The sequence below is a fragment of the Xiphias gladius genome, chromosome 3, assembly GCF_016859285.1.
Source record: "Xiphias gladius isolate SHS-SW01 ecotype Sanya breed wild chromosome 3, ASM1685928v1, whole genome shotgun sequence".
Taxonomy (NCBI): Eukaryota; Metazoa; Chordata; class Actinopteri; order Istiophoriformes; family Xiphiidae; genus Xiphias; species Xiphias gladius.
Window position 1 is genome coordinate 19298645 of NC_053402.1, and position 144179 is coordinate 19442823.

The following is a 144179-nucleotide window of genomic DNA, read 5'->3' on the forward strand; positions in this document are numbered from 1 at the left end:
AATTAACTGAAGCAGTTCTGCCAATAAATGCTGTTGTTTGATTCTGACTTACGAAGTGTCCTGATGTATAAAAAACAGGCATCACTTTTCTAGTAAGACATAACGTACAAGGTTTAAATTGTAACCAAGGGCTTTATCAATTTTCACAAATTATTTTCATGCCTCATTGAATAGTACTTAGCTATCTATAAAGAAACTTGGGCGTTGCCAGGTTGTGAAAAAAATCCTCCAGCATTTTGCTTTGCCTGTTAACTTGCTGTTTATTCCATTACAACAGCTCCTCTGTCTCACATTGTGACCACTTACCCCCCGGAAAAGAGCTGCGGAGTCTTCAGTGATGGAAGACGTATTCAGATCCTTTACTTAGTAAAAGTACCAATACAACAGTGTAAGAATACTCCCTTTTCCTTTTACTCCCCTTTACTTTTCTCTAATCTTTGCTTTTATTGTGAAATATCGTATAATTTGAACGATTATTTAAATGAAATCATTTGAGAAGTTCAGAGGGGGAATGTCTCTATGGAGGAACTGCGAACAACTCAGACATCTCAAACATGACACCGACCATAGACTGTTTGTAAGAGGTTACATGCCAAAAGGTTGGGAGCCACTGGTTTAATCTTTAACACTGTGTTATTTAAGATTATATGTTGATTTTAATTTAAAATCTCGAGTAACTAGTTGATTAATCTGTCAGATAAATGTAGGATAAATGTGGAGTAAAAATATTTCCCTCTGAAATGTTGCATGAAATAGCAGAAAATGGAAAAACTTAAGTGAAGAGCCTTGTGATAAATTAAGTTATTATGTCTGCAGTTGCAAATCTTGACCGAGACAAAGCACATTATGGTGAAGGACTAAAGAATGACTTATAAATCAGTCTGCTACAGCTGTTGATATTGGGATGTAATTTACTTTCACTTGCACACACTTGCTATTTTCCTCCGAGAAAATCAAGTCAAAGATGACAAGAGATAAACTTAGTTTTGAATAACTGTGCACATATATTTTATTTTATTTTTATTTTTTTGGGGGGGGGGGGGTTAAAAGCAATGTGGAAACAAACTCTTCTATCCATGTGAGCTTTGAAATTGTTTAATTCATGACTGTCATGGCTGCCTGAGTCTCCCAGTAAACTCGGCCAGATCATATGACTGATCTGTCTCTGGGGCCTTTGATCAGTGCTTTGGATCACATACTGCGGCGGACATATGCTGTTCTCCTCATTAACGTTACGCTCCAGACAAAGGTGAAATGACATCAAAGGGGCTGGAAAACTCTGAGATGAGAGGGGATGTCAGACTAGATTTAGGGAAGGTTGTGTTTTTCATGACATTTGCGTTCTCTTTCGTATGGTATTGTAAAATTTACTACCATTGCTGCAAAAATGTACATCTTATCAAATAATTTCGTCAAATAATAACATTTAAAATCTTTGAACAAAGAACTTCCTTATTTAGACAGCTGTTTTTGTAACATGTGAAATGCCTTTAAGGCTTCTGCTCGTATAGAGGGTTATTCATGTTAAAAAAAAAAAAAAAGAGTCCATGAGGTCCTGAAGCTGTTTTTCAACAAACCAATAAAGGGATCTGCAGTTTCCGAATAAATCATCTGTCTTCAGTGCTGGAGTCTGAGTCTGGCCTCTGTTTTAACAGAGATGTGGCAGCAGATTCCTCTGGCCTGGCCTTGCGTCAGCAGGGGGATTCCTCGAGATCCAGCATTTGGGTGCCGCATTCTTGCCGGCCCTACACATTGCCATCGCAACGCTCACGAGACACAACAGTTCAATAGTCGCAGTTGCAGGCAGAGTCGTTTCCTGTCCCCCAGCCTGAGTGAGGGGTGTGAGAAACATGTTCACTGAGCTCAGAGTTATGGCCAGAGAGGCGAATGGTAGCACAGAACCAAATAACCCCATCCCACAGTGATGATGGTCCCCTCTCCAGTAGACACTTCATTCAATAGACGAGGAAGAGAGACAAAGGAGCAATTCAGGCTCTGTTAACACAAGAGGCCCTGTCTATAATAAATACTAGGCTATGAATGAAGATAAAGATGGGTAAGATTTGTGACTCGACATGAAAATCCAACTCCAGTTTCAAATTCAGTGGACAAAACATGTGGAAAGATCATAAACCCAACACATATACCATCTTCAGATTCCCAGACAAATTACTGGAATTGATTAGGAGGATTATGATAAAAGCTAACAGATGGCGCTAACCCTTGCCTTTATTTGTGGGGTTTGGAATTAGAGGAAGGCCTGTCAGGGACGGCTGTCCCATCAAAGTGGGGGACACGCCTTTAGTATGGCCGCAGACATTGGGCTAGAGGGCAGCTAACTCTGAATCTGAATCGCTGCCAGAGTGTTTTATGTTCCCATTCAGTGTGAGGAAGGAGCTGCACACCACTGAAAGCTGGACACCCTCCAGCTCTTTACATATTATTTAAAGGGCAATTTATTTTACATTTACGTTTTCTGTTGCCAGCTCTACGTGTACACTCAGAATAATTCACAGGGGTTGTAAAACAGGAGTGTAAAATTTTCACCTCTGTTGAACGGCAGCCAAAACAAACTCCTTCCTGGGGAAAATGAGATTGTAGGAGAAAAAGCATGTTTAGAATTGTTTGATTCATTGGTTGGCTCTGGGTCTTGTCTGATTTGTGATGTGATCAGCTGAAAAGCTGAGGGGGGTAATAAAGAAAGCAGTTGTACACAGAGGCCTGGAGGGAGGCATGAATAACTGGCTGTCGACGTGAGCTATAAGTCATAGCTGTGATTGCTAAGCTGGCGGAAACACACACGTACACACATGTATACACACTTTAGTTTTGGTGTCTCACTGGGAGGTCTTGTAGGGGTAAAGGGCTAAAGAAAGTGGGAACAGGATACGAAATTATGGGAGTGAACGAGCAGCCGGATTCTCGTTTAGGTTCATGGGGGATTCAAGCTGCATTCTGGATTTCGTGGGGCTGTAGAAGTACTTGTTTGTGTGAATGGGAACAAAACACAGGAAAACAGTAGCAGGCTACTGGGCCACAGCCAGTACAACAAAAGGCGATGAATGATTTGTGTGGAAAAGGAAGGCCAGAGCCTCCTCTTCATTATTTCCCCCTATCTGAGGCTTTGCAGGAAGCCAAGAAAATAGATTTCTTAGCAGTGGATCCGATCTGAAGTCTTACAGGGGAGTTATGGAAACACAGGTATTAGTCTTCGTATAACTCAGGTTTGTTTTTTGTGATTTTGCCTTCTGGGTCAAAGTTGGTTAGTCTCTGTTTCAACTATTTCATCCACAGCAAATATATTTCAGGCCAGATTGCCATGAAATTTGGTTTGGCTATTCGTTTTCCCCAGGGGATGATTCCTATAATTTGTTGACCCCACTAACCTTCTACCACCACCGTCATGTCCCAGTTTTGCTCTGACCAACACTTTGGTCCGAGTCAAGATATATCAAAACCGTATGGCTGGATTTCCACGAAACTTGCTGTACATATTCTTTATTCTTAGAGTTTGATTCCCAGTGGTTGCAGTGACACCCTTTCATTTCTTCTGGTGCTACCATGAGGCCAAATTCTCTGCGTATACGAAAGAAATTCCATAATCTCATGGGGAGAGTGCCATGAAATCAATTCTCCCCAGAGAACACACTCATAAATCCCCCTGAATTTCACACCAATGGCATTTCCTCCATCAGCAACCTCAGGCCAATGAATGTAAGCGTAATGGTTGGTGTGTCATTTGTTCAGTCCAACTCTTTCATAATGTGGACTGTGAAAATTATTTGTAATTCAGGTTAGCCCCCCTTCATTGGAATTGATTTCTTATTGGATCACTAGCAACCTCATAAAAGGGAAACAAACAAACAAGCCTGAATAATGACAATATGAAACACATAATAATAATAATGATAATAATATTATAAAATACAAAAATCAGTAACTTACCATCAAGGCTAAGACAAGTTTGACATCTTGTGTTTATTTGTTTCTTGGCCAGGAAGTAAAGGGCAAGATTGATCCCAATCTCAAATTTGTCCTTTGAATATAAGGCTACAGTTACCTTCAGATAGAATCAGTATTTTTCAGTATTTGTGCTAAGCTAAGCTAACCAGCTACTATTCCTTTAAGCACATAACAAAAGATATTGTTTCTTGCATTACACAGTGCACCTGCTCACAGTATGAATGAGTGTGGCCACCAAGCGTGACATTTGCAGCGAAGAAGAAGAGCAAAGATTATCTATTTTGTCTGACCCTTGACCCAAACCTCCCCTCACCTCCTTCTCCACACAAGTCACAAAAGGCCCCACAGTGGCAGAGCAAGCTGCCTGCTGATTACATGTTGACAAACACAAAACACCAACACGAACACACACAGGAACAGGCCAACACATATCACACACCTGCCCTGGCAAACACACACTCACGCACAAAAAACCTGGCTTTATTTGATGCAGTGTAAGCTGGCAGAATAAGCGTGAATTAATACGCAGCGGAGTGCTGGGGTATCTCATGCAAAGCTGTGACCTCTCCGCTCAAGAGACCTACCGTGTGCGGTTTTCACCTCACAAAATCGTTACCGTTGTATATTTTACGAGGTCCGCTATGATTTTTGCCTGTCTCTCACCTCATTTGAAGTTGAAACCTTCCCATAATCCAAAGCCACAAAGCTCTCCCCGATGGCCTTGCGGTGGGATGGATATAAGGACGAGGCTAACCTCTGTAAAAATCTGCTCGGCCTAGTTTAAAGCGAACCCCTCCTCCCACACTCAGAAAATAACTCTAGCGGAAAAAAAGTCAAGCAATTTTTGAAGTCAAGAAAACTCTCGAGCCAGCTGTGTGGTTTTTTTTTGATAGTAGTTTTGCAAGACTGTATATTATTTCACACTGAATATTTTTTAGTTATTTCTGAGCTCGTGGCCAGAAAATGATAAGAAAAAAAAAAAAACCTGGCATGGTGCGGATCGGAGGTGTGTGTGCTTTTGTGTATTTTAAATCCCGCAGCTTGTTGCACCGTCACCACGGCTACGCAAACAAACACAGATAACTGAAGCAGCGCGGCTCAGAAGGTAATCATTAGTAGCGAGCTGACCTTTGCTCCCTGCCGTGCCACCGATGATGTATGGTCACATCTACCTGCTGTTACTGGAGTCACTGGACTGTGGTACCCAGTGTGGTGTAGATGCAGTGGCCCGCAGCACCAGTTAGATTTGTTTTTATTTAGGCTGGAGGCTAACTGACAGAGGGTGCAGGTTAAAGTGCAAAACGCGATTTTCAAGTAGAAGGAGCACCTGTACTTTTAATTTATCAGCATTTTACCCAGAGGTTTCATGTGTCTATCTATCATGTCCAATAACTGGGTGGGGGAATACTTTCCTTTTAAACAAACTCACTTTAAAAAAAATAATCAGGAAATTCCCTTGGCAAGACCTTGCCACAACAAATAGTATAGAAATGTTAGCAAATGACTGTTGCTGATTTCCTTGCAGATATTAATCTTGTGTGTGCATGTTCAAATACTTGTTTACAAGTCTTAATTTAGGGATGTTTGGATTTACAGAAGGATTTTCTATAAAGCATCTCGAGTGCTCCCATGTCTTCATTCTCCCTTTCAATTTGTCTTTGTTTCTGGACATGACTGGTGTTTTTGTCTGCTAGATTAACACTACCCTATTACTTAATACTTACCACCGCACCTCTCCCCACTTCCCGTGTTCACTTGCCAATTAAATTACATTTTTTCCTGAGTCATAAATTCCAAAAGGGATTTCTTTGATTCCCCATTTCCTCTGTTTCATTCTCTCATCCCTCTTCTACCTGCTGGCATGCCTTCTATCGCTCTCCTTCACGTCTGAGCCATTTATATTCTTCCTACCCTTGCTGACTAATTTTAGGTTTATCTGACCATCTTAGAAAAGGGGTGAAAAGCGAAATTCCCTCAACCACTTTTTTATCTCAAGTTGCTGGGAAATTATGTTCATTACAGTCAGACTGCAGCTGCTATTTTTTACAACTGTATTTTTCCATGTCATCAAGACCCAACTGAGACAACAGTAATTTGTTTTGGCAACCAAGCCACAAAGATAAGCTTTTGATGGATGGCGACGGGTGCAGGACTGCTCCAAGAAGGTGTCTGTTATTAAATTCCCAAAGGTGTGTTTAATCCCTTTTGATATTATCTGAATAATGTGAGTGTTGTTTGGCATTAAACGTGAACTGTGAATTGAGCTGTGAAAGGCTTTATGTGGCGGTTGTTGGATTAATGAGACAATGATATGGCTGCGATGGGGGATGGAGACGGGGACAGAAGCAACAGCTGAGAAGGACCTTTCAGTTTCTAAGTTGGTCTGTCTGTGCCGTGTGTCTGTCCGTGGTTAAGTCTGGCTGCATCTGTTAATGCCCACACCCCAACGGCCTTTAGGGTGGCGTAATGCTGTATCTAAATATGCATGCAGCTATTTTGGCCAATCTAGACAAGCTTTGTTAAGCTCTTTGGAGAGCTCTTGCATGTGGGCTCAGCCAGACAGAGCCAAACAACAGACTGCTTCTATTCTGTACTTTGTGGACAAAGCTGAAAAGATGATCAAATACCTTTTATCCTATGTGAATGCAGTGCGGTATTTTATTTTTGTAACACTATCACTTACACAAGTCTTAATAATTCATCTGCCCGTGCTGTACATCTTTATACTGTTTTTTTTTTTGTTTTTTTTGTTTTTTAATTTCTTTTGCTAAAAGGAAATAAACACTTTACCACCGTCACTGCCTGCAAACAGTGTCTGGCAGACGTGTGCACACAGCTGTAGTTATGAATTCCTGCAGTCTGAGAGGTCACATTGCCAGAAAGTGAGGCAGGATGTGGCAAAACGTTAGCTTTCATCTTCTCTCTGTCTCATGCCTCTCTTCCTGTGCTGCTGTTTTGCACCAACCCACACAGTGCGGGCTGGCAGAAAACATTTAAGTGGCTGCAACCAAGGGGAAAAAAGCCTGTAAAACTTCAATTTCATATTTGCGGGCAAAAAAAGGTGTTTGGTTCACACTCAAGTTTTCCACTGCAATCAGTGGCTCTGCAATTTAAACACAAGAATCCCCAGTGCCCTACTTTGTCTTTCCTCAGTGTTTCCCCATCTGCTGCATTTATCCTGAACATCATTTCAATTTTTCCCCATTGGTTTTCTGGTCAGGAGAGATGAACCAAAACCAGCTGTTCAAATGTGATTAACATCCATAAGTGTTGCCCATTTGAAAATATTAATACACTGAAGTGATGTCTGACTTTAATCCTGTTGCTGATTGTAGAACCAAGGTTGTCAAACAGGGCTGTTGTTTTTGGCTGATGTGTAACCGAGATGCACTCAGAGGTTCCATCCAGGCTCACATGCATGTATGTGAGCCTGGATGGAGGCATTTGACAAATGGGGCTCCACTGGGATCAAGAGGAGCTGAAAGACGTGCTGACTTGCTCACGTAAGACATCAGGGTGCAGGGTTCCTGTTAGTTGTGAGAAACCTGAAGAGAAATTATTAGGTACGGAGACATTGACTGTGTCTCCTCTGCTGCTAAATATGTCAATTTTGAGACTCACACACTATAAATCACTGAAGCCATAAACTGTATGTATGTTCTGCAAAAGTCCCACTAAGTTGCAGAGGTCAGGAGAAAGTCATATTATAAAGATGTCTGCTCTAGCTAGTCCATTTCAACTTGTTACGTTTAGTATTATTTGCAAATGCATAAATTATTATTTTTTTTCTTGTGTGGTTTGTATCAATAAAAACATTGGTGAAAGACAGTACTCATCTTCTTTATTGTCTTTAAATAAAAATATAAGGAAGAAATACAAGAAATAACATACTGTCAATCATTTTACCAACAGTTTAGCTGATTAAGCTGAAAACGTACAAACAAAATATACAAAATATGCTGACTCTTAATGCAGAAAATGGAAATAACAATCTAACACCATTCAGAAACACACACTTTATCTCTTAGATTAAAAAAAAAAAATCTTGTTATATTCATTCACAAACATTATAAACACTTAAATCATGGGGGACTGTTGTTTTTAGAAGCTTATCACATTATAAAACTAGGATGGCATTCAGTAGAACGCATGCCTATATTAATATTAACATTGACAAAAAAATGTCCAAAAAACGCCCTCTCTTGCAATGCCAAGGAAAGTGATAAACGACTCCCGGATCTGCTCCTCTAAAAGAATCCACACCAAAATTTTGAGGGTTCCTCCCTGGCCCATGCCCTGCCGCTCATCCAAGTTTGGTGCTAATCGGCTCGGTACTTTTTGCGTAATCTCGCTGACAGAAAAACAAATGAAAAAACAGTCACGGATGAAAACATAACCTCCTTGGTGGAGGCAATAAAAATATAGTATAATAATAATAACTGACTATAATCCAGCACGGCCACACACCGCTTCCCCTCCAGGCTTGTTTGCCATGTGTTGCCTTTAGATTACAAACAAGGCAATACGATCTCCAGCCTTTTCTGATGTCTTATTTTTATCCCTCCTTCAGTGTTTTTTTCTGTTGCCAAAAGGATTAAGGGAATGTATCTTTTAATACCGTTCGAGCGTCAGCTCTGCACGTCATCCTGAAGTCTCGAGGGGAATGACTTCCAGCAACGATGTTAGGGAACCCACTGATCCTCCAGTGAGGCCACAGAGGAGATGTTTGTCCTTTTTGTTAACCAGAGTAGTTGATGTGGTAGGAATACCAGCACTGGGGCCGTGGAGGGGGGTGGGTGGGGGGTTAAGACGTGGGTGGTGTGCATCTAAATCATCCGTAGCTATTGGGTTGTTTAGTTTTATGAGGTATAAGACCTTTGCCGCTCCATTCAGACCGCTTTACGCTGAGGTCACCGCAAACAGATTAGAGATCACACCAGTGTGTGACCTAGGCTCGCCACCATTATGCCACTGCACGATGATTTATAGACTTAATGAAAGCATGACATCATGTATTAAATTGGCCTGCTGTTAGCCTTCCCTAACCCTGTAAGTGGTAACATACACGCTATCAACCCAAGCAAATTAGCGTTTGCCAGTGGTGCAGAGACATGGGGCTTTTTTTTTGCCAGTACATCAGTTGCTTGTTAATTACAAATTGCACAACACATGACACATAAGATACGTAGTGAAGCCCTGTGTAAGCCATCAAAGAAGATAAGGAACACCTATTGACTGAGGTGAGATTACCATGTAGCCCTCCTGAGTCTGAAACTATTCATTACACGGAATCCTCTTTCTGCATAAACAATGGTTTATAACTTCGAACCATAAACAGAGAATTTAGACAGCTAGCAATCATGCCCAGCAAGGATCCAGCATTTTGCAATTTTTTCAGACGTTATCTTTTAGGCCTTTTTAACAAGGCAAATTTCCTAAGAAAGGTTGACAGCTTTTTCATTCTCACGAGATGTGGCTTGTATGAACAGCAGCCATCAGGTGTTCTCAATCAGAAGTGGCGCAAAGCAAGGGAAACGAGGGAGAGGAAGCAATGAAGGGGAATCCAAAACATTTCGTCGGTGAGGGCTGTTGGACTTTCTCCTATAAAACCATCTCTAACAAGGACGCCTCATCAGCCAGACATTCGCTGGTGCTGGATGATGGCATACTTCCTCGTTCATACCTCCTCCATGTTATAGGCAAAGGGTGGAAACGGGTCACTGTGGTCATTCAAACAGAGAGGAAAAGTCTGGGATGTTATCGTAGTCGGAGACCTGAACATAACAGCGCAGGCCTCCCAGCAGCCTCATAAATGTACAGCAGCAAACATTTAACAGCACAGTGTCATGTAGTCACAGGAGAAAACACACTTACATAATGAGAACCCATGCTCTTTTTTAAACTCCCATGGGCAACATAAACGAGAGGAGAGAAAGGACGTCTTTGAAACTATAGACTGTCTGTCTCTCTTACACATTTACCGTGCCTTAGGGAGTCATAAGAGGGCTTGATAGAGAACCTTTACCCTGATCCTGTAACAGACCCCTTTTTTAACACCGTATTGCCTCTGACCCTCTCCTCCCCCCCCCGCAAACCTTTTACCTTCTCTGGCTCTTCGGCAGCTCTTTGTAAGGATGGCAACTCCTCCGATTATCCAACCTGCGTGAGGATGAAATGCGTGCGGAGAAGGAAGGGTGCATTCACTGGACCAGAGTGGATGCCATCTAATTCCATTCCTGGATAGGCCAAAGATAATTTTTCACTATTTTGGAGAATATTCTATTCTTTTGTTAAATTTATGCCATGATGTCTGTGCACTTCACTCATATCATAAATACAAACTCGGGCAAAAGTTGAAACGGTATCACTTACCCTTCTACCCTCTGTAAAGCCATCAAAATCCCCCTTTTACATCAATCAGATCCATATCTTGGACAGTTTTTTGGCACAGACCCAGACGTTACTTTGTAGCTGAGGTCTTGTAAAAAAAAAAAAAAAAAAAATAGCCAGAGCCATGTTCTCTGACCCTGTCATGACTGGGCCTATTTGTTCTAGTGGCTCGGAAAGTGTTCCCCAGGTCATGGCTGAACTTCTCATATTTATGTTAGCTAAACTGTAGGCTGGCAGGCTAATTCTCTGGTATGTGTTTTCATTAAGTCTCTGGGGGCCAGGTAGTCCTCCCTCACTGACGTGGCTCCTCTGAACTCTGACCCCGGCTCTAATGGCGAGGCCGGCAGAGAAAGAGGGTCATGGCTTCAGAGTGGGCCCACTTAGACTTAAGGTAACAATTTGAGGAGGCGTAACAGGTTATGTAACCTTGTCGCTGGACACTAATGACTCAGTAGGGACCGAGGAATGTCAACTCTCAATAGGTCTCTTTTACATCAGTTGCTGTTTGTGGCAACAAAATTAGCTTTGGCATGGTAAGACTGGACAAATCCTGCTCTGTGTGATAGATAACAGCTATGTAGGGCATGTGACCAACCACTAGCAGTGTGTTCAGCCATGGGACATAGAACCTGGCCCAAAATCCTGTCATCTCCTCTTTTTATTCACTCCTTCCCCTCGATTCCCTCAAGCTAGCACAAATACTCATCCCCTCATTTAGGAACATGGAGAATACAGGCTGGTACGGGTCTCTCCCTGATTAAGGAAAAGGTTTGTGCTTTGAGGTCACCCCAGGCCTCGGTCTTCCTAACAACTTCACAGTTTTAGCTTTGCAAGACCCTGGAGCTTAGGTGACACATTTCCCATGGAGTCCAGGTCATCGTCACACTGGTCCCCTCTGCAGGCCATGAATACCAATACCAACATTTCCTCATTGGCTTGTCTTTATACTCACTCTCCTAGCTAACTTGCGATAGTCTAATTTCTAGTTCCGATTTACACTAAATATTGCATAGAGAAAAACAGAAACAGAGAAGAATCTGAAGCACCTGTACATGAAAATCACTGGACTTTCCAAGTGATGAGTTATCTAATGGGATGCTTCGCATTCTTCTTTAATGACATCCACGTCCAATGGGTAGACAAACAACTCTCCCACAGTTAAAAAAAAAAAAAAAAGAAAAGAAAAGAAAAGAAACTTGTGCAGAAAGCTCTCACACCCCAAGGGCAACTTCACATTCGTGACTAAGCTCTGTGTGGGGAAAAAGTCAACTCACACCCATAGCGCAGCCAAGCCCAGAACAAGAAGCAGGAAGAAAACATTTAAACAATTACGTCAGACATGCCTAAAATGTTTTTGAGTGAATGCTTATGCATGCAAATATGAACGCTCTGTGTTGTTGACGCTTTATGTTTTCTTGCAGGAGTAAATTTTGGGTTGGGTGGGTATAATATGGGGTTAGAAGTGAGGACGGAAAGGGTTAATCATGTACAGTCCAGGTTGAGGACAAGTTACCATAAGTGTCTCATATTAATTAGTCCTAACAAACACATTTGAAACCTTTGCCTTCTTTATATAGTTGTACTTTTTTTTTACCTGCACTTTAAGGCTGACAAATGTCTACAAATCTAAACTGAGTACATTCCAAATGAATAGGCTGTTGTCAATTATAAGGGGATAATGTTCACAGTAGTTTGACCACGAAGCCTGTATTTGTGATATTTGGATGTGCAGGAGGGAGGTTCACGTTTTATCATCATCACGCTTTTAGTACTGTACTAGGCATCTCCACAATGATCAAACTCAGACTAATGACAGAGGTGTTTGTTTATGTTTGTGTGCCCGCACCAACGAGCCCCCGCCACACACTTCAACGCACCGCTCGCCGGCTGGCCTGCGCCCCGGGTCCGCCCTCTCCAGCCAACCCATTGGCCGCCACTGCCCGGCGTCAGCGCAGGGGGGCGGCCCCGGCGAGGAGTTTATTGGGAGGAATGTATGGTAGCACTCGAGCTAAATTACCGCACCGACTGTGTCACGCTCCCGCACGGCATCCACTCTCTCGTTTTTGGGGACGCGCTCAGCCTTGGATTACCTCCCGGTGGTTTGACACAGCTGCTGTTGGCTGTAACCGACCCTTGTATCATGCAAGTTGTCACTTGATCGGATCAGAAAATCGTCTTTGTTGCATTTTTTTGTTTGTTTGTTTGTTTGTTTCGGTGGAGGACGATTGTTTAACTTCAAGGCGCGACTCCGATGCCAGATTCAGCAACGATGAGCAAAAACGGAATGGTGACAAAAATCCACACGAGGATAAGAGCCGACCCGTTCACAGCCAATTACGAGTTGGTCGCCAAGGAGCTGGGCAGGTGAGCATGGGTGGTTTGCGGCATTCATTGATCAAAAAACGAATCCGTGCGCCGAGTTTGTTTGTGTGTTGGCCGGCATGATTTTGCCACAATCTCCTGATTGTTATTATTATTATTTTTGTAAATCGTGTGATCCCGTGAGATTAGTTTCCCGGGCGTGCTTAGTGGGAAGCGTGTTTAATTGAACGTTTCCAGCCCCGCATTCCGCGCTTTGGCTCGCGGGACGCGCAGCGGTAATGCGCTCCTGGGCGTCTAGGCTGAAAAGTTGCTGGAAAGAGTTGGGACTCTCTGATCTTAAGAATGAGCTGGGCGGTAGTGAGTGTTATATGAAGATGATGCCGGGGCCGGATTTCTTTTTTTTGCGAGACCAGGACCCAAGTTGCACTGCCACCACACTGTTCCCATGTCTGCCTTTTTAGGAAAGAATGAAAACAATCATATTGTTCTCTGTATTTGGAAACCACACCAGAGCATGCAGTGGAGAAAATGTAAACCTCAAATGCCGTGAGCTCAACCCCAGTGTTAGTTTGGAGTCATATTTTTTTAATTTGCCACAGTATTGCAAGTATGATGTTAAGTGACCAAATATACAACAGGACTAGTGCGAGATCAGTGTATGAAAACACAAAGTGACATCTGTGCCTTCTGGAGACACTTGGTGTATATATATATTTTTGAATGTAAACTATAACCCATATGGTGTACAGACCCACGGGATTTGCTTTCTCGACTATTTTCTGTTCCATACCAGTTTGGCCAGGAGGTGCAGCATGAAATATGCCATCTACCATCAGCCCCTTTTCTCTCCCTCTCTCGCTCTCGCTCTCCCTCTCTCTTCAGCCAAATGCATTCTGGGTGTCACACTGACTGATGTCTGGATCTGAGATGCAAATTCCAATGCCATTTAAGCGGGGACGCCCCAGTACGCCAGACAAAAATGACTTTTTGTTTAATTGAAAAAGCGTTTGGGATAAGGACGAGAAACCACAGTGGACGTCTTGGGTTTCCTCCTTAATGCAGCAGCTGTTTGATTGCCACTTGGGCCAATTCTGCATCTGTCCCTATGACTCCACTTTTCATTACAAGTTTGCTGCTCTGCGCAGTGTGGTGGGACAGGCTAAATAAAGCGTCCGTTGGGAGCAGTCAGGTTTTCCTGGTCAGACACGCTGGGACATCCTGGGACAGCAGCCAGAACCCATGGGGAGTTGGCCTGAGGCTGCCTGTGAAGTTTGGGCCGCAGCAGCCTGTAAACAGCCCCTCTACCTCCCCTCACCCTCATACCTCAATCCTTCATCCTTCTTCCATCCACTTCGCATGACTCCAGCCCAACAACATCCTGAGATCAGGCCTCATGATCGCATTAAGGGGAGGAATGTACGTAGTGCCGCATGCCAGGAGATCAGCTATATAGCCTGTACATTAGGAGGGATGTTGATCATATTAGAACTTGTAGGTGCCTTGGACGAATTCTTCCGACAGCTGCTTCTTTCAGCTCCTTTGAATTTGAAAGAAACAACAAGGCTCATCATTTCAAAACCCTCACATCAGCAAGCTTTGCATTATGAGCCCTGGCCCTCGGTCCTCTGCAGCCTGTGCACAATAAAATGTTGTGGCCAACTTGAAAGCAGGAAGGGGAACTCGTGTTGTGTGTCAGTCTGTCTGTGAAACAAGCAAATGAGAGCTATCTTTTCTCTGCACTTCAGACATGAGTCAGTGCCCCGCTGGGAGAGACAAAACGCAGACACCACAGGAAACCGGCTTCTCAATCAAATTATCACCATCTCCAGTGCTGGGGAGGAATTAGCTTTGTGTGCCACAATAAAGTTGATGATTGAACACAGACTAATTTCAGACAGATTCTACAGAGGGTAACCCTGTAAATGAGCCGTTTGATCTGCGAAACTGTGTTCGTGGATCTAGACAGGATTTTTGGGAAGGCATTTGTTCGTGTTAGCCAGAGTTTGGTTGAGAGTTTTTCTACTGTAGCAAAGGCAACTGTGGGTATTAACACGAAATGGAAGGAAACATAATGCATAAGATATTACATTAAAGCCCTGTGATGTTTTTACGTAACCAGGAGGTTCCGTGCATCTGCCTAGTGACACGGCAGTGTGTGAACGTAGCTGGCTGGAAGATGGCCGTGTTTAGTAACCTCTGACCTGTTGTCAGTCTTTGAAAGGCGTCCTGTTGCTCCTTTCCGTGGCCAGCGGTCATTCCTTTTCACTCCATATGTAGTTCCCAGCCCACAGTGAGCTGCTCTGAACTTGGCTAATTAAGGATGAAAAGGCTCTGACGAGTTTTGCCTTTTCATTCTGAACAATGAGTCGTCACCATTCTGCAAGACTGCGAAGAGGCAAAAGGAAAAGGGAGCTGGCCCCACAGCAGCCGCGCTGGTAGCCAAAACAGAACCAGGCTCCGGCCAGAACAGTTGCTGTTTTTGCTCTGCAGCACAGTGTGCTTGGAGTAACACTTTGTGGGAAAATGACCGGCACCATGCTGACTGGACCTCTCTGACTTGGCCACTTTTATTTCGATTCTTCCCAGCTCACAGTCATCTTTTCACATCCCGTTTTCTCTTTTCCTAAGACTTCTGCCGGGTATCTGTAACGTGCAGCTCATTAAAACCTCGAGATGATAGTTGGATATAGATGCTGAGGTTGCAAAATCCATTCCAGCATGCTGCCTAGGCTCCAACCTGACTGCAACAGCAGTGACCCCCTGCCTGGCCAACCCAGTGGCGGTCAGGTGGGTGGTCCTGGTCTTGGGGCTGCTGTGTTAACTGACTGGTCAGCTTTTGTATGACTGTCAAAGGAGAAGCAGGCTCTGGCCCGGGGTCTGGGCGGAGGCGTCAACACAATTCCATTTGTCCCTGCTGCTGTCAGCTGTGAAGAAAGGGAAATGGACAAGGCCTCATTATCAGCCTGGGAGGGACGGGTGGTGATTGTGGTTGGCTTGACACAGAGAGGCAATTCTGCACACATCGGACATCCTGCCCGCACCCACCGCAGACCCTTAACACCTCCTATGAATCCATCAGTGTATATGCAGAAAAATGAAGGGTTGTGATGAGGCTGTAAAGCGAATGTTCTTTTTTTTTTATTTTTTATTCCATCTCATGTTTTACCAGCGACATCCAGCATTCAAGCTGTTGCACCTCTTTGTTTTTGCTTGACCTATAAAGTGGCATTAGCCTTATCAGGTCCCTGCCCACTGTTCAGCAGCTCTTGCCAAAACTGTCAGCCTTATCTGCCTCCTATCAGGCCCTCCTGAAGGCTAAAGGAAAAGGAGCAGAAAGGGGGAAATCTTTAGCGAATGTCTAACGACACCTCCTCAGCTGAGCATATTAGTGGTCGATAGCCGTGTCTGCATTTTTTAAATGGTACCATTTAAACTTCTTATCTCTTAACTGTTCTTTAACCTTGCCCTACAGTCTTGCACTCGTGGCCTGTTGGCGGGCTTTTTCCAAATGTCATGCACTGTAATCTAGGCTTCACTTCATAGAAGTTTAACTGTGATGAGTATGTCCAGTAATTTTAGCCTTTCATTTGCTGCAGTTTAAATGACCTAAATATGATCCAGTGGTCCCGTTTGGCCGCCTGGATGCAGAATAGAGCCATCTCTGGCCAAATCTATTTGAAAAGCCAGTAATGTGGTTGTGATTATTCTGTCTCCTCACTAATCACTCTCTCGCTCTCACCCCTCTTTGTTTCCCAGGGGAAAGTTTGCGGTGGTAAAGAAGTGCATCGAGAAGGCAACGGGGAAGCAGTACGCTGCCAAGTTCCTGCGAAAGCGACGGAAGGGCGAGGACTGTCGCATGGACATCTTGAACGAGATTGCTGTGCTGGAGTCAGCCAAGGCAAACCCCTATGTGGTGGCACTGCATGAGGTCTATGAAACCAACACTGAAATCATCCTCGTTCTTGAATGGTAAGACAGTTAGCATTACAGGGAAAAAAAAACAAAACAAAAAAAACCCCAAAACATTTAGGGCTTTAAAAGTTCACTGAAAGAGAGAGATTCTATATTACATTTGAACAGCCTTGTCCGTCGCTCCGAAGTTTGTTTGTGTTCAAACTCTCATGCACACACCCAACCCTGGCTCGCACTGCCACTGATATGAGAAGAAAATGGTGGTGGTAATTTAATGGCCCTTTTAAACTTTCCTCACTTTCCCGGTGTTTGGTCCATGCAAGGAAAACTGGAATAAAATGATTATTTTTTCAATCATTACGGAGATGAAAATCTTTTAATCACTCGCTATAATGTTTCCGTGTCTGGAGTTTTTTTTTTTTTTTTTCATGCAGATTGTCTGAGGGATCCTTATACACGGAACTGGCTTCTAGGGGATCTTTCCAACATGTTCATTCATTTTCTAACTTGATTGCATGTTTGACTGGGGAAACGCACCCACCGAATCCCATCATGCAACAGCCTGTATTTTACATGACAATGCCAGTGCTTACGTGTTTTCATGTGAATTGTTAGCCTTCTATGTAATCTGAGAACTAGAACACAAAAAAACAAAAACAAAAAACCTGTTACTTCCTGGCTTAGTTATGTCGTAGTTGCTGAAAAAACAGCTGTGTGTCACTCAAGTCTTCCTGACCTCAAAAAAAAAAAACCATACACGTGTGAAATGCATAGCCCTGCACTGAACACTTCCTTAAATGGAGATTGTCTTTCTTTGTGGTTTTTTTTTTTTTTTTTGCTCGTCTCAACGTAGGCTCAACACCTCAGTCTCTTGTCAGGAACCTTCACTTTAAATACCAGTGTGGCATAACTGCAACATGCAGACTGAGCCATGATTGAGTCAGTCTAACCCTATTGTGAGAACTTTTGGCTCAGTACTCAGTACTCTGGTTTGTTGCCTTTCAACGTGCAAGTGAACTGGCTGAGACGAGCTGCTCAGTCAGTGACCCAGCAAGGTCATCCCGGTTGTCTGGTTCCAGTCTGTTGTGGTTGGATGTTAACTGACATGATGTATCCAGTGTGTGTCCTCTGACTGCCCTAATGACGGCATTTAATTACGATTTGGAAAGGACACTTAGCATCTTAATTACCTCGCTCCCCTCATTACAAGGAGATAACACAGGGCAATTACACTTGAACCACGTTACCCTGACCCTGTTTCTGAACTGCTGGCCACTCAGGCAGGAAGACCTCTCCTGCCCAGTCCTCGCTAGTCATCTTCATTCCAGACATGGAATGCCGCTGCAGAACAAAAGCCTTTCTGTGTGGCTGTGTTTGACCTCTGACTGAAGTGTGAAAGGGGAAGTAGCACCACGGTTCACCCCTGCATGCCTGCAGAGAAAACATAGCAGGAGGTCAGTCAGCACAGGTCCACAGTTCCTCTCCAGCTGCCAAATGGAGCTGGAAGCTTTGAGCATCTAATCAAGCAGCCTGCACATGCACAGTATTTTAGCACTGAAAGAGCTTGGTTTTTAAATATCAGGTCATGCTTTTGTCAGTTACTATCTATTGTACTTTTTACATTTGTCCTTAAAAAACTACAGTAGCACTCATAGTGAGACCCTTGGCCACTGAAAGGCTGCATCCAAAAAACTGTCTGACCTCAGCATGAGTTTCAAGAATTGCAAACCCTTTTCCATTTCCTGTGGGTTTAAATGTGAGCGGTGAGCAAAGCTCCCAAAAGTAGCACACCATCAAGTTGGTATAAAGTGCTACAAACACACACGCACACACACACACTTCTCGTAGCCACAACCACATCCTTGGTAATGTCAGAGACATGGAGGCGAGAAGTTGATTTCTAATCATCTTTCAGTTTAGCTCGAGCGTGCGTCAGTACCACAGAAAACCCCAGCATAATGACTAGTTTGAGGGATGGTCACTTTGATGAAAAATGAACATGCATCACCTCTGAGCTCTGAAACTTTTTTTTTTTTTTTGTGCACAGTAGCTGAAAACGATCACAGCGATGAGCTCACCATGAATCATAGTCCTTCAAATCCTGCTTTTTACAGATATACTAGTATGTATGTATGTATAGGGAAGTGATTAACCGATTTTAGCTGCCTGAAAGGTTGAATATGAGGTCACTCATGTAGATAAAGGAATCTAAGCCCTAACACAAAATCACGAAGCCCAGAATCTACAGGCAAACCGGTACTTTTGCACGCCCTTTAATTGTCAGGTGTTCTGTAAAGCCAAAGGGTTTCACATCGATAAGACTGTATCATTCATTGAACACCCGTGTTCAGTTTTCATTACATTCGCTTCACAGCATGTCTGATGAATTGCATGAGTCTTCTTTTAATATGGCAGGATTTGAATGTCATTTAATTTTTCCATTTCCTCTTTCAGATTTTTTTTTTTTTTTCTATTTAGAGAGGCATGTTTCATGTAAATTTTAATTTCAATATCCCTGCTTAAGTGTAATGTAACCAAGAGCACTAAGGTCCTCCCCGGGCTATAATTGGACTATATTGGAGTACAGGTGCTTTCCAGAAAATTCAGCCATCAGGCAGCTTAGGCTTGTGGAAACTGGTTTACAGGTTGCTGATAAGGTGACGTCCATTAGCTCCTAGCTTGCTGGTCAGCCAAGAAGAAGCTTTGACCAAATACAATATCTAGAACGAGGTTAACTTGGTTTACCACTCTAAGATGGACAAGTATTCCTGCTTTTCCCTGCGTAATACCCTCTCATTCAGAGATCGACTCCCATCTGTTCGCAGCTCTTGTCTCCAAGTGGTTGTTAAGCATCTATATGCCCTCAGTCATGTTGGTTACAGTGGGTTTATCCTTGCGGGCTGGTGCAGGGGGAGGATGTCTGCCTACACAATGAAGCAGTGAGTACATTAACTCCCTTGGAGGGAGGGAGAGAGCGAGCAGACACAGTATTTGGAGTTCAGGGAAGTATCAGATCATTCTTGAGTGCCTGGTCAGAATGCGTGCAGTCTGTTGAACTTAAACAAGATGCTCTTTATCAGGATTTAAAATCATTTCAGGCACTCTGCTGACAGCTTAATGAAGCTAGTGAAACACTTTGTCATGTCAAGACTTTAATTCGTCAGACAGATGCCATGAGTGCTTACAGGTCAAGTCCATGTTACATTGACAGATGCAAGTTAATTCTCAATATAACACCGCCTCAGTAAGAGGCATGAGGTTTTTTTTTTTTTTTCCCTTATTGCACTTTTCAACAGTAAAATCAAAAGCTTCCATCAAACCACGTTCATGTCCTTCATTTCCTCTCCCAAATGAAAACACTAACACCAGGCTTGCCTGAATTTGGTATCCATGTGCAGGTAAACGTAAAGAGATTGACTGCAGAGTTTCACTGTACGTCTCCCCTGCTCTTAAACTTTCTGGGGGTTGTTAGGTGCGATCGAGCATGTTTGCAGCAAATGGGGTAGGTGGCGGGTCAAGTATTTGGTGCTGGGAGCAAAAGAAAAGATTATAAGGACCAATGACGGATATCCTCAAAATCCAACAAAACATGAGTGCTATTTTCACAGCTGAGGATAGTAGAGAGCACAGGGTTAGGAGGCTAACGGGGGATTGGCTGGCGCTGGTTATGTAACAGACATGCCCAGGGCCTGGTTACAAAGTTTTCCTCTGAAGATAAAAAGCATGTGTGTCGTCTAAATCCCCCACACATGGCTCTGGTTTTTTGCATGAACTGTCAGCTTCAGGCATTGATCTGACTGACTGAGCATCCAACGTAAATCCACCGTGTCTCCACTTAACCTAACGTTGTTACACAAGCGCAGCAAGACCAGGCAGGGGTCTATTTCATCCACAGCAATAAGTCGTCATTGAGTTGTCCAATTTACTAAATTCCGAAAAAAGGATAATCCCTTATACATAAGTTCTTCTGAGCGAACGAGCAGAAAACTATGCAGGCCGAGGCTCATAAAGCACAGTATCTAGTTACCAACTTGACACTACTCTCCTGCCACCCTTAATGCACCTTCTCTGGCTTCTTTATAACCTAAAATCTGTTCTCTTTTTACATAGATTTTTTTTTTTTTTTTTTTTTTTAAAGCTCTGATTAGTTGTTGCTGTTGCCCCTGTTTTGATTTATTAAGTTAACTTGCAGTATATCAGGCTATATACTGTAAGTCCTTATCTGAACCTGCTGAAGGTTGATATGACCCATTCTTATCTACAGTAATATTCCCGAGAGGGGGAAAAGTACATGCAGTGGCGGGGAACCTAAATTTATGTTGATTCATGTTAGACTCTCACGCCAGTGTGTAGATGTGGATGGACTTTGTTTCTCCAAGCCAAAGTACTCTAATGAGGAGACAGGCTGTTACATAATTTTAAAGAAAATGGAAATCATTTTGGGTTTGTTCACTAAAATTGTACTAATCGGATGGGTTGGAATTCGCCATTGTGGACTTTCAAACTGAGAGGAAGGGCGTACAGTTTAAGTTGCGATTTATTATGACAAGTTAAAATGAATAATCAAAAATGAAAGTAAGCCAAACTAAACTCCACTAGGTTGGCTATCCATGTACTGTTCTTTTCTTCACATCTTATCCTTGTTATGTTTTCTCAGTTTTCCTTCCTGTGGTTTCCTTCCAGCGCCGCCGGTGGCGAAATCTTCAACCAGTGTGTTGCTGATAATGACGAGGCCTTCACGGAGAACGATGTGATCAGGCTGGCCAAGCAGATCCTGACTGGAGTGGCCTTCCTGCATCGAAACAATGTGGTGCATCTGGATCTGAAAGTAAGTACACTGAAACATTATATGACGATATAGGACAGCCTATTCCCTCGAGTGGCAGACTGAGGGAGGTATGATTTCTGTTATGCAAGCAGAGCTCATTCAGTGTGTCGCGACCCTGTTCCCACGAGGAAGGAACCTCACTGAACTATCATGTTTTCTCTAATGGGCCCTGAGGTAACAAGGTGTAGTCATCATTGAGGTTTTTCTTTCTACCTAAGCTTCTTGAAAAATTAACCAAGCATCTGGTTTCTCATTACACATGTTATGCAATCCGGCGGGAAAGAAAAAAAACAAAAACAAACTGTGTTCTACATCAAATGATCAGTTATAATACACCGAATCCAAGATTTAGCAGGACTGATGTTTTATAACATTTTGGTGTATAATGACATCGTGTGAGGCTAAGTGTTTTCAAGAGGTGAACCTCGTGCTCTCTTCAGTTGCTCTTGTGGTTTGACAGACTTTAGTGGCCCGGGCCTGACGGTTGGCCAGTCTTCTCCTCTTGTGTTTATCTCGAATGTTCCGACCAACTCTGGCATTAAGCCAGTCTGACCCAGAATTAAGCGCAGTTGTACGTACACTGCACACCCGAACGATGTAAGTGGTTGCCAGGAATTGCCTACCTGTTTTCGGTCTCATCTGATAGGCTTAATGGATGATCTTAGCTCAGAGGAGAGACTAGTACGCTGACTGGCGAACCACACCCCAGATCCTCTCGGGACCGGTTACCTCAAATGCTTTGACTCACTCACACTGACATGTAATTAATGACCTCAGACGTCAGACCTCAGGCTTCTTGAATAATCATTAGTCCTTATGTAACATACCTCTGTGTGATCTGTGCTTTTGTCCTCTCCAGCCCCAGAACATCTTGCTGACCAGTGCCAGACCCCTCGGCGACATTCGTATCGTGGACTTTGGCTTGTCGAGATGCATGGACAAAATCACAGAAGTCAGGGAGATCCTAGGTACCCCAGAGTATGTGGGTGAGTCCTGCTTTCAGTCCTCAGATACGAAGAAACACCTGTGTCTTTTCGAAGTGAGTGTCATTTCTCATGACTAACTGGGGCCATGTGTTTCTGTTGCAGCACCAGAGATCCTGAACTATGAACCCATTAGCACTGCTACAGACATGTGGTAAGTGTGCTACTGTAGTTGATGAGACTAATTCCACCCATTTTAATGGTTGCCTTGCAGAACTCGTTTAGTTTGTGCTTTACGTCTGGGAATAAAGTCTTATTCGAAACAGTGACAACACCTTCCTAACGGGCAGAAAACAGTTTTATGTCTAGGCCTTTGACCATAAGATCATCTTAGCTTCATACTTCCATTTAATTATTGACTGACTGCCGCGTAGCGGAAGACAGCCAAATCTATTGTGCCACTGTGTGTCACAAAACAAATTTTTGCAACCATCAGAGATGACGAATTAAAAATAACCTCCTTCCCTTTTTTCCTCCTCCTCTGCCAGGAGTATCGGGGTCCTGACCTACGTCATGCTGACAGGCGAGTCTCCTTTCCTGGGTGACGACAAGCAGGAGACATTCCTCAACATCTCCCAAGTCAACTTAGACTACTCGCAAGACACGTTTGAAGGAATCTCCTCCATGGCTGTTGAATTCATCAAGTCCTTGTTGGTTAAAAACCCCAGGTGAGGCTGTTTGCAGATTTAGCCGTTATCAGAAAAACCGATCATCTTCATTATTACTGTGAAGTTTCCATCAAAAGTGAGCTTAATTACACATCAAGGATGTGAGTCAGGTTCACATCAGCACGGAAGTACATCCGCATGCACTTAAATAACTGTGTGTGGTAACAAGATTTGCGTCACTTCAGCAAGAAAACGTTTCCCTTTTTTTGCAGATGGTGGTTGTAAGCTCAGTTCATTACAAAAATTATGCCAGACATTACACCAAAACACCTTTGTATCAGCTCTAAGTGTCACCATGTTAAAGAAAAAATAGTTGAACTAAGGTGATTTCCAAGGGAAGCTATGTAACCGTATAGCTGATGAACTGAAGTAACTCTAACCCAATTTCTGATTGAGAGCTCCAACATTCGAGCCCTCAATTTGTCAGCACAATTTGTTGATGAAAAGTAGCAGCAGCCTCTGTCTCACATCCAGATCCGTAATCTCATGTCAGTATCATTTAATTGCAGCAGATTAGCGGTGGTGTTGGAAAAAGTGGAAGATTCCTCAGGGTTTGAGTAATCAGTGAGAGATGGAGGGGAAAAAAAATCTTCAGAGCGAAAAGTGCCTTTCTTGTGGTTTTTCCCAAACCAAATGTTGAAAAGTAATATGGCCGACGTCTGCGAGAGGATGGATTGAGTGAATCGGAAGTTCCCGGCAATCCATCGGTTATGTAAACTCTTGGGGAATTTCCACTCATCCGCAGTGTTATTGTGTTTGTGTGTACAGGAAGAGAGCCACAGCAGAAGAATGCCTCAACCACCCCTGGCTGAACCCGCTCCCCCATCCCCACTCCCACCCGCACCTCCACACCAGGTCGGCCTCCTCCTCGGACGAGCCGGAGACGAGCCAGTCTGAGTCGGAACCTGAGAGCCCGGCTCCCTCCCTTGAGCGGGGCTTGATCGGGTCGTACCTCACGTGCCCGGGCCAGGGCGGGCTGAAAGCGGGCCGTGACACCTTCTCCTTCAGCGAGCCCCCCTTCCCCACACGGCCTGAAATACAGCAGGAGCTGATCTGCTGAATGACGCTTCCCAGGTGGAGAGAGACCTTTTGAAACTCAATGAAGCAGACACTGAAAGCCAGTGAGCCTTCAGCTTCTCGGTCTGGATCTGACACAGGACCATCCTGTATGGATGCTGTATGCCTGCTGCTGGCCGCTTCTACTGCTGTGATGTCTGTGAGCTGGGCTGTGTGTTTGTTTTTTGTTTTTTGTTTTGTTTTTTTATACCTCTGCATGTGTGTGAATAATGCTATTCCGTGCAGATTTATGATTGCACGTCAGGAATGTGAGCGGAATGAAGATGCGGGAGAAAAGAGCGGGAGGAGGCACACGGATTGTGTCGCAGGCCTGCACTGCTGACTCCAAAAGTGACAGAACTGAACTGGGCTCAGCTTAATACTGGGTCTAGTTCCACCCAGCGCGCACACTGGTTTCTCTTTTTACCCAATTAGCCATTTGCAGGAGGAGAGGCGGCCTCCTGCTTTCCTTGGGAAATGACTTCAATCACTGTGCGTTCTCAGCAAAACAAGTTATGCTTCGGCTGACCCAGACATACCTTCTGTGATGAGTTTTTCTTGAAGGAAGTAAAGGGTTTTGACAGATGGTTCTACTTAATAGAGGAATTAAAGCGAAGGACAGCACCTACGCTGAAGCCAGACGTTGACTGTTCCACTGTTTATGTGTTTATTTATGTGTGTTTATTACACCACTTCAGCCCCTTAAATATACAAAGCTACAACAGTGCCTGAGTCTGATATGGAAAAGGTTGCATTCTTATTTTTTTTAAGGACAATCTTGAGCACTTTCTATTTTGTTATTGGACTTCGGTGTAATATTTAGAAACCAAAGGCTCATCAAGCACAGTCTGCTGTCACAATGTACTGTACATATTAACCATACTCCACCATCCACTGTTTTTGTCACATGATCTTTTTTCACAAAGTGCCGCTTTTTCAACCTCAGATCTGTGTTTAAAGTTTTACTTGGTTTGGTTTTTTTTGTTTTTGTTTTGTTGGTTATTGCACAAGTTGCACAAGTTTTTTTTTTTTTGGTTTTGTTTTTTTTACTTAACTGCGATGTTGCCACTAGATTTCATGCTCTTTAAATATTGTGAAAACATCAGTCAAGGAAAGAGGGAATGGTAGGGGTTGAAAGCAACAGTTCATTTTTGTTGTTGCATTTGTAATAGATGAACAATGACATAGTCAACTGAAGAGCCCAGAGTTGTATAAATATGTGATATTTGCCTTTAGATGCTCGGGAGCAGAGGAATAAGAATCTCTCAAAAAGTACTGAAATGTATATTGTGAGTTAGTATTAAAAATAATCTTTAAGGATAATTAATGTTTTTGTTTTTTTGTTTTTTAAAAACCAGTGTATGAATGTCAACATATATCACGCCTTATTTTGTACGTTAACTTTTACTTATTCCCGTTGTTTTCTGCTCATGAATTTCAGGCAGGTTTGCACTTGTCCTTGTGGACGTTATGTTAAAATGAATAAATGTCGATGGCATGCATTGCAAAATGTAATTAAGAAAAAAATACACGTGCATTTTGTATCAAACTCTTCTGTCTGTGTGTGATTTTGTTTTTGAAGCAGCGATAGCAATGAAATTTAACTTCATTTCATTTTCCACGTGGCTAACCAGATCAAGGCTTGTTCTTCATGTGCATAATCAAAAGCCATTTACTATTGCGTCTAGTCTGCCCTTAAGAAGTAGAGAGGATGTATTATAACCTAATCCTGTAAACGCGATGATGGCTGAAGCTCTTGGTAAGCGACCATCACCACCACTGGCTCCTGGCAAGAGACCACGTTCGGTGGCAGAGAAAACTCACATAATAGCACCTTTTAAGACCAAGTTCAGATATTTGCTCAGTATCTTAATGAGGGTATTCTCATCTAAGATTAATTTCTGCTCTTGACTGTAAGTTTATGAAAAATGTAAAAAAGCATATTTATTTTTAAGTGGTTAAATTCTATTATGGGATTTTGAGCAAAAATCTGCAATAAAACCTATAGGTGGGCAATTCCTTTGCTCAGCAATTCATTCATTTCAGTCTGCAAAGAGCATTCATGGGTTTTGTTTGATTTGTAAGCAGTAGCCAACAAGACCCAGCACAACTGTGCTTTGAGCTAAATGCTAACGTCAGCATGCTAACATGCATTTGCTAGGTAGGTACAATGTTTGTTGTGGTTTAATTACATTTGCCAATTAGCACTAAACTCAGCTTAGGCTGATGGGAATATCATTCATTTTGGACGCATTCGGTCACAAACTTAAATTTTAAGTTAAGATTCTGACCCAGAGATGGTGCTACTAGAGGAAAAGTAAGGGGATCACCCAAGTGTTTATGAATCATCCTCTGAGGACCATGAATATCATTTTCATGACCATCATCGGTTGTTGAGATATTTCAGTCCGGACCAGAATGGTATTGTTGACTGACACACTACTTGACTGACGACATTGCCATCCCTAGAGCCAAAACCAACAACAGATTTACACATTTGAGCAGCAACATTAAAACCGGTCACGGGTTCTGATCGTCATGATCCTATTTCTCATTTTGCATTGCGCTGATGATCATCAGCGATACCTTTCAGTGTTTCTGTTTGACTGGCCTTGACAGTTCACCTGTGTGTGTAGTCGGTACAAAAGCAGATCTCGTCCCAAAAGAGATTACCCGTGCTTGGATCGGATTGCTAATGAAGTATCTGCTTTTCCTCTCGGAGTATCTATATACAGAAACAGTATCATTTTTTTTTTAAAGTAATCTCTTGAGCCAGTCTTCCATAAATATCCAGCAGGATCTGAAGACAGGAAATACCAGCATCCTGTGAAGAGGAACACAGAGTAATGTTTTCCACTGTAGTAAATTTTCTTTCTCTTTCTGTCTTTCTTTCTCATGCTCAGACTCATGTGCTTGTTTACTTGTGTCAGGTTAAACAATATCCCTGCCTGCCAATGTCCCGGATTCTTGCTTTAATGTGCTCTTCCTCTCGAGGTCGGCAGTGAGCCAGTTCAGCTCGGCCGTAGCCAGTAAGGAGAAAGCGGGGCTCTCCCGGCAGGGTCCCGCTTTGGTGGTGGCTCTTGGCTGGATGGACCATTTCCCATAAAGAAAATCCTGCTGCTGCATGGAGCCAAGGAATGCCAGAAATGTTCATAACTGGCCTCCTTCCTTTTTTCAAACCTCGTCCTTTATGCCTCTCTTCCCTCCTATCCTCCTTATGGGTTTTTTTTTTTTTTTTTTTCTCAGTGGGAGGTGGTATTGTTTCCATATTGCAGGACACACACTCACAGACACACATAAACATACGGGGTTATTGAAGTGGTTGATGAAGTGCTGTTTCTCAGAAGGACTCTCAGGATAAGTTCATGTGTCTTTGATATTTAAGGTGACCATTAGAGGATGATTTAAGACAGATGTAGAGACAGTTCATGCTGTCTCCTGACTGGTAAGTGCACTTCAAAATCTGGCTTTGTAGCAAAAGAGCACTTGACTCTTACAGATCCAAACAAATACAAAGAGCCGACCAAATCTTACCGTGACATCCAGATAACCTGCTCTAAACAATCCATGTGGATTGAAACACAGGTCTGGCCTAATGGTTTCTGAACAACAACTATTACTTTTAAACACCACAATGAGGCGCATTATGTTGCAGAATCCATTTGTCTCTCTTGAGTCTGTGTAACGACAGTCAAAAAGATAACATTGATATTACAAACACGGATTTTCCATCCACTACACAAAACCTAGGCCGATGTTTTTGCTGTAGGCACTCAGCAGTTGTTTCACCTCACGTTAACCAGCCGCACATCCTGTCATCGCTTCCAGCTGTCACACTTTGATCCCTTGAGGTTCATAAAAATCCAGAAGTGGGATTTCAGAATGTAAACCTCTTGGGAAGCTGGAAAGTCTACAGTCTACCCTGTAAAGGTCAAAACTATCAGTTATATAACCAGAGATTGTTTGACAGCGGGGTGATATTTTGACTGCGAATTTTTCCATCTATTTGCCAATGACAGCTTAGGAACATGCTACAAAAAATGGTGTCATGACTGTTATCAAATATTTGTTTATGTAAAGCACTTTTTCTTTGTCATAGTCAAATATTTTTTTATCTGGCGGGATGAGGAGAATGTCCAGAGGAGCAAATAAAATAGTTCATTGAAAATGAAAATTCAAGTCCTATTAAGTATCGCACAGAGTCAGATGGTACTCAAAATACCACAAATAAGTAGAAAGTACAACAGCAGCAGCACAAAGTACTACAAGTAAGAATTTTTCTAAGAATACGAGAACTTGCAACAACCTGTTTCCTGTCTCCAACCATCTTTTTTGTCCTTTTTTGTTCATCTACTGGTTCGAGGCATGTTGGGTACTATTTGTTAAAACCATGGCACTTTTGTGGTGCTCTGAGATACTTGTTGTACTTTGTGGCCTTGTGTGTGGCACCTCGGAGCTAACGCTTTGACCGTTTCTTGATACCTGAACTGGAATGCAAGTGTCTTTGTGTCCTAACCACTTACACATAGGGGCCGGTACACATATGTACATGATTAGTTGTCCCACTGCCAGGACACCTGCAGCGCAGTGCCCTCGAAGCAGTTTGGGGGGGGGTTTGACGTCTTGCTCAAAAGCACATCAATAGACCATACACACTTCTTGGTTTGGCCAGTGGATTTCAATTAAAAGCTAATTTTCTAGGCCAGCCTGCTGCCTCCACGAATGGCCTATTTCCATCACTAGTAGCACATGAAGGGAGCGTTCCCAGCTCCTCATAGTGTTCCCCTCTGTCTGTCTCCATTCGCCTGACCTCCTGCTCCTGTTGTCTCTCTCTGTCTCCTCTGACTGTCGTGTTTTTTTGCTTTCCCTGTCTCTCTCAATCACACTATCTCCAGATCTCTTTCGGTGCAACGGTTTTCTCAGGAGTAGTTCCCCTCGCACCTTACATAATGGGAAAAATTCCTTTACGCTTATGTTCCTGATTATACTGCCGTTATGGAGAGAGTACACTAATGTCAGAGAACTCAAGAAAGTGTGTGTGTGTGTGTGTGTGTGTGTGTGTGTGTGTGTGTGAGTGTGTGTGTGGGGGGGGTCAGAAAAACAACATCTATCTCCCTGGGGTTGGAAAACCTGCAACCTCCAGCAGCCTGCCTTTTCAACATTCATTTTCAACTGTTGTCTTTTCATAAACGTAAGCTCAGGTCACCTTTAAATCATAACCGCATAGGCCGAAGATCTTGTTGATTGTACAATGTATGGCTAATCAAATTATTTTCATTTCATCCTTTTAGTGCGCTCAATTGACGTCCGCAACACACCATTCAGTCACTCCTTCCAAATTAGTTCACTCCTGCTACATTCCAGGTTAAGGGGTTTAGGGGTTGGAACCCTGAAAACCTTCGCAAAGATCTACATAAAGCCTGCAATAAGTTCAAGAACTGCGGCCTGTTGATGGATTTCACTGGCAGGTAGGAGTTGACCTTAAGATAAGACAAGCAAAAATCCTCACAGTTACGCTGGATTCTGTCTCTTAGTCCCAAAATACAGATAAGACGAACCACCGCAAATCAAAGCTTGCTGAAAATTTGCTTTTTAAATGTTGACCGGAACAAAAACGGAGAACATTTCTTTCATTTGTCTCAGAAATGCTTGCAAAAGAAAAACAAAGAGAGAGAGAGAGAGAGAATTTCCAGAATAGACAAAATACTTGTAACCACAGGTAATATGTTTCTCATGGTGGTGCATTCATGGCAGTGAGAGAGGCGAATGCCTTTGGTTAAGCAGAGCTATTTATTCTGTCCGTGGAAACGGTTGAAGAACAACAAAAGCATTCTCAGCAAAGAGTAGCATGACCTGATGCTACTGCCTGTTTTCCTCTGTCTGCGGCTACCATATCCTCCCTCAACATGGGGGCTCTACTGGCTCACATTGTACTCAAGGAGCCACACAATAGGCACACTCAGCTCGGGGAGAACTTTTCAACTCAATAGCTGTGTAAGAAACCCAACCAAAACATGGGACACTGCTAAGTTAATCCTTAAAAGGATCAATTTCACTGCGGTTAAGCTCATGGAAAGAAACAAAAACACTGCCAGTTCTGTTGTTGGGATTTGGAGGACGCAGTGCACACGAATGCCCACTCACATGTACTCAAACTGTAGTTTTTAAACACACACACACACACACACAAACACACACACACACGCTTGCCAGAGTACCCACAGTGAACTCTGTCCGCTGACTCACTACAAACTTCGGAGGGAGTCCAGGTTTTCAGACTGACAGGGAACAGATTTTGGTGGTCTGGATCTTTTCGATCTCTTAATTTTCAACCCATAGCACTCTCATTGTTTACTATGGTACTCGACTAGGGAGTTATTTAGAGCCCATCCACACACACGTACTTACATGGATTCAGACGTGCTCAAATCCAGGGACAGGTTAAGTCTACTGTATTTTGTCCTTCTTCTATCATTCATTACCTCTCTCTTTCTGCATACAAATGCAGTATGTTTATGCTATAATGAAATCACAAGTTAAATGTTGTGCTTAATGTTAAACACAAGGAACTCGTCTTTCAAGCAACATTACGAGGCTTTCTGTCTAATATCAGCGTGGAGCACAAAAATTCTTAAAACCCATCAATTTTCTTTGGAAAGGTGGGAAATAATATCAACATTTGACAGGTAACCGACATATTTTGAAGAACGGTTGAGGATTCAGTACAACAACACGAAAAAGTCTACAGCTTGCCTACATGCCTACAATTTAGCTTATTTTCTTTTTAATTTTTTTAGCTTGTTAGCATTTAAACATTTGCTAATTAGCAATAAACACAAAGTACAACTAAGGCTGGTAAGTTTGAAAGGAATCCGGTCAGAAATCAAAATATGGGACAAATTGAAATTTTTGACCTCATGCAGGTGCCAGATGAAACGACAGAGGATCACCAAGGTTATCACAATGCATCCTGAGGGAAACATGAATGTCTGTAACAAATTTCATGGCAAGCCAACCTCATGGTGGCGCTGGAAGAAAAGTCAGGGGATCCCCAAAGTCAGTAGGACTCATCCTCTGGAGACCACAACTTTGTGTAAAAACTCACATGTACTCGAGCATTACTCAGACTGGAGAAGTACTTGCCTTTGTCAGGCAGCTCCCGCTTTTTATAGTGTTGGCAGGCTGAGCTGCCCTTTGTCAATTTGTCAGCATTAGGAGTTCTGTGGTTGTGACTGAAGTCTTTGAAATGAAGACAGAAGCAAACATCTTGTGGAACTCGCTGTCTCCAGGAATATTTTTCAGGGTTTCCTGGAGTCTGGAACGATTAATTAGTCAAAAGGTCAGCTGTCACATCTTTTTATATGATTGTCACTTGTTTTTCTCTTTCTCCTCCTGTTCCTCCTGGTCCCTGGCTTTTTGTGTTATGCAACTTTTCTTGCACAGGGGCATGGAGATGCGTGCATGGTAGCGTGTGCGCGCGTGCGTGTGTGTTGAATATTGTCACTGTTGTCAGATTTTCATATTGTCTGAGGCTTCCTGATGTAATCGGCCTAAATCGGTGTGTGAAAAAAGAGCCTGGAAACAATAGCTGGGGGTCAGACAGGTCGTGGAAAAGTGTTTGACGAACAATGTTATCTGGAGACCTGGTAATAAAATTCCAGTGGTGTGTAAAGGTACGAGCCCTTTGAGTAAAGAGAGGCTTCCGCTATCCCAGGCTCACCTGGGCTTTCTATCAGGAGAGCGGAGCGGCTTGTCACTCGTGTCTCCATGAAAAACTTTACCTCCTGTCTGTCAGCCACGATGGTTCCTGATGTGACCACTTGTGGCAGCCTCTTGACAGCATGACAGGCCCTATTGCTGCTGTGCTGCAGGTGGTTGTCAAGAGGGATCAAGACCTAGACGTATCGGTGAGGACAGATTGTCCTCGGCCCTTTTTTTTTTAACCCTGAAAATCAAACAAAACAAACTGCAGCTAAGGCAATCGGATTCTTCGCCACTAGCGGTGTGGTGTCAGTCGGTATCCACCCCCCCTGAAAAAATGTTGGCAGGATTCAGATGAAAGTTTGTACAGACATCCACATTCGCAAGAGGATGGATCCTGAAGACCCCTTGACTTTTCCTCTAGCACCATCATCAGGTCAAAATTTAATGTGGGTGTGTGTGTGAATAAAATCCAGGGTTAATAGTGCAAAGGCATTTTAAACCGGGCTAGCCTGGGGAAAAGTGGGTGTTCCTTGGATCAACCTTTGACCAACCTTTCAACACACTTTCAGGTATTCAGACTCACTGAACAGACATGACGTTCCTCGTGTTCTAAGGCTCTGATCGAAAAGATGAGTTTGTTTAGTCTGTGTTAAAGATGTGGCAATATCATATAAAAGACACAATATTCATAATGATTTTTTCCATAACAACTGTAGGGAGGCATGAGCTAGTGATGGAGATACGAGATACGATCGAGAAAATTTTTATTATTTGTTTGTCCCGAAGTCTAGCACTGAGCATGAAAGTGTGTGCGGAAAACAGAAAAAGGACAAGAGAACAACAGTGGTATTCCACAGCTGCAGAGTGCACAGTACCTTAGGGAAGAAAACCTTCTCATGAGTATCTCATCCCACAGGGATGCGTAAGATGTGAGAACTCCGCCAGCAAGAATACAGTGAATGCATATTTTATGCAGATTCATGAAACACACTGTAGTTTGGGCTCTTAGGGCTCTTCTGGTCAGTCACAGAACAAACGGGATCGCTATTTCACATACAGTGAGGTATGGATTGCTGTTTGGAGACCATGATGTAGAAAACTGACTTTGTAAAGCGAGATCTGCAGGTGTAGCTGTTTCTGCTTGTACAGCATCATGAACCCTGTTTTCTGTGCCTGGCTCGAGACGACACCAAGGCCTGTGGCAGTAGAACAGCTGCAAAAGCATCTCTGTTATCCCCCCCCCCCAAAAAAAAAAAAAAAATCTAGTATAACCTTAAGAGAAACTCGAGAAACATCCCTCGAGACAGTTTCTGCCAAACTAAAGTGCACTTAATGTTTGCCTTAGATAAAGGAGCAAAATAATAAGATCAATCTCATTGGTGTTTGTGCTTTGAAACTGCAGAGTAAATGTCCCTGCAAGTGTAAACACAGCAGGATTTCTGGGACTCTTATGCAAGCTTGCTCTCACCCCTGGTTATACATGACATGCTGGGAAATATCAAATTAAATGAGCTTGTTTAAAAAAAATTGTAGGATAAATAGAGAGCACTATTATTATTCTGGGCTGGGCTGTTGTGGCTAGGAGCAGATGCCCCCCCCCCCACAATCCAGGAAAGAGAACGTGATGTTCCTCGTCGCAGAGCAGCTGAAGGTTTTTTTAGTCAGTCCTCCCATGGTGCCAGTAGGATGAGACGCTGTTTTAGACTTTGTGTTGGCTGTGACGCCACTTATATGTTACACTTTTATTTTCTTCACGAGCTGAATTAAAGTGGTGGAAATTAACGAAGTACGTTTACTCAATGCCCGTACTTAAGTACAATTTTGAGGTACTTTGCCTGTGTATTTCCATTTTTTCCTACTTTATACTCGTGCTCCACTACATTTATTTAACTTTACTAGTTACTTTGCAAATTCTGATTATTTATACAAAATACAATCAACAAATAAGTTATGATGAACTATTGTAGGATAAGATAAAGACTTTGTAATCCCCAGGGAGGGAATTCACAAGCTACCCAGAAGAATATGAAGTTATTAATATGAGTTCCACATTTACCAGTTGCATGATGAGTACCTTTACTTTTGGTACTTTATTTCTACTTATTTTTGTAAGTAAAATTTGAGTATAAGTTCCGAGTAGTCCTTCCATCACTGCTGAATTATAAAAATGCAATATTGTGTAAATCTGATTGTTTCCTGCTGCTTTTGACAGGACCGAGAAACTCAAAGAAACCCCTTTCAAAATGGGTGGAGACTCAAATGGATACCTCTGTTTGGACATTTTAACATAATTACCTGGAGACGGCAAGACTGAGCGAACCCAGGCAATTACACAGTAAGTGACATGTTAAAGAAAAGGACCATTATGCGCAAAATACATCTACTTGAAATGTAGTCAGCGCTCCTACAGGTCATTTCCTTTTAGCTTGCCAAATAAAGCTCCAATATCCCGTTTCGGGTGCAAAGTTCAGCAGCAGAGCAGTTAATCAAATTAATTCATCTGTTAAAGAAAAACTGTAGGTGCTTTTATTACATCTGCTAACATACATTTCTCATGGACCACTGCCACACGCAGCCTATTCAACAGCACCACCAAGAGGAGCGATAGCTTAGTGAAATACCTGATCCTGAAACCCACCGTGTAGAGATAACAGCAGCTGACCCACTCTCACTAACACCTGCAGTATTTTGTTGTGCCATGTTGGCGAGGAGTTGATCTGACTGTGGTAATTTTTCTTTAATTTTGGGGCGTTTTTTATTTTATTTATGTGCGTAATATAATGACTTTTAGCTACAAATGAATACCAGTGTATGTATATGGGATGCAAATTGATTTGTTTCAAGTAATTTCTAAAATCAAGGTACGTTTTTCATAATTCTTATGCTGCAATGAGCTTTATTCTTTCCTGTTTCAAGCTACAGACTCTTATATTTTTAAACAAGAGTTGATTTAAATACAAAAGAAAGAAAAACATCTTTAGTGACAGTAACAGAAGGACTCAATTATATATAAAATATATATTAAATAACACTATCAAAGAGGCCAATAGCTATATATACTTCTACTATTGACACTTTAAGACATTTTGCTTATTTTTTTATAGTATGGTATTACTACTTTTACTGAAGTAAAGACTTTGGCTTTTTCCACCACTGTTGCAGAAAGTACATCAGAGAAAAAAAATAGACAAAACCACAACTTAAACCAGCTCTTTCCACTTTATTGACAAAAGAGCTGCACAATTAATGTGGGTGCTCATCCATTTCCGAGGAATTAATTCTATTTGAACATGTCTGCTGTATGATGTTCTTCCCTTCTAAGTGTGAGGAAAACAGTTTAAACTTTAAACATATAAAGTGAATCAGCATAAGGAACAAAAACTCAGCAATATTGACAATGTCAAAACATTTTAGCATGTTTGTTACAGAACATCCACCTACTATCCACCTACGGATTCCCCTTCATTCTCTCCATGTAGATTGACAGAACAGAGCACTCAACACAGGGGGCATCTATAGAAATGTTAGAGCACAACGCAAGATCAAACAGTCAGTTCATCTTCATTTCCAAAGAGCTGACTGACATCCTGATGTAGGTTAAACTGTATTCCCTTTAGACCTTTATAGCTCTATGTGAGAGGTCAGTGTGCAGTGTAATAGAGATGTCTGCGTACGCAACGTGGGCGTGTGGTTCTGAAATAAACAGATGAGCTGATGTTGCTGAAGAATAATGCCAATACGAAGAGAAATCGGCAATCTGGATACAACAATGTGGAAAAGACTTCTATCGCATTACTCTGAATAAGCATTTATCAGCATCATCGGTCAAGAAATTTACATTTAGATTTGTTTATAACGATCGGTATTGCAACACTCCCACATAGGAAAAATGCAGGTTTTATGAAGAATTTTGCATAAATAATATTAAACTAAATAAAACACAGGTAAAACAAAATGACTTCACCGAGACAAGACACATAACAGATTATAGTTAACTCTATTTTTCTCTGGAATGGATGAATGAACAGTAATTTCTGAGTAGATGTTCCAGATTTAGATACTGATTCTGAAAACGATGAGAAGTTCGAAACAAATGGCAGCCTGACAGATAATCTTGGGCCACTCGTGAAGTCGTGGTAACACCCAGGATATCGGAAACTGCCCCACTCAAAAGTCACTATTCAACACCATGAGTGACATTAATAGAAGAAGAAGAAGAAGAAGAAGAGATGTCAGATCTCAGTCTTCAAGTCTCCCATCCAAGATGCTTTCGAAGGTGAAGGGGAGGAACTTGAAGCCCTGGCCGGAGTAAAACTTGTTTTGGAATTCCACCCTGCAAAGAAAACGAAGACCCAATCAAAAAACAGCGACCGGGAAGCGTCTTACACAATAACACAGTCGGGCACATGGCGATGATGACTGTCAGGTTTGGTAATGCTGAGCAGAGCAGTCGTGGCTGATGACCCCTGTTCTTCATTCCACGGTCTGCACCCACCTGCACCCGCTGATGTCTACATCTCTGCTCCTGGACCCGGTCCTAGGGCCAGTTACCTAAGACCTCTTCCCTTCTGGAAAATGATCAGGCTCTATTTTTAAAAGGCCAATGCTAAGAGATGGCTGGATGACCTTTTAACGGAGGATCCACAAATACCTCCATAGTCTGTCTGTACTGTACATAACTTCCTGCAGATTTCCTAGCAAACGTGCTCAGATGGTACCATGGTTAAAAATGAAATCAAAAAGGATACCAAGACATTTTGACTTGGAGGTATCTTCAAGTACATTTGCTGGTCAAGGTCTCCATGATATCTCAGCAACAGCAATATTCTCTAGAGAGACGAGCACCTAAAGGTTGCGGAGGTCAACAAGCATGTCCTCGGAGTACTGAAAACTAAAGTTTTGTACACCTCTACTTTGGCAAACAGACCTGGGAAATCACGTGATTACATTCAGTAGTCACAAGACTTCAAAGAATAACCTGGAATAAAATATTATGATTTTATTACAAGCTTCCCTGAGCTGAGAATTGCACCTGACTGTCTCAGGTGTCCAATTGTCTCATTCATTGAAAGCTGAGTCATCCAGTATTCCTGTATAAAAGGAAAATTACAGTGGCTCCAGCTAAAAAAAAAAAAAAAGCTGTAGCCTGCAGATGGAGCTATAGCTCCTGTGGTTTGCAGTGCTTGCAGTTATTTGGCTGCAGAGTCCTCATCTGTAACATATTTTGTTATGATCAATTTTTAATATACTGTGACACCAATTTTTTAACCAGTAAAACGTGAACATTGTTATTAGCTTAGCAAAGTTAATATTAAGGCAAGGGAAAAAAAAACAAAGTAAACGCAATACACACATACAAGAACAAATGCAATATTCAACTTACCAGTGCAGTCGCAGTGCATGCAGGAAGGCTGACAGGCCCTCCATTATGAGGAGAATGGCAACTGTGAGTACAGCAAAGAAGTAAAAGACTATGGCCAGAAGGAGGAAGCCTCCAAGGCTGCTGGTAGAAAGGCCAATGTGCATCACCATGGACCACAGCACCTCTGACAACTCTGTGCATGGGACAAAGAAAGCACACAGATTGCACTGCTGAGGTGAACTTGAGGGTGCATGCATTTCAGTCGGATGTAGATAAGGGTTCATTTCTCCTAATAAATGTGTGTGAATTGCTGCTTTAGTTTACGGATGTCAGACTTTGAGGATAAAGGCTGTGACTTACGTGCATGAGCCAGACTGAGGGCCCAAAGCCTCAGATAGGAAGCAGTGTTTGAGATACAGCCCAGGCAGTACTCTATGGTATGGATTGCTTGATGCACTGCCACATCCGCAAAGTTAAACTGTGGGACGGAGACATAACATCAAAACGTAACAGCATGTCAGCATGAAACCCTAGAAAACAACATCTCTACCACAGGCCCTGAGGTCAACATAAAGAGGTGTCTGGTTCATTGTGTGTGAATGATTATTCAGGTGATTGATAGGAAAGCCATTTGCCACTGTAGATCAACAGACCCCCCCGAATTAAAAGAGGCACCATTGTCTTATGACCCTGTGAACCCAAAGAATCAGCTGCTCTCTGCTGATGCCTCATGCACATGACCCAGACTCTAAGGAAGCACTGGCCTAATGCCGCCCGCTGCTTGAGGAATCCCTGCAACCCATGTTTCAACAAGTGACTCCTGGAACACACTGACCACACACACACACCGACTAACACACACACACAGACACAGACACAGACACTGACACAGCTAAGTGCAGCAGGCAATGGTTGACAGCATGTGTAGACAACAAAGCAAAGGGCAGAAGGAGACAGAACTGCTGGACATGCACTTTGACAGGAGGGGATAGTTTGCAGGGTGGAGGTGGAACATTAGCTGCCGTCCTACCTCTTCCTCCTCGCAGGCCTTGAAAGCAGTTGACAAAAGGCAACTCTTGGTTATTGACAGCGCACACACAGATGGACAGACAGACAGACACCAGTAAACAGGAAAGTAATGAGAGAAAGCAGTTACTCAAAACAAAACAAAAAAACAAGAGGAACCCAACATTAGAAAATACAACATTCTTCAACATTAAATTATGAAACTGTATCAGTTATTACACCAGTTCAATTTTTAAGAGGTTTGCATAAAACAAGTTGTAACTCATGTTTTTCATGGTAGTGTTTATACTCACAAAATTGTACACAAACATGGATGGATGGAAGAAACACACAGAACTATAAAACCTTTTTTGCAGAACCGGACCTTAATCCATAATTGATGTTTTTCATTGCCACAGTGGTATCGGTTACTGTTTCCAACTGTGTCTGAGTGACTGAATTATTTAAGGATGTGAGTTGATCCTATAACCTGTGTAACCTGCTGGCTGCTACTCCAGCTTTGCGGGCAAGCAGGAGAAAAATGCGATCACCCGGCAGACAGTGTTACTGATGAGGACATGTCTCTTTTACCTCAGGTTCTTCCTCACAGCTCTGTGAGAGCTGGTCATGCTGGATGATTTCAGCCTCATCCTCAGTGGGGCCGTTGCCCACCCTGATCCCTCCAAAGTTCTGTGTACCCTGCGACACAACATAGGTTAAAAAAAAAAAAAAAATTTAAAAAGTATAAATGATCACTTACTGTGCTTATAATTGTATTAAAATACTTTATTCCATAGACTGATAGCGGCTAGAGGTCTGTTTCATCTTACCAAATTTTTCCGCCACAAGTACTGTCTCCGTAGAATCAGGGTTTTCACTACTAACATACAGGGAACACATGCCAAGGCCACGATCACCAAGAGTGACTGTACACCCATCTACACATCCAACGGAAAGAGAGAAAAACACAAAAGAAGGACGGTTATCTTTCTGTGGTTCATCTGGGGAGAAAAGGATGGATGGATGTCACTAACAAATGTATCTGACCTGTCCTCTGTAGAGAGGTTTGTTACTGGGGTCGTTGTAGTTGAACAGGAACATGTTAATAAAAGCAATGAGGAGACTGGGAGCATCCCTGGAGGTGCGTGCATCGTATGCGACCCACTTATAGAATATCAGAATGACTAGGTAGCCAAACAAAGTGGACATGAAGACAATCTCTGGAATAAATCCCAGGTAGATATTCAGTGGCTTCTGGAAATACCTGCAGAGAACCACACGCAGCCAACGTGTCACCACAGCAATTACGCGCAAATTTGAAGGGCAACGAAAAACAGCCAGAAAGTATAGATGGGGATGAAAATCTCACAGGTGGTTGAAGAGACTGAGTGTGACTCCAAACAGCATGTGGATGACTCCCAGGATAACAGACATCTTCATCTTGAAGGAGTTCAGGAATGTTAGCTTGTTGGTGGCAATGTTCCATATCTGGGAGGCAATATGATCAAGTTACATAAAATAGCAAGTTTATATGTTAGCACTGCCATTAATTGTTCCACTTAGGCAACAAACCTTAATGGATGTTTAACTAATATATCATAACTTGCAACGTCTTGTCTTTTAACGAGCAACAACTCTGATAGTTTGTACTTAGAATTATCTGAATACAGATCATAAAGAAAAATATTCACCGGATCGATGCCAATGGGGTAGGGCCCTTTAAACACTCCATCTATTGTTGGGTCCAACTGCAAAACTCGATTGCCATCAAGCGTTTCAAACCTGAACAGATGACAACACAAATCAATTTTCTGACTTGAATTACTGCACACCCACAGCAGCCCAATCATTGGGTTAAAGCTCCAGTCAGTCATTACCAGTGACACTTACGTCCAGTTGCCTCCCACTCGAGTGTCAAACATAGGCCTGACACTCCAGCCAGAGCCAAAAACGTTGAGGGACTTGGAGAAGCAGTCGTTATAAATGATGCCCGTGTAGATTGAGAAGATTCCCATCAGCAGGATTATGTAGCGCCCCGCAAACACCATGCTGAACATCTGCCCCAAAAAAACTTAATTAATTTAAATCTCAAAAAACTGAACATAGATCTCTAAGCAGGATAAATTGAAAGCAAAAGGGTTTCTAAAAGGCTCCATCGCTGCAATTATGAGCATAAATCCACAGAAGCACTAGGTCCTTGACAGCTCAGGGGCTGGTTTATCACTAGTAAGGATGGTGTAGGACTGATGAGATGGCAACGGCAGTGATGGGATCCGTACCTCATTTTCGTTCTTCTGGGCAATCAGCCTGCTCTCTCTCAACACAAGGTAAAGGGCAGCACAGGTCATGAGCACCCCGTGGCCCATGTCACCAAACATGACCGCAAATAGGAAAGGGAAGGTGATAATGGTGTATGGCGCTGGAGACAAGAAGGCAGGGAGGCTCACGTGAAAAGAAGGTTGTGTGACAAGGGAAACAAATGAGCGATGCATATCATGAAACACATTATCACCTTGCCCCGACAAGGAAATAATGGGTGAGGCAGCAGCTGATTCGCCAGCTGGGTAAACAGACTTTTTTCTTAACAAGAGGTTCAACTGCCTTAGAAGGTAAAGGATAACACGGATGATCTAGGTAGAGACAGACAGAGATTTTGCAATGAACAGGGAAAGGTGTGGGACATGCTTACCAGGATTAATCTCACGGTAGCTGCCGATACCATAGGCATCCACAATGTTTTGAAAGCCTGAGGTGAACTTGTTTGTCTTGTTATAGGTGGGTGGGGTCTGCTTGGTCTGCATCCTGTTGAGGATGGAAGGCACAGTGGAGCCACTCTTCTCCTAAAGTGCAGGAAACAACGTCATGCTAGACATGATTATGTCAGACATTAGCTTTATTTCCGCAGACATGGATTACTGGAATATTTCTGAATTGACACCACTTCCTACTTTAAAATCGGATTTTAATACACTAAAAGATTATCTTAGCTGAGGTCACACAGCCTGCCAGGACAGCTTTGTAAAAAGGGGGAAGAAGATGACGATGCAACTGCCTGGTAGGGAACGTTACAGGTTTGCAACCAACACTCAATTCAGCATTTGGCTTTGATCACTGCAGTGAGAGCTTTTGAACAGCCTTGACTTTTAATCTCCTCCAGTTGTTGTGGACGCAGTTAAATAAATATACCTTAATCTGTAGTGAGTATACTGATATTTGAGTAAAGAATTTGCACTGATTTAGTTGAGACCTGTTGGTTTCAATCTAATTCTGCTACTTTCAACATATGACCAGGTAAACACAAACCAGTCCGCCAGTCTAGTGGATAGTTTCTACTAAACATAACACGCGTACTGCTCAGGTACTCACCGTCCCCCTGCGGAGGGCGAACTGGATGGAATCCAGGTCAGAGACGGGACACCACACCTCAGCGATTAGACACTTCTGAGTGACATCAATGTTGCAGAGGTTGAGGGTGTGGTAGATGGCCTTCATCTTCCTCACCTTGATGAACCACACTCTGACTGTCTTGGCTGCAGCCTGCAAGACCCTCTGCCTGTGATCCTCTGTCTGGTTCAGCACCTTTGGAGACAGACGAGAGTAGAGGTGGTCGTGGTCAGAAAAAAATCTTTTACATGCTTGTACTATAAGCGACATTCATGCTTTGATTTTTTGGCCTATTTTGTGATCTGTCTTATGTGGTTTCGTCTTTAACTCATGTTATTGCTGCCTATCTTGGCTAGGACACTCTTGAAAAAGAGATTGAGTTATTATTAATAATTACAAATGTTCAATGACATTTACCGTCTATAAATCTATCTAAATAAAGTCACAGCTGTGTGGATTATAACCAGAAAGGGCTATGATAACAAAAAAAAACTAAAACTAGAAAGGGTTTACATTTACTGGCCTGATTAGTGAGCAGTAACTCATATGTTAAAGAGGAGCAGGCCGACTAATCCTTTAGGTTTGCCCATAAGAGATATAGGATGTTCCCAGGTATGGCGCTGTATGAGTCACATTTTAAGCCGAGTCCCATGATCAGCAAATGGCAGGATATTTAAACTCTGCGCTGTCTGCATACAGGCACAGTCTCGCCTGCTGTCGAGAGGTTTAATGGCACACACATAGCTGATTGCTGGCCAAAAAGGCTTGACATTCTTCATCCTGCGTGCCATTCTGTCGTTCTGCTCTCATGCCCACGTAGCGACAAGCATAACACTGCATCCACAAACACTAAGATACACATTCCCCAGCGATACAGAGCCGTGAGAGGGCATCAATCGATTTTTCATACAGGCGGCATGCTAAATATCAAGTATCGTTCTCACACAAGCTGTTACTGTGGCTGCTACGGTCAGTTATCTTACAATATTTGAGTATATCACACTTGACCAAAACTGACCCAACTGGCTGACTGAGTGAAGTAGCATGTGTGGGACTATAGCCCAGGCTGCAGGGAGTACAACAAATTGCGATCTCTCTGATATGCGAGTCTGTGTGACATGACGTAAAATACTCATGTTGCGCGCGTTCGTTACATGACAAAGATACAAGAAGGTTCTTGTTTGCAAAGCTAAAGGGAGGAGGGAAACACTTGGAGTACTCTACCTTGCACTAGATAACAAGTCACAAGGGAGGAATTCAACACTGCAGGCAATTACAACAGTGTAGTTTCTGTGCCAAGATCCCTCCTGTTGGAGGACATTTCTTGGTCTAAATATCCAACTGCAATTAAACTACACTCTGTATCCTGCGTGGGTTGGAGCTAGACAGTTGACATTTTGATCAGCAGCTGCAAAAGTTTACCGAGCCATTACTTCCCTAACTAAAAGAGCAGGGTGGCAGAAATCAGTGTTAACAAGAGAGGACTGCAGCTCAAATGAGTGGAAGCCAGTATCTATTGGGGGTGGTCTTGTATGTCTGCGTGTTGGAAGATGTGGTGATTTCCAAAGCCATTCAACTAGGGAAAAACTGAGAAAGGAGGAGATTTATCAACGCACTACTGGCAAATTTACAGTGCACTGTGTCTGTCAAGAGGGTGACTGAAGAGAGGTCTTCCTGATGTTTTAAAAACGGCCAATTTAGAGGCCCACAAATCTTATAATGTAAAATTTTCTATAAGATTTCATTTGTGCGACCTAAATTAAATTAATTTACTGCTTACAAGACGCATATCTGGCTTAGACGCTGGGCTGGGCGCGAAATGCGAGTAGCAGATGTGTTCCTGTCTTCATGAAATTTCCTCTACTCACACTTTCCAATGAAGAAAATCTTGCTGACTCAGGGGAAGCAAAAGAGAGAAGCAACCATTTCAAGTATGTTTTTGTGCAAATTGGTGTGAGTCAACAGTACTTGGGTGTTTTCCCTGTCAGTGTACTTACCATTTGCAGGTCTTCAATGCGAGCATTCACTCCTGCTAGCATCTCTTTCCTCTCCTGGGGTGTTTCTGGACACGGGTACAAGGTTGCTCTGAACCTGAGGACAGATGATGAAATACAGGTAAGGATCTGCTGGCCAAAAACACTTGATAAATTGTACAGATGTTGCCGATTCACTTACCCCTCACAGATCTTCTTGACTCTATTCTTCAGCTGGTCTCCCTGGAAGAAGATGATGAAGACAGACTTGTGGACCTGGTCGCCCTGTGGAAACGTCACACAGTTAGGACTTTGGTAGAACACTGAAGCAAGGATTACATCCGACCACACTTAGAGACTACGAAACATTTTGTTTATTAACAGTTCTGACCGTGGTGGGGTCCTCCAGAGGATCTTCAATGTCTGCCTGCCTCAGAAACACATTTCCTCTGCAAACTCTCCACAGCATCCTCTCAAATGTGGGGATACGTTCTCTGCCAATGACTCCAGCTACAAATCTATAATAAATTGACATGTTCTGTCACTGTTTTTACTAGTTACCTAGGCTGGTATGGATAGGACTTCCACGAAATGCCCTTAAAATATAGAAAAAAATGAAAAAGAATGTAGGCGCTTTGTATACAATGTAGAAGCTAAAAGTAACGATTCTCAAACACTCACTGCAGTGTCACCAATTTCCCAGCCTCGACAGCAAAACAGTTACTGCACTTTAAAGATTTGACACTGATAAATATTTATTAATATTATTACATATCTATTTTATTTTGTTCACAGATGGCCAAAGTGCACAGAATGGAAGTCTCCATGAAGAGCTTAATCCTTTTTATTAGGAAAGACCACTAAAACTGACTCACCCCAGTCTGAGAGGAGCCCCTCTGCTAACCTCATTGGGATCCAGGGGGGTGGATGAATCCTCCAGTAAGCTGGGGTCCTCCATCTGGATGAGAGTCAGTTAACAAATCATCAGTTACAATGGCAAAATCATCAGTACTGCCACAGCATTACACGGACACACGTACTTGTGAACAGTGGTTACAAAACTTCTCAGACATTTTATTTACGTGAATGTTATGAGATTTGGACAGAAGGAAGATAAAGACCCAGGGCCACAGTTTGTTCCAAGCATAGACAGCGACCTTCACCAGTTAATGGCTGAACAGCTGTGTGTTTGGCTAAATGATTCACCTCAATCAAAGTTCATAACAACTCGTAAAAGATCACTTAACACTGTAAGTCAATGCAGGTTTGCTTGTGAAGGCAATGAAGTGGAATTGATGCTGGGCAAAGGTGGAAGGACAAGGATTTTGCACTGGAAAATGACCAGTGTACACAGAACTAAACCTAAGCAAAGTACTACATAGCAGTGGGATTTACAGCATAATACAGTAATGTGAATAGATGATATAAATGGACGTTGGATGGTCGTTTGATTAACTATTAACAGTGCAGACACTGACAAATCAAGCGCCAATAAGTGTTCCTTTATGTTTTTGTGTGTGTGTGTGTGTGTGTGTGTGTGTGTGTGTGTGTGTGTGTGTGTGTGTGTGTGTGTTTGCATGTTTGGGTAGGTGACCAGTGCAGACATCTTTATCAGCAGAATCTGTATTAACCAATGTAGAGCTAAAACGACTGAGTTAAGGCTGCTAATGGTTTTACCCATAAATATAAACAACTACAAAAATAAAAGTCTCAGTCCTTTTCCAGGATACCACAATTTTAGTTAAATAAAAGACCTAACATAAACTGTTTTGCAAGGTGACGATGAAGCTGACCTCATCAAAAAACTGTTGCGTGCGACGCAGAATGTGCTTGAGCTCAGTCAGTTCCAGGAAGTTCTTCTTTAGGGCTTCTTGGTTAGTGTTTATTTCCTTCAGCTCATTCTCAAGCTTCTCAAATGTGGCCTGTAGAGAGAGACACAGAGAAGTCAGCAGAGGGAGGCAATAGATGGTAGGGCTCAATGTTACTATTTAAGAGAGAGAGAGCGAGCAGTCACCTCCAGGTCGATCATGTCCCTTGGGAAGGGGACTTCAGGGTTTTCTCCTGTGTCAACTATTGGGATGTTCGCCTTCTTTATTTCTTTCTCCACAAATCCTGCAAGCGAGAAGTAACAAGGTAAAAAGAGGGTTACATGTGTGCATCCAATTGTTTTGCGCCGGATAAAGACCTGCCCCCTCCTTAAAAGCGTAGGGGGGGCTAAGCTTAGGTGCCTGCCTCTGTTTGTAGGAGCCTTTTTCAAAGGGTGGATACTAAATAAACAAGGATTGTTTTGGGTTAGGAAACATGGGTTGCCGCATTGTTATTTTCCACCCCGGGCTCCTTTAAAGGCAGGGGCAACTCTGGCAAGGTACGTTTAAGCTCACTCACTCAGTTTGCGATCCATCTCTTCACATCGTCGTACTTCATTGACAAACTTTCGCTGGAACACGTTCACATCAGGATTTAGCTGCAAAACAAAAACAACAACAAAAAAACAAAAAAAAAAAAAAAAAGGTAAAAGACCATAATAGAGGTTCAAGCGAAACAATATGGACTCTCATGTTTGCCAAGACATGACTAAGATAAAAATCGTGCATCAGTAATATTTGTACAATCAGAATGGGTGCCAAACCAAGTATACACACTTATATCAGCAACCTAAAGTGCTCCAAAACCTATAATTAAATGATGTGAACCATAAACTGTTTTCAGAAGGGTAAAAAAAAAACATAAGTTCCTCATTATCATTAGAAAATATTATAAATTTTTTAAACAAGTGGAGGATGTCAGAGTATAATTTAATCAAATGAATAAGATACCAATGTTGATGCACAGACTACTACTACTCTGTTATAGCCCATCCAAAGCTCAGCTTACTCTAGCACATAGCTTCCCTCAGGGCTTGTCAGGAATGGGCTTTTTCATGCGTGGAATGAGGAGTCAGCTGTGAGCACATGATAAACATGATGCAGAAGGCATGCACTTTCTCAACAGTGTTACTGATGTGGTCGTTCTGAATCACCAGGATAGATGGCAGTGATCACTAATTAACATTTTGTTTTTTGTTTTGTTTTTATTACCTGAGCCTTTACACTGTGGGCACCACCTTTGGAAAGCATGTCTTAGTTGGTAGAAAATGGCAAACAAAAGCAGAATCTGCAGTAAATAAGAGAGGAATCATGATTCAGTGCCCAACAGGTTGGGATAGAGGTGGACTTACATCACGAAACTGCACCATCCCAATCTCTCCCAGTTCACTGACACAACAGTAGGCAGCTTCTGACTGGAGGAAGAGCTGGGCCAGCGTCATCTCCTCACTTCTGAAGAGTTCCCCCATGTTGCTGAAGAATCCGAGCACCTTGCACTCTTAAAATCAAGCACAACCTCTGGAAACTGAACAATGATATTGTCCATTAGTGACATTCAAATACAATATGACCAAACTCGATTTTCAGTTTAAGTTCTACATTCAACACTTTTCTCTGCATAGCATGCTAGTGTCAAAATCACTAATAAGGGAGCCTTTATCAGTTCCATGTTAGTTTAGCACAAGTGTGAGAAGCTGGCATGTGATAACAAGGGAAAACGAAAAAAATATACTAGCTTGCCCCATGCTGATCCCATGATCAGTGCAGGAATGTAGTTATGCTGAAAAGAGTTTGATCTGTAACATTGCAATATAACTGGTAGAATTTTGAGTGGACTGGATTTTTACCGTGGGAGTAGGGCACAAGTTAATGGCCTAATTAGCTAGAATGCAGTTCTTGTGTCTGTCGTTTAGCTAAAACTAAAAAGGTGAAGATTTTCTCAGAATATCCTGCAGCCAAACAGCATAACGTCCTACTGTAAAACGACCACACAGGGCTTATCTGTGGATTACAAGGTAGCATGTGACCTGTAGCTCTAATAAGCCCCAATACATCAACGCACATTTACCGACTTAACGCTCGAAAACAGGTTTGCATAATTGCACCATGAAATCTGACAAAACTACAGAGTTCAAACACTTTGTATTTAGTTCATCGCTAAGCTAACACATTAGACTGCTAGTGTAACTAGCTCAGTTCCCCCGACGACAGCAGCTTCACCTGTCAAAGCTGGAGATGTTAAGAGAGGTAACAGCCACTAATAAACCAGGATGGCACTGCTATTGGTACTTGGACATAGATCCACCAAAACTGTTAACCTCGCACAATGAAAATAACGCAGCAAATCCAGACAGTCATAACTAATTAGCAGACGTTAACTTTAGCATTTAACTTTAGCGGAACAATTATTAGGCAACGGGTGCTAGTCAGATTAGCAAGCGTTAGCCAGTTAAACTTTAATATTAAGAACAAGACAACGTAATACAACAGGATATTAACCGTAGTAATGTTAATCTGAACTTTTCTTGGTATCAAAATGTTAGTTAGCTAACTTAGGTGACAGTTAGTAGCTCACTTTGCAGTTTAATGAGTGGGGGGGGGGGCTAACAAGATAGCTAATGCTAAGTTAGCGCACCTGTTCAATATTTTAACATAGCCAACAGTTAAAACATTAACGCTAGAGTAGTTTAAATCATTTCTAGTCTCAGTGATCTTAATATAACTGTAATTAAGCAATAGTTTTTAACTCAGTGTGCTTACTTATTAGCAGGAGATCCCGTCTCTCCTTTAGCTTTCTGTCTAGGTTTCCTCTTCGCTGTTTGTTGTGGACTGGTTCGTGCTTTGAAGCAGGCAACGCAACTCAGGGGTAGACCTTTCAAAGAGGAAGTGTTGCGGCAAGATGTGTCGATGCCTCCCTCCAACAGGCCAAAATCACATGAACGCCAGCGAGCCTGTTTAGCTGCGAGCGGCGCTGTGTATTCGCAGCGCTAGCCTGCACCCCTGCCTAGCGAATAGGTTTTTTTATTTTGAACGTCTTCACCGGAAGCGGTGGTGTGCTCATTATGTTCGCCTTGACGCCGCCGCGGTTGCTCGTCATCAGTAGTCACGAATGTTCAGCGCCCCCGAGTGGAAGCAATGCGTAAGCACAACCCTGTGGTTGTTATAGTATTAAAGAGCTGTTTTTCTTAACCAGTCAACCCGTTAAGAAAACCAGCTAATCAATATACAGGAGACTCTTTAGTGACCACAGTAATACTGATGTCGTTCCAGGGATGTGACAGGATGATATGAAAAATGACAAAATGTGCAAATATGCGAATAAATAAAATAAAAAAAACCTCAACCAGAAAAACACATTATGTTCACATATTCAAAATCCCTCTCCATGTATTTAGAATCACGAGCGTTCACTGCCCCCTAGTGGTCGCAGCGAGGAACTGCAACAGTACTTTGATCAAATTAGTGTCAGTGCAGAGGTGACGACCTAAACACATTCGCTGAATATTTTCAGAATAAATATAAGGTAACGCCAAAAGGAAGTTACTCACATTAACAATAACCCCTCACCATAATATCTTTTTTTTTTTATGCGCAACTTTTTGGTTCGGTAGTTTGGCAGATTAAGATTCTTGCTCTCCTGAAATTCTATCTCTAGTAAATTACCCAGTGTCTAAATTCCTTTCGTCGCAAACAGAAAAATGAATATTAGGACATAATTTAATCAATATTTTTGACAGAATTCAACAGAACGTGTGTTTTCCAATTCCAAGTAACAACATCGAAATCTGAGTATTACACAGATGTTGTCCTTAATTCGTTCACAACTGGACAACCAGTACGTGTTTTGGTGTGATTCATGGCGCTGTGCAGTCTAGGATAAGTCTAGCCAATTTAATTAAAAAAAAAAAAAAAAAAAATAGTATTTCAGAAGTATTTGCCAGAGGTGTGAGTTTGCTAGCATGTCTGCACCGATGCGGTTTTGACAAATTTAACTGAATGTTGCAGTTCAAATTTGTGACCCCTAGAGGGCAGTGAGCAGTCATTATTGTAAATACATTTATGTCGGCTGTCAACTCCATAAATGTCGATAGAATATAAATAAAATCAGCATAAGATCAATATGTGCAGCTCTTGATTAGCGCGTTTATTATTATTACAGCAGTAGCATCAATATTGGTAATATTTATATTAATCAAAAGCTGGTATAATATCAATAAGTCACGCATGATTGCATACTGAGGCCTCTGTTGAATAATTTCAAAATAAAGTGACCAAACCGTGGCGGGAAGAAAAATTAATTAACAAATATGATCAGATAATTCTGTTTGTTGTTCTTTAGTGGTCACAGTAAGAGACTGCAACTAAACATTCTTTACTGGGAATAATACAGATATTAAAACCAGTTATTATCTTTGTATGCTGATCTGACACAGTGTACAGCTTTAACTCACTCTTATGAGTCAGAGGTGGTGTTAGTGGTTTAGACTGTCAAACCATTAATAATATTCAAGATTTATTGGTTGAAATGTTGTTTAGGTGACCATAGTTCCCTTTGTTTTTTTTTAATTTCCAGTTTTTTTGTTTGGTCAGAAGTTGAAGATTTTTTTGCTTTCATGTAATCTTATTTATACTAAATTCCTTGTTAAACTTGCCATTTTCCATTAACAAAAACACTGACACATGGGAGATTGCTTTCAAACACAACTTCCCTCCCCACATTTGTACTTTGCAGAATAATCATTTTGTCTTGTACAAGACTAAGAGTATATTCTTCAAGGATTAGTATGGCCAAGGTGTTGTGCTTGTTTCTGAGTTATTGAACCAAACAGATGTGATATGATGCTCTGCAGCCTACGGTCAAACATTTTCACAAAACAAACTAGTGACTAAAATTGAAGAATTGTCCATACCAGAAAGAGAGCAAAGCAGTTACACACACTTGGCAATACGCTTTTTATTGCCTATTACATCTTTAACGTATTTCTTTGCTTTTACCAGGACTTCAGAGACTGTGAACTTCCATTGTCACGTTTCTCTGGTGTAAACCGATGTTTTTTGTGGTACTGGATCTCGCCTCTGGTGGCCCTCACCTTTCCCTCTTAGAGAGGGGTGTCATGTCACCACAAGAGGTGGAGTCTGGAAATATGCGGCCCTGTGCCTGGGGACAGAATGGGGTGGAGCCCCAGCAGCAAGGGAAGCGGGAGGGAGGGGGGGGGCGCGGGAGGGGGCGGGGGGCGGGGTGTAGGAAGGGAAAAGTTTGACAGGGTGGTGTCACAGGGAGTGGAGGCATTTGAGTCAGGGTACACATGCCTCAGCTGTAAGAGGCCCTACTCCCCTTGGCTGGCTGGCATCCCAGAGCAGAGGCACAGAGAGACAGAGAGGGTAGAGCGTGAGAGACAGAGGGTGAAGAGAAAGTTAAAGTGTAAAGTAGACGAGGAAGAGGCAAACCAGTGATAGAGAAAGTTGTCTAAAAGAAAGGAAAAAGGATTAGGGACTGATTTCTGTGCAGCGTGGGTCCTGTAGGTTGATTTTCGGCTGTGTACTCTCATCTGTAGTGAGTTTGCAAGCGGTTCGTATTTGGAGTCGACAACCATGGCGGATACAGGTGTCAAGAAGGAGCACACAGCCCTGGCAGAAGTGCCTTATGATGACGAAGAGGTAGCCCTGGTGGGTGCTGCCACCGAGCCGGCAGTAGATGACGATGACCCCGCTGAGGAGGTGGACCTGGTGCTGGCCACGGGCTCCGGAGGCAAGAGTGAAGCCCAGATGAACGGGGTCATGGTTCTGTCTCTGCTAGACAAGATTATCGGGGTGGTGGACCAGATCCAGCAGACCCAGAATGGCCTCGAGGCCCGGCAGGAGGCCATGGAGAAGTCAGTGTCCACCATCCAAGGGGAGCTGGCTAAGCTGTCCAAGAACCACATTGGCACTGCCACCACTGTCAACAAAATGCTGGAAAAGGTACGCAAAGTCAGTGTCAACGTCAAGACGGTGCGCAGCAACCTGGAGAAGCAGGCAGGCCAGATCAAGAAGCTGGAGAGCAACGAGAACGAGCTGCTCAAGAGACGCAACTTCAAAGTCCTCATCTACCAGGTGATGGGGGGGGGGGGTTACTGAGGGCTGCGGTGTGTGTATGAGCTTGTTCTTGTATTATTTTCATCATATAATAGCAAGTAATATTTGTTTGAGAATGTGGTGACTAGCAAAGCATAAAAATAACATGATTAATAGCTTACTTGTGGCAATGATGTGAACAGGGCTAAAAGTACACTCACAGTACATGTTGGCCCCGAAAAGGGGTGTGTCGCATTTCCCACATCACAAAGGAAAGTCGGGAGGAAGTGTGAAATGCACCTTAAAAGCTATCAGACCGCCAGAGCGGGCTTTTGACGCCATCTCATCAGAGCGAGCCGAGAGTCACACTGGGGCACGAGTTGACCCTTCTCGGTGCAAATGACAAGGGGTCCTTCGGTAAACCCTGCCGACTTTTCTCATGGAGTCGAACTGTATCGCATCATACAGAGAGGTGTGTCTGTTGGGGCGGACAACATGACAGAAACGTCTCTCCCTATAAATCACAGTGAGGTAGGATTTGATGCGGGACTGCTGTATTAGACTGCATTAGTATTAGCTAGGTGTGCCTAATAAACTGCCAACTGACTGCATTTTCTTACAGCTCTGTGGTTTCCATGGCATAAATGTCAGAATCACCTTTTCCTGAAAACTTAAAATGGGGCAGTAATGTTTACGACGAAGCCGACGCTGCACTACGATATTTAGGAACTGTTGTACGAACTGTGGTCATGCTCAGTGAGAGCTGGACTCCCCCTCTCACCGGTGAAGGGAATACCAGTAGCTTCCATGGGAAAATGAAGGCAGGTAGTGACCTCTCCCACTCCACAGGGCTTCACGATTACCCAATCAAACTAAATAAAGACTAGTGGGTGTACATAAAAATATAAGCCCTATAAACACTGGCATGAGGGGCTACTTGAGACAGAACCAACGCCCAGCCTCTGAGTGCTCAGGGGACAGATAGCTGGCAGGCTGCTGCCCTGTAAGATGAAGATGAAGTTTTTATTATAAGCATTTCTCGGAACTGGGAGACACTTAACATTCCTACATGTGTGGTGCTCAAGCCTCCACTTGAATACTTAAGAAAACAAGTGTTCATAGTGGGGCAGAGTCCATTTTATGTTAGGGAGCGGGACCGGGAACATCTCGGAAGGAAAATAGGCGCACAAAAAATAGGGCACAGTATGAACTCACATGTGAGAGCACTGATAAGTCTAACCACTGTTGTGCATTTGAGACTTGTTGAGCAACTCTTTTTTTACCAGGACATGCTGTCATGTCTGGCTGGTAAACTTGCAGCATACAGCGTGCACAGCAGCAATTCTCCTTTAATTAATTTTGTGTGTGAAAAGGTCTCGTGCCCTGCGATCTGGAATTTGTCAATACACCATAAATCAGATGACCATCGAAAGAAATTGTCAGTGGGAGTCACCTCGTTCACATCATATCATAACCTCTGCAATTTGCTAGCTAGCAGAGGGGGAGGATTTCATTTAAAAACATTAGTAACAGTGCATCTGAGAGTTGTAAGCCTCTCGTGAGTGGAGCTTACTTCAGGATCTGTATTGGCAGGAACAAACTTTTTCAGATCTCCCCTCCCGGGATGGGAGCAGGTTACACTATAGGCATCTAGCAGAAATCCAATCATAGACACTAGGCCTTAATAAATTACTCTGCAAAGCAGGTGCCTCCTGCTGTTTGTGCCACTGTACCGTCTACTGCAAGCCTTTTCAACTGAATGCCTGTGAGCGGTTGTCAGTGTAGGATACTGTACATTAAAGGGGTAAACAGCTCGCAGATGTGGAGCTTGTTTCAAGACCTTGCACTATGTTATAAAGCTTTTTATCCTGAGTCTCTAGTTTGGATTGTGTTTCAACAGACACAGCATAAAGAACTTCCTGCTGGTATGATTGCATATGTGCTGCTGTTAACGCCATCTAAACTTGGCGACTGTCACGTTTAAAAAGCAGTTGTGAGAGCTGTAGCTTCTGTGTTGCAGTAGCTGTTTCGGGCTCCCACGGTGTATTTACTGCCAGAGGGTGGCTGCACTGTGTGCGGGTTAATTGACCGACAGATAGGCTGGTCAGCTATTGGCAGCACTGCAAATCAACACTGGCTCTCAGTCAGGTTTCACCACTTTCCAGTGTCTGTTTGTGTGTCAATTTGTTAGAGTGGGGAAACTTTAGAATCGGAGTTAGGTTAAGGAGGAGGTCAGGGTTAGGGTTAGGCGTGCAGAGGTTGTGGGTAAACTAAGGTAAACGTCTGTGGGATTAATGTAACTGAGTTCAGTGTCCTCAGAAGTAGTAATACCAGTAGTGTGTGTGTGTGTGTGTGTGTGTGTGTGTGTGTGTGTGTGTGTGTGTGGCCATTCCTCGCCATGACTGGCTCTCACCCAGAGTGTTAATGTCCAGTGAGGCTAGAATTTGCGTAAGACAAGTGAAACATTTTTATAGCGTTACTTTTTTCTGCGTAGGACCTTGTACTCTGCTGATGCCGGCTTTAACTGCCGGTGCCGTACTTTTCCCCGCGGCCACTCTGTCTGTGCAACCTGAGAATAGCCACATACCTCCGAATTTCTGGACGGAAAGACTTTGACAGTGATGCTTTATAATTAAACCTGCAATGGTGGTGGCACACAGCATTCCCCCTGGCAACAGCAGGGTGTGGCAGTGAGGACGTATCAGCAGCGGTGGAGGAGGCATTCAGATCCTTTATTTCAGTAAAAGCAGCAGTTCAACAGTGTAGAAGTACTCTGTTACAAGTAAAAGTCCTGTATTCAGAATTTTACTTAAATAAAAGTACAATAATATTGGCACCAAAATATACCTAAAGTACAAAAAGTAAAAATACTCATTATTCAGAATGGCCCATATCAGATACATATACTGTATATTGTATTATTGGCTTATAACTATTGATGCAGTGAAATTGTACTTAAATACAGTACTTGAGTAGATGTACATGGTAACATTCAACCTCTGCATATCAGATATGCATAACAATACTTGTGACAGATCTCAGTCTATCTGCATACATTTAAGTAACACTGAAACTGTGGCGTCACCGTGGTTTCTCGTGAGACCAAAATGGGAACCCGCCTCACTGTGATCCCGCTTGAGGAAGCGGTGAAGAAAAATTCTCATTATTAGTTAAAGGGTTGCACCTACATTTTGGTGGTTTAGAATGTGAAAAGTACGTTAAGTACAGCTGTTGAACACCCTGGGTGGCGTCTCTCTAGAGGTGCGACGCTTGGGGTTTAGAATAACAAACCCTTGACTGTGAGTGTCCTCGCAGCAGCTGAGGGTCTTCCTGCTGCACAAGGCGCAAGCGGCCTGTCATCAGAGCTCTGTGGATCACAACTGGCCAGTGATCCAGTTGAGCTTTTCACACCCGCCCTGCTTGTTTCTTCCCTGACTGTGTTTCATATGATATCACTGTCCTTTATAGACCAATTGTCTTTTCAAGAAAGGCAAACACACATAATCATTCTAATTGAGTTCAAGTTTATTTCCTTATTCCCGTTAGTCTCACAATACCAGGCATTTGACTATTTTAGTTCAGCCTTGCAGGCCTATTTTCCTGTTGTAGTGTTTGCTAAGGGCAGCAACTGTCAGGAAATAAACCTAGACCACAACACAATTCTGGTGAAATGTTTTTTAGATGATACTGTGGCTTTTATGATGCATGCATGTGAGTTTGCAAGTGTCCGCCTAGAAGCTTTTTTCTGTGTCTGCAGCAGCTCGATATTCCACTAGTAAGGACAAATCTGCTCGTCTTTTTGAACAGCTAAAAGGCGTTAACCTCCGTTACACATAAATAAAGGAAACTAATGATCATTTCCATTATCAGAGTTTCTGTGGATTTTGGGCAGCTGCATGACAGTAGTCTTTACAGTAGACCCAGCACTTCTTTCCACAAATATTACAAATGGCAACAGAGGGTGCAGGATTTAGGCTCAGGCAACCACCCTCCAAGGGGTCGCCAATCCCCAGGCAGACGGCCCAGGCTGCACGCTTACAAGGAAAAGCCACACTCCTTGGGACAGAGGGAACTTTTTCTCATACCTACAGTGAACCAGGGCATCAGAAGCGAAGTAAATATTCCCTGGAAACCAATCATACAGCCAGCGGCGGAGTCACAAAATGAGTCTAATGCGATTGACCCCAACGATTGACGATTGACGATTCGAGCTCACTTTGGTGTGAAACAACCAACAAATCATGACAGCCAATCACGATTTATCAAACTACTAACTAAGATCATTTTGACAGTTTTTTCGAGTGTTTTTCAGTATTTCAGTAATTAACGATGTACTATTTAAAAACCATGACAAGCACCAGCTTGAACAGCAGCTTCATTCTTGATGTATTGAATTTTAACCACCAGTAATTTATTCGTCAATTTGTCAAAGATTAGTCAATTAAATGATTGGTCAATTGGCAGAATATTAATTGTCAACTATTTTGCTAATCAATTAATAATTTTTCAAGGAAAAAAAGACATAATATCTGATGCTTTCAGCTTCTAAAATGTGAGAATTTTCTGCTTTTCCTCATCTTAAAACTACAGTGGATTGAATATCTCTGGGTTTTGGACCTTAAATTGGACGAAATCCAGATATCTGATGACAGCACCTTAAGCTGTGAGAAATAATGGCGGGCGTTTTTCACTGTTTTCTGAAGTTTTATAGAGTAAATGATCAATAGAGGATATAATCTGCAGATTACTTGACTTTGAAAATAATTGTACTTCTTCATAATCAATAGTTAAACAGCATCGCTCCAAGCAACACAAGTACCAGTGTGAGTTCTCTTTTCAGTTAATTTTATAAGAAATGCGCGCTTTAATCACATACGGTACTTTAAACTGTGACTGAGCCATCAGAACAAGGGGTCGTGTGTGTGTGTCACGATGCACATTATCGGTTTGATTATGTAAATTAATCCAGTTTATGCAACGTGATAGTCTATATCCATCAGCGTGTGAGACAGTCTGTGTGTCTGGAATCAGCGTCTTTGGCTGCAGTTTAAGGACACTGATAGCCTAGTGTTCAACTCTATCAGGGAGATGTAAGAGTTCTCAGTTACAGTCCGCTCATGCCACGCCAACTCCACGGACTTCCCAAAATTCAGAACGCAGCCAACAAGCATCTCTACCCCACCAGCCCCAGCCCACTTTTCTTTAATATCTTTTAACCCAGCCCATGTATGTAATAACTCGATTCCACTTACTGCAAAAGCCAAAGCTTTTGGCCATTTAAGTTTGTCTCCAGGCGTAAATCAGATCACAGACTCATCACAGAGAAGGTAATTATGAAAGCACTTAGCCAACTCCTTGCAGGCAACAGTAAGCAACTGAGGGGCACACATCTAGCAGCACCAAGTTAGTGTTGTGATTCATCCCGCTGGCATCTCTGGGCCTCTTCTGCCAACATGCACTTGTTCTCCCCTCTTCTCAGTTTCTTTCTCCCCCGTCTCTCCCACTATCGACGTAGCCCATTTTACTCCCACTCAGAATTTAAATCCAGAACTAAGGGCACGGCTCATTCAGTATTTGCTACAGTACTTGTACACCATGTTGTTATCTTCCAGTCTCTCCTCTCTGTCTTTCTCCCATGCTGCACTCCTCTTTTTACCGTGAGAGTGGAAAGATATCTGGAAGGCTCCACATTTCTCTATTGCACGTCAGCTACTATGACAAGTTCCAGTGCTGAGTTAAAGGTACTCAGCGGCGTATGAGCCCCTGGGTGTAAAAAGTTGGCCGGGAGTCCATGTGGGTTTCTTCGACTGTGGCATACATGATAAAGGAAAACATTTCTAATTTACAGTATCTAATATTATATAGTAAACATAACCCGTAATGAACTATTACACTGTTACACTGTGAGTTAAATTCTGAAGACACCTGCCCCACATCTTATCGAGAGAGTCTTCTGAAGTTTGTTAAAGCAATAGTTTGTCATTTTGGGAAATAGAAAGATTGATACCACTCTCAGGTTTCTGAGGTGAATAGGAAGCTACCACCAGCAGATGGTCAGAATAGCTTTGTATTAAAAACTGAAAACAGGGACAAGAAGATAGCCTGGCTCTGTAGGGCAAGAGAAATCCACCTCTAAACTTAAATTAATAAGATTATGTTCCGTTTGTTTAACACTTTTGCACAAAAATGACATGCTAGTGGAAATCTATCTTCATAATTACCATGCAAATTTGAGCATGATATCAGTCTTCTCATCTAACTCCAAAAATGTCGAACTATTCCTTGAAAGTCAAGTTTTTAAAACCCCTGCTTATCTCTTCCTCTCATTTGTTTTAGCAGCGATCAGCGACATTTTGGAGCCAGAACTATTATTCTTTTGGCATGTCTGGCCAAATTTGGATGTTGTAGTGCTCTGATCCTCTGTCTCTCTCCTACTGTCTTTCTTTTTTTATACACAGACACACACAAGGACCAAGCGAGTTCAACCCAAATGCAAAAACAATCCCTTTTAGTTTTATTTGTAATTCTTTTATATCTTGGAAAGATCAAAACCATTTTCCTCGCATTTCCCTCTGTCTTTCATGTCACTTGTCTACCAGCCAGCATCCTTTTCTATTGTTCACCCTGCTTTTCTGATTTCTTTGCTTTTTAAACAAAGATGAACTTTCAAGCTGGTGCGGTCACAATAATGTATGTTAATGCTGAAAGTTACGACCCGGTTGGTGTGGCATAACTGGACTGGTTTAATTATATACTCACATACGGTACATTTGCTCTGTGCTCTGCTTCCTCAGATCGAGTGTTCAACACTCTGTGCCACGTGCGTGTGTCTGAGATATAGGAGGTCGATTTGCTGATGGTGTTACTGTAGCCTCTCCTATGCTCCTGTCATTAGGATATAGAGCGTGTACAGCAGAAAGAGGATCCCTGCTATTTCAACACACTGAAACACTGCACATGTCTGTATATAATAATAATAATAATAATTATTATTATTATTATTATTAATAGATCTACAAGTCTAATATATTCTTGGTTCTTGTTCTTGGTTCTGTAATGCTGGAGTTCTATAAGTTAGCTGTGAGCTAAGTCTCCCTCAGCACTTTTAGACAATGTGTGATTTACATAGTGTAGCTGGACCTGTAGCAAAAACTGTCAGAGCTGCTCAGTTTACTTGCCAGCTCATTGTCTCACAATGGGCAAGTATCGATTTAAGCAAAGACTTAAATGAACTTGAATGAATTCCTCATTTTGTGCATACATGAGCACATCTGCATGTACGCAACATCTTACAGTCATTGCAGTTGTTTTGTAGCGAGCTGTTTCTCCAGGTGCGCGAGAGAACACTCCCAGCCGCTCCAATTGAAATAACTAATTTCAGGTTCCCTGATGCCTGATCCCAGGGCGCCGCTTCCTTCCCATCTCACCAAACATCCCCATGCCACGACAGCAGAAAGGATTTTTTCGGCTGGTCAGCCCCTCGATTTGACCAGTTGTAGTTATCATTCAGCTTCTTGGCTGGCCAGCAGAAATGTGTCCTCGTACCACATCACAACTCTGTGGAAGCTGCCGGTAGCCTTCATGCTTTTTATTCCAAGATTTGTAGGCACACCCTTCATCTATGAGGCCATTGCCAAAATGAAAAGTCGGCCAAATGATCCGAGCTGGTATATTAAGGGAAACCACTATGTTGCTTTTAATTATAAATACACAAGCAGTAATGCAGTGGAATGGTGTAGTGTCCTGTTTCATTGAGTGGGTCTAAATTTAGCGATCTGGAGCACCAACTGACTGATTAATTGCATTATATATATATATTTGTGTGGCGGTATTTCCAGATAAATGTGCGTGTTTGAACACGCAGTTTAAGTTTTTGGATGCATAATGTACGTTGTCTGCTGCAGGTGTACTGTAATTTTTCATTTTTTACCTTAATTTATTAGATTTCTCAATGACAGCTGTTGAAAGCACAGTCTTTCACATCTCAGAACAAAACTGAAACCTACCTGCCTATCTAGGTACCACTAGAGACGTCCTTTAAAGCGTTTGTTTATTTTAATAATACAGAAAGTTGCCGTTAAAGTAGCAGCCATACATTTGTTATTGATATAAGTGACTGTTATCCCTGCAACCTAACACGTTGCGTGTGAACGTAAAGTCTTGCCTGTGCCAAGCTTCGGAGCGAAGTGCAGCAGTGAGGTTATCCTGGTGCCGTATTTCCCCGCTGCTGCGGTGGCGGCTCGCGGCTCTTGTCACTGGTACGTGAGTTATAGGCTGTCACAGAGAGCATGCCTCTCTGTGGGTTTTGGGTACCCTGGGGATTAGATTTTGCATGCACATGAATGTTTAGGATGATTTAGCTATAAATAATACAAATAGCACCTAAATTATGTTATCAGTGAAAGAGGCAAACTTTGAAGGTGAGACATCTGACTATATTTTAAAAATGTATTCCCATTTTATAGCCATATAGGTCTGCTTATGTTTTCTTAGGGTTTACTGCTCACACGAGTATACGGTTTTGTTAATAGGGTATAATACACATTTTGTCAGGGAAGCACACCTGATACACAAAGACAGAATGAAAGCTCTATACAGCCCGGCAGTTTTTCCATCTAAAATGGCCCAGTCGCATTCTTCAGTCTCACACAAACAATACCTCCATTCAGAACAAAGGAAAGCAGTATGGGTGCTTGGCTGGATGCCTCCTTTCCCATACCCCCAGGTGTGACTTGGCAGGAGTAATTGGCCATTAATCATTACACTGGCTTAATGTAATTCAGTAGTTATAGTTTCCTAAAGCTGGGCCAAGTACTATATTCCTGTTTGCAAATTAGTCATGCCCTCACTTGCTCCGCACATCACATAATCCTGTAAATAGGTCTTTTTTTTGTTTTGCACAGAAAATGAGGATACTATGAATAACTGCAACATACTCTTTCACTTAGGTAAAAGATTCAAATAATAAAACTTTCAAGCTCAGTGAAGTAGGATGTGGAAATTCATGTTGGTGCCTAAACCTCTTTCAGTCTTCCAAGCACTTGAATGGAAAATTTGAACTGAGAGTTTGATTTGAGACTGTACTTACTGTACCCCCTTGGTGTCAATATGGATGGCACCATTAGAGAGAAAGTGATAGTTATATAACCAAGCAGTGTGGCTGCCAGTTCGAACAGAGGCGTAAATGGAAAAGCACATTTTCTTTGCATGGGACTGAGACTGGGATTCCAGTGGTTTCAGAGTCGTGAATGTGGGACGGCTGAGCTGTGGAAAAGGGATTCCCCCTACAGATTCCTGTGTTTGACATCACAAATCACTGAGACAGAAAAACCAAGGAACTCCCTTCCTGTGGTGCGCACTAAACACGACATCGCCATGGTGGCGATGTGGTATAGACAGAGGTCCTTTCTTTGAATGAATCTGTCTACAGACAGAGCAGGACTGGTTGTTATATTTCCATTACCCACAGGAAACTTAAACACGTTGCCGCCAGAGAGGGTTGTTCTGAAAGGGATAAGAGAGCTTCGTGAAACAGATTTTGCACTGTGCAAACCTCGATACGCCTGAGGTAGTAGGCGGCGGGTCCAGTCCTCTGTCAGTCGTTTGAATTGATTGAGCTCAGTGAATTGATGGAGCCTGATTAAGGAGTATGTGGGAGGCAATCAATGTTAACGAGCACAGCACATTAGCGTCCTTATTTTAGCCTCCGAGCACTCTTTAGGGATCAAAGCATCACGATTCTGGCCTGTACGGGGCTCAAACACGTGAAAGTCCACCTCTGTTTCATGTCAATCTCCCGTTTGTCCCTTTTCCCACCCCCGGAGGGGCACATGGGTCAGTGATATCACTCATTGTGAAAGCAAACTGCACAGCTGCAAGGACTGGACACGATCAGACAGCTGCTCCTGTGACTCACCGGAGAGGCCTTTCATCACACTGCCTAAAAAGGGACGGTGTGATGCCGGGCCTGCAAACGTGTAGGTGGATCGGGACTGTGAGTGTTATTTAGCACGGTTTTGTGATCTAAACAATAATCAACCCTGCTACATTTCCTGACTCCTGGGAACATCAGTTATTGATAAACAGTAATGTTTAGAGGGATCTTATGCTTATTCTAAATGCAAAAAAGGAAAGCGATATTACCAAAGAAAAACTTTTAAATGTTTGCAATCAGTCAAATCTGAACGTGATCATAAACATTTTTAGATTTGAATAATGCATTATGCAATAGGATCACTATTTTAATAAATTCCCACTATTTATTTAATATTTTATCAGAAGTAATACACTTAGATAATACATATATATGTTTTTGTAATAATATTATTTATCTTTTAAATCATATGCATTATGACGGTCATGTATAGCATGTGTTTTAGTTTGAACAGCAGAGGGTGGACAGATTCTTATTTGAATCCAATGGTTATCCATATTTATTTTTATGATTGCACATACCACAAACTGGGACCCACAAGACCAACTTACAATTAATATTATGGTAAAACATTCAGAGCAGAAAACATGGTCATTTTTGGGCACGCGTGAAAGTTGTGCGATCAAAGACAACCTTCTTTTTCTTTTTTTCTTTTTTTTTGACTTGCAGTAATCTTCCACATATCTGCCTTGATAAAGATGATGACATATTTAAGTAATAGAGCAAGAATATTGGTGATGAAGCGAGTTGGATGCCATTGGCTTTAGTCAGAGCTGCTGTGGTCTCTACATAGTGCTGGTTGAGAACACTGTTTGCTCTGTCGTCCATGGTAACAGTCAGTGAGTTAAATTATCCCCGGGCCCACTTATGCGTCAGACAGAGAACATTTTGCCTCTGATAATATTTAGACAACAAAAAAGACATGCTGTTTTTACATGAACACTTTAAGTTCAAGGATTTTTGAAGGATTGTTTATCACTATAGATACAGAAAATTGTTGTGGGGAATATAATAATACCCAATTCGAGGATGATGTCTGTTTTCCTCTTGTCCCGCTTCCTGCATCCTTCCCTGTTTTACATCTCTGCCACGCTTGCTTTTTCTCAGCAGGCTTTAGTCTTAGCTGTTTTCCAAACTCTTTCTCCTCACACTGCTGGGACTTTTTAATGGCGTCTCTTGTGTCGTGCCTCCTTCTGATATACAGCTCAGACATTTGTTGGCTTGAGAGAGAGTTTCCTCTATTTCCAGGCAGCTTTTCCATAAGGTATGAGTCACTGTACTTGGAGGAAAAACACAGCAACAGACCTCCCTCTCATTGAGGAGAGCACACATACATTCAGTCACAACCCCCCCCCCCCTGCATTTCTCAGTAAACATTCACACACACACACACACACACACACATACACAAACACACACACACACACACACACACACACACACACACACACTTACAGTACAGAGTTCTGACTTTTCCACTGCTGCTAAGTGGGAGGAGAAAGGGGGGTAACACAGGGACGCTAATGGACTTACCACCTTCTCCCTCAATCTTCTGTTTGTTTGCAATCAGGCAAGAAAACCCAAACATAGTTTGCTGATATCATCACAATTTCCACAGATACAGTGGACTGAGTCAAGTTTTAAGAATGTAAACGACAAAATATTCGCACAAGCAACATCTCAAGTCTGGGTTGTCGGTTCCCACAAGCCATGAAAGCCTAATAAAAGACTGGAACATTTTGAAATTGTGACTAAGTATATTTCAACTGATCAACAGCGTTTGATATTTGATGCTTATTGCAGATACTGCTGTCCGTGTATATGCCACTGAAAGGAAACTGCAGTAGAGAAAAATGCCAAAGTAGGTTTGAGGTCGTTTAGAAACAGTGCCACCAGTACGTAGTCAATCAGAGAGCACGGACCAGAGAGTTGACTTTTACACTGTAAAATGTTCCTTTCACTGTGTGTCTTGGTCAAAACTCTAAAAAAAAAAAATCTAAGAGAATCTAAGATTGTTTTGGTTTGTTTTGGTTTGTTTTGTTTTGTTTGTCCTGTCCTGTCCTGTCCTGTCCTGTCCTATCCTGTTTAAAAGGACTGTCCACCAATCATCAGATAAACGTCCAATTATCTATGTTGGTAATTGCCTCAAAAATCCAGTTATCAGTCAGGCTATAGTCTCTGTTGTTATTACTTTACATTATGGGGAATGATTATGCACCGATTTAACAGCGGCTTTTACAACGCACGATTGGACCACAAGGTTGCAATTTGACCTTTAAAATCATAAAAAAAACTGCTCGAGTAAGTATGGAAATCCTTCACCATGTGCACTGTGCTTTGATTCCCTGTAAGTCATGAGTGTTTGCCTGTCCCCAGAAAAAGATCAGTAAGTTGGGCAGTGATGATTTTGATTATGCATTATACATAGTTTTGGTGAGGAAGAGTATGAAATCGACATAATCCTGGACCATGTCGAAATTTCCCTGTTTTGTATGACTTCACTGCCGTTTTTCCATCCGCCGTGGAAGCTTCCTGTTCAGGGATCGGAGCTGCTGCTTTTGTGAAAGGTATTCACGGTCTGGCTTCATGGAAAAAAAAAACTGCGTGTCCGTGTTTCTGTGTGTGAGGGTGGGCGTACGCGTGTTAGCGTGAATACTATTTGTACGTGTGTATTTTTACACGCAGGTTGTCTTTCCTAAGGGGTTACTTTCTACAGGAAGACAAGAGTTGCACTTTTAAAATGTAAGCTCAACACACTGGCTTTCAATTTTAGCCCACCAGCCAAATTTACCCCACAGCAGCAAACAAGTTTTGCCAGGGACATGAGAGGTCACTTGAACAGCTTCTTACATAGCTATTCACAGTGCACGGTGTCTTTTTATGTATTCTGTCACTGTGAGTATACATGTTTACGGTGTATGGGCTTATCTTTAAATATCTGCTCCCATTTCAGGTCTTTGTGTATTTGTCCTATTCGGTGTTGTTTATAACATTACGTTGTCGTGATAAAACCTGTTGAAAATGTTGCAGTAGGGTCATGTTCAAAAATATCTCTCATTAATGTTATTATTACAGCTCAGCCTCACTTTTCTCGGTGTGCATGTCTGCAAAGCAGGTGCAGTACTTAATTTAAGTTTAATTGTAACGCTCACAACAACTGAGAACCTCATGTTGGTACATTGTTGTAGAGATATCAGCTGTTTATCCGGCGAAACTTCACCGCCCTCCAGAGACAACATGAGGAGGTGGTTGCCATGGTCACAGAGCGCTGTGTTTTTCTGTTGCTTTTCTGAGGGGAGGGTGTTGTGTGTGTGTCTGTGGGTGGGGGGTCCATAAGGCTGAACACTGCAGTGGCTGGTAGCCAGAGAACGGTAGATGGAATCCAGAGAGAGGGAAAGGCCAGCCCAAAATAAACCTATACAGATCGGGTCGGCCAGGCCCACAACATAGGCAGCACTAGATATAAAAGGTAGTGTCCCTTTTATGAAAGGGTTGTATGGCAATATTTGAACTGGCCGCTCATGTGATCTGACAGGTGTCTGTCTTTCACAAGTCAGATATCAGAATTAAATCTTATTTTTTAATAAATACTGCAAGCTACTAATGACTTAACCTTACAAAAACCCACCCAAGTAAGCTAGTTATTCCAGTATGTAACAAAATTTTAGCAAATATAACTGACAGTTGCTTTGAGGACAGCTAAATTTTCTCTACTTTTGAATATTTCCTCACATTATAAGTCTCGATATCCCAAAAACCCAGACTTACACTAACTACCTCCATAAGGGTGTGCTCTCATTTCTTGTGCTCTACTCTGTCTACGAGTAATGTGTATCTACTCTATCTCCACTGTCCTGCATGTTCAAATATGTTGGGATGTACTTCTATTACCTGAGTATAGCCATTTCAGGGACCAGGTTTTCATTAAAATGCAATACATGTAGGCTAAAGGGGATGTAGCCCTTGTCTGTTTGGTGATGCAAAAAAAAAAACCAAACAAAAAAAAACAAAACAACCATAACAAGTACAACCAGAAATTATTTAATCTGAAGTGACATCTGGGCAGGGGGAAGGAAGGGTGATTTCACCTCAAACCAGGCTGGATGATCGACATGCTCGCCTGTGTCAGAGGTGATGCATTCAATTTGCTCTGTTGACGTGGTGATGGTGATTCATTTGACGAAGTTATTTCTGCCTTATTAAACTGTTATTTTTTACAAAAAAATCCCAATGAATACGTGTTGAAACAAACAGACACCTGCTATCAGCCGGCAGCACTGGGTATCTATTTCACCTGAGCCCATGTCCCGCAGGGGAATCGGTCTGTGCCTGCACTGGTCTAACTTTAGTTCATACTGTATAATGGCATGCAAGACTCAAGATGGAAGGCCATGGTGACTTAAACTAATATTTCTATTAAAGTATTATTATGTATTACAATATGACAACAGTGAGTGTAGCTGCAAAGTCGGTGAAGATGGTGTTTGGCGGAAGGATGCATTCCAAAGAGAAGCAGTGAGGTGTGGCACTGAGGTGCAGCGGGGTGGGACCAATAATCCCTCTAGTGGCCACAGACACCCTGTTTGGGGATCACATTCTCTGCATTGCGCTGCTTCTCCCTGTGTGGATATCCGGTGCCACGCTGGCGGTGTCCTGCCAAACAACATGGAAAAATGCTTGCTGCAGTGCTGATTGATTGGCATCTGTCAGCATTACAGCAGTGTAATTTGTTGCTTGAACAAGTGATTTTACAAAGCAAAGACATGGAAATGTCATGGGAAACCTTCTAGTAACTCTGTATGCATTGTGGGATTGTACACTTTTTTCCCCTAAGTAGTAAAGTAAAACTTTACAACTTAAGGCAACATTTCTGTATTGCTGTGTGTAGAACACATAGTATGGCCTGACTTCGGGGCTTAAACATATAAATATTGTTGACCAGGTGTGAAATTGCTTCACTGCTGTGCTGTGTATTTTAGGGGTAAATTGAAACTGTTCTAACATTTGTAATATATAGATAATCTATGTTTTATCCAAACATTTTTATCTGCAAAATCCCCTGAAGGTCTTCTTTGTTTACTGTTAGATTGGACTGAAAATTAGGCCACTAAGTCACAACAAATAAAGTGTGAGAATTTAAGATCTTATAGCAAAAATGAAAGCAAAAATGGCAGGAAATGCACCCGTGGTTAGCTGTAAAAGCCTGTTGGCTTTAGTTTCAATATGACTGCAGAGCTGCAGAAAATATACGTTTCAATGTAAGCCCTGTAGTTTCATTATTATTGGGGAGATGTGTCTTACAATACACACCAGCCCAAGTTCTTATATTTCTAAGACTTGGAAGTGTCAAACAACTGGATGTAGCCTAGTTGGCGCATGATTTTTGGCATACGACTAATACCACTAGATGGCACCCTACACTAGCTACAAGCAGTGAACTGAAGTGCGTACCAACTGTGTAGAAGACATAAATCTGTGAAGGATCATATGCTCATGTTTTCCGTTTAATTTCTCACTCAGAACCATTAACTTCACCTTCTCAGGTTGATGATTTTCACCTGACATATTAAATGAAATGCCATAATTTACATTAATCATACAATACAATCAGTGTAGCATAATTTCTGCAAATTTTGTTGTAAATGTCAAAGGGAAAATGTTATTAGTTTCACACATTGTGATCCCTTAATGTAATGCTGCTGTGGCTAAACAGTCTTCTGTTTTCTTATCCTTCCTATTTCGCTCCCTCAGGATCAAGTGAAGGCACCGAAGCCATCCAAAGACAAGACAGCAAAGACAGTAGCTGAAGGTAAAGCAGTGGAGGGCCTTGAGCAGATATCTGAGGAGGGACAAGAGGGACTCCCAGCCAATCTCAATTCAGATGAGGAGGTGGAGATCGAGGAGATTATTGAAGAGTCTCGTACCAAGCGCCTCCAACGCAGCACCAAGCAGCAAGTGGACAACATAAAGAAAGCCTTCTCCAAAGATAAAATGGAGAAGACCAAACTAAAGACCAAGGAGAACTTGGAGAAGACCAAGCAGAGAACCCGCGAGAACCTGGAGAAAACAAGACAAAGAACCCGCGACAATCTGGAGAAAACTAAGCATAACCTGGAGAAGAAGATTGGCAAGATCGGGACCCGAATGACACCCAACCTGGAGCGCAGGGCGAAGATGAAGAGCTCCAAAGACAAGATGAAGAAGTCCCTAACCCCTGACCACACGATCTACGCTCGGTCCAAGACCACTGTGTACCGTGTGCCCCCCTTCACCTTCCATGTTAAGAAGATCCGAGAAGGGGAGGAGGAGGTGGTGCAGAACACAGAGATGGTGGAGGTGACCGAGGCCGAGGGCCAGCCAGGGGGAGAGGAGAACGGGCTTGGTGTGCACGTGGAGGTGGAAGAAGGGGAGCTGGTGAGTGTAGACAGCCCAGAGATGGAGGCTCTGTTGGTGGTGACTGAGGATTCTCAGCTGGTCAGGGTGGAGCCAGACCAGCTAAAGAAGGCCCAAAGTGAATAGAGCATCCCAGCTCTGCAGGGAGAAATAAATGGGTGAAGAAGGGAACGAAGTCTTGATGAATGAATCTAATCACAAGGACACAATCTTAGTCGTAGGAACTTTCTAGACATGATCACAATCTATGATATCTCATTTGTTTTCTGTTCTCTTTTTATTGTACCCAATAAGAATGACTTTCATATTTGCTTCTCTTTAGCATATAAATAAAAAAACAAACAAAAAAAACAAAGCTAGATTTGGAAACATGCTGCAGGTTGAATGGCCATCCCAGACTTGTATGTTTAGGATATTTGCTGTTTTTTGTTGATTTGATAAATTGAGCGGCGATAAAAAAAAAAAAGGTATAAATAGTTTTTGCTATTGAGATGTAATTTATAATATAATGTTTACCATGTATGACATGCACATTAATAAGTATGGTAACAGGAAGTTGTGGGCATGATTTATGTTCTAATGGCTTATGGTTTTAGTGATGTAATGTGCATGTGTGAAAGAAAAAAACTGAACACAAAGGCAAGGATTAGGCCTAAGAAATAAGAAATAAAGAACTGGGGAGGAAGGGGGCAAGGGAATGGACTTGAAGCGTTTCCAAAAACAATACCCCTGATATGCACAATGCCTCAAGGGCATAATGCTTATTTACTGCCAGTCACTCAGGCATTGTGCCAAATGTTAATTATATTGTTTTTCATTTAATTACAAATATAAAGTACTGAAAATAGAAGCATTATGTCTGTAGAATACTAAGAAAAAAGATAATGGCAATTGTTTATAATCATCCACAGCTGAGTTTTAAATTATACTGTATTATGTAGGGCAATATCGCTTGCCACTCTATCATAGGTCCTTAATTGGTCACTCATTTCAGCCAAAATGTATACAGTTAATGAAATACTAAAAATTGATAATAATGAAATTTAGAATGTAACCTTTGCTACAATGTATCTTTACAATGCATGCTTCAAAACACTTTTTGATTATCATTTACTGTATTGTATTCACTCACCGCGTCATATTTATCGCATATGGACATGTTCCACTTACCAAGTTTCACAAAGTACACTGCTGCACCGAGGAGAAGAGAAACAACTGTCACCATGGTCACAGCTCTTCATAGTACATTTGCACATCGCTATTAAATTTTCCTGAGGTAATTGCGGGCGGAAAAATGATGGTCCGGAGAGCAAGATGACAGTTTAATGAGTGACTACGTAACACGTACGTAACGGAGATGCAAATGTCATCCTAAATGCAGTTAAATGGAGGCAGCACACTGCCAGGTATTATGAATGGCATGGCCCTTTAATAAATGTCAGAACAACGGAACAGCATGATCCAGTCCACAAACGTTTTTACAGAGACCAGGTGCAGTCTTGTGTACATCCTCTGATATATAAAAGGAATGTCCACGATAACAGAAAAAAACTATGTGACCATGGATCATAGAATTATCATTATCGCTGTAGAGAAGATGATGGTGGATGATTAGAGGAAGCTATGATAATTGGGTTGTAATTATTCTGTAATTATTCTGGCATAAACTGAAAATGGCCATGCTCAATTACCGCCACTTTTGATCATTTAAGCCTACATGTACAAGGCTACAGATGGAAACAAGGTGAATGTACGGTCAAGGGCCTGTGTGTGACCTCGATGTGGTGTAGGCGCGCAGAAGCCCACTGTGCAGCATGGAGCACCATGAAAATAATCAATGGGCTGGGGAATGCAATTAAGGAGAGTGCTTCCTCTGAGCACTGAGCAGGGTAGAGAACTGTGAGACGGACACAGAGAGAAAGGATATGTGTATGTATGTATGTGCGTGTGTGTGTGTGTGTGTGTGTGTGTTTGTGTGATAGTGAAGAGTAGTTGCATACCATATACCCACACCGATATTTTCGTGAGACTCCGAGTTGGTCAGCATCAAGTGGAAATTTCATTAAGGGCGCAAAGAAATCAACTGCGGGCCTCTGACATCACACAGGCTTGGAATTATTATAGTGTGTTTTTATTGATTTTTTTTTTTTTCCGACAAAAATATGTACGTCGTCTAGCACATTAAACACTGAAACACTTGTAAGAAATTGGTCCATTTGAAAAAATATGTTTTTGCCACCATGTATATTTTGCCCTGTTTTAAGCTACTGGTTATTAAAAAACTGAAGCTAGCTTATATATATATATATATATATATATATATATATATATATATATATATACATATATGAATGTTAGTCAAATAAAATAATGTAACAGATAATTACAATAGGTAGGTGTTATTAATAATAAAGCTTGCTTATTCTGTTGTGTTTAAGGCCTCTTTTGCCTGACCACTTCGATATAAATAAAAGCTTACTGAATAAAAGATACTGCCTACTGTTTTCATTTTACGAACCTGTCATATATCTGCTTATGCCACTCGTGTGTCCCCTTGCGCGTTTGCGTGTGCCCTGCGCGTCCTCGTATCATGTTTGTTCGCCCGCCGACAGAAGAGGGCCGGGTAAACAGGGAATCGACTCGTGATTGAGCGAGGGCATTTATGCTCTGCACTGGTGTTATTAAACTCTTGATGACGTCGGCGCTGCCAGTAACTCAGATGACTTCCAGGCTGGCTGTTGTTTCGAAGTGCTCGTCCTCCCTACGCGTCGGCCTACTCTGAGGTCCACACGCAGGGAGTGTGTTGCGCCGGGAACAGCGAAATTGCGACGGCAATAAACACCACGCTCTCAACCAACCCCTCCGTAAGGCCCCGCCTCTCTCGCGCATGAACTGAACTCCGATTGGCTACGGCGGAGTTCCCGACTACTATTGGTTGTTAGAGGTGTCTGTAAAGTAGTTTCTGGTGTTTGGCTGGCTGGAAAGACAATGTAGGGGGCGGGTTGGGCGAAAAGGTTTTTTTTTTTTTTTTTTTTTTTTTTTGGCGTGAGAAGTGTTTCCCGAGCTGGCAAGAAAAGACACAGAGTTGCGATCTTTTTCTGTGACTCTTATCTCGCTTTTCTGTGTTCAGTTTTTAGAAAAGCAGTTACCGATTTTTATTGTCAGTGTTTTTTTTAGTAGAAAGGGTTCCATTTTCCTACGGAGAAACTTTCCAAAGGAGTGACAACGAGCGAGGTAAGCGACTACAACGACTTCTGCTTTTGGCATTTATTAAACTCTTCTCTTTTTTTTTTTCACATCCGAGGTCAGGTTTGTTTGGTGTTTTTTTTTTTCCATCATTATGTCACAGCAGACCACATTAATTGCACGGCCAGCTCTGTTATCCATAACACTACTAAACTACAATTGCAGTCATTGTCGTCATTGCTGGAGAAGCCCTCCTGTACCCACGGTGTCATACAAGTAATTGAAGTGTTAGTACGTTTTAACTGACGCAAGTCAGCCCTGCTTGCTCCTTATCAGGCTGGTGATATTACAACCGAAGCTCTTAGTCTCGGTCTCCTGAATTTTTATTTCCTATTTTTGCACATGTGGCCCCGGATCGCTTGATATACTCATGGCCACACATACCTCCGTTGTCTTTAACCGCGACTGACACAGCTAAGGTTTCACCGAAATGCATTTTTGTGTTATTTGGACCCAGTGTTTCTGTTTGCGTTAAAGTGTCACGCCCATCTCCCTCCAAACTCGAACTGCAGGCCAACGTCTCTGACACCGTACACTGGGATTCATTTCCTCCATTCCACAAATTAGATTTCAGTAATCATACATCTGTGCATAACCTGCACAGAATCTTAATTTTTGGGATGTATGGCAGTGTTTGATTTTTTTTTTTTTTTTTTTTTCAAAATGCCACCTTTAAGTGTACAGCCAGTACAGCAGTGGAGTCCTAGTGATATAGTTGATCAGATAAGCTACTATTCTGTTGACTGTGATCAGTGGTTTTAGATTCAAAGCTGTCGTGAAAAATATACATTACGCCTTCGCTTCATGACATACATGTTAGTACTTTTGGTGTCACCTGTGTTTCCAGAGACCATAAAACTGGACAAGTCAGCACAATTACTGCTTTCTTTGTTTGTTCCAGTAAATACTTCCTGGAAGATCGGTGACATGACTTAAGGAATCACATTATGCCGTCCCATTAATGCCACATGGCTGCCAAGCAGCGGTCAGTGGACAAACGGCACGCATCTGGTTGGCCCGGCACATGTAAATTTATTGTACCAGACTTCATGTATGCCGTCAATTTGCGTTTTTGAGTTGGTTAGAACCCTTACCTTGGCTCATGGAAAAAATTTTGTGAAAGGGTTCCCAGGGTTGTCATTTATAATGTGTGTGACCCAGACAAGATGTCATAGTAATATGATTAACAGCCAGTTTGGTTCAGACTTCATAGACTCATTGATTGTATCATCGGACCATCCAATTGAACTTTTGCCTTCATCATCCGTTAAAGGACTAGTTGTGTAGCAGTGGCTATATGCCATTGACTCAGCAATAAATTGGTAGTAATTGGTGAAACATTTATGTTCGTTACAGCAGTCCAGCCCCTTGATTTAGGCGATGAGTTTACTGGAAACACAGATTGTAACTGAATATTAAACAGTGGCAGGTTTGAAATTAGGATAGTGGACATAGGTTATACAGTAAAAGTCACATTGTGCCAGGAGGTTTGCAGATTGAACTTAATGTCCCTCTTGGTCTCCTCTTTTCCTTGGCTAGTTTGGTTTCTTTGTGTGTCAGAGAAGTGTCGAATAGAAGTCCAAGACGAGATACTGTGTGTAATTCTAACCCAAATCAACCAACAATAGAAAGTAATAGACCCTAAGTCAGACGATCAGAAAATGAAAGGAATTCTCAATGTGGGTTATGACTCAGCTTCTCTTTGATGTCATTTTGTCAGAGTTTTCACATGCCCAGAAATTCACAGCATGCATGTGCACCATTTTCATATACAAGTGAAACAGGAACATATAGCACATGGAACAAAGCCATCATTATTATAACTCACACCTATGTTTTTTATTCTACAGTTTGTCAAAATGTCTGCATTTGGAGGAAGGAAGAAAATTGATTGTATAGCCTTGCAATTAATGCTGTATTTTATAAAGCTGATAATGCTTTTTGTTTTGACACCGTGTCAGATAAAACATGATTAAGTTTATAGTAATCGGCTGAGGCTGTGGCGTTATAGAGGATTGCATTATATATAGAAGAGTTTCTGTTACTCTGGCCCTCTTATGTATATAAATGTGGTTGGGTAAAAGATCAGATGTGTTAACTTAAGGGGTTTTATCAAGTAGAGTAATGCAGAAACATGGACAAATATATAATGCAAATTCAGGAACTCTTTTTAACTTTTTCAAATGTTAACAGCACCAGTTCAGTATCTTACTTTCTGGAAACAGAAAGCACAGTCGAGTGTGTAGTCACGAACATTTCTGAATCATCATTTAACCAGAATCAGAGCTTTGGTAAACTTAGGTGCCTGTATTTAAATTCTCCTTAGCGCACCTCACTACTCAGTATTGTGCAATGACACTGTAAAGCTGACTACTGACTACTCAGAATTTGGATGATAGTTAGGCCAGATGCTTAAGCTAAGGCTTCAGTCCGTCATTTAATACAGTATGGATGGTAGAGGAGACAACTTTCTGTTGGATTTACTGTCCGGTTATTGCCAGTGTACAGTCTAGAGCCCTCTGGGGAACAGTGTGGCCTGCTGGTGAGGCTTGAAGAACCTTCCAGGTGGATCTGATGGATAATATTTGTCGCTGCAAGTAGCTGAGTGAAGATTGCTGAGAGTATGTTGTTCACAAATTGATATGAAGGAAATGACAAAAAGACAGATTTTTATTATGTTGAAGAATATATGTTTCTCTGGTTTCAAATCCATACCTACCGTAGCTTTTCAACAGCTTAGAGAAGGAAATGTGGTTTTCATTCTTTCTGGCAAATACGATTGGGTCAAAATCTCTGTCAAAGATCATTAACTCCCATCTGCTTAGGGAGTTGACAGCTGTTCACGTTGGCATATATTTCTCTGTGGAGGCATAGTTTTTCACTGAACAGGAAGTGCCTGCGTTGCAAAGGAGGCCTCCCAAGGGCCTTTCATCATTTTCAGAGAAAACCTGATATTTAGCTATATCTCTCTAATCCGCGTTAGTGTTACTCTATTAAGGCATGTGAAACTGCCTTTTTTTTTTTTTTTTTTTCTTTGTAGGTTTGAGGAGGTGTATGTCAGGATGGCCCAGTGGAACCAGTTACAGCAGCTGGAGACCAGGTATCTGGAGCAGCTCTACCACTTGTACAGTGACAGCTTCCCTATGGAGCTACGCCAGTTTCTTGCCCCCTGGATTGAGAGCCAGGACTGGTGAGTAATAATCGAATTCCTTTGCTCTGTTATAAAAAGCACATTTAGTTTTTTCTTTTTGCTAACAAATGCCATCAATTTTGCTTTTATCCTCTACTCCCTCTATACTGGCACTTGGCCAATCACCATGACTTGCTGATATCTTGCCATGTAAAAAAGCTATTGTGTTTTAGCATTCACTGTCACCCTCTTCCTTATTATGCCTTCTTCCTCCATTACAGGGATCTCATGAATATTATGTCTCACGTTGTACATTAACGATTCTATGTTGAGTGACGAAGCTTTCTTCTGAGATTTTTTCTTCTTGTGAAGGCCAAGTTAATATAACCAACTATCTGCCAAAGAAATTATATTTTCTGTCCCATTTTGTCTGATGCTTTGATGAGATCCAAAAAAGCAGTCTTGAAGGTGACGTGGACAGTGGATGGGGATGAGTTTGAGTGCATCTTTTACCAGCTCTCAGAAGGAACTCAAATCATTGTACCCTGATTATCTTATCCTCTCCTTTACAAGGGCTTACGCTGCCAATAAGGAGTCACATGCCACACTGGTTTTCCATAACCTCTTGGGAGAGATTGACCAGCAGTATAGCCGTTTCCTGCAGGAGAACAATGTACTCTACCAGCATAACCTGCGCAGGATTAAACAGCATCTGCAGAGCAAATACTTGGAGAAGCCGATGGATATTGCCCGCATCGTTGCCCGCTGCTTATGGGAGGAGCAAAGGCTCCTGCAGACTGCCACATCTGCTGCACAGGTAGAGAAGGCAACACAAACCTAGCTTTAGATTTCATGTTATTATTCAGTAACAAAGTCCTTAATGGGTATGGGTTGGCACAATGGTTCTACACGTTAGTGTATCTTTTATTCTCTCGCAGGATGGCCAGGCAGCCCATCCCACTGGGACAGTAGTTACAGAGAAACAGCAGATCCTGGAGCACAACCTTCAAGACATCAGGAAGCGGGTGCAGGTTGGTTTCCATCAGAGACCGAGTGATTTAAATATTTGAATATCCCATTTAAAAATACTCAACACTCTCTTACCTTGACGTGATTAGTCTTGCTATAAACATACAAATCATAATCATCTGTTATTCAACAGGATATGGAACAGAAGATGAAAATGCTTGAAAACTTGCAGGATGACTTTGACTTCAATTATAAGACATTGAAAAGCCAAGGAGGTATATCCTAATCAATGTTTTCTTAGCTTTTGCTATGACGTTGATCTGTTGGAAATGTGTTAACACTATCTTCGATGAGCATTTATTAAAATGCTTTTATCAGCCTCCTAGTATACACTAAATGCATGTTAATTTGTCAGCTGACCTATGACTTACCCACCCTCTTGCCAGAGTTGTCCCAGGACCTAAATGGAAATAGCCAGGCAGCTGCTACAAGACAGAAGATGGCTCAGCTTGAGCAGATGCTGAGCGCCTTGGACCAGCTCAGGAGGGTGGGTTTCTATGTCTTAGTATGTACTGAGTTAAGTCAAAAATACATGAGAAAGAATTGTGACAGTGTGTAATGTCTCAAGTGCTTCGACTAAACCAAGAAGACAATAATTGATAAACACGAGGATAAGAAAAACGGGAAAATAAGAGTATCAATAAGAGTAGGCTCTGCATGTGATATTTGAACATGTGCAAAGGTTTATCATAAGCAAATCTAAAATTATCAATGTATTTACTGAAAAAAGGGAACGACACCTCTAGTTTCATGGTGGTGTGGTACAAGTACACCCAGCTTGGGGTTGTTGACTAGTACAGATGGCTGAAGATCTGCCGTGGACTTGTCTGAAACCACATGTGCCACTGCCGTCTGCTGAGTTGTAGATGTTAGGCCAACACTTTGGAATTCATGTGAATTTTTCTGAATTACTTAATGACACAAAACTGGAGGAGGGGTCTTGGCATGACACCTGGTAGATGAATATTTTAAAAGACGAGTTACATAATCTTTTCAAAAGGAGAATTTGAGGATTAATGGAAAATAATGAGTTAGATATTTACAAACAGTAACTCAATAGTGCTAATAATAACGCTACCAGCCACATTGACCATGCTGAATTTTTTAATAGGAGTAATACCCACTAATTTGGCAATATTATATGTACGATATGTATATTACATATTTATTAGCATGGTTTGGATCCTCAACAATGACAGAAAAACCACAGATAGGTGTTAAGTGATTATGCCCAAGCTTGACATAGGCTGTGCTTCTTATCTTTTAGCAAATCGTGACAGAGATGGGAGGTTTGCTAACCGCCATGGATTATGTGCAGAAGAACTTGACAGATGAAGAACTAGCAGACTGGAAGAGGAGACAGCAGATTGCCTGTATTGGAGGTCCACCTAACATCTGCCTGGATCGCCTAGAAACATGGTAACCAGGGACGCAAAATTTAAGCCATTTCCTAAACCGGACGACAGTCACTGTAATTATGAGTGATCAATTCATATTTAAAAGTTTGTAAAAAAAAACTTTGTTTTAATTTTGCAACCAGGATTACATCCTTGGCTGAATCCCAGCTCCAGATTCGTCAGCAGATCAAGAAGCTGGAGGAGCTTCAGCAGAAGGTGTCCTACAAAGGAGACCCCATCATTCAGCACCGTCCCGCCCTAGAGGAGAAGATTGTGGACTTGTTCAGAAACCTGATGAAGAGGTACTGCATATGATGAATCTTCACTTTACATCTGCCCAGACAACTTTTGCTAGTATTACTGTGAACTACGTGGATGCTCCTTCTTGATCTTGGGAACAATCTGTGGTGAAGAGAATCTAAGTTCAAGGTCCCACCTACGAAACACCCACTAAACAGAGCTTTCATCCGCATCTGACAGTCTTCATTTTCCAAATGGACTGGTTGATACTACGTTTACATCGTAGTCATGTGATATCATCTGAGCCAGCTCTAATTTGCTGATTGTGAGATGCAGTTGAAAGCTCAGAATCATTGGTAATTGGACCCTTGACCTTAGATTCTCTTCACCATATGTTATGAAGTTTGCTTGAAATCTTCCCTTAAACATGATCCACTCTGTCTTCTAGCGCTTTTGTGGTCGAAAGACAGCCTTGTATGCCCATGCATCCAGACAGACCTCTGGTTATCAAAACAGGAGTGCAGTTCACAAACAAAGTCAGGTAAAAATGCAGGCTTGCAACACTGAAGTATCAGAGACAACATACATATGTCTATATGTTGTAATGGCAACATTTATATGTGTCCCATATCATGGAGAATGCAACAGTGACATCAGTTTATATGCTAAAGAATTTTGTGGATAACATTTTCTTCTCTCATTTTTCCAGGTTACTGGTTAAGTTTCCTGAACTCAATTACCAGCTGAAAATTAAAGTTTGCATTGACAAGTGAGTTTTTTTTGTTTTGTTTTTTTTAAATCTGGGGTTTTCAACATTTATATTAATTCTTAATCAGTAAAACACTGATTTGATTTGATTTGAAGGAGAGAAATTACTACTTTGCTGATTTTAACTGTTCATTTTTCAGAGAATCTGGTGATGTGGCTGCAATTCGAGGGTAAGAATTTAAGAACCCTTTTCTTAAGCCTGAGGATTTACTGTATAATATGTTAGAAAAGAGTCTCACTTGTCTGCTGTTGCTTGATTTTCACAGGTCACGAAAGTTTAACATCCTCGGTACCAACACAAAAGTTATGAACATGGAGGAATCCAACAATGGCAGCCTGTCAGCAGAGTTTAAACACTTGGTGAGTTATAGAGGCAAAACTCTTAATGTTTGACAGTGATGAAGTTCTCTGATAAAAGCCTGCTATAGAGCCACTGACTTCCTGTTTGTTACAGACCCTGAGGGAACAGAGGTGTGGTAATGGTGGCCGGACTAATAGTGATGTAAGTACTCTTCCTAACACTTGACGGCATAGTGTAAATAAATGTTTAGCCCGCTGTTTTCTATGAATAAGGATGATAGGCTTTGGTTTAACGTCAGTTTTCTTGACATCTGATGCATATGAGCATGCAATTTATTTTTTATACAATTCAACATAACAATACAATAATCCGTTTTCTCTAGGCCTCTCTGATTGTCACAGAGGAGCTGCATCTTATCACTTTTGAGACAGAAGTCTATCACCAGGGCCTAAAGATAGACCTGGAGGTGAGTACCACTGCTTAGCTTCACGAACTGGGAGAAATTTCTGTTTCCTCGCTTTAGCTTTCACACAACAGTAGAAGTCAACAAAACTCTAAACTCGAAAAACTCTCAAAGCATAACGCGGTGTTGTTCTTTCACACCCCATACAAAGTAAGTCACCAGACAAATGAGTCATTAACAAAGTCTCCCGCCTCCAGAGACTTGTCATTACGCCAGCTTCTTAATGAGCTGTTACTTAAAAATAAACCTCAAGTATTAACCCAATTATTGACCTGACTCGTTACCCTGAGTAAAAGCACAACAAACACGTCTGTCTCAGAGCAACATTCACAGCATCTGTAATACACAAGAATAACGAGACAAAATTCTCCCACTGACAAATGGTGTTTGTTGGGAGGACAGGCTAAACACTAAATGGTGCATCTTGTGTGGCCTTCACATAATGAATTTTACCTATTATCATTCTGTTATTATCATTTAATTTCAGTGCATTATATATTTATTATAATTCAGTTCTTTGTTAGAGCAACCCGTCATACTCGCGGATCCGATCTCGGGATGCGACATCTGTGTGGGTGGCGTAACAAAGGACAACCCTTTTACACCAGTAGATCTTGTGCTGTGAACAGCAGCGTGCCTTAGAGGGTTAAGGGCAGTATTAATGAGAGGACACCATGAAGAACTCCTCTTACAAGAGAATGTACTGAAATAGAAGGAGAAGCATTTTTGCATCTTTGTGGACGACTAAATGTCGGCAAGCAAATAACAGAACTTTTTAAAACAACACTTAAAACTTACTGAAAATAATTTTTCGTTCATTCGTACAGACTCATTCCCTGCCTGTGGTAGTCATTTCGAACATCTGCCAGATGCCCAACGCTTGGGCTTCCATCCTGTGGTACAACATGCTCACTAATCACCCAAAGGTAAGAGCGCCCTCTGGTGGAAACGGGCTGAACTCTGTTGGGGGGGGGTGTTAACATTTAAAAGTTGTAGATTGGTTTGTGGTGGAGAAAATGATTATGTTTTTAAATATGTCGGCTTGGTTGTCTCTGCACAGAATGTAAACTTCTTCACCAAGCCTCCAGTGGGGACTTGGGACCAGGTGGCCGAGGTGCTAAGCTGGCAATTCTCCTCCACTACCAAGAGAGGCCTGACCATTGAACAGCTCACCACACTGGCTGAGAAGTTACTAGGTGAGTCGGCATGCCTGAAACTCTCCGAAAACCTTTGACTTTTCACTGTTTCATGTCTAATATGTAATTTTGTAATACAATGTTATTTTTGATTGTCCGCCTAGGCCCCTGTGTCAACTACTCTGGCTGTCAGATCACTTGGGCCAAGTTCTGTAAGGTACTTCACCTGCCGACCACATATGGTTCAGTCTGCCATATTACCACTGTATTGAGTCAGTGTGAGTTATGTCTTTTCCTTCCTCTTCGCAGGAAAACATGGCTGGTAAAGGCTTCTCCTTCTGGGTGTGGCTGGACAACATCATTGACCTGGTGAAGAAGTATATCCTGGCACTGTGGAACGAAGGGTGAGAGTTCATCCTACGTTTACAGTCGGTTCCCCGATCGGTCACTGGAATTGACTGTTAGCTGCTTTTCGTATTATAGAAAGTGTTTTGACATGCAACAGTAAACTGTTTTAAAATAGATTTTACTATTTATCAATTCAACGTATTTATTTGACTTCCTTTTGCCTCTCTACAGGTATATCATGGGTTTTATCAGTAAGGAGAGGGAGAGGGCCATTCTGAGTCCAAAGCCTCCTGGCACTTTTCTGCTGCGCTTCAGTGAGAGCAGCAAGGAGGGGGGCATCACATTTACATGGGTAGAGAAAGACATCAGTGGTGAGTATTTCGGGCCTTCTTTTCTTCTTTTATAATATTTTCAAGACCCTTTTTTTTGTTGTTGTTGTTGTTGTTGTGTCACTGAGCCTCCTGGTGTGACTACAGGGAAGACCCAGATTCAGTCAGTGGAGCCCTACACCAAGCAGCAGCTCAACAGCATGTCTTTCGCCGACATCATCATGGGCTACAAGATTATGGATGCTACCAACATCCTGGTCTCACCTCTTGTCTACCTCTACCCCGATATCCCCAAAGAGGAAGCTTTCGGGAAATACTGCAGGCCAGAAGCAGCTCCGGAAACTGAGATGGGAGGAGACTCTACGAGCAGTAAGTCGCTGCCTTGTCCGCTATATTGTCTGTGTAGATTAAGAGAAACCCCAAATGCTGCATCGCTTAGTGTACGTGTTATTTCTTTATTTCTAGCTTGTGAAATTTTTTTTTATTGTGGACAGTATTTTTTGTGACAAGTACAAATATTTTCTTTTTCCCTGACAGCTATTCAGCCATATTTGAAGACCAAGTTCATCTGTGTTACACCGTAAGTTCCTGTCATTTCTTTATCTTTAAGATATCAGTATTCATGCCACCCAGTGACCTCCACTTACTGTATGTTAGCCCTTATTATTTGCAGTTGATATTTCCTTTTATAAAGACAAAAGACGAATGTTCCTGCTCAAGATCTGAAATTCCTTTTTTAAACTTGTTTTGTATATGGCAAGTGTTGCCAGAAGTTCAAAGAAAAGAGAACAAAGCTGTTTTTGCTCTCACTGAGTCAGCGTTTTTATTGGAAGAACCATGAGCCTCTTCAGACCAATTTTTGTGAGACCAGATATGTGCATACTCTGTATAGAGTCAGTTAAGACAGATTGCAGTTCACACCCAGCATCAGGTTGTGTCTTCGTTGAGGGCTTCCTGATGGGAATTCGTTTCCATGCTCAGTATGCAAATAATCATGTGCAACGCTGTCATTTCTGTAGATCAGGCCCGTGGTCAGAATAAAAACAGTGAAGACCATCTTCTAGCCTCAGCTTCCAACAGGCAAACTTACCCACTCCAAATGATACATCTATTCTTAATATACTGTAGATTGTATATTTTTTGCTGTGCTGTTTTGTGCTTTATTGTGTGTTTTGGTTGTAATCACACTTAAATGTAGACACAATTTGGTGTGATCTGGGCCAATATGACAAAAATAATAAATAGCAACAAAGCAACAACCTATCTTATGAAATTGGTGTAAATACCCATTAGTAGAGGGGGGGGGGGGGTGGAATTGCAGTATTAGATATTTCCAACTGATATTTATTTACAGATGGAGACATTTAGAAATGTTAAATTGTAAGAGTTAGAAAAACTCCCTGTTGCTTTTCTTAGCACCAAATATTCCTTACAGAGCATCTTCAAATGTATTTGCATTGAATATCTGAGATTAACTGAAAAATACATGAGGCGGGAGGAGGGTCAAAGTTGGCTGCAGGTGAGTGCGATAGTGTGAGCTTGATATCAGAGGAGTGTGTACACAGGCCATTCAGCCATGTGTGCTTTGGTTGGTAGTGGGTTTGATGGCGTGCTGGTGGGTTGCGAGGCTTGCTCAGTGAGATCCTGACCTGTCTCCGTAGGTGTCCCTCCGTGTTCATGGACTTGCCGGACAGTGAGCTGCTTGGGAACGGATTCCCAGGGTAGGCACTCGGGGGAAGGTGGCATGTAGGGCTGTGTGTGCATCTTGTCACTTTGTCTGTGTGTTTGATGGGTGGGTTTCAGGGATATTGGTGCAGTATCCCCGCCTACATCATCACTGTTTGTGTTTCCAAGTCTAATTCAAGAGCATCTCCCTGCCATTCATCAACTTGTCATTTGGTTCAGGTCACACTCTTGTTTCTCAGACGTTTTTGTCATAATTCCTCAACCAAATTCGTTTGTATGGATTAAACAATCCAAACAATTTTTGCTATGATTGTTTAAGGAAAAGTGATAAGAGATTTCAGATAATATTAGTATTTTTGTTAAAAATATTTCCAAATCGATTAATAACTGCATAAGAAAATAGACGAGGCAAAAGCCATGTCAGTTTGACAGAAGAGGGAAACAAATATAGGAAATTGTACTTTGTTAAGTCTGAAGAAAAGACCGAGTAATGACTTGTTGGATCCACTTAATCCACTGTGCTAACCAACAACTCTTGTGACATTGACTGTAGAGTAGCTGTCATTAACATCTATGCGATGTTTAACATAAAAAGGTTTTTATGTCAGTGTGCTCAGCACGGCCTAAAAATAAAAGTAGGAAACGATATATGGCATCCTCAACATCTGCCCGGACTTTCCTGGTTTCATTTTTAACGTACTTTGGTATTTAAATCTAAATATTTGTCAGTATTTTACCACAGCACCATCCCAGCTTCCATCTACTTTCTTTTTTGGTCATGACTTTGCATACTGACGATGAACGCTGAATTATCTTTCAGAGTATTTTGAGACCGACGGAGTGACTTTTTCAGTAATTAACCACTGATGTGTGTATTAAGCAGTTCAGCAGAATCACAGCCTTTTTACTTGTGGTAGCCCTGAGGTCAGTGCGATGAAGGCCAACGATTAAAATGCACAAGTTAGTAGTTGGCTTTGAGCTTGTCATATATGGTAAAGTGGGATGACACCGATATTTACACAGTAGTTATGTTGACAGTATTTTGACTAATACGAATCCATGTGTAAGTGTGTGGGTGATCATCTGTGGGCATTTAATTTTGCAATATACAATTTGTCCTCTTTTTTTTGTTTTTTCTTTTTTCACAGCACAAACTCTGGAAACACCAGTGATCTGTTCCCCATGTCGCCCCGCACCCTCGACTCTCTGATGCACAATGAAGCTGAAGCTAATCCAGGACATATGGGTGAGTCAGTTACACACACACTGTACATATACACCCACATTTTTACTTCTGTCCTTGTGAGAGCACTAATTCACTCATTTTACATAATGAACTGGCAAGCCTGTACTTCGTAACCCTAACATCACAGCTACATGTCAAACCCTTACTCTTATCCTCATTTAAAAATTAAAACTAAAACCAAACAGCCCTTTGAAGAAGGTAGGACCAGCCAAAATCCCATGTGTTCAAAATTGGTCCTCCCAAAGATACAAGTACAAGAAAACATTGTAGAACTTGATTTATAATTAATATTAATAACTAGTATTTGGTTTTCTTCCACAGATTCTCTCACCTTGGACATGGATGTAGCATCGCCTCTGTGAAGAGATTTGTAAAGTTTCTTCAGTTTAATTCATTCATTCGTTGGGATTTGATATTTTGCCGTGATAGAGAATTTTATGATGATTTTCTCTTTGCCGCTGTACACTCGTTCAGCCTGTACAGTTGGTTTCTTGCTCCTGTGTCAAACTTTCACATAGTAGGGAATTGAATGACTTTTGAAAGATGTTCTTTTAAAAGGCATTGCCACTTATTTAGCCTTTGACTGTACACCTCTACTTAGTGTGTGAATCTGTTGATCGATACTGACCTACTCACTGACCTTACGTTCAATACTTCCCCATCTTCATTGATGTTTTTAAGTACCCTTTAAGTGTCTGGAATTGTATATTTTGAGATCATTGTATTTTTTGTTATTGACTCTTAAGATGGTTATGAATTCATGTGTTCTGTTTTTTGAATAAGAACATGTAAGGAGAATAATTATTGTATAAGCTATGCCGCTTTGAAAATGTACTTTGATGAATTTATTTTGATGTGTTTAATGATCTTTCTCAGTATATATTGTTGCATTTTTAATCCCTGCCAAATGTTATTTCCCAGGTGTTCCATAATACCTTGGTTGCATTTAAAATGGTTTTTGTTTCGTTATGGTTTTTAGAACAAACCTTAATATTTCCTATATTTTCAGAGCCTTTTGAAGCATTTTGAAATTGTACAGAGAAGGAAGGACGAGGAGTTTGACATTTTTGAAGTTATTTTCCCGTAAGCTTTCTTTCCCTTTATATAATTGTGAGAAATTACGTGATATAACTTGTAAAAATGGTGCTCTGAAAACAGTTTTTTTTTTGGTCACTCCCCAATATATATCGTAATTTGTGATCATGTGAATTGCACTTGCTTTTGAAAGTAGCGTTATGGTTTTTGTTTTTGCCTGAATTCACCTGATACGATCAGATATGTAATGTAAATCATTTTATGAACAGTTTATTTTAAGACATATTTGTTTATCAAAATAACCATGGATGTTTCAGAAAAATATTTCACTCTCGCAGAGTATACACAATAAGGTGGCTAGCAGGTGACTTTTAACATTTCATACAGTTGAGTAAACCCTGTCATTTGACTTTAATACAAGCCACGTTTGTCTGTCGAGCCATGAAATGTCAGGAGGTTTTCTGTAAAATACACTGTAACTATTCAGCATTTGACAGAAGGCAATAAAAACAAGTTGGCAGTAGTCAAAAGTAGTCTAGTAATCTGTTGGTGTAATTATTGACTCGCAAGTAAAGTTTAAAAACATGTAAAATGTGCTGAAAATCACAAAAAAAATTGAAATTGTTTAACAGTTTCTGACCAATAGGAATGAGAACAGTTACACCACTCAAGATGTCCACATTATATACAGCATTATACTGTGTGTCACCGCTTTAACAGAAGAAGACATAATATGAAAATTATTGGCAACAATCTGCAAGGACCAAAAATTAATAACTTCTTAAACAGCTGGTTAAAAACAGCAAACTTGCCTGAACTCTTTTTATGCTTTCAGAGTAGAGTGAAGGACAAATTAAGATTCAATGTGAAGGAAGAAAGTGGATCAAGTGAAGCGGAAAAGTCTCCTTATTGATGTTTAACTTGGATCAAAAATTACTCAGCTTAATGTTTGTTTCGCTTATTGTTGCAGTCAAGTGTTTCAATATGTAATTATTTCAAGTAAACTTATTTTTAGCAAGAACGGCAAAGGCACTCATACATAGAGGACCGAGATTATGTAGACTTTTGACAAGAACCCCTAATTAGTTACATGGCTTGTTCATAAAATCTTTTTTTTTTTTTTTAATAGTCTCAACCCTTTTTCTCATCGTATGTTGAGTGCATCTCAAGATTTACCCACTGAGCACAACCCTATCTCTCTTTTGAACGCGGATTTTTCCACTCAAGACATTTTGACGATTCACAGTAGGCAAAGCACAGATGTATATATTTAAATGTAATTCAAAGTCATGATGGCTGAATCCCATTTAGCTGCCTCGGCGTCAGGTTTCTTGGCGTCGTACATGTTGGCTCACTTACTGGGACACTTGAATACAGCCATCGTTAATGTTATCAGTGCTTTTCTCCGACATTGTAAGTCAAAATGTCTGCTGTGAAGAGCAGACAGCTGGTCCTGCATGTTCCAGATATAAAGCGGACAGACACGATGAGTAAATAACACATACCAGATCAAACAATGCTGGATGAGGGTTGCTCTATTTCAGATTTTGAATCTGGAAACCGTGATGCTGCTAAACTGAATGAGAAGTGAATAGCTCAGTTTTATGACTGGAAATGTACTGAAATGCGTCAGTGTAGGCGGGAAACCAATTGCAACATACCATTACCAAAGAGGAACTCGGATTTAAGTGAAGCAATAAAGAAACAGAGATGAATAATATGCAAGCAGAAAACGTTTTATTTCTATCAGAAACTCAGGGCCCATGTTCGTCTGACGCGGCTAAATCCACTGGACCAGATCCACTGTAAACATCAACATAAAAAACTGAGTTCATGTGATGAAATCTGGGACATTTTCACACTCACATTCTGGAAAGACTCCCCCACTGCAAAAATGAAAAAAAAAAAAAAAAAAGAATCACAGAGGTCCCATTTCTGACTATTGCGGGCACAAACAGCAATTCGACTGCACAGAAAATCCACCTCTTGTGGAGGCGGATAACACTTGTTATTTCGAGCAAACTGTTGTTACAGGTTGAAGCCTTTTACAGATTAAATACGCAGGCGCCTGTGCAAGTATTAATCCCGGTAGTTTCCTGGATTTAAACATTACAAATATATATACATATATGTATAATATGCAAGAGATGATCTGTCATTACACTTCCTATTTTCAGTTTGAGAGTGTCTCTCTCTGCCTTTGGTGACAGAACTCTCGGCACACGATCACTGGACTTCCTGACTGGAAACCCCGTATTGCATGTGTGTACCTCCAAGCACATCTTCGGCGTTAACACTGTATCGCCGATGTGATCAGCTGCAGCGTGACTGCTGGGATCCCCGTGAGTCCCTTTTATAGAAGATGCCACAGCTGAGGTAAAGCAGCCAAACAGACATGGGCAGTAAGGAAGCAGTTTCTGCATCACTGGGCCTCTGCCTCGCTCTGCGGTGCTTCCGCGCCCTCTGTCTCGTGTGAAACTAGTTTGTCTCGGTGATAGGAAGTGAACACAGAGTGGTTGGAAGAGATGGGGGGGGTGGAGATGAACATCTATTACTGTCAGCAGATGCTGACTCAGCTGTCTGAGGAAGCAGCTGTCACCCTTCAGTTCTGGCCTGCAGCCAATCAATCTGGAGAATCGATGAAACTGTGTGTGTGTGTGTGTGTGTGTGTGTTTGAGATAAAGAGAGACGCTGCTATTGTAAATAATGACTTCGACATGGATGTGGGGAAAAATGTAGTCACGAAGGGGGGCTTTTCCACATTACAGTCAGCAGCAACATTCAAAACAAACTCTGGACTTTTTACCCCTTTGTTTCTTTGTGACTAATACTTACTGTACAACCACAGGAGAGACGTGAGCCAGTCCATTTCTACGAGCAAATATACAAGGGTACAATTTTAAAGTACCTGTACTTATTTTGGGCATTCTCATGTTGTGAGTCATACGCTTTTAGTGTAAAGCCGCTGTGTGCAAAGTAAGAAGTAGGTACTGGCATGTGGGACCAAGAATGTGGATTTCGATTCCTCTGTGTGGTTCTTCGGAATAAAACTGGTAGCACAGATGCAACCGAAACAAAGCAAAAAGGGAACCTTTCTTCGACGATCAACACGTGTTCACATGGTGGCTGTTGCCCATTCCTGTGCATTTTTGTTTTCTCTCAGGCAGCAATATGCGGCTCTCCTATGAGCTGGACGTGCCTCAGGCGCACATTGCCCTCTAATTAATCTGGGCAGGCTTATCTTTGGTCCCTGCCTCATCACCACCCCCCCCCCCCCACACACACACACACACACACACACACACACACACTTTCATCCAACTGATAAAGGTTAAAATCATTAATTACACCACGATTATGTTATTTCAGTAAAGCACATGATAATGAAAAAAAAACAAAACCTTTCTGATGCTGTGTGGTTTAAAAAAACACACTAATCGTTTTGGGTTTTGTTTTTTTTTTTTCCACCAGGAGGCGTCGCTGTTCTCCAGATTGTGAGCGACAGATTTGCACTGAGTTGGATGGACAGTCTCCTTTACTGTTTCTGAACAGCAGATTGGACTTAATCTAATCAACCCGTCCGCTCATAACTATGCTTTGATCACAGCAAGTCAGGGAAAAGTGAATCCGATCTTAATCACCTGCCGCAACGAGGGAGCAGATTAACTGCGATCTCTGTTATATTTCTTTATTAGTTATGATTTTTTTATGGCATTAAATAATAATCATAATTTTAATTATAATAATAAATATGACTATTATTGTTGTTATTATTATTGTTATTGATTTATTTATTTATTGTAGTAGTTATAGCCTAGTATACTTTTAGTGCTTCTGTTATATTTATGTATGGTAACATAGTATTGGTCAAAACAAAGTTGCAAAGTCCTTCAAATTCACAACATTGTGCAGACACCATAAAGCATAAAGGCCATGAAAATAAATCAAATGAAGACATTATTTTTAGCGCATGCAAAAAAAAAAAACAGAATAAAAAACAAACAAACAAAAAAAATGCTACTGTCGTTGTGTCTGCTGTTGCTACCTGATGGAAGGCTTTCGGCTCCTTAAGCCTGGGTTTAGCATTAGTCCAAATCAGTCATCCCCAGGACAGAAACTCTTACTCTTGACAGAGAGCAAAGAACCGCCGGAAGTGGGCGGTTTGTCAGAGAGAGAGAGAGAGAGAGAGCGAGAGCGAGAGAGAGAGAGAGAGAGATCAGTGAACTGTGAAGCCAACGGCTGGAAACTAGACGACTGACGGACTGACGGAGAGACCCCCCTGTAGTCGGTTGCCCCGCGTCGCTGCAGCCTCTCCCCGCATTTTATGAAAAAAGGACAGCAGCTGCAGTCGCTCCGCAGAGGTGAGTGCGACGATTTCCCCCCTCCCCGGGCTGTGTGTTGTCCGACGGGGTGAGCGTCCCCGTCGCGTCCCGCTCACTGTCCCCGTTGCGAAAGAGAAATATTCTGACAGCGCTTTGTAAACAAACCGCGAGCGAGGCGGCAGGGGCTCCCGCAGGCGCTGCGCGCGGAAGCCAGCCTGGATGCACGCGGTGTCATTTCTGCTGGATTTTGTTTCTGTGTTGTTGTTGTTGTTGTTGTTGTTGTTTTTCTTTTCTTCCCCCCCCCTCCCGCTCTTCTTCTCTGTGTTTTTTTTTTTTTTTTTAATTCACGCCGCCGAATCAACAGGCAGGTCTCCCTGCGCAGACGAAGGAATCCCGCTGATATCTATCCAACGACCCTCGCGTGTCCGCGGCGCCACAGTTTGCCGTCAACCCGCCGTTACTCGTCGGCGTTTTTTTTTCCTCACCGCGCGCGTTGCCCCCTCCTGGTCCCGTGTGGTCACGGGGGACACATTGCCCCGTGTAGACGGGCTTCTTCGTGGCATTCTCGCGGCCGTGGTGGTGACTAGAAGGGGGGGGCTGGCTCACTGTCGCGACGGTGTCTTTCTAAAAAAAAAAAAAAAAAAAAAAGGGGCAAGCCTCCCCGCCGGCCGCCAGTAACTCCGGTGTAAGCTACACGAAGCATTAAGTCTCAGCCGAGGTGAAACGGGACCATAAAGATAACCTGCGGCAACGCACGCACACACACACACACCCTCATTTTTTATTTTTTTTTTACGGGCTTTGCTTGTAATAAGTGCAGCGCTCAGGCACGTGTAGTGGGCATGTTTCAAAAGTTTGACAGGTGAAAGCCTGACTGAGAGCTTTTTTTTTTTTTTTTTGCTCCGGCACCGGCCCCTTTTCACACTTCGACACCACGCTCGGTGTTTATGTCCTGCCGAATTCAAATGCAGTTTTGAGCTCCTTCCTTTTTACGAGGGCCGTCACGCGTGGCTCCAGAATCGAGACCCCCCCCCCCGGTGTTTGTGTTTGCTTATAAACAGAACTGAAATGTCACCGACTCTCTGAAGACACTGTGCCATTTCCAGGAATATGGAGCTTACCTACAGTGACTGCACCTTCCCGATACGCGTCCTTTGTCCCTTTGCTACTTTGCTGAATGCTCCGTTGCTCTGATAAGTCCCTGGGTGTTTTCCTTTGGACTCGCAGAAAGATTTCTTCTAGACTCCTACAGTAAAGTTGGCACTTGACTTCGTGATTTCTCTGCTTCATACGTTTGGAAGATCAAATAACTTTGGCTTTTGGGGAGAGTAGCTCCAAGACATCACCTTGGGCTCTGGGAAGAGGCGGACGGATTTTCTGTCCTGATTCTGTCCTGACATTTTGCAGACTGAATTGAGATTCTCAGTGTATGACCCCTGGCCTCTTCCCTGCCCGCTCTCTTTTTATCTTCTGTTTTGTCAGGGACTTCTGCATATCTGCTCTCTCGAAAACATTTCAGAGGGGAAATATTGGTGAGTGCCTTTCAGCATTTAACCCCGTTGGCAAGCACCACGTTACGCTGCGTGCTCCCACCGTCACCGCTGTACATGGTGCACGGGGAGGGAGGGTTTTCCCAGGTTTCTGTGAAACGGAGGGTGTGCTGGGTTGGCACGGGAGCATGGCATGCCGGCCAGGCATGAATTGGCTGGCACACTGTGTCCCTGACAGAAAGACCCAGATGCAGGGGGGATAGCAGCAGGGGAGACAGGGGAAACCAATGTTTTGTCCTACAAGCCCACTGTGCCATGTGCTCACAGCGTTTCATATCCTTAAGCTCTTCTGTGCTTCTCACTTTTTTTTTTTTCACTCTCCACTGCCAGACAAGTGTAGGGTTCAGTGAGCCTGGAAAGGCTGATGAGAAAAATGCGAGTACTGGCAGGGGGGGGGGGGGGGGGCGACGCAGGAGACATATTCTGAGCATTGACATCATGAGTAGCTGGAAGTGAGGTGATTAGAGTAGTGGTTTTGATCAGACCGAGCTGTGAGTCAAAAGGCTCAAATTCATTTTTGCACCGATGACTTTGCTCGACACAGGGCTTCCCGTCATTCTCAACGCAGGAGGAGAGGATGGATGGACGAAAGGGTTAAATGGAGGGAGACCAAGAATTTCCTTTTGCCTGTGATCTCCGATGAAACCTTTTGGCGCAAATGATCAAAGTCACATGAGCAGTGTAACATTCATAAAACTGTGGAAGGCAAACGGGCTGAGGGGAGATTCAGAGTGACAGAAAAAGGGAAACAAATTCAAAGGGAGGTGATCAGGAAGCATGTGGTGACATGCACCCTAACCTCCTCCCCCTTTCAGTTGGGCTAACGCTAATCCACTGGTCACGTGACCGTGAGCTTTTAGCCTGGTCTAGGCCGTGAGCACTCTGATCCATCTGTCGACTAGTGTTGCTGATTGTTGGCATCCACGGCGTGTACTCCTGTCCCATGATCACTGCCTGCTCCACATAAGACTCAAATTTGATTGGCATCAGCTCGTTACTTCTGCAGGGTTTTATCAGCAGTTTCACGAGATTTGCCCTCTCTGTGGCAGTGTCTTCCCCATTATCCTTAATTCCTGCTTTTATCTTTCTCTTTGTCTGACTACCATCGAATTTCTCCTCTTCAGTGCAGTGAGCAAGTGGGAGGGGGATGACAGTCAACCCTTACGGACATTGAGAAGCATGATAAGGCCTCGGGTTATTATCTCAGGGACACAACCAGAATAGCCAGAACACTCGAAGGCGATTTTGCGCTGAAGTCACAGAAAAAGAGGGGAAAGTGCACACTTCAAATCCCATGAATTTTTAGAAGGTGCTTCCGTTTTTGTCGCCGTGATATTCAAATTGTGTAAGGAGACATCGGACGGAGGTCGGCCCAGAATACACGTAGAATGCATATACGTGGTCTGGATTAATCATTTTCTCGTATTTACACAATACTGCCCTGCAAGCCTAAACACACAGGAGCAGAAAGCTGTTGCAATTTGCTGCTGCGGGACCATAGCGCCAAGCCTGGCCCATATGTCTATAACATACCATACTTCCTTTCACGTCTAGGAGGCTGCTTTGCATTGATCAGAAGCATGCATCATTACAGTTGCGGACTATGATTCAGTGATATGAATAAACTGCAAACCACGATGTTGTCTATTCAGAAACGGATTTCAGGAGCTCACTTTGTTATTTAGGTTACAGCAAATTATTGTGCAAGTTATCAACATAATGTGTCATCCCGTGGCTCGATCTGGGTTGTTACACTCCAGTAGGGGGGACACACCCATCTGAGGGTCGGTAGCTCGAAGGTTAGTGGAAGCCAGCTTGTGAGCAACTGGCAAGTTGCCTTTTCTTTGGAATCCGCAGCGTACTTGGGGGGGATCGGAGTGAGAAAAGAGGAGCAGTTCACCTCCTTAATGCAAAAGTGGCATCAGCGTGCTCTTTCAGTGAGGATCTTAACCTCAGAATTACTCCAGGAGTGGCCCAGTGACCGACGGCACACAACTTTGGTTTTGCCTTGAAACTCAGGAAAAATGATAATGTGCAGTTAAAATGCAAAATCTCCCCGGGCTGACTCTTTCATTAAATGAGAGTTTAATGAAAGGATTTGGGATTTATCATTTGGTGACTTATTGATCTCTGACATTTTTCATAGTCATGTTGGAGAGTTACACTGCACAATATATTTTGTGTTTTATTAATGCCTTGGGCCCTGAGTCATGCTTGATCTCTCATGCATGGATTATGTGAACGAATGGCTTCATCTAGGCCCTAAAGGAAATTTCAAATCATGTGAAGTCTTGAATCTGAAAATGTGTGAAACATATTCTGTTCGCCAAGAGCAGCGTGCGGGGCGTAGTGTTGGTGATAAGTAGTGCAATCATCAATTTGCCGTATGATGTTGTGTGATTTTTAAAAAAAAAAAAAAAGTCATCTGTGTGCATAAGGGCAAGCTAGGAGTACTAAGTAAAACTGTATGATCACATAGTTTGCTTAATCATTGATTATAATTAGATTTTCTTTCCGAGCAGTATACTTAATGGAAAGAAAAACCTTACATTGGTTCTGGCAAGTGATGTACAATAAAAGTTTGCAGTGACTATATATATACATATACACATACATACACACATATAATATACATAAACAGCCTGGCAAATAAAGTGGAAGATTGAATAGCTAATGAGGAGCAGGTGCGGAGGCAGGTGACACATCACAAAGGCAGCCATGTGATCAGAGGAGGGAAACTCACAGATGATGCCCAGTGCACAGGTGTGGCATGTCTGAAATGGGTGTATTCATCGGCGGCCCTGAAGGTTGGGCTAAAGAAAAACAAAAAAAAAGGCGCTCTCTTTGCAATCCCATACTATGAAATATTTAGAGGTTTATCAGCAGGACTGCCCCCTAAAAATGGCCAAAAAAGTATTGAATACCACTCGTACACTGAGGCAGGTACACGGTTCTCAGATTTATGGTATGAGCCGTGATATTTTGGCTTCAATACATTATGGACAACTGGCAAACAATGTTCCAAGTTCACGATAAATATAGTAAGCTATGCAGGACATTATACAGTTGAAAATTAAACTTGTAAGCCTAGTGACAATTATGTCACTCTTTCTAAAGTACTTCAAATACATCTTTGGCATTTCAGTACTGCAGTTTCTTGTAACTTACTGGCTGGCATATAGACCAAGACTGATACATTAGCGTTAATAATGTTGGCCTTGCTGAAGCTTGATACATCGGCCTTGCTGATGTATCGGTCAGGGTCTTATGCCCTCCAGTGCAATTTCATTTAGCCTGAGTTTCTCTGCAGCATTTGGAAGACTGTTTGGTAGTGAGGCTCAAGAGGAAGAAGATGGAGATGATGCAAGCTTCACCATTGCAATTTAAAAAGAAAATGGCCTGGGTTATTTAGGGTCAAAGAGACATAAGCTAATCATGATTAATAGTTTCTGTTTAATAGGTTCTTCTTTCTTCAAGAGAGAGAGACAAGTTTTAATAAGTTAAATGTAGATGTAAGTTCCGTACCGGGCTTTTTAGAAACACTAATTCTGCTGTTATTTTTGCACAGCAGCAGTGCAGCTGAAAGCAGGTCCGCTGTAGGGTTTGCATAGAGACACTTGTGTTTAATTAAGAAGGATGAGAGGTAGCGGCTGCTGCTGCCGCTGCTACGTTCAAGCCTATTACAGGCTTACAGCAAATGAGACAGACTGGAAAACCAATGGAGAGCTCACAGACAAATAAATGCCTCTGTTTGTAGAGAGGGATAGTGGGTAAAGATAGAGACTCTAAAAACAGAGAACATGCTGTCAGTAGATGAAGTAATGTCACCAAATGTACCTACACTTACAACACAGAAGTAGCTCATGTATGCACATGGGAGAGACAACATAAACAATTTAGCTCAGTTGTTTGTGCTGTCCTTATTCATGACCCTTGTCAGAATGAATCTGTGTGTGTGTGTGTGTGTGTGTGTGTGTGTGTGTGTGTGTGTGTGTGTCTGTGTTTGTGATACATGTATAAATGTGTTTTGGTCGACTAGATGTAGGTCATGGATGCTCCTTTGTGTCTGGGGAATAAGCTAACATCTGTGTAAGATTAATATAAGGAGCATTTGATTAAAAAATGATTATGATGACATACCAGGGGAAAAAAAAAAATCTCAATTATTGATGCTTATGTCTCATTTATGTTTGGTTGTATGTTTGATTAAAATGTGCTGGATTAGAGTTGAAGTAGGGCTGAATGATCAAACACAAACACTGTTGGTGGCAAACAAGTGCCTTGTATCTGTCTGTCTTATCATATTATAGAAGTGTGTGACTTTTGCTGCATTTTCTACTTTTTGTTTTGTACATGTAAATCTTCTTATCTTTTCTAAGCCAACACCACAGGGACGTAAATGCTCTCTAGCCTTCTCCTCCTTGCTTGTAGAGGCACTGGTGGAATATAATGCAAAGTCAGTGTTTGGATTTGTGGAGCTGGTATCCAGTATTGATCCTGTGAGCTCATCCGTGCCCACGGCACTGTCTGCCTAACAAGGCTCTCGGATGAGCTCTGCACGACATCTTCAGCCAGCCTACCACTCCCACAATAAAACAGCAGAACAGTTTTTATTTGCTTTATATAAAATGAAATACGTTCTAACATTAAAAAAATGTATTTAAAGAATCCACATTCAGTGTATTCTATATGGTTCTGTATGCGGTCTTGCTGATGCCAGATATTAATTTAATGAGAAAAATTTACTTCCCCTTTTCCTCTGTTTTTATGCATTTGTGCATGCAGTATATGTGTATTAGTGCAAATGTGTGTGTGTGTGTGTGTGTGTGTGTGTGTGTGTGTGTGTGTGTGTGTGTGTGTTTAGCGTCTACTTTTTCTCTATTTAATGAAGCATATTACTGTTAAGATATAGATCTAAAAGAGATCTATAGTGATGTCAAGTGACGGAACTATTACTATTCATAAAGATGTCTCACACATCAGTGTTAGCTTCTTTTTCAGCCTTGTGAAATGTTTTACACTTATGAGTTTGATCTTCACCTACACATTTTAAAGAAACATCAGGGATCCCAATCTGCTTGACATGCTTGACTACTAGATCCCTGTCTCAATCCTTTTCACTGTCCCCTGCTACCCCTTTGAGCATCTGGTCATGTGAGTCAATCACAGGCGCTGTTAAATATAAGGCAAGGTAAGATGTGTGTGTGTGTGTGTGTGTGTGTGTGTGTGTGTGTGTGTGTGTGTGTGTGTGTTTTGTGTAAATACATTGTGTGGCATCACCATGGCTCATGGTGTGTGGGATTACCATCAAACCTCATTGAATACATTTTCCATTCTCACATGATCAGATACCCCTGCTCTTTGTTTTGCACACAGCAAGGCATGAGGCAGCATGTGTATAGAAGTGTGAATTATAAATAGATTGAAATAGAAATAATAGAAATAGCACTGGAGGGTTTGTGGTTTCTATAATCCCTTTTTAGTGTTAGTTACAGAAAACCCTGGCTGCTTTGCGCTGTAGAACATCTAACTTTAATAGGAAGCTTATTTGTTGAGATGAGAACTAAATGTCTATGAAATCTTGCTACAAATACAAATGGAATGGATTTTAACCCTTTAGATGAATGAATCTCAGAAATGGCCTCTAACTTCACTGAATATGCATATTGAACAATGAGAGGAAAATTAATAAAGCTTCTTTTTCAATGCAAGGTACCTTTTATTCCCCAGAATATCTATTTGTCTTTAAATAGAAATTCTAATTCCTAGCTCTTGGCTACATGATTGAATATCTTTCTTTCTATTCTGTTTTATTGTTCTTCCTCTTGTGGATTACATTATTTTATTCAGCGTGATAAAGTACAGTAGCCCAGAATGAAAGAATGATTTTGCTCAAAATAACAGGCACTAACCAACTACATACAAATCACCTGGATTTAACTGCTGTGATAGTTCTGCAAAGGTTTACTCCCCACTTTTGTTTTCCCCTGATTGTTTGGACCAAACGTGCTTTCAGGATGGATGTCAGAAAAAGACCAAAAGACTTTTCATGAAACGTAATACGGCAGCGGAGTCCCTGGCCATCTTCAAGAATCTCTCCTCTCCTAGCACCTCTAAAAGCCTAACATGCCTATATCGCACTTACTGGGCACTTTTTTAACCTGATCTCCTTGAACTTTGTCTCATTGAACAGATTTACTACTTAGTGCTTACTCCAAGGTCTCCCACTGTACTGAAGCTTTAGACTGAAATAGAAATAATTTAAGGAGCGTTTTCATTAAGTGTTACCTGACCTTGAACCACAATGGCAATGCATAGATTTCGCATGAATACACAGTTAATTAGCGAGTCATCTCATGCGGGGAAAACAGGGGAATGAGGTTGACAGACGTGGCTGTGGCACTGTTTTCATGCTCAGTTTATCCAGATTATCCCTGTGCCACTACCATAATCACTCAGACGCTACCATGCATACAGCATCATAAGGTAGATGCCTTTGGTTTCCTTGTTTAATGTGGCAGAGATAAGAGCTCAGTATCCAACAGTATGACATTTGGATCCATGGTTATTCAGCTCTCAATCTATGAGGACAGTGTGTTTTGTTCATTGTGCAGGGAAAAGCATACGTGCCATGCTTTGCATCTACAAATTTTACTATTTAATCTGGACAGTGTCTATGAAAAGGACACAAATGCAATGACAGTGTTAAAAACCATACTAAGTACTTATACATACACAGCATATGTAAATTTGTCTTGAAGGGATCATCCCCATTGAATATATTCTGTCGGTCTAACATTATTGAGTGCTCAACAAACTGAACAAACATAGTCAGGCTGTAGATCGTAATCCCAGCGGGATATTTTAGATCAAGAAAAGGATGGATTTCGTATGGCAAAATACAATGGGCCCCAGACGCTGGTGTGGCGTCACTGCTGGCCTTCTCTCTGCCAGCCAACCAGCATTGTTTGTACCAACTACAGCGAGTTAGCAACGAGATAAATCAGTCATATGGTGCTATCGAGATACAAATCTAAACACTTGCCATGACATGATTAATTTCAGTTTCAGTTAATATAATTGCAATGATGTTGGTGTGTCGGTGTATGAAAACTAGATATACCTGGTCTTTGAGAGCAGCCAAGAGCTACCGTATCTCAGCATCTACAAAGCAGGAGGGTGACTAGGCTTTGCATGTGCTCATAGAACTAGCACTGTAAGAACCAGCACTTCCTCTTCCTCATATCACTTTTTAAAAAAATTTGGCCAGTTTGCCTTTTCAGCATGTTGGTACATTCTGATAGGACTGATAGGACTGACTACATGTTGGCAAACCACCTGCCCAAACCAAGCTCAGACGTGGTTGCGACATTGGGTGGTGGATGCCCCTTGTCTGGTGCCAGTCCGCCTCGGGTCATGATTATGACACAGATATTTTGAACCCTAGAGATGTGGAGGGAAATCCTTTGTGGCCTTCAACAATCAACGTATGAAAGGCCGCCACAGTTCAGTTCAGCATGTCATTGCCTTTCAATAATTCAACATACATCTCAGGTATGTTGATGCAGCATGGCTCCCTTCAGAGCCCATGCTACTGTTGTAGAACAACTGGGTTTTAAACTGCGAGCAATGCCTGCGTTGGTTTGCAAACGTGAGTGCGCCGGCTTTCTGCTCTTCCATCGGTCAGGAGAGCTCTGTCCCGTCATTGGCTGGCCCAGTGCTGTGCTTCCAATGGCTGAGCAGAGACCCGACACAAGTTTACTGTCAATTTTGGATAAAGATGAAGAGAAATCAATGCAGGCGGTGTTTTCCCCGCGGAAGGAGACAGTTTTTCTTAGAAGTACATTGGCACCAGAAATTTTATTGGAGCAATCAAGTTGCCATCCAGAAGCCTCTCTATTACCTAAGAGGTAAATGAAAATTCAATCATGTAGTAATAAGTTGCTGCCTGGAGTGTGTTGTTTTGATCAAAGAGGAAGTATCTGTTTAAGTGACACACATGGAAGCTAATGAGTAAGCTAAAATGGGAAATTTAGAATGGTGACCGAACCCTAGGCAAGTTCTTCAGGCCTTGTTTGCCTCTTCTGAATCATTTTTTGCTCTGAATCAACCCTTAATCATTCTGGTCATGATCTATCATGCAGCTGGCTCTTTGTTTCTTAGGCTTTCTTAGCCTTAAAGCTGGGGATTTTCTGAAACGCCTATGAAGGAAATGAGAGACAAAGTGACTCGTGGCAAGACGTTATATAGTTATATAGATAGTTCAATGAGGCTGAATGTTACATGAATCACTGTTAAAACAAAACTTAAGTTCACTTTATGTTCTAACTTAAAGGCTTCTTTAAGTCTAAGATCATTATTTCACTACTGTTACAAAAAAAAAAAAAAAAAAAAAAATAGTTGCCATTTACAGACCAACCGTTTTACGCTTTTAAGTGTACCCAGGTTCTCAGTACTCAGCTCTGGACACTGTTAACGAAATCAGCCCCATCTGTCATGAAGTGTTGCTGGTGCTGTTTTCGCTGTGGGGTAAAGACCTCTGCGGGGTAAAGGGGGAGTTGACCTTTACCGAAAGCCCTGAGCTTGCCACGACAGGAGGGGAGACGTGGTAAGGGGAGCAACAGTGTGAGGTGGGGTGTGGGTGGCGGGTGGGGGTTGGGTCCACAGCTCTGGTGACCGGGTTAGATACCGCGTGTGAGAAATTGCAGCATTCTGACCTCTGACACATGACATGCTGGGAAGATCAAAGGGCGTAGCTCTCAAAAGCTGCCTGCATTGGTGTTTACAGGGGCGCTTGGAGAAGCCGCAGGGTAATACATTCAGTTTTACAACAACGGTGGAGAAGAAAACAAAATTTAGATTGTAAAGAAAAAAAAATTCCTTTTGACAGACGAATTTTCCATGTTATAACAATATAACTCCAAGGATCTTGAATTCAGGTGCTGCCTGTCACTAACGTCATTAGACCAGTTTGAAGATGTTGAAACAATACATAACCCATATTTGCTTAACCCCCCACCCCCTCAGCTTGTCAACTACAAAACAAAAACACGCGGACTGCACATGCATGCACACACACCCTCTCCCTGATTCGTACAGCATGATGGGCCTCTCAGAGCTAGCATAGAGGACACAAAGATTCAATCTGCATGACTGAAAGAGCAAATGGGCAGGAACATGAGCCCATTAGATAAGGGTTTAATAAAGTTAGGACATTCTAATACAAATGAATTAGGTGTAACTTTGAAAAGAATTTCTCAGAATAACCTTGTTAAAGTTAGGCTAATTAATGTAATCACATCTAAATGCCAAGTGACTGTCTCCGGTAAATGTAGCCGCACATTGTTTTTTTTGTTTTTTTTTTCAGCTGATGATGACCATTGATTTGACTGCCTGAATCTAGTCATTCTCCTTATGGGCGTGAGCTCTCGCGGGGCATAGTCGTCTCCTCCCAACTCCTCACGCAGCGAGGCAGCTAAGTCCACGCCAGCCGGGGTTATGCGGCAGAATCCTCTTACTCTTACTTTCGCAGACAGTAAGGCAGAAGTGTTATTCAATAGAGCGGGAAGAATAGAAATGGCCTCCCAGACAAAGTATGTGAATGAGATTAGAAAGGAGCGACCTTGTCAGCATTAGAGGGAATGGGCAGCCAATCAGCTGACCTCCCGATAAGCACGTGTTTGTGGAAATACACTAATATTGTGTTCTGTCAGCCTGAAGATCAATAAAGGGCTCTCTTTCGTCTTCACAGACACCAGGGGCAGAGTACATAGCTTCTGTTTGCCACTGCACGTTTGAGCAGTGTGAGTTTTTTAATAGCTCCACCACAGGGCAGGGAAAGTCTTGCTCTAAAATATGCCCTCGGCTCTTTCTTTAGCCTTTGTCTTTACCGGCCAACTCTACGCTCATGCTAAGTGACTAGTGAAAATCCTTCAGGCACAATACTGTCGCTTATCCTGTGGGACACAGGAGCATCTTGTTTTGGAAAGGATATTTCTAACTCCAGGCTTAGCTTTTCCCCTTTTTTTTTTTTTTTTTTAGAAATATTGCCCAATAAATCATAGTTTGTCATCATATATTGTCGTATCTTTAAATCAACACTGTACATTTAATGTACGTGCATACTACTGTATATGTAACCATTTATCCTGGAATTCCCCAGGCCCACCTATGAAGGTTCATGGCTGCCTGCTTACTTTCAAGCCTTCCCAGTAATGATAAAATGCCTTTTTCCCATCTCTGAGATTTACCTCAGGGTGTCATCTCCTCCTCTGTCTTACGATCAGACAGTAGCTTTTGAAAAAAAAAAAAAACCCAGTCTCAGCGCTCCGCAAACCCAGGGGTTTTTAAGAGCATCCTCATTTGCCCTGCGAAGGAATATTTTAACATGAATCTCGTCTGGGGCCTCATCACAACTCCTCATCGACTGTCCCCGGAGACCCCACAACGTCCCCCTCCTACAGGTTCTGTCTGGGGCCCCCCCAGCCCCCATGTCCTAGATAGAGACATGGAGGGTCCCTATGATGTTTGTTCACTTGTCAGATGTCGTTTAACACGCTGTTTGGGAAAACAACAAGGATGGTGTCAGAGGAAGGGGGCGAACTGACAGGGGTGTGCAGGGAGGTGTGATGGGTAGGATCAAGGAGGATGGTTTTCAAAATAAAATAAAGCTGAATGAAGTTATTTACCAGAAATGGAGACTTCTGTGGGGCCAGGTCTAACCAGTGTGGGTAAAGGTTAACCGATACAGAGGATGTGATGTTTATGCATAAAGCAATTCTGCAATGTCCCTGCCATGTGACAAGCCTCCATATCGGTTCAAACTTAACACCAAGATAATGTTGTTTCTTTTTTTTTTTGTCAATGTAGATTTTTTTAACCTATTTTTAAATTAATAAGCGTCAATGCAATCCAAAACTTACGGTTACTTTAAATCACACTAGTCTGAAAGCTTTTCAGTTTTTGAAATCTGTGTTTGGGACAAGTTTTTAAAAGATTTTAGACTCAGTACTAAATTAAAAAACCCGTTGTAGAGGATTATTTTGCACTGTATGTGGTTGTATAAATGAGCTAGGTAGTGTTGACGTCTTGTTCTCTGATCTTTAGAGGGTGGATCTGTACATTATTCTCCGCATAGTAGACACAACATACTATAACATACAGATTTGATAATACTAAAATTATCAGGCAAACTTCTTAGTGTCCCATTATAGTGTGAATTATTAGACATGGAACCTTTAAATAGTTGGCCTCCAAGTCTTTCCTGCAAGTCATTTACACAAAGCCAGTATAATTTGCCACTATGAATTTGAGAATACCGGATATTTTATGACAAAGGAACAAAACTTTTTCAGTCTTTACTTTCCTGTGAGCTGATCTGAACTGAAATGTAAGAGTCTTTCTGTGTGCGTGCGTGTGTGTGTGTGTGTGTGTGCGTGTGTGTGTGTGTGTGTGTGCGCGTTTGTGTGTGTTTTAGAGTGTGCGTGCCAGGGACTAATTTGGCTTGGTCTTCTCTTCAGGGGCCCCTCTTACCAGGCCTGGAGAAACAACTGGTGGCAGGGGGCCATGGGGTCCCTGTGGCAGGGCCTGACTCTGAACAATAGCTTCACTACTAATACTTTGCTCTGCTTCACTAGCTCAGGAAAATGATTTCAGTCTAATTAGAGATACACAATTGTGACCTGGCATAAATGTTAATGCATAAGGATTTCTGTTTTGTCTTCCTGTGTCGACTGTGTGCATATTCAACTATTATGGAGCAAAAAATTAACAAGTGTTCCCCACGGATAATACTGAACTGATTTGCATAACGTTTACATGTGGCAGCCACGGTCAGCAATTACACTGGGAGTGGCTTGAGGAAATTTAATCAAAGGATGATACTGGGCAATGTATCAGCAAATTTATAGATTCTATAACCTTTGTTTTCACAGGCCCTTGAGACAGAAGGCATGCAGAAACACCCAGTCATGCTGTATGCATGTGGAAGGGACACGGCAGCTAGGGTTTGAAACCATCATGTTGCCAAAGGTCTGGGTTAGCAGATTAGAGTTCCCACTGCATGTGTTTGGTTAAGAAGAGAAGGGGACGGGACATTACGACAATTACCCCAAATGCCCCCAGCTCACACATGGACCGGTGAACCTATTTGTCTGGATCTGTTGCATGTTCTATGCTTCCAGTTCATGCTGTATGTAGGTTAAGCTTCTTGCTGGGCGATTATTTTGGAAAGGGTTTTTCTTTCTTATCAGCGAGCCTAAAGCCTTCTGCTTTGTGCATGTTGTCATCGCAGAGTTTGTTTTTCAGATGGAAGAGCTCCTCTGTTGGTTTAATTGGAGGCTGCAAGCTCACAATGAAGGGACATTCATTTGAAGCAAACATATTAAGATATTTGCCTGGTAAGCTTTCATTGCGAACAGTCCGATGAATCTGTGATATAGGGACAACGTTATGATGATTAGATTTCTTCAGAAACACATTTTTAAATTGAATTCACTACTTTGTTAGAACAGCTCGTTAATTGTTTGACCAGTGCCAAAATTGGAAACTAAAGACCACTGACATCCAAGTGAGTGGCTTACTCCTCAGTTCAGATGTCAGATGGTTTGTGACCGCGAAGGAGCGCCATGTTAATCATCTATCGGGCAGCCCACGATACCAGATACCTCTTAAACCTTGCCATACCACAATGGGTAAAACAAAATTTGAGGGCTGGCTTAGCAAAGCTGATGCATTTGAGATGACGGGTATTCTCCTCCTTAAGAGGAAAATGTGCAGCCAGGTTGTAAATAATGCATACCTCCAGAGGAACCAATGTTTCGTTGTTATAACCACTGCAAAAAAGACTGGAAGTAAGTACAGCTGAAAAAATGAGTTGATTAATCGATTAGTCAATCTTCAGCAACAATTTTGAGAATTTATTAATCATTTAAGTACATCGTAAAACTTGAGTAAGCATGCAACTTTGGTTGGTCTGCAACGCAATGGATGTTTTCAATGGACAGTTTAGTTAGTAAAATGTAGAGTAATGATAATTATCATAATGATTATTATTTTACTTTATAAGAACACTTTGATAATATGACTTTTCATCTTTAGTAAATGGTTTAAATCTTATGGCTAAAAATGTGGGATTCGTATACAGTCTGTCTGATCGCTTGTGTAATGGAGATGCATCAATTGCTGCTGTGGATAACAGCATCGCTCTCGATTTCCATCACCGTATAGGATGGAATCATTTAAGATTAAACTATGAGCGTTTTTATTCAAAAGATGAAAATGCATCCTGACCAAGCAGTGGCTGCTGTTCAGCGGTTGGCCATGGGTGGGATGTGAAAGGTTACAGGTCGGGCTTAGAACTGATAGTCGCCCAACACTATCTTGCACTGATGTCTCATTATAGCAGACTGCTGGACAGTGACAACTGGCTTGCTGGTCGTCCCTGCTGTCTGTCTCTGCTCTGTGGTTTTCTGGCTGCAGGGTTTTGCTCCAAAGGTGGCTCCGCTCCAACAGGCCGGCATTCCTGCTGCCACGGACTTGAGCTGCAGGCCATGTCCACATTTAACGCTCCCTCTAGGCCCCAGATTATACAATGTCACCCACTGGTTCTTTGTAATTGACACCAACACACATGGATGCACATATGTGTAGACACGCACAACACACAGAGATTTACACCGCCGTCCTCGTGCGTGCATAAATGCAGAAATGTGACATAGGCCAAAATTCTACATCCAGGAGAGAAAAGAGAAGCTCAGTGCATTGTCACTGTTGCCGACAAGAAAGACACAGATAAGATAAATACAGAAGTAACAGCTTTTATAATTTGTCACTAATCTATTGTACGTCATTCAGGTCTCATTCTGAAATTCTTAGTTGACAACAGGATTCGCTGGTCTGAAATGTGACTGATAAGTGAGTGACAAAGGGGTCCTACATGTTTTATTTATTTCATTTAATACGTACACAAATGCATATGTAAGACATACAGTATCGAGGCGTGAATGATATAGTAAAATAGTGACATGTTTTGTTTTCGTTTTTAACTTGCAGAATTTCACCAGATATATGTGGCTTTTAATGTCTGTAGTTCCAATTAAATAAAAAAGAAGGAAAGTTGAACTGGTGTTTTTTTTTTTTTTTTTTTTCCCCCCCTGCTGAATGCTGAGGGGAAGAAGGGGCAGATTGTGTGAACCTCATACTACTGTAACTACCGTTCAAAGCAAACCATTAGTAGGCCGCCTTTGTTTTTTTTTTCAATCATGCCAATGCAAAAAGGAAATGACCATGCTGGAGATACTGTATCTAATCCACAATTTGTCATCTTTATTTATTTATTTATTTTTTGCCTAAGTAATACATCTTCATGAGGCAGTGCATTTGTAAGCAGGATCTGATTTTTTTTTTTTTTTAAAGCTCTTTTCTGTGGTGCATTCTAGGACATTCGACATTTGCATTTTTAATGGAAGAAGCAACCAGACGAACTGACAATAATATAAGCTGACAAATGTGTTAACTGTATCGTGAGTGCAGCGGAGAAAGATGAGACAACACAACACACAAAAAAATACACAGAGACTTACACTGTCGTCCTCATTGCTGAACAGACAAGAGATTCAGTCTCTCGCTTGAAAGTATTTGAAAACTTCACAGTTTCCTTTTCACATATAGGCTGCAGCCTTTCTAACCTCAAATACCCTGACTTTCTCTTAGGCGTCTGTCCAGATGGTTGGAGAGTCTGAGCCGGGCAAACAAAGCAGATCATTGGCTGGTCGAGGTCTGGCTGGAAGAGGTTTAGGGCGGGGGGTTCAGAGGCTAGCAGGCCAGCTGAGCACAATGAGGTCATACTGCCAGGGACTCAGTGAGTACAGAGAGTACAGCAATAGAGGTCTGCGAGAGGAATTCATTCCCTACCTTTGATGCACTGACTGACACTGCACAGTGTGTTTATCTGGCCATGTTGTGATTTTGTGAGTTTCATACTAACATCAGACCGTCTGACTTTTGAGAGGGTACATCTCCCTTTGGAATACGGACTATTGACTATCACTGTTTACAGGATACTGTTTTATTGGAAACTACTTAAGCAAACGTGAGACACGGGCTAACATTTCTCGAACAATTCGAGGTATGTGTTTCTAACATGTTAGTTTTCAAAAATGAATTAGGACATTTTGAGTTTCACTGTACTCACTATAGACTTGGAAAAAGTGGCTTGGTGAGCTTAAACCGTATATCATAATAGGGTGAAGAGATATTTCAGCCCCTCTCTACCAGGCCAACTCCTTTAAATAGTCTGTTGCTCTCACGAGGTTGAAAAAGGCCACCGTTGCTACATGTCATCACTAGTGAAGTCAAGCTTCTCTGTTACCTAAATAACACTCAAATGTACTTCTGCATAAAGTTGTATAAAGGGACAACAGCGTGCTAAAAGGCCTGACTTGCTACATGCATTCCAGTGCCGGGCAGCCATGTACCTGTTTGCCTTGTCAGTGTGAGGCAGGCTGATGACACACATCGTTATTTTTCAGGCTGGGTAGCGGAGTCTGGCAGGGCGCTGTCACCTGCGGTGTATTATGACTCCCTGAGTGATCCCACTTCATACTGACTGCTGCTCCATCACTCAGCCTGCAGTCTGCTCTGCTCAGTCACAGCTCCTGGCCGGTGACACAGAAATAAAAGATTGCTATGGCCCCGGTGTTTCACGAGGGGTGTAAAGCGGAGGCGCTGCAGTGGGTCCACTGTGACTGAGACAGTTGGAAATTTTTTTATTGTTTTTCCAATTCAACCGAAGTTACTTCAGTTCAACTTTATTTCATTTTCCATCCCCATCCCGTTCGGTGTAGAGTTTACATTATATCCCCACGTTCGTCTGGTGCTAAATTGTTCATACATAAACGTAATTTTGTGCTAACTGGAATGAACCCGTCCAGGCAACGACACAAACAAATATACTAAAACAAAGTGCACAGAACCTACATAGTACATAACACAATAGTAATAGATCAAGAGCATTATCAGTCATATTAGAGCATTTAAATACACTCCATTAGTAATGGACTCCTGACTATCCTCTTAGAAAATTAATGGACCAGGAAATGAGTTTCGCAGCCTTCTAGTTTCTGGTCTTGTGGCAGAACATTCCTCTTATTGTGGAAGTGTGTGTCAAACCAATACTGGACTGCACAATCAAAAAGTAATCCAGTAATAATAATAATGTACTGGGATTTCATCTTCCCTCTTAGGTTCAGTGTTTTGTTTTTCCCTTTTTCTGATCTGCTCCCTCTGAGAGTTTTAGCAGTCACACCATAATAACGTGTAAGTCCTAAAACCCCACGGAAGCTACTGTAAGCTTGTGAACAATAACTATTTTCTCTCAGGTATAGGCCACGAGCTTTGCGCTGATTTCTTTTACTGTACTTTCACAGGCAGTTAAAATCTGCTTACATGTGTGTACACGTGTTTACCGATAAAATGTAATGATTGTGCCTGCGGCTATAACTCTATCTGTGGTCATACCTTCACGACCATAGTGCCGTCCCCATCTCCCTCTCTGTCAGCATCTGCTCACTTTGGCGCTTCGGTTTTCAAGCTGTGAGGCCCACGTATTTGGCTCGTTCGCCAAGGCGGTCCGCCGCGGCTGCAGATAGGGCTGCAACACACGCCGTGGAGGCAAGTGAAGTACTTGGCAACCTTTAGCACTTATTGCCACAATGTACGGCAAAGTTGTACTCCTTTGGAAACATAACTCTGTCAAATCTGAACACGATACACATATTTTCAGATCCACTGTACACACCACTACCACCTGTAAATCGCAAGATCCAAACTGCCTCTTTGAACTTACCGTGTACAGCATGTTTTTCCTTCATTAAGTTTCATTTAAGGTGAACGAAATACTTCGTTGTTAGCGAGTGTGTTGAGACTTACAGGTGTTCAGTTGATTTCTCAGACGGTGCTGACAATATCCATGCAACACCCCTCCATAGGCCACTGACCATGCTATATAATGCTTGTTCGAGACTATCTTCTTCTTTTCTTTGTGGTGGCTCATCATCACAGCCGGCAAGCCTCAAGCCTCTGCTGCGGCACCGTGGGGTGACTGGCTACCTGGCGGCATGGTGTAGGCCACTCTCACCTCTCCATGCAATTATGTTTGGTCTGTCAGTCTGAAGTGTGTCCGTGTCCGTTTTGTGTGTCTGAGAGCACAATACACTCGGCTAAATTTCTGCCCAGAAGTGCCTGCGCTTGAAAGGCAGGCTTGTCACAGTGGCTGCTCTGCCTCCTGTGTCATCAAACTGACTGACGTAAGCTGTTTGTTCTGATCCATGAATCAATCAGTGATTAGTATACAGTACATTGATGGGTTTGTTTTTGTTTTTTTTATTATTTAAAAAAAAAAAAAAAGATTCTGACATTTTCAAAGCATCTACAAATCCTTAACAATTACTGGTGATGATGATGATGATGATACGTGGAACGCAAACAGCGCGAACTTGAGTTTGAGCGATTTTCAGTCGCTTAACATTTGACTGCTGCCAGTGCATTTTTTTTTAGAAATGGAGGTACCTACTGTGCAGTGGCAGAAATGGAAGATTAGAGTGATCGTATTTAATGCAAGGCGAGTGAGTCATTTCAGGTTGACAATGGCCCTTGATGCAGCAGACACTTCTAAGGAGCACTGTTTTGTGTTGCATCAAACTGAAGAGCAACGCTCTCTTTCCATTTGTACCCGCTCCCCGCTGGTCCTGTATCATGAATTTTTAACACATTTCTCTGTTTGGTATTCAAACATCATTAACAATGAGACAATGCACTTTAAATTATACTGTGGCTGATGATGTTTAAATGTGCCTTTTTATATGGTTACTTTTCATTTTTCTATCCCAATGCCAGTGCTCTTTATCCCCCTCGGTTATTTTCCTGTTTTGCTGTTGTTGTCTGTCTTATGTGGAAAAAATATCCACTCTCAAGTCACCTTCATAAATCTTTATGGATCTATGGACGTTAGCAGCTATTCTGTGTTGTGTGTGTGTGTGTGTGTGTGTGTGTGTGTGTGTGTGTGTTTCTAATTTACTGGTGCACCAGCTTCCCCTCAGTTTGACTTTCTTTTTGAAGTTCTACTAGAGTTAGAGATTCCCTAAATGTTTCAGAATTATTTTAGGCAGCACCCAGAGTCCAGAACCTTTGTAAATTGACATTATATTTCTTACACATCTACAAGTCACCGATCTTTTTATATGCATAAAATGTGTCCAAAATGTGATTTAATTGAAAACATTTTGGTGATCCTCACTCCACAGATTCCCAAACCTTTCGGTGTCCACATAAATCCTCAAGATTACTGCATGTGACAATGTTTGTTCTATAACAAATTTTAACTGTTATGTGATGGCCTTTTCTTTAAAGAGTCACTCTCGCTATTAAACTGCAACACATGTTTGTTATGTAGCTTCTTTCAAGAGCGGAGAAAATAAACAGCCCCCATAACTCCATTAGCTTACAAGCTGTATCTAATACGACCACAGACACACAAAACACACAATTTACCACTAACTGCATCTGACTGGTGCGAATTTTGTCTGATTAGAGGTGGTTGTCAGCACAGTTTTGATCCATTTCGGCCTTCGTGTCAGTGACAGGTCAAAACGTGGCTCATCTTCCCAGTGTGAGGATGTGATGGTGACGGCCATATTCCACCCTGGTCCCTGCTGAGCCTGTTGCGTGGTGAAATAACAGCAGGAGCTGACACTGTGGCTGATGGGAGAAGCCTGCAGGGCAGAGTTCGGCTCTCAATGTGATTTAGCCATCAAATGTGTTCCCCTTTTAGTGGTAATCTTGTCTTGTGAGCCATATTTAATTAAAGTTTTTCCACATTCAAATGTGAGACAATAGATGAGCCCTGTCTCGCCACCTGCACACGCCAATGCGTGCATGCGCTGCACACACACGCACGCACACACACACTCGAGCACATTACCGAGCTAATGAGTTATTTTCCTCACGTTGACAGCATGATGGGATGTGGGTTGGAAAAGAGCAACAGGACCTCAGGGCAGGTTGGACAGCACAAAGACCCTCTTGTAGCTGCCTGTCCCTCCCTTTCAGCTCCTGGCACATTCGATTGTCATGCGCTCCTCTGTGACAACAAATCTTCAATGTCTTCTTCTACCATTCTTTGATTTTGCGCATTCAACGTGAATCGATTGTCACGTTTGTTTGACTCTTGTCAGTTATTTTTCAAAAGCTTTACGTGTGTCTGAAACACTTTTCACTCCACCCTCTCCTCCGCACCGGCATGTTTTCCAAGTCCACGGCTGAGGCGGAGGAACAGTTCAATAAAGACCTTCATGCGCGGTCAGACAGACACTGTCAGACTGAAGTGCAGGTAGATTTTACCGAGCTGGCGCAGCTGCTACTTTCGAATTGACGTAGAATCTGTTGTGAACATGTTACTTAAACCTTTGTGAAAGTTAAAATGAATGTGGAATTCATACGGTGACATATTTCACTTTGGAGATGATTCACGACAGTTAGTGCTTTCACACATGAGAACGCGAATGTCTGAATCAGTGGGACCGGACATTAAACAGACTTCACCCTGAAATCTCGGTATAAAGTCCGTACAATGTCTGATTGAGCCGATGTATGAAAAGACTAGGCAGTTGTCCAGAGGATTCACAGCGAGCGGGTGGGCGTAGTGATGACGTGATCTTGCTGCCTATTGCACAGTACCCAGGCGCCACCCCTCGCCTAAGCCAAACAGAGTATTTCCAGTAGGTGAGAACGCATCTGACACGGACGATCTCCCGTTGTGAGCTACACGTGTGAAAGGGCAATGTCTGGAAAATCCGGCCCGGACATTGTCCGAAGCTCATATGAGAAAAACGGCTAATGATTGTGTTTGCGCTTTCTCTGCTGGAAAAAGTTGATGAGTTGACAAGATGTACCCAGCCTGTCGTGTTTGCATTCAGGAGAGCAGTCAGCCAGATCTGTGCTGGTGATGTAATGAGGACGTTTGGCCTGCCTGGGATAATGTGTTGCGTATTGACCGGTTCTCTGCACTCCAGTGCATTTTAAGGTTTGGCTGCCCCCTTGACCCTACAACCCTCCCCCGTTTAAGCTATTCACAAACATTGTCCTTTTTACAATCCTGCCGCTTGAAGGTTGTTGAAGTGTATTTTGTACCAGCAGACGACACGTTCCACCAGCCTTCAAAGGTGCTTTGTTTCTCTTTTTAAAAATATCCCTGAATAGGCCACAGTTTGTGTGGAAATAGATGCCACCACATGCACTGGACATAACACCGGAAGTAAGCTATGGGCTTAATTTTACACGTGTCAGTTTTACTCTGAGATGTTATTTATAAACGCTGCCTCAGGGTGGGTGTGACAATGCTTAGCCTCTGTCATGGAGCAGCTGGACTGAGAGAGAGGCAGAGGGAGGAGGACAGAGCATGGAAGTAGGCTAGAGCTGGGAGACAGGGGAGAGGGCAGACAGTGGAGCCAGCTCTTTATTTTAGGTGCCCTTTATCAATATAGACAAATAAAGTCATGTGATAATTAGAAAAATGGGTTTTTTTTCCCCTGCCGTCAAGTGTATGTTCATTTTGTTCAATTTTTCTCGTTTCTTTGCAAACTACTTTTCAAAATAAATTGTTTATAATAGAACAATATATCTGCTAAGCATGAGACCCTGATCATTAACACGATGGACCGATCTGAGTGATTTTCAGCTTCAGGCTCCAAGTTGTATTTGGCCTCCATATAAACAAACAAGTGTTAGGAACATAATTAAGTCACTGAATATACAGAGTTTATCTTAATATAGATTTTTTTTTTCTTCCCCCAAACAGATGATTAAGCTAAAAGTGTTCTTTGCCTTGAGGAAGTTAAATCAGCTAAAATGTTTGCTTTTGTCAACATTTCTTTTTTCATGTCAATGAAAAGACACATAAAAGGTCAAGTTGTCAGTGAGTTGCCTCAGACCAGTGACAATACAACTTCCTCATGTTAACATATGGTTTAGAGGCCCAGGCAATGCTCTGCATTTTATTGGCTATTTTATTACAGCTCATCTATACTTAACATTTCTACTGACCATTTTCTAAAGTATACTGCTAAAGCTGGAACTTAAAGATTATTGAAACACCCCACACGTTGCAACTTATTTCGACCGGCATATACACATTTTTAAAATATCTTGACAGCCAGAAAGAACCATGTACTGTATTGAGCGAATTAGCAGTGGACAAAAAACTGAACGAATGGGTTCACTATGACAGAGGTAGCCACCTCCTGTGAAAACAAAAAAAAAAAAATCATGTGGGACAGCACCAAACCACAAATTTATCATCCGTGAAACTTTTTGCCTTCTTTATTTATCCTGTAATTCATGAAAAAAGGCAAAACAAACAAAAAAACAGAGTCAAAAACACAGGTTTGGGTAAAATAGTGCAAGGAGAGATGTGCGCAACAAGGACAGTAAACTGCAGAGCGATAAAACCTGGATGGACTGGATCATGAAGTAATATTCTTTAAATCATGGCACAATACTATTTTTTTTTTTTCATTTTTGGACAGGGTGTCCTACCTCTGAAGCTGATAGTGCCAATTCCAGTCATAAAATTTTAGGGAGAACGACAGATTCTGAATCAGAAGGTAAATTGTGAAACGCCGCATACTGTATAATTTAATCTCCTGACTGTCAGCAGCAACTGGCTCAGACTAGAATAGACTCAGGGGGCTAGGTCAAATCAGTTGTAGTTTCTCAATAAAAACTAATAATAACTGATATCTCATGTAACTGCTGAATAATTGAAAATTGGCCAAACAGTTGTTGTGTCCCCTGCACCTGAAAGTGGAATGTGGATGATTTAATACTATGTATTCCCTAGCAGCTGTTGGTTTCACTTCTTGTCACTTTAGTATGAAAATCAACTTTCACAGACTTGAGATCCATGTTTTGTTTTTTGTTTGTTTGTTTGTTTTGTTTTGTTTTTTGCATCAAGTGAAGCCGAAAGCGCTGAACCTTCCAGATGGTTCGTCCATATGCCGGTGGGAAGTTCCAGCACCTAACATCTGAGAGCCGACTTCTGATCGGCACCAAATTAACAAGCTAAAAACCTGAAAAAACAAGTTAACGTGAACATTGGTAGATATTTCTCACTCAAGAGGTTGCTGTGATGCAGCTGACTCAGATCTTGACTGAAGCAACCTTGCAGTCTTTTTGGAGCTTCCCACAAGCCCTTAAATGTATTCGTGCAGATGACAGTCTCTACTGTGAACTGCAGCATTTTTATAAGTTTGACAGGGAAATTAAGACAACAAAATGTTCACTGTGGTGAATTGTCTATTTCAAGTAAGTTTTAAAGAAGCAGAATTCAACTTCAATTCAATCCACCGCCTAAATTCAAGACACAAGATTAAAACAAGCTTTTACTATCAATTTGATTGACACGTCTAATATAATCGAATTTATTAAAGCTTTCTATTGTTATTAAAGGTATATACATCACATTACATCATTACATCAGTATTGTTTTCAAACACAGGATTAAAAATACTTTCAGTTATGATCAGTTTAGAAATGCCGGTGCTAATTGCTAGGTGCTCCTTGTCAGTAATGTGAAGTATACACGATTTTTAGTAAAACACGCAAAAACACCAGTCTGTTCCTTTAGGACACAATGAAACTAGCTTCAGCATCATATGGTGGTTTGTTTGTGAGCACCCTTTCTATTCACTGTGCTACGGTGTAAAGGGGAGCAGTAAGATTGCTTTGAATGGTGGGTGGCACTTGAGTTTCCTAACAGGAAGTGCTTACGTTGACGAATGGCAGTTTTTCCTCAGAGGAAAGAGTGGGTGACACGAGTTCAAGTTTGGTTTCACTTTGTCCATGTCAGAGAACATGCTTGCATTTTTTTGAGACCCCGGGGAATAAAAAAGCAAAGCAAAAACAAAACCAAAAAAAAAAAAACCTCTCAGCTGGGCTTTAAAACACACTCGTCACATGCTGCTAACACCGTGCTGAGATTGTTGCAAGTTAATTGAGGACAACAAGGACGCTGATGATGACTGAGGGCCAGTACAGGAGGGATTGCAGTGTTGCTCCTGCTGTCTGGACGGCTTAAGTTGCAATATAATGCGCACTGGCTCACTAGTGAGGAACATCGGAACATGTCAGTGAGCAGAAGAGGATGTCTGTTACTTAGATTGTTCCGTCCCTCCTCACACAAGCACACTCACACCCAGAGCTGCTCCCTGTCTCATCGTGTACGCTGTGTCTTTGGCAGAACAACCCAGTAAGGGCTTGGCTCAAACCTTACATTTCTTTTTGTTGACTTCTCCCAATGTCGAGTAAGAGAACTTGTTCTTTCTTTTGAGAGCTGATCTTTCCATTGAGAGCTGATTGACTCATAGAAATGCTTTTAAGCTTTCCTCTGTTTGGTATTTAGTCTGCTCCAGGAACTGATGAGTATGACGTGATTGCTCCTGATACATGACACACAGTGTGTACTTTTTAAATCAGTGTAAATCTGCATGTCAGTCTATAAAAACTTGCCCAGGGTAGAATCACACTTCGCAAGCTAATTTGCCTTTGGGGCAACAAGTGTTGAATGATTAAAGGCCCCTCTAGCTGCTCAACAACTGCAAAGTATACATTTTAGAGCTTCTCAAGGACAGTAACAACAACAACAGCAGCAGCAGCAGCAGCGAGTTAACCACCCGAGGTGGACGTTGAGTTCCGTATTGTTCTTCCACATCCAAGAGGGAGAGTCGCCCTGTCATCACACCACCCCCCTACACCCCCACCTGCGCAGAAAGTGTTATAGCTATGATACATTTTTGAGGCTGTATGTTCATTTCTTGAATTGCATTCTCTAAAGCAAGTGAGGGTACTGAGTTTATAGTTTGGTCTGAACTGGATTGGTCTGAGCTTTGAAGGCAGTAGATAAGAGGAAAAAGCAAGGGTGTTCATCATAGTTTTATAGCAAAGTTTTGCTTGTTTCTGTAAGCTTTAGTTTAGGAATAGATTAATAATCAGACGGAGTGAAAATGAAGCAATCCTCCTTTACTTTGGCCCTCTATGGGATGGTATGGAGAGCCCTGTACAGCTGCATCAGGACAGGGTTTTGATTTGTTTGTTTTTAGCAGTTGCGTAAAGCTAGCTGGATCCCATTCTCCTCTTTTCTTATCCAGACATTCTCAACTCATAAATATGCCATGATTCTGCATAGTGGGTGAAAAAGAAAACCAGTGTAGTTGTTCCTCGCATCTTTGCCAGTGTTTTGTGAAGGGACTGAGGGGAAAAAAAAACTGATTTGACTTCAACCTGATGTTGAACTGTGTGCTTTTTGGCATCTCAGGGAATAGAATCAAACACCTGAGGCGGACGTGGAGTCATTTATTTAACTGGCAATTCCTCAGTTGAGTGAAATGACTGTCTGGTGTTACCATGGTGCTCAGTAGGTTTAGCTGCGGCATTTAGTGTTTGTGTGTTTTAGAGAGAGGGAGAGAGTGCGGGAGAGAGCGAGAGAGGAAGGTAAAAGAGGTTGCCAGTGCAGTAAATTCAAATTGGACAACAAAAGTATGTGTGAGTGTGAGAACAGCTTTGGAGATGGAGCCAAGACCTTCCTCCCTCTTTTGGAAAAGAACGGCAATAAAGATAAAAGAGAACAACAACTGATGATCTTTGAAGGGGGAGCCAAGGTAAAAGTGAAGCGTCTGCGTATGCGCATGTGGGCATAATGTATGCTCATAAATACAGGGAGTTGACAAAATACCAGGAACACCTTACGATGTGTTGCAATCCAGATATAACACCACAGACTCAGATCTGATTACCACATGGTTGAGTCGACAGCTCTGTGACAAACCAAACTGAACATTATACACTTCATAAATGCAGTGTTTATAGCAGGGCATTTGTAACTAATTGCGCTATATTGCACCATTATTTTGCCCATCCTTGTCCTCTCAGACAAGGTGAAGACGTGTAAATTGTCCAGCTGAGATAATAACCTCCTGTGTCGAGTCCACCGTGTTTCCCGAAAGCCGAGCCAAAAGCGCTTCATCATTTCTGTTATGAGAAGAGAAATACATTAGTGAGCATTAACATGAAGCCCACAATAAACATCTGCGATAACTGCTTAGGTAAACCTCTTCGCACTTTTGGCTTTTTGACTGCGTCATGGCTTCGGGTAATTCATAGATGTTTACCCTCACTGCTGGTCTCAACACACATGACGTGTTAAATCAGTGGTCGTAGAAGGGTATCAAAGTGGGATTTGTCACAGCGATCAGTAGCCACTTCCGATTCTCCTCGTGTCTTCTATCTATTTGTTTAGTTAAATTGGAGTCATAACACCATCAGGCAGGCCGGTATTTTGTTTTGAGCTGTGCCATGGGTCGATGTGGTCTCTAGTAGGTAGATGGATGCAGTATGAGCAGAGCACTCAGACCTGCTGAAGGGGGCATAGGTACAGTTACATGACATGAGGTCTACCTTACTACGTGCAATGAGATACAGACCTTGACGAATCCTAGGCACAACTTTTAAACATTTATGTTAAATTGTTTATCTGATGGGCTTTGCTGCTGAAAAGGAGGCAGTGTTGTGCTCATCGGTCTCGGCTGGAAGGGAGTTTTTAGGTAGCGAAAGAGTTAAATTGAAGGATGACAGAGAAGCTAGGAAGGATTGAGCCAAGGAAGACAGAGCCAGACAGTAAAATAAAGATACTCACATATTTGTCTGGGGACTTCTGCCAGCATGTGGGCTCCTGATGTTCAGCCTTGTCAGGGTCCAGCCAGGAATAAGAGCGGTCTCAATCACGATAAGCCCATCTTCAGAGTCTCGCTTTTCGGGCTTCAGGATGACTGGCACGGCCCTCTGTCAGGCTGTAGTTCAAACCTTAATGCGGCAGCCATGGCACTTTTCAGCCTCTTGATCGGCCACTTTCTGTCTGCTGAAACAAGCATGGGAGCAGAACAGAAAGAATTAGTATAGCAAATCAGATATTGGCTTTTTATTATAAAGTGTATTTGTATGCTTCATGTAGATCTTTGCTATCAATTGGACTTTCATCCTACGCCACGGATGCATCAGTCTAGTTTTTCTTAGAGAAGAGACAAAATTGAGGCTCAAAGAAAAACATACAGTATCACAACTTGGGTTTTATTTTGTATGTCTTGCCACTGCTTTCCTTGGTTGAGCCAACACTGTACTCACCAAGTGTAATGCTGAGATCTTGTGGTGGCTTTGCTAAAAATTGGGCCAATGTGACAAAAAGCGTGGTCAACCAGATCTTCCTACTCTTCTGTCAGACTTGTTTGAAAGAGAAAATGAAGGTTCCTATTGAAGTTATTACCCAAACAGTTTACAGACCAACGTCCTGGTACAACTTTGGTTCTGTCTACATTAGAATGCAATTTTTGTGTTTGAAAACAATCCCCCCCTGCTCCCTGTGATGATTGATGATTGTATTTTAATGCAGCCAAACTCACAATATCGTTGTTCTCATTTACATATTTTTCTGTTTCTGTTGTTAGACACCAAAACAAGTATGAAATAGTGGTTCAATCATAGTGGTGAATAAATACTACCTGTTAATCAGCGACCATTTCCAAGTTGCTGCACTGCAGTGTGCTTAAAATCATCATTTTATGTTTATGACAAACAAAAGTGTAAATACAGGTTGATGACAACAGCTATACTGACATTTAAAGTGATCGATTACAGAGAAGGTTGGAGGTGACAGAAAGTTCTCCCTAACTTTACTCCCAAAAAGCCTCCGACCCTCACTGGGCAGGCAGGCAGGGCATCATTTTGCAGAAGTTCAGTTTTTCCCGTCCACACTAAAATGACAATAATAGTATTTAAAGAATTATCCGCTCTGGAGACCATTTTGGATAAGCTTTGTTTTTGGGTGAGAGCACCACTGGCGTTGTGAGGACAGAGGGCTGAAAAAAGAGATAAAATTATGCGGTTTTTGGAACCAACCCAATATGGACGAACGCTTTGTTTCCTACTGTATTTGCTGTATGTAGTTTGACAAGCTCACAGTTTCGATCTTTGGAGAGCAAGTGCTTACGAGAGTATTATGTTATCATAACTGTTAGAGCCAATTTCCAGAGCTAAGAAAATAAAACTGAAGTTGTAATAAACCTTAGTTTTTCCTTTAATTTTTTTTTAAAAGTAATCAAAAACAGGTTGGAGAAAATCTGTTCATGTATTTACACATTACATAGTATAACATAGCTTTCTTGCCATATCCCTACCGTCTCTGTTGGTTCTGTCATTTGCCACAAACGTCTTTTTAATTTCAGCAGTTCCAAGATCCCTACAGAGCATCACTTAGAGAGCTTTGCCTGTTTAATTCTCAGGGAGGAAAGAATGGGAAGAATTTGTCCATTTTCATAAACTATGTTATAATATTGACGTGTCCAGGACAACTGGAATAAAGAGAAATCTGTTCAGCGGATTTTCCCTTTCACCCATTCAGTTCTCCCTAAATCTCTCGTGCTTTTTGTTACAGCACCAGTCCTCATGAAGAAAAAAAAAAAGTTTCTTCAGAAGCACCCAAGGTTGACTCACTTCCTCCTTTTGCTTTCTCTCATGCTCTCTCTCTCTCTCTTTCTCTCTGGCTCTTTCTCTCTCTCTCTCTCTCTCTTTCTGTCTGTCTCAGGTTTTGTGGTGCTCCTCTTTACAGTTTCCTGCTGTTACATGGTAACACATAGCTGAAGGCAAGAGGTAAGGTGGATTTTGTGTTTTTTTTTTTTTTTTTTTTTTTTTAATCTGCAGTAAAGTTAGTGGTAAAATGGATGACATGTTACGGCACCGAAAGTTTCTGGTTAAGAGAGGAAAGTGTCAAAGAAAGGGACTTTAGTTTTCGCAGCATATTTAGGTTCTTACTAGGGCATTTGGATGTTGCGGTTAGTCAAAGTGAAACAGCTGCTGGGAAGCGCCTCGTTCTCCCGCTGGAGGTGAGAACGGAGGTGCTAATGGTGGGCAATAGGGTCTCGAGCCTTCACGTTAGAGAGCTGTTGAAGAGACAAACAAAGCAGAAAACGCCAGTTTCTCCCGGTTTCTTTTGGCAGCACAACAAACTCTACAAAGCTTTAGTTCCCAGCATGCTCTGTGTGCCTATTTGTATGTCTGTGTAATAGAGGATGGTGCAGAAAAACAGTCCTTCACCCACAATGTGTGTCATAGAAAGAGTTGACAGAAAAGGTTTTCATGCTTTTCCTGTTTGGTTCCTCCTCCAATCAGCTGATAGTTTCGAACGCTGATGCCCTCACAGATAAAGCATGTGCAGGTTATTCATTCGAAAAGCACTTAATTGTCTTTTGAAAATATATTGCGAGAATGCCTTCTCATGCCTGCGATTTGCCTTCACATTCACAATCTGAGAACAGTCTGAACATGTAGGCTACAAGAAAGATGAAGGAGCATTTAGTGTTGTGCTTGTGGATTTCCAGCTCTTTGTTCCAGGTATCAAAAATGTACTCAGCCAAATAGCACACCACTTTGCTGATTTGATCAAATTATACACTAATGGCTTTGTCAGCCGGGACAAGTGCAACACAAGATACTTGATGACTATTTCTCAGTAGCAGAGGAAAAAGAGCATCTCAAACCACTGTCACTATCTAACCGTACAGATAAGTAGAAGAATCATAAATTATTTCTTCTAATTACAATTTTTAACTTTAAAGATATGGAGTAATTAAGTCATTCTGCAAACTTTTTTGACATAACAATTACAAAATACCTACACAATAATATTTAGTATTGTCCTGGCTAACTCTCTGAAAGCGTTTTTTCCTTACCATATTATGAATTAAGTTCTTTGTGCGTTTTTATTTGATCAGTACCATCAAAGTCCCTTTCACTGTGACAGTTACAAGTCCCTTAAAGGCATCTGCCATGTGCGACTGGTTTGATTTCATCACACAGTTTGATGAAACGGTCTGTCAGGATCCATGGATCCAAGCTTTTGGTCCGAGGAGAGGTGAGCGGCTCATGGTACGCCTAGCACCTTCCTATCGTAGCGGTATGAATGTGGCTACTTTCCAGTCGGAAGTCTTCAGTGGAAAAGAACAAGCTGGAAGGTCAAAGTTTGAAGTTCAGGACATATTCGGAGTGATATTGGTGCAGGAGTATTAGCACAGGCTAACAGGATTACAGTCTACAGATGCAAATGCCGTAAGGAGTGGAATTATCTTTCTGAGCTCATCTTACCCAGACGCACATGCGCACACAGTAGGTGAACATGCACACATATGGGCACATATATGAGGGCCGATTTGTGCCATGACACACACGTACATGCGCTTTGCCCTGTGATCAGATCAGAAGAAATATTTGTGACGAGGGTTTTTGAGTTTTTCATTAAATTCATTTATTATCCAGCTGGCTCACGGCATCATTAGATAGATGACTGAAGGTCATTTGTGGAAGTCATGGGATCCTCTTCAATTTGATGCAGTTTCTTTTTGTGCAGGGAAGTGGTTTCCTGTTTTGTTTTGTTTTTTACGCAATACCCAAGACAATGTGCACAGTTTCAAATTACTATAAACTTACAGTTACTGACAAGCTTCTGTTCTTAAAGAGGAAATAAATGTTTAAAATAGGAAAAGGAAACCTCTCTCCAAGATTAGCAGCAGCAACATAGCCTTGTGGGTATTGTGGATATTGTAAACTAGAGGTTTCATGAGTGAAGGAAATGAGCCAGCGAGAGAGAAAGTGAACGAGAGATGAAAAGAGACACAGACAAAGAGGAAAAAGTATATCAACTTTCTTTTCTGCCTTATTACTCTGTGTATGATGCTATTTGTTGGTCTGTTTCTTACTTTTACATTAACACACAAAAGATGCACACATTTTCAAGCAGAACCATTGACACAACAGGCACCTACAGCTACACACACGCGCACACACACACACACACACACACACACACACACACACATACATACCACAAACTTCCCGCGTACTCATATCACTCAGTCTTTTACTGACAGTGACTGTGCCATTTTTGAGAAGGGCGAGTGGGTGTTTTGACTGGAAACAGGTAGCAGTGACCCAACATAAAGTCCTCTCAACCAAGACACAGCAGCAACCATTGTGGAGCTGTTGTTTGAGCCCTCAATGTGTTTAGGGTAAATACACACGACCAGCTCAACCGCTGTGGCTTGGAGCTGCAGTCGTGCAGGGAAACCAGAAACATCTGTACACTGTAGGTTTCGTTTCACATAATGTATACTGTGTAAACTTGTAGTAGTTTGTTAGGGAGTTTGGTTCAGTTAATTGTGGATTTAGTCAACTCACAATGTGGATTTCCTTAACAATTAGAATATTGCTCCTTCTCTGTATAACATTTCCAGACAATTGACTCCCCCTGTCAAGCTTTCCGTTCTCACACTAATAGTTTACAATGATATGGTGGCAGATTTACCACTTGAAATGCTTGGTAATTTTTTCAAACAATGGATCGTTGATTTCACGCAGATTTATACAAAACCAGTCATTTAATTTCTAGCTGGCAACCGATGATTTTGTCGGCTGAAATGAAAACTGTTGCAGGCAGATTATATCAGCTGTAGCAAGCTAATTGACTTTCGCTTATTTGAAAAAGGCCGTCTCTGGCTGACTTTTCAGTGTCTCTCTGCATTTCCAAACAGTATGTTTCACTTTTTTTTTTTTTTTTCACACCTCAATCTAATAAACATCAGGACAGATCTGCTAATGTTACCCTAAACTCTCACACCATCAGGGACTGGCATCAACACAGTGCATGTAATCGTCAAAGCTTCTTTTTTTTTTACATCACCTATCAACCAACAAACTAATGTAGTCAGTTAATCATGTTCTCCTTGGCCTTGGAATTCATGCTCGATTACTACTCTAGCTAATAAGTTGGTTAGCCAACACACTTTTTGAACCATTCTTTGGACTCCTGAGTTTGCATTTTTTGTTTTGCAGAAGCTATTTCGACGCCACCCTCCAAGTATCACAGTCTGTGTCCTCAATTGTCTTTTTCTCATCATCTTACATGTCTTCATTCCTTTACTCTTTTCATTAAGTTTTGTTTCCTGCTCTCTAATCTATAACCCAGGGCTTTTTCATCCTCAGGGTGTTGACGATGGCAGTGTGGATTCAGGCCCAGCAGCTCCAGGGAGATGCTCTGCACCAGATGCAGTCTCTGTATGGTCAGCACTTCCCAATTGAGGTGCGACATTATCTGTCCCAGTGGATAGAGGGCCAGCTGTGGTGAGTTGCTCCTCAGCACAAACAGAATAAGTGTGTGTACAGTTATGCCCACATGCCTGAGCAAATGTTTGTGTTGTATGTTTGTCCATGAGAGCATATTTGGTCAGTTCCTTTTTTCTTGTCCATTTTTTGTTTGTTCTTTTCAGCACCTTAAAGTTCATTACCTAACCATGTGCGTGCATTTATTCATGTGTCTGCGTTGCTTGTATGTGTCTTGTGTGTGTGCGTGTGTGTGTGTGTGTGTGTGTGTGTGTGTGTGTGTGTGTGTGTGTGTGTGTGTGTGTGTGTGTGTGTGTGTGTGTGTGTGTGTGTGTGTTTTTAGGGATGTCATAGACCTGGAGAACCCACAGGAAGAGTTCAAGGCCAAACGCCTGCTGGACAGTCTGATACAGGAGCTGCAGAACAAGGCTGAGCACCAGGTGGGAGAAGACGGCTTCCTCCTCAAAATCAAACTGGGACACTATGCCAGCCAGCTCAAGGTAAGTCTCTTGGAAATGCGTCTCAGCAGCCATGATAACGGTACTGCATACCTAGCAATATACAGCACCTTAAAATTCTTATCTTTTGGCTCACCTGCCAATGGCCAGCAAGCTGAAAAAATGCCAACTTTTCGGCTTTGATTTGCAGTCGGAGAGGACAATTGCGGTCACACAAATACCAAAAGCAGTATGTGTATCAACTGTGCGGTTATTGTCAGATTTATCAGCGAAGGAGAAATTTCACTGGCACCTGAAAAATTCTGACCTTGATATCTTTTGTCATGAAAACGTGTGATACTTTCTGTATTGCCAAGCAGAAGACTGAAAAATACTGGAACATGAAATGCCTACAATTCATGCAATCAAGCAAGCCAAAGAGACCTCGAGAGGAATATTTAAGAAATGAGACCATAAAACTCAGAATCCCACCTGCTTAGACTGTGGCTACGTTTTCAGCGAGAGATTTGAATTGTTTACAATGTGACAAGATGATAAGCAAGTGGTTGGAAGGCACAACTGTTCCGCTCAGATGCCTCCCTTGCCATAGTTCTCAGAAACAGCACACAGTGCACAAAATGTTTTAAGAACAGGTTGTATCCACCATGAGCAAAACAAGAGGACAGCCCGAGTGAGGGCTTTGGTAGCCAGCCAGCGCTGCTATTTATGACCGAGCTCCCTCATCACAGATCTGTTCTTCTGTTTGTCTTCTCCCCTCGCTGAAGCCAGGTAGAGAAGCAAGGTTCGGGGGCTGGCTGTGCAAAATCAAACTGCAATCCCGAATTCCTACCACACTGTTTTTTGTTTTTTTGTTTGTTTGTTTGTTTTTGTTTTGTTTTATACGTCTATGGTCGTGTACTTACCTATAATCATGTGTGATACATAAAATGTTTTCTGGATGGCTTATATTACTTTTGAGACCCTACCTTACCTTAAAAATTCAGAATAATGCAGTTGAACAACTACTGTTGATGCCTAGTGTTCTTCATCTCATAACATTTGGTGTCTCCTTGTAAACTCAGTGTGATTAAAAAAATTCAACTTTTAATACAACTTCATTCTTCCACTTGGAATAAGAAACAACAAGAATATCACCAACTGACTCACAACAGTATTTTTTAAACTGAAAGCGAAACCGCAATGTGCTACACTGCTCATCAAAAACATGTTACTGTAACACATAAACCACTCCACTCTGGTGTGTATGCAACAATGTGTGTGTATGTTAATGAGTCATGTCTCTGTATGAAGTGCTCCGAGCTTCAGAGATGGGTCTCATTAGGCCCATCTAATGGGTTTTAGTGTGTCTGCGGCATTGGCTCCAGAACTTAGCGAGCTTCCCTTGATGCGACTAAATTGGTGAGTCTTGTGTGCAGCGTCCGCTCCACTCGTCGGGGGCTAACAGGCCTTAACACAGCACATGTGCTCCTCGTCTTTCAGAGCACGTATGACCGCTGTCCTCTGGAGTTGGTCCGATGCATCAAACACATCCTTTATACGGAGCAGAGGCTCGTCAGGGAGGCTACAAATGTAAGTAGGATGCATGTGTGCGCTGTGAAATACATACGCAGCCTGACACCTGAATGCGCACTTCTGCTCATTTGTCCGCGCGCAGACATCCTTGCTGGGATATAGACTTGCAAACACCTGTGGCTCTTCCATGCATTATTCATTTCATAGCCTGTGCAGAGCCTGCAAACACAAACAGAAGCTCAACTAAATAATGGTGACTGATTCAGTGACTGGGTAATTGGGTAACTACTCTGTGTTTCCTCCATTTATCTCCCAATGTCTGCAGATTCCCCTTGGAATATTACCTCGGCAAGGAGATTATGTTTTCACTCGTGTCTGTTTGTTGGTTTATTTGTCAGCAGGATGACGCAAAACGTACAGAACCAATTTGCGCCAAACTTGGCGGAGGGATGGGGTCATGGGCCAGGCGGAGAACCCATTACATTTTGGGGCAGATCCGGTTAAAGGGGCGGATCCAGGATTTTTTTTTTTTTTTTTTTTCAAATCACTTTCACTTACATTGCGAGATAGGGCATTTTTTCGCCTTAACGGAAGTATGCGCTCTCCTGAGTGCCGTTCTATGTTTAAATGTGATAGCTACGGACAATCTCACCTACTCAATCGTGCCGTAAAACAGCCTCCAAAAATAAACCTTTGTATTACTCCACTGCACCACTGCAATATAGAGGGAAGTCAAAAATGGAAGTCAAATATTTCATGGTTTATAACAAGCACTGAGTTATAAAACCATAAAGCCAGCAGTGCGTAAAACATCTGACTCTCAGCAGCTCCTGGGGTGAATTGATTTCCAGTCACAACATGCCTTTTCTATTAGTGGAATGCATATTTGGGCTGATTGAATTCCACCCTATTTAGTCTCAACCTTTAGGCACCATAGTACTCCTGTTCAGAGCTTTAACTGACCATGCAGTCTGCCAGGGTATGATAAGCAAATGGATTTCCTCCCTCTCTATTTGCAGTTTTCCCACTTTTCTTTGTGTCACTGGGGATTAGAAAGTTAAATGTAAAAGCCCGACTGCCACACGCGGGGGTCATTGCATCATGTACAACTTAATTTTGTATCCCTGCTCCATCCCCAATGGAGCATATCCCCAGTTGCTGAGTTCTGAGCTCAACATTGGCCAGTCATTTCCTGTAACAACTATCATAAGCAATCCAATGACGGACGATTCAGACAATCTAAAGGCCATGCACCATCCAATGGAAAGCCAACCTTACCAATTACTGTTCCCAAACCCTTCATTTCCGCTGTCTCTCTCTGTGCATGTCTCTCAATTACACTTTGTAATTGACAGTCGAGCTCACCGGTGGGCGGGATGATGGACAGCATGTCTCAGAAATACCAACAGATCAACCAAGCTTTTGAGGAGCTTCGTCTGATGACCCAGGACACTGAGAATGATCTGCGCAAGCTCCAGCACAACCAGGAGTACTTCATCATCCAGTACCAGGAGAGCCTCCGCATCCAGGGTGAGACCAGAGGACTTGAATCTAGTTAATGCTGCTCTAAAATAAAGCAAGAGTTAATGTTTTTAGTGACTATAACCCAGCTGCTTCTTTTTATATGTTGCATCATTATGAAAACGACACCTAGCTCTTATGATGTCAGCGTTACGCTAGGGGAGGTTCTCCTGAGTAATTCATTATTCTTCTCAGGGGATAATGTGACGCTGTATGTTCAGAATTTAGAGATTTTTATTTCCCCTCTCTTTTCTTTCCTCCATCCCTAACTCTCCCCCCCAATGGCCCGACCCCCCCTCCCCAGCTCAGCTGACCAGCCTTGCCACGCTGCCCCCTGCTGACCGACAGCTACGGGAACCCGCCCTTCTCAGCAAGAGAGCCACTGTGGAGGCATGGCTGACCAGAGAGGCCAACACACTACAGAAATACAGACTGGTAAGACATGAACATACACTCAGGAAAAACACTCTTTATCTTGTTAATATGAATACATGTGAAACAGATTACTTTTGTTTGTTTCTTTAGTTGTGAACGCCATTCATTATTTAACGCCAACTTATTTTTTTCGGTACAAACCAGAGAAATAAAATAAAACAACAAAACTGCCATCTTTGGTACTGTGTGACATTACGATCCTATATGTACAATCGTACTATCTTGTCCCGTTATCAAGCTGCTCATTACAGACCATAGCATTAAAGTGCTCATTACAGACCGTGTTATCAAAGTACATATTATGGCCCATACTGTTAAGGTGGTCATTACAATCCATATTGTTATCACAGGACTCATTACAGGTTATCTTATCGGAAAATATTCATTACATACCATTTTAGCAAGGTACTCCGTTTAGTTTTAACTGTTGCATAGCATGGAGGGTGTAAAGTAAATAAAGAAAGTAAAAAGAAAAAACACACAAGACAGATCCCTGCCCTGGGTGAAGTTATAAAGATGAAAACTTATTTTATTGCATTAGTAATGTCATGGCTCGGCTCCATCTCTTAATAAATATGGGTTTTTGAAGTCTCAATGAGCCTGTTAAATGTTCCCTTTTTATATATGTCCCATGATTTTTGTATCCATAAATTGCAGAGGGGGGGGGGGTTGGGCTTTAACCAACTCATTGTAATTCATTTCACCACTGCTGTAAACAGAATTTGAAGTGAATACTTATGACTCCTTCATTCTATCCATTCCAGTGTCATTCCCAACGGGGAGAATCTTGGGTCTTGTGGGCAGGTTGGAATAATCATTCCAATAATTTTTCAGTTTTTTTTGGGCATGACCAGAATGTATGCACATAGTTGCCCACCTTTTCTCCGCAGTTCCTCCAAGAGTTGCTTGAAGCCGAAGGATTTACCTTAGCCGTTATATGTGGTGTGCTGAAAAATCCGGTTACACTGGATTCCAGTTTTTGATTGTAAGTCAAACTCTCCACAAAGGAAAAAATTAAAAACTTCACAGTTGTTCTGAGACTGTGCACTTTTGTTTGTCTCTTTGTATGCAGGACCTGGCAGAGAAGCACCAGAAAACACTGCAGCTGTTGAGGAAGCAGCAGACCATCATTCTGGATGACGAGCTGATCCAGTGGAAGAGACGGCAACAGCTGGCAGGCAACGGGGGCCCGCCAGAGGGAGGCCTGGACATCCTGCAGTCCTGGTGAGTTCTTTTCAACCTCCCACCAAGATCACAGCCACTATGCTCGCTCTCAAAACAAAGGGTCACAGGTTTACAAGCCTGCAATTGACTACCACTGGGTTTATTTCCAAAGTTTATTGGCTCCTAATAAAAAACACAGCAGACATACACTGACATCTTCTAATCCTTATTTTCCGCCTGGCTGTGTTCTCTTTGCCTTTTTTGGAGCAAAAAAACCCCTTCCCTATCCTGCCAGGGATTACGCCTAATTCTCACTTGTGTGTGTTTTTGGGTGTGTGTGTCAGGTGTGAGAAGCTGGCAGAAACTATCTGGCAGAACAGGCAGCAGATTCGGAGGGCAGAGCACCTTAGACAACAGCTGCCCATCCCTGGCCCCATCGAGGAGCTCCTCAACGAACTCAACAGTACTATCACAGATATCATTTCAGCGTTGGTCACCAGGTGTGTGTGTGTGTGTGTGTGTGTGTGTGTGTGCGCGTGCAAATTCATCTATACTTGTAAAGACTGAATATTGACTGACAAAGCTGATTTAAGGGCATGGATGTAGCTCAGTACAGCTTCAGTATAAGGATGTGTGTAAGTGAGAGGGTGTGTCGTGTGCGTTGCCTTTTCCTGCACTCAGTGTCGGCCTTTATGGAAGCAAATCGTAGTTACACAACCTGAGTTGCTTTAGTTGGCCGACGGAGTGAGAGATATCATCAATTACTAAAATTAAATTACTGATGACATTAAATGTATCCACGTATTGATTCAAATCACATGAGGGAAGCTGCTGAATATGACTGTAAAGAATGCGTGGCTGTCTTGGAGCATGCTTGATCGTTTTCTCTTGATTCAATTCTTACCTTATGAGCAGTAAGGAACATCTGCTAAAGTGATAAGGATTTGTTCAAGTTACGTTGTAATCCTTAAGATTTCAGTCCTGGATGATTTGGTGAAACCTGTAGTCACCATGGCAACACCAAGTGCAGTTAAATACTAAAGCAAACACTCACTGAGCAGCTACTTTGTCAGACGTACAAGATAAGAGCAACTGGTGTACGGTATCTGTTTACTGTGCAACAAACCTGTGTTGTTTTAATGGAAGTCAGTCAGATATGATCCAACCAAAATCTGATCTCACGCTGCACATGGTATGAGTGATTTTTCTGTGCAGCAGCAGGGCACAGTAAAGTCGGATCCTCACCGAGGAGTTCGAGGTGTGCACACTGTTGGCAGCAGCTCTTCATCGAACAGCTCAGCGTGTCCGATCGCTCCTGTTTCATTACTCCCCGCAACATTTAAAACTGATCCGCTTCAGAAAGTGTCTAAAAATGTCGTCTTCTTGTGCACACGCATTTTGGACAAACAATCGCATATGCATTGCGTTTTTCTATTGGCTTCACAATAACAGCCAGAGTGCTTTTTATGGGAAGCAGTGGCAGTGGGACACGTTCGGTTTGCATTAGCAGTTACTTAATACAGCTCTGACACAGTGAATAAACCGTAAACTGTGAGGCTCTTATTAATGAGATAAAATTGCGCTGCATTACATGCTGCAACGTTTCATGCGGATCCCTTGCGGGTTAAGGGAGTTTTTTTCCAGCACAGGAATGGTAGCCTATGCTGCTAACAATGAAAACTGCTATTTAGAGCGATAATTACAGAATTATAGATACTTTTAATGGCTATTGCAGACAAAATGTGAACCTTAAATCGTATCAAAAATTACGATTACAACTTTAAAGTTACCTTGCATTGTGTTTGGGTTTATCTGGGTGCAGGCGAGAATTAAGACTATAGTGATGACGGGATCTGTGGTTGGGGAATTAATGTATTGAAAGAAAATTCAAGCAAGTTTAGTTATATTAAGTTAAAGTGCGTGTCCTGTCCACATGTGTTTAAGTCTGAGCCCTCATGCTGAGCCAAAGCAAGCCCCTCTGGTCAACCAGAGATCACATTAAACACATTACATCATCCAGGCATCAGTCAAACCCCATCGGTACAGATCAGATTGAGACGTGGGCAGATGAGAGGAGAAGGAGTCAAGACTGAATGTACATGGGCCCAGAGGCACAGGATGGTAGCTGAATGCACATAAAGAAAATCTGCAGAGAAGCAGAGCCTGCAGTGTGCATGAGGTTAAAGGAAATCAGGAGCATATACAGCTCGTTTCAGTAAATAATTTTTGGTCCAAATGGTACATTTTAGCCCTCCAGCATCCCTGAACATGAAGTGATCTGAAGTGTTTGACAGCACCCTCTCCCACTTTCCCAAAAGATTGTCCCCGCAGGGACCCATAACACGCTGAGAAGCCATGTTACTGTCACAGTGGTTTCTGATTGGCTGCAGGCAAGCCTGTGACCATACAGCAATGCACTGCTATCATGCACAGCGCAAACACAGGTTGTGTTTCCTCAACAATATCCTCTATATATATTCCCCCGAAGCCTCAGGAGGTTTCAAGCTGAGTGTTATCTTCTCATCGCCACTTAGTTCAGCTACAGGCGAGAGAGCTAGAAGGTTCATAACTACAGTATGTGTTTGCTTCCAAGCTGAGCCTGCAGGCTTAATTATTAGGTCGTGTCTTTTGTTTTTCGCTCTCTTTTCTGTGTCAACGTGGAAAAATCAGAGGACAGCTATACAGAACAGCAGGGCACCATCGTCAGAAGAGAGTACTTGTTAACCCTGTTGATTTTCTGTAAAACTGATTAGTTTCATGACCTTCCATTAGTGCGCAATGAAATACAATTATGGTCATTTTCAAAGGCTAATGTTGTCAAATCTGCAGGTCATGGAGCTTAAAGGAACCCTGCTGAGTTTTCATAGTCAACAAGCAGTTATTTTGCATTCACACCAAAAGACATTGTATGTGTACCTAAAGTCTAATGTACATGTTGATAGCAAATTTCTACCTCATAAATCATTTGCGCCTTCTTATCTATGTTTTAAACATGCATTGTGGGCATTCTGTGTTAGTGTCCGTTTGCAGCCTTCAGCCGTATTGAGGCCCAGTTTGTATTTGGAAATTTAGGCCTTATCGTGACTCGCTACAGTATACAACAAGGATGCTATCAAGGCTGTGAACAACTTAATTTAACTGTTTGTTTTTTCAATTTTTACATATTTTTGTCTATATTTGATAAGTTGCTACAAAGGAAAAATGAAAGGCAAGGTGACATGCAGTAGGACTTAGGGGTGAGATTTTAGTCTACCATGTTACATGATGCACACTTTAACTGAATGAGCCTCCGAGGCACTTGATCAACAGGACTTTGTTCTGCCACTCAGTCCACCTCTCCCTTTTGTCTCCACAGCACCTTCATCATTGAGAAACAGCCTCCACAGGTGTTAAAAACCCAAACCAAGTTTGCCGCTACCGTGCGACTCTTAGTGGGAGGGAAGCTAAATGTGCACATGAACCCTCCACAGGTCAAAGCAACCATCATTAGTGAACAGCAAGCCAAGGCCCTGCTGAAGAACGAGAACACGAGGAAGTAAGTCCATTGCTTTATTCATGTCAGTGGGGATTTAATATCAGAAAACAGTAGAAACCATTATCAAGGGACATATTGGATTCTCTGGAGGCTCAGTCTTCTGCTACTTGGTGACATTAGCAAAATGGTTTATTTTAAATTAATACGGATATTTTGAAGCAGATTTTTCAATAAGCGACACATCCAGTTGCTTTCACACTGTAGCAACCTCATGTGATCCATCTGTTTCCCTTTCTTTTGTATGCAAATTTTTTTAGTATCCCCACCTCCTTTATTGGGGCTACTGCAATGAGCTTCCAGGGCGCCGTGAAGACCGGGAGTCTTAGTTTTCTGCAAGAGTTACTGGATCCCAGGATGAACTCTGGCCTTGTGTGCTTTTCAGCCCTCACCACAGAGACATGGCTGGAACTTGAACAATGCCTCAGAGGAATCTATGATGTGGATGTAGAATCCACATTTAGCCTGTTCCACAGCCCTGGTCCACATTCCTCCTTACTAATAGAAACTTTCTTAGCCATGACTGTAGGTCAGCCATGCAGCCAGTGGTTAAATGGGTGAGCATTGCACCAGCTCAGCCGTCATCGGCTGTTTCTCATCTAAACCACTTGGTATAGAACCGATGTGCAGCCCAGACACATCTGCTTGCTTTTTTCTCATGTGGACAAATAGAGAAGGTGGTGGTTAAACTTCCCAGTTATTTAGAAAAGGAGTATGAACATCATTCCTAAACCCTCACTCCACTCCTGCCAACAAAATGAGCAACAGTTCTTGTTTTAATTTCTTCAGGGAAGAATATAATTCTCAGTACTCAAGTGCGTCAGAGCAGACAGTTCGGCTAGTTGACTCCTTTATCATCTCTCCCCTGCAGTGACAGCAGTGGGGAAATTCTCAACAATAACTGCGTGATGGAGTACCACCAGACTACAGGCACTCTCAGTGCCCACTTCAGAAACATGGTGAGCGGGGACTTGAGCAGATGAGTTTACTCTTATGGAAGCACCAGGAGATGAAATGACAATCACAGCCCTTCATACAGCAGAAAGTGCCTGAAGATTCATTTAAAATTATATCAGAGCATAAATATGCATTATATATACGTATGTGTGTGTGTGTGTGTGTGTGTGTGTGTGTGTGTGTGTGTGTGTGTGTGTGTGTGTGTGTGTATATATATATATATATATATATATATATATATATATATATATATATATTTTTTTTTTTTTTTTTTTTTTTTTGTCTTTTATATTTATATAATATCATTTTTTTAAAACTGAATATCTCGTCCCTGGGTCTCTACTAGAGAGCTACTCAACCAGGCATGCAAGACATAAAGTAGGTTACTCTTGCCAATAATGATGTCCATCAGTGTTATAGAAATCTGAGGCAAAATGTATCCAAGTCATAGCAATGCTTTATATAATATTTTTCCTATAATAAATTAAAATATACACCCTTGGGCTGAAATAGATTCACTTCTTACTAATGCCGTTCCAATAGTTTTGGGATTTCTGAAATAACAGTGCATTGAAATAACATTTAAATCAAATCTAGTGGGATCTAGTGGGATTTACAAGCAACAGTGTTGAGCCGCACCGCACCAACCACTCTCATTGTCTAGTGTGAGTACAAGGTATGGGTATGTGCAGTACAGTATGTACTGCACATACCCATGGCAACTCAGCAGTGCTTTGGAGGATCAGCGTGTGGCATCAGTAGAGCCTCTCCCTACAGCACACGTTAGTAGCAAGAAGCCCGAGAGCCCCTCCATAGATTATTTACGTGTCAGCCCTGTAGTGTGACTCAACGTGAATTATGCATGCAAATACTATATGTATGATGTGTGGACTGTTTGCATAACTGCATAGGCAAAATGTACTGTGTACGCAGTATATTTTTACACATGTCATCTTTCATGTAGTCTTTAAAGAGGATCAAGCGATCGGACAGGCGAGGAGCGGAATCCGTCACGGAAGAGAAGTTCACCATTCTGTTCGAGTCCCAGTTTAGCGTTGGCGGCAATGAGCTTGTCTTTCAAGTGAAGGTAAGAGGGCCCAGACAGACATGGTGGACGGAAAAATTACGTTAGCCTTGGCACACAAACATCCTATCCATTCTTAGGCGTGCAAGAACGGAAATCTGTTCATGTGTAAGCCTAAGTCACAGGGCCTTGATCATCCACTCCTACACATACTGTGACATACAGTGCACCACATCTGCCCCGACCAGTCGTGCTTGTTCTCAGTCCTCATCTGTCTTCTTCCCCGTGGTTTTATAACGTTGTTTTTTAAGGGGCTCTTCTCTACTTTTAAAGCTATAGAACTACTATGAAGGTCATGTCGTTTTGCAGCGTGCTCAGCATTTGAGGGTGCTGTAGCATTCTCACACTGATCGCCTCCCTTCTCTCTCTCAACAGACGTTATCACTTCCTGTAGTGGTGATAGTTCACGGTAGCCAAGACAATAATGCCACAGCAACCGTGTTGTGGGACAATGCTTTTGCAGAGCCGGTGAGTAACTGTTTTTGTCTGTGATAAGAATTTTATTTAGAGTTGACTAAACATTAGCCTTCTTCTATTTCTTCTTTTTCTTTAATTTTTCACATGAATTTACCAAGTAGACTCATTTCCCTTTACTGTAGGCTTGTCTTGTCTGTGTCAGATATGGTTTTTCCACAAAAAGTTCAGATACGTTGATACATTTCTTCAGCTAAACTACTTAAGCTGAGATTCAAGGTGAGCTCACAAAGGCCTTTCCCATTCAGCAGATCATTGTGAAATCGGCCTTTAGTGTCAAAGTCTGCACATACCTCATTCTGCAGAGTGAAGGTCAAACATCCAAGTGAAGTAACAAGAAGAACACAGTTTTGAGTGAAGGGGGACTTTAATGAAATACGTGTTAACACTCGCAGAAAAAATAAAGCTATACGCTTATACGGATACTTTGGGAATAGCTGTGCGAGCACTTTTTTATGTGCTCATCTTTTCACATTTTGTCCATGCCAATGTTTTGCATTCTGGTGCTGCATTGCTCCCTTCAGCAAAGCTCATGTAAATCCTCTGCTGTCTCCTCGGGGTCTAAAGGGACGGGTGCCTTTCCTCGTGCCAGATAAAGTGCTTTGGCCTCAGCTGTGCGATGCCATCAACATGAAGTACAAGGCTGAAGTGCAAAGTAACCGAGGCCTGTCTGAGGAGAACCTGGTCTTCCTGGCTCAAAAGGCCTTCAGCATTTCCAGCAACAACCCTGACGACTACCGCAACATGACTATGACCTGGTCACAGTTTAACAGGGTCGGTACCAGTTTCTTTCCTTCTGGTTTTTCTCCCTCTCTTCCTCTGTGAATGCAAATACACAGCTTTTTTAAAGAGCATACTAATTATCTGTTATCATTTTTAATCTCTGGAGTTATATCATGCTGCACTTAGAAAGGGTTTTCTCCTCTTTGCATTTTTAAAACACCCGCAGGCCAGTGTCAGTAAGCCATTTCAGCCACATGCATGTTCCCCACAGAGTGATTTACTATTGGTTATTCATAAATAGAAATAGTTCTTGCTCCATTTGCAGTGTCCCTACCGCTCTATTCTGTAGTCAACTTGAGTGGGAACGCCTCATTGGTAGCCAGGTCTTCATCTTAATGGGCCTGTTTGTCCACACAGTGAAAGGCTGGAGGCCTCATTTTCTGGCTCAAAGCAGCTGGCGATGGCAGAAAACGCACTCAGATTCACCACACACCATCAGTCTCATTAGATTACAGGAACATCAAGTTTCAGCCGCTTCACAGGCTTGTGTATAGGCTACACACATACACACAGTTTCATCCTGTCTTCTTTTTCCTCTTTCTCCGATGCACACCATGTACACATTCGGCTGTACACTTGGTCAAATCATAAACGTAGCTGGGATGAGGATGTGTTGTACCGCGGGTTTATGAACTGGATGGACATAAGGAAGTCTGAGATGTGAGATGTGCTTTTTAAAAAATATTTTCCCCAAAACCATTTTCCTCTGCAGGAAAGCTTGCCAGGGAGGAACTTCACATTTTGGCAATGGTTCGATGGCGTGATGGAGCTCACAAAAAAGCATCTCAAACCACACTGGAATGATGGGTAAGGAAACTGCAGAGGTTTTTTTGTCAGTTCCAGTCTTTTGCCCAGAAACGTGTCAGAACAGAAAAATAAAAGCACTACCTCTCTTTTTTCATTTTGACAGCTGGACTGCATGCTCTGTGAAAGTAAATGTTTTCCTCTCCCCATTTTGTCAGTCTTGACAACTCGGGCAATGTTTCGCTTTCATGATTTTCCAAGGCAACCTGGGGAGCCAGGCCTGCTCTCACCAGTACACTAGGATTGAAATTAAAGAGAGAGGTGGTTAGGGAACGCGCGGCAATTTTATTTTATTTTTTTTGTGGTTTTCTATGTATCTCTCTTCTCTTTTTTAGAGCCATCCTGGGCTTCGTGAACAAGCAGCAGGCTCAGGACATGCTAATGTCCAAACCCAACGGTACTTTCCTTCTGCGCTTTAGTGACTCTGAGATCGGAGGAATTACAATAGCCTGGGTGGCAGAAAATCCTAACAAAGCAGGTATGCCATGCAAATGCTTGTTATGACTCCAAATTTGAGATAGCGTCATTTCCTGACTAAGTCCATAGGGCAGGAAAGGCAGATGAAATGTATGGCTCCTGTTATCTTTTTGCTAAGTTAAAGCTGCATTAAGCAACTTTTGGTGGGCAGAGAGACAACTGCAAACTGACTGCAGCCGATGTTTGACTTAGCAGGTTCTCATTAATAAACTATTAGCAAACCGCCTCACACCCACAGGGGGACACAGAGCAATATGGGCATCCCATTCAACTCATCTTCCTTACGCATGATGAAGATAACTGTAATAACTGCTCAGCTTTAGCCCTGATTTGGATGGCCAAAAATATTTTTAAAAAATGAATGTGTCATTAGCTTGCTGAATGTTAATTCACTAGACATTCTTTTACTCACCTGTCTACGCTTTTAGGGTGTGCAAGAAGTGTTCAGCCAGTTTGCCTACACTTGAGCTAGACACAATTTATGTTTAAAGTTTTTCTGTTATGTTTTTGCTAAATCAACAATAAATTAATATTGCTTTAATTTTTCTAAAGCTGTATTACACGTTTTTTTTTTTTAAACTTTTGACCCTCAGTGGGCAGAGAGACAAAGTCTAAACTCACAGTAGCAGAGGTTTGACATACTGTTTGTCGCGACACAATCTGAGTCTACCACAGGAATGAGTCACGCGTGAGCCATTTTACGGCGTTCTACCACAGCCAATTTGAATGTGAAGACAGGGACCAGAGACAGAGGCCGATAAGAGATTGGGTTGAGCGAATTCATTTGCATTACAAGATCATCAGGAGAGTGATATTATATTGTATGTGCCAGATTGTCATGGTGACTAAGTCTTCTTAGTCTTGAAAAACTCCAGACTATGAAAAGGTTGTCCACGCTTTTATATAATCCAGTACAGTTGACAAAATCCTCTTTAAATTTGGCCAGACTCCAGCATCTGCTTGTTCACATTAAACCTACTTTACTTTGCTTTATGATCTACAGTATGCAAAGATTTAATGACTTGCAAAATGCGGTTGAAACCAGACGTAGCTGTACAAGGTGGCAGACCTTGTGACTCACATTTATGGTTGACTATGGTTGTCACTCGTGTAGTGACACTGTTGACTTAGCCATGTGTTAACAAACAGATTTTAAACCAAAATATAAGTGACTCAGTAGAAACACGGGCGTCACATTCATCTTATCTTTCTTGCCAGATTATGAAAAGAAGTGTGATAATTGCTCAACTTTAGCCCCAGTTCCAGCCGCCACAATATATATCCACAAAATCCAGTTTTCAATGTCTTGTAAGATGTCTCATCACCAGCCAGCTGTTTTGTGCTGTTTTGAGCTTGTGTGCTTTGAGCATCTGCAAACAGTTTTATATGAGGGATTTGAGTGAGAGCTGTTAGACTCGACCATATGGACAAGCAAGGAAAAACAATGACCTTGGAGCGACCTAATGGAGCTATAGGTTAGATCTGTGTCTGCACCTTTCATAGCATAAATGTAACTTCTGCTACCTCACATCTAGCTGAGTGTGTGAGGGGAACATCTGACGGGATGGCAGAGTGATTTCGTTTTTAGAGAACTCAAAAGAAAACAACACTGTAGTAAAGCTGAAATTAAAATGTTCCGGTGGGTGCTGCGTTTCTCCAGGGGAGAGAATGGTTTGGAACCTCATGCCCTACACAACCAAAGACTTCTCCATTCGCTCTCTGGCTGACCGCATCAGCGATCTCAACCACCTCCTGTTCCTCTACCCTGACAGACCCAAGGATGAGGTTTTCTCCAAATACTACACCCCACCACTCTGTAAGTAGCCCTCTGTCTGCACCGGCTGTTGTTACTTTCAAAATTTAATGTCACAGCTGAAAAGCCTCCGACGTGGAGAGATGTCTTGATTGCTGTAGGATAACTGCACTGAGCTGTCAGTCATTCTCTCCCTGTGCTTGTTTGTTTAAAAGCCAAAGCAGTGGACGGCTACGTGAAACCACAGATCAAACAGGTGGTGCCCGAGTAAGTATCAAGCTTCCTGTTCGTCCTTCCTCCTGTTCTTCCATTCCTGCTCTCGTTCTCCTTTCTTTCTCCTCTGCTGTTCACCCATCAGTTTTTTCCATCAGTTTTTTTTTTTTTTTTTCACCCCGCAACATTTAGAGTTAATCACTAAATATTGGACCCTGAATTCAGATCAGCTATTAGTTAGCTGTTACAGTTGGAGGGGGCCAATTAAGGATAGCCAGGGTTCCTGAGCGAGCTTGTCTTCCACTCATCATTAGAGTTAGGCTTGTTAGTTAGCAAGCCCCGCTCCCTGCCTGTCTCCGCGGTTGGTTCATCTGCAGTACAGAGAATGGTCATAATGATGCAGTGAGGCCTGGAAAACACGCTGAGGGCAGTTGCTTAGGCAACTGCTGAACATAGACTCTTAGGATTTTTTTTATCTTGAGTTTATTTGTGTGTGTGTGTGTGTGTGTGTGTTTGTGCGCACAGGTTTGCTACGGCCAATCCAGACCCAGCAAGTGGGAACCCAACCTATATGGATCATGGCGCATCCCCAGCACCCGTCAGTCACCCTCACACCTATGGCATATACCCGCCTATGTGAGTCAACAAGTCCTTTGGACATATGAGCCGCTCCGTGTGAGCTTGTGTGCGCATTGTGCGTGTGTAAACAGTGTCTTGTAGCGCTTGCAGTTTTTTTTGTGGATGTGCTGCCAGCTCGTCTGAGTGCGAGTGACTCCTCTCTGTGTCCTATGGCAGGAGTGACTCTATGCTGGACACAGACGGAGACTTCGACCTGGATGACACCATGGACGTGGCGAGGCATGTAGAGGAGCTCCTGCGGCGGCCTGTGGAGAGCCAGTGGGGCGGCCAACAGTCATGACCCTTGACCTTTTAACCTGCGACAACACCAAACAAACCCTGCCCTCGAACTTGCCCCACTCGCATTGACATTTCTCATGGTCTAATTCCATTAATTTCTCTTTTGTTTCAGATAGCTACAATGTGAAATGTTGATAATGGTTGTGATTTTTTTTCTTTTCAGCATGAGAGCATGCACGTCAGTGACTTCTTAGTTTTATTTGTGTCCATAAGTGTTTGTCAAACAGATTAGGTATAATGCAAAACCTACAATGTTACAGTATTGTGAAAAAGAAAGGAAAAAATAATATTCATTCACATCGTGCATGCATTTACAGTTGATTTTGAACAGATTTAAATAATATGCTACTGTAAGAAGTCATTTTAACAGTTGAATGTTTTTATTTTGTTATAATTTCTCCTTTGTAAATGGGTTATCAGTATTTTGATAGTGACATTGAACTTGCCCTTTGACAAAAAAAGAAACTTAAGAATTTTGCTTTTGCTCTAAACAATAGAATCTGAGTCATTGCTCTGCAGAGTTAGTCAGTTTTTCAAATTCATATACACTAACCTAAAGGCAGAGTTACTCTCTTTGCTCTCTGCAACTGACAGCACACACATCAGCACACGGTACACACGCGCAAGTGTACGATGTATTTGTTCTGATTTGTTCACCAGCTGAAACCCAGGAGGGGGGTTTATGCACCTCTCTCGCTTTCACAGGGCTATTTATCTTCTGTTTGTACACAGAAATGCAAATCTAAGCATTTACCCAGCGCTGCCTGCTTGTCCTCTCAGGTTCCTCTGTTCCCCTCATCAATGCTACCTCGCATTATTCTACTGACAGTTCGTTGTTACTTTCTGCTGTTGTTTCTGCACCACTTTCAAACCGGTAGGTACGGTCATTGGGTTTTTGTCTTTTTAATTTATGTTAATATATGTGAAGAAGATCCCTTGCTGCCTGAGGGCTGACTCTGTTGGCTTTTTTTATGCTTGAAACCACTCACCTGAAGAAGTCTAGAGTCATGAAGTGTTACGTCTGTTCTGTATGCCTGAATATTTGGGGCAGTGCTGCTCCCTTCTTACTTTTCTGCCTAGCCGTCCGTTTTTTTCCTGTAGTTGTGTCATGACACTGTGACATAACCGGTGTGCGCATGTCCCTGTGTGGCAACGTGGCCGCGCCAGCAGCTGAAGTCGTAAGGCATAGATAGGTAGGTGCAGGCTTTGAATGCTTGCACAGACTCACCAGCCACTGGTCCAAATATAGAACTCAAGCATGTTGAGTCATGTCAGTCTGTTTCTTTGGCTAATGTTTTTGATCAAGATTAGTTTTCATTTTGCAATCCATTTTTTTCTACACATAAAAGATAAGAAATCCATTAGTGTAGTGGAACATTTTGAGACAATTACCCCACTGCCCTCACAAACACGTACAGTTAGGTCCATAACTATTTGGGCAGTAACGCAGTTTTCGAAATTTTGCCTCTGTACACCACCACAATGGATTTAACCGCAGCCATCAAGATGTGATTGAAGTGTAGACTTTCAGCTTTAACAAAAATATCATATTAATTGTTCAGGAGTTACAGTCATTTTTAACATAGTCCCTCCATTTTCAGAGGCTCAAAAGTAATTGGACAAAAGACAATTGATGAGTTTCAAGGTCAGGTGTGGCCTGTTCCCTCATTTTGTTCATCACAATTTAAGCAGATAAAAGGTCTGGAGTTGATTCCAATTGTTGAATTTGCATTTCATAGCTGGAACTCTCAATATGGGGTCCAAAGAGGTGTTGGTGCAATGGAGGGCTGCCATCATGAGGCTGACACAGCAAACCTAACCTATCAGACAGATGGCAGAAACTTTGGGATTGGCCAAATCAAATATTTGGTACATCCTTACAAAGACGGAATGCACTTGCAAGCTCAGTAACACTAAAAGGCAGGAGGTAGACGTATCATTGTCACAGTCTACAATCAGAGGGACGCCTTCATGAATGTAAATACAGAGGGTTTTACCACGAGGTGCAAACCTCTGGTAACACTCAAGAACAGAAAGGCAAGATTAGGCTTTGGCAGAAAAACATCTAGAAAAAAAAATAAAGCCCGCCCAGTTCTGGAACAAGATTCTTTGGAAAGATGAAACCAAGATGAACTTTCACCAGAACGATGGGGAGAGAAGAGTGTGGAGAAGGAAAGGAACGGCTTGTGATCCAGAGCGTAAGAAACATCATCTGTCAAACATGGTGGAGGCAGTGTTATGACATGGGCATGAATGGCTGCCAATGGAACTGGGTCACTGGTATTTATTGAAGATGTGACTGCTGATAGAAGTAGCAGGATGAATTCTGAACTGTACAGGGCTACACTGTCTGATCAGATTCAGCCGAATGCTGCACGACTGATAGGATGGTGCCTCACAGTACTGATGGATAATGACCTAAAACATACTGCGAAAGCAACCCAAGGCAAAGAAATTGAATATTCTTCAATGGCCAAGTCAGTCACCTGACCCAAACCCAACTGAGCATGCTTTTAACGTACTGGAGACAAAACTGAGGTTTGAAAGAACAAAAAAAACAGGCAGCAACTTAAGGTGGCTCCTGTAAAGGCCTGGCAAAGCAGCTCAGGGAGAAGAAACTCAGCGTTTGGTCCATTGGTTCCAGACTTTAGGCAGTCAATGACCGCAAAGCATTTTCATCCATTTATTAAAAATAATCCTTCTCTTTAGAATTATGTTGGTTTGTCCAATTACTTTTGAGACTCTGGAAATGAGGTATTATTTACAAAAATGGCTGTAATTCCTGAACGGTTAACGTGACATTTTGATGGCTTTGTTTCAAATCCATTGTGGTGATGTACAGAGGCAAAATCACCAAAATCGTGTCACTGTCCAAATACTTATGGAACTAACTGTATACACACACACACACACACACAATGCTTAATTGAAAAATATGTCATCGACAACAGCCTTCCACCTCAGGAATGAATCGCTTTGCTTAGCCGATGTATAAGCCAAATAGAAAATGATCTATGTATACAGAATATATGAATTTATTTTCTCTATCATAATTCTATTTTATTATTGTTTCTCTGGCACTCCCCTAATGAATGTAACCCCTTTGCATGACCCTGTTGAGGATTTACATACAAATACCTCCTCAGCCTGGGCAGGAGTTTCAAGTCCTGTGTCACCATAAGTACCAGTTGATAAAGGACACAGAGCAACTGGAAATCGGAGAAGAATCTATGATGTTCTTTTGTGTTTTTTCCGACAGACATTACAGTATTTAAAATTGTCCCTCGTGTTTCCTTTCATTTCTTCTATTCTTTTGTAACTCTTACTTTCTTTCCTGTTTTTGAAATCTCAACATACTTGGGCAGTCTTGTGATATATCCTTCATAACCATTATTCTCATAATTTTTTGAGCTTTGTTCCACTGTAGTCTGTGTATTTTTTGATGATGTAGATGGCGCTGTGTGCTGTTCGATGTATGTCCCATGTTTGTGGTTTGGGTTTATCACTTGGAGGTTTTCCAAGAGAAACAACTGTTGAGTTGAAAAGAAGAAAATAAAGTTTTATAAATAATTTGAACTCAACCTGTAGAAGTACAGAAGATTTTGATGTCACTACAAAATAAATGCTATTTTTTTTAAGCGTGCAGTCACTGGCAATCCACAGGCTCATCTGGATTCAACGGGGGTGTGCAGAGTAGAAGGGTTGCGTGTATCTGCATCATGTTCAGAAATTGAGGGGATCCCTGCAGTTAAATTACTCATGCGGAATAAACTGTATACATTATAAAGGTTAATTTTGTCAGAGAGCTACTGTACTCATAGGAAATTAATTTTGCCGTGTACACAGGGACATTTATTTTTAAACTTATTACAAACAGTTTCACTTACCAACGTACCTTATCTTTCTGTATGGTAAAATCTTAGGGCTTTGGGTGGGAGGGCATGTCTTTTACAGGTGTTTCAGATCAGAAAGTTCCTCGTTTTGCCGATGAAACCCCCCCCCGTACACCCCCTGAAGAAATCCCCAGCAGTACCTGACATGGAAATGATATGTTCCAATATAGTATTGGAGTTAACAGGGTTACCTTACAGGAGGTAACTGTAAGGTAACCCTATTAACCCTATTAGGTAGACTTTCATCACTGCAGACTATTTTTTAAAGCATGCCATTGTTGTTTAGATTTTTTAATATGTCCATTGCTGTCACTCACTTTGTTTCCTACCATTTTTGTACAATATGAAGATCAACTTGCAGACTGCAGATAGTTCAGAGCAGGTAATAGCTAGGAAAATAAACGATTCTTCTAAATGAACATCAATCAAAATTATGTTTTTGTCAAAGTTAACTAATTACTTCCTATAAGTATTATATGTCCACGTGCAGTTGGAAACCTCTGACAATGGAGACACAAATTCGACGTTTCTCTCTGTGAAGCTCCTGGATGCCAATAATCTATGCTCTCAACTGCATTTACACACGAAGCTAATATCCCTTTCACAAACTGGAGAATGGAGGATTCTCCAGATTTGCATACTGCATTAAACGGCAAGTAAACCAACTGTTGTGCTGGGATGGCGCTCAAGGTTTGTGTGTAAAACAACAACAACAACAACAACAACAACAACAAGGGCAGCAACAGTTTCCCTGCAACCCTTGGTAGCAGCACTCTTACCTGGCTCACAAATTGCCTCAAGAAGGTCATTTCCGCCATCTGGTGGAGAGGGACGAGCAGAACAGATTTTTATCTCTGTGCTTATTTGAGCTGTAGCTTAAATGCCAATTATTATGCCTGTCGCCATGCCTGGGAAAGGTGATAAGAAAAATGTGCATGGAAATTCAATAAAATGTGGCCAGTTAGCGCTTAAAGGATTTTCCTGATCAGATTGTGCCTCCGGAAATTCACCGGCTGCTTCCTTGATAGAAAAAAAAACAAATTACTATCGTTGATTAGAATGTACTTCAAAACCACTCCTGTTTTAATTATTTATACTTATCAATTAGGTTACTATGTCAAAAGGCAGGTCAGCGATTGCAGTCCAGTGGAAGGGGCCCCTACAGGTCAGAGGTGTGTCCCGGCTTGGATACTAAACCTGCATTTATTACAACGACTTTAAAAACAGAGACATAGCAGGAGCACGGTGGTTTGAATCTGAAGGGATACTAGACTCACAGGAAGGCTTTTCCTGCAGCAATGGGTCATTAGACGAGCCGAGGTGTACGATTTAAGTAAATAGATTAAAAAAGGGGGCTGTTCATTGAAAAAGAATGACAAATGGTTTGCACATAAATATACAGAATGCAACGCTGATTGAAAAAAATATAAAAACAATTGATAATCGATTATAGAAAAAGGAGATATCTAATGAAATAAAGTTTAACAGTTACAGTATATATAACTGAAATTATGAGAACCATGGAAGAAAAGATGTAAAATAAAACTAAAAAAGATGAAAAAAAAAAAACAGAATTTGAAGGATGTCAGTGCAGTTTGTGTTGTTCCCTAAGACTGTGAGAGGCTCCGGCATATTTTTTGGCTTCAGTTAGAATTTTGTTGTAAACATCCCATGTCCGTTGTTGTACATCGAACATTGGCCATAATGTGATCGGTCCAGATTGTGTAACAATTTTTCAAATTTTCAATTATGTTGCTCAATTTTATTATTTCATTGAAGATAAAATAAAGGTCACTGGCTTCCCTTGGCTTTAGAGCCTGGATTGTATCTAATGGTATGTAACAGTCTAACACTATAGTGTATAAAATGGAATGTAATAGTCTAAACTTAATAAGTCTAACAAGCTTATTTATGAAATCTACATAATGATCAAGATTATTTCACTCACTGAATACTGGCATCAGACAAGTTTACTATTTTTGATCAAATTGAGCTTTTTTGGCTCTTTTCTGTATATATTTAAAAGGCAGTATACATTTTACAATTTGTAGGTTTTTTTCAATCACAACGTTACAGTAGTCATTGGCAAAATCATGGACACAATTTGCCAAGCGGTATCTGAATGGGCAGTAGCTGCGATCACATAATATCTAGAATGTCTTTTAAACTACTTTGTAGAGCTGATAATTGTATATTTCATCTCCCAACTCCCCCACCAAGCTGTAGGACAACGCTACAGGTACGGCCAGGCCGTATGAAAAACATGTCTGCACTAGCCGCCAAATTTTGAGACAGTCGACAAACAGTTTGAGAACTTACAGTCACTGATATTAACCAGAAGAGAGAGATCATCTTTCCAGCAGTTTTTTTTTTTTTTTTTTTTTAAAGAGGGACATACCAACAGTACTTTTATTCGAGTCCATCCAAGCTACATCACCACCAGGTGTCAGTAAAGTCCAACGGATCGGACAGGAAGCGATGTACCAACTGGGCAGACCTGGGCTGAAATCACAATAAAGATTTACACATGAAGCGGCATGAAACTGAAAAAAAGCTCAAACAAATGAATATACACACTAAGTTGTTATAGGGTCTAAATATAAAGTGATAGTTGTTCCTTTACATATAGAGAATCAAATTTTGATTACCAACTTACAGCATGTTGTTACCATCAAAGTACGACAAAGATGGCAAAGGTGTCTGGTGTCCCGCTTGTGCATGACCAGACAAGACCATCCTCCCCCAAATTTGATGAAATATGTCAAATAGATATTTGTTAACATGTTGGCTTTTTGCTTTAATAATTCAGATGTACCTTTTAGTGTGTGAGTCATTTTTTAACCTATAAAAATAGAAGCCCTGCCATGCGACCCACGTGAACCATGAAAATAGTCAAAAGGTTCAACAGCCACGCCTTGACTGTGGTCA

At 42.0% G+C, this 144179-nt stretch overlaps 5 protein-coding genes across 9 annotated transcripts; 4 read left to right on the forward strand and 1 right to left on the reverse strand.

Moving 5' to 3' along the window:
* The first annotated feature begins 12604 nt into the window (after window positions 1-12604).
* On the forward strand, window positions 12605-25660 carry stk17al (serine/threonine kinase 17a like). The gene is made up of 7 exons (XM_040124130.1): window positions 12605-12717; window positions 16432-16644; window positions 21271-21415; window positions 22275-22401; window positions 22504-22552; window positions 22887-23066; window positions 23835-25660. Exons 1-7 carry the CDS (start codon window positions 12605-12607, stop codon window positions 24124-24126), a joined length of 1119 nt encoding a protein of 372 aa, XP_039980064.1. The 3' UTR covers window positions 24127-25660.
* A 9366-nt stretch (window positions 25661-35026) lies between these two features.
* On the reverse strand, window positions 35027-48454 carry atp6v0a1a (ATPase H+ transporting V0 subunit a1a). 3 transcript variants are annotated; one of them, XM_040116198.1, is made up of 22 exons: window positions 48176-48454; window positions 46768-46940; window positions 45936-46014; window positions 45565-45662; window positions 45344-45472; window positions 44426-44508; window positions 43942-44068; window positions 43753-43835; window positions 43575-43668; window positions 41560-41772; window positions 40883-41033; window positions 40473-40612; window positions 40084-40250; window positions 39885-39975; window positions 39563-39681; window positions 39241-39457; window positions 39024-39131; window positions 38785-38892; window positions 38219-38236; window positions 37549-37666; window positions 37210-37381; window positions 35027-36159 (listed from the first exon to the last, which is right to left on the reverse strand). In XM_040116198.1, the coding sequence occupies exons 2-22, from the start codon at window positions 46882-46884 to the stop codon at window positions 36066-36068; spliced, it is 2526 nt and encodes an 841-aa protein (XP_039972132.1). In that variant the 5' UTR covers window positions 46885-46940; window positions 48176-48454; the 3' UTR covers window positions 35027-36065. The 3 variants fall into 3 exon arrangements, with proteins under 3 accessions (XP_039972132.1, XP_039972123.1, XP_039972140.1); XM_040116189.1 differs by having other exon boundaries at window positions 38219-38263; XM_040116206.1 differs by lacking the exon at window positions 38219-38236.
* Window positions 48455-50694: 2240 nt separating this feature from the next.
* On the forward strand, window positions 50695-70247 carry cavin1a (caveolae associated protein 1a). The gene is made up of 2 exons (XM_040124180.1): window positions 50695-51508; window positions 67155-70247. Exons 1-2 carry the CDS (start codon window positions 51008-51010, stop codon window positions 67920-67922), a joined length of 1269 nt encoding a protein of 422 aa, XP_039980114.1. The 5' UTR covers window positions 50695-51007; the 3' UTR covers window positions 67923-70247.
* Window positions 70248-70849: 602 nt separating this feature from the next.
* Window positions 70850-84683, forward strand: stat3 (signal transducer and activator of transcription 3 (acute-phase response factor)). Of its 2 annotated transcripts, XM_040119359.1 has the most exons (24): window positions 70850-71030; window positions 74083-74232; window positions 74746-74989; window positions 75111-75203; window positions 75335-75416; window positions 75588-75688; window positions 76469-76620; window positions 76742-76900; window positions 77287-77379; window positions 77548-77607; window positions 77747-77776; window positions 77873-77966; window positions 78061-78108; window positions 78290-78373; window positions 79198-79296; window positions 79431-79566; window positions 79671-79723; window positions 79816-79910; window positions 80086-80225; window positions 80331-80552; window positions 80721-80763; window positions 81845-81904; window positions 83018-83115; window positions 83437-84683. In XM_040119359.1, the coding sequence occupies exons 2-24, from the start codon at window positions 74105-74107 to the stop codon at window positions 83475-83477; spliced, it is 2355 nt and encodes a 784-aa protein (XP_039975293.1). In that variant the 5' UTR covers window positions 70850-71030; window positions 74083-74104; the 3' UTR covers window positions 83478-84683. The 2 variants fall into 2 exon arrangements, with proteins under 2 accessions (XP_039975293.1, XP_039975302.1); XM_040119368.1 differs by lacking the exon at window positions 81845-81904.
* A 3623-nt stretch (window positions 84684-88306) lies between these two features.
* On the forward strand, window positions 88307-137662 carry stat5a (signal transducer and activator of transcription 5a). 2 transcript variants are annotated; one of them, XM_040119338.1, is made up of 20 exons: window positions 88307-88511; window positions 117708-117772; window positions 121157-121294; window positions 121617-121773; window positions 123211-123300; window positions 124599-124773; window positions 125069-125199; window positions 126272-126423; window positions 126708-126863; window positions 129719-129898; window positions 130767-130854; window positions 131817-131939; window positions 132312-132404; window positions 132978-133184; window positions 133906-134000; window positions 134333-134475; window positions 136135-136290; window positions 136443-136494; window positions 136966-137076; window positions 137236-137662. In XM_040119338.1, exons 3-20 carry the CDS (start codon window positions 121167-121169, stop codon window positions 137357-137359), a joined length of 2361 nt encoding a protein of 786 aa, XP_039975272.1. In that variant the 5' UTR covers window positions 88307-88511; window positions 117708-117772; window positions 121157-121166; the 3' UTR covers window positions 137360-137662. The 2 variants fall into 2 exon arrangements, with proteins under 2 accessions (XP_039975272.1, XP_039975280.1); XM_040119346.1 differs by lacking the exon at window positions 117708-117772.
* The last annotated feature ends 6517 nt before the right edge of the window (window positions 137663-144179 follow it).

Excerpts from the sequence above, each read along its gene's own strand:
- stk17al (XM_040124130.1), top strand. The coding sequence starts at position 12,605 with ATGCCAGATTCAGCAACGATGAGCAAAAACGGAATGGTGACAAAAATC. Across the intron at positions 22,553-22,886 it reads AGCACTGCTACAGACATGTG|GAGTATCGGGGTCCTGACCT; the intron begins GTAAGTGTGCTA and ends CTCCTCTGCCAG. Across the intron at positions 23,067-23,834 it reads TTGTTGGTTAAAAACCCCAG|GAAGAGAGCCACAGCAGAAG; the intron begins GTGAGGCTGTTT and ends TTGTGTGTACAG.
- atp6v0a1a (XM_040116189.1), bottom strand. The coding sequence starts at position 46,884 with ATGGGGGAACTCTTCAGAAGTGAGGAGATGACGCTGGCCCAGCTCTTC. Across the intron at positions 41,773-43,574 it reads GCATTGAAGACCTGCAAATG|GTGCTGAACCAGACAGAGGA; the intron begins GTAAGTACACTG and ends CTGTCTCCAAAG. Across the intron at positions 39,132-39,240 it reads AACCTCTCTACAGAGGACAG|ATGGGTGTACAGTCACTCTT; the intron begins GTCAGATACATT and ends TTGGATGTGTAG.
- cavin1a (XM_040124180.1), top strand. The coding sequence starts at position 51,008 with ATGGCGGATACAGGTGTCAAGAAGGAGCACACAGCCCTGGCAGAAGTG. Across the intron at positions 51,509-67,154 it reads TCAAAGTCCTCATCTACCAG|GATCAAGTGAAGGCACCGAA; the intron begins GTGATGGGGGGG and ends TCGCTCCCTCAG.
- stat3 (XM_040119359.1), top strand. The coding sequence starts at position 74,105 with ATGGCCCAGTGGAACCAGTTACAGCAGCTGGAGACCAGGTATCTGGAG. Across the intron at positions 76,901-77,286 it reads TTCAGAAACCTGATGAAGAG|CGCTTTTGTGGTCGAAAGAC; the intron begins GTACTGCATATG and ends TCTGTCTTCTAG. Across the intron at positions 79,911-80,085 it reads CTGGCACTGTGGAACGAAGG|GTATATCATGGGTTTTATCA; the intron begins GTGAGAGTTCAT and ends GCCTCTCTACAG.
- stat5a (XM_040119338.1), top strand. The coding sequence starts at position 121,167 with ATGGCAGTGTGGATTCAGGCCCAGCAGCTCCAGGGAGATGCTCTGCAC. Across the intron at positions 124,774-125,068 it reads GGAGAGCCTCCGCATCCAGG|CTCAGCTGACCAGCCTTGCC; the intron begins GTGAGACCAGAG and ends CCCCCTCCCCAG. Across the intron at positions 130,855-131,816 it reads GTGCCCACTTCAGAAACATG|TCTTTAAAGAGGATCAAGCG; the intron begins GTGAGCGGGGAC and ends TCTTTCATGTAG.